Source organism: Magallana gigas, chromosome 2 (genome assembly GCF_963853765.1).
Source record: "Magallana gigas chromosome 2, xbMagGiga1.1, whole genome shotgun sequence".
NCBI lineage: Eukaryota > Metazoa > Mollusca > Bivalvia > Ostreida > Ostreidae > Magallana > Magallana gigas.
In genome coordinates this window covers 19,144,756-19,250,027 of record NC_088854.1, presented here as the reverse complement: position 1 = coordinate 19,250,027, position 105,272 = coordinate 19,144,756, and the positions used below count along the sequence as shown (strand labels likewise).

Sequence of the window (105,272 nt, the reverse complement as noted above, 5' to 3'; positions counted from 1 at the left end):
GGATATGCGTTGCAACGCAGACTGAATATTTGTAAATCTGCATTTGTTCCTACGGTAGTCAACGTTGCGTCGGAAACCAGAAATTCAAGTTCACTCTCTGTATTTAAAAGTAAAATTGCTCAAAATTTTCAGCAGCACAGCCAAATTTCAGTTTTGGAAAACATCGTACAGATGTATCACACAGCAGACTTCGTCATAATTATGTGCTAAATGTTTATTTTCATTGATGTAATTTAATGTTCTTGTGAAAAGGTAGAAGACATTCAGCATTTGTATTTTTCTTGTCCAAAATATACCGAGGTCAGGAAGTTTTTTGATAAATTTCTCAGATTTGCTTCAACGTTTAACTGATGAACTTAAAGAATTTTGACAAATTCCACATCTAAACCAAACGTACCAATTGTACGCCATTTTTATTTGTCTCTTTTCTAAACTGAATACAGATACATGTTTATGGATTTCTACATTTTCTTCAAATACCTGTTCAGTTTTTATTGCAAAATCTTTTTTTAACAAGCTCATTAATCGACTTCACCAAGTTCGTTATTCATTGCTGCCATTGGATTATTGGGTTGTAAAAATATCAGTTCATTGCATGATGTATAACACTATTCTCTCTCTCTCTCTCTCTCTCTCTCTCTCTCTCTCTCTCTCTCTCTCTCTCTCTCTCTCTCTCTCTCTCTCTCTGTAAAATTTTAATCATTTTTCAAACAAAATCGATCAAAGAAAAAAAATCAGATAAATGTCAAAGGGTATATAGATTGCGGCAAGTGATGTCCTCTTTAAATCAATCGCGATCAGATTACAAGTAAATGCGGAAAACTTGCTGATTGTTCGGAATCTGTCCTTCTAAAGTGTATCAATATGTCAGTCATGTCTCAGAATACGGTTCGCATCAAAGAAAACCATTGTCAATGCGTTAATATCAATACCTTAATTAGGAAATCGTTACATTTCGCAGACCTGTACTTAAAATATTGAAATGGGACTAATTGGGTAAATAACATCAAATTATTAAATCGATCAACATTTTATCAGGCTCTTCATCTAGAAACCTTCATGCCCAATTTCTGTGCAAACTTCTTTGTCGTAGAACATAGTGGCACGGTTTTATAGCCGTTTTATTGAAATCCGCGATGTAGTCATTTAAAATACGGGGTATAATAACCTAGTTGGTTTGTTGGAAATCAATTAGATGAATTGCTAGATGATTAACGCGAGGTTTTATGCAAGGCTTTCAAACAAAAGGGCCAACTTTATAGAAATCGGTCATTGATAAACTTGCTGGTACAATACTATAAGCTTCCTTTCATGTATAGACACAAAATTTCGTTCAGAGATTCTCAGATTACGAAAAAAAAAATCAAAAATTGTAACAAAGATATGTAATCAAAAATTGCAGGAAGTCATTAATTATTGATAAATGATAGTGTACTTTTTGTTAGCAGTCAATTTTCGGCCGATCACATTTTTGTTTTAATTGGAAACACATCATACTAGGTTTCAGAGTAGCGATGATTTGGAGCTCGTTTATCGATCTAGAAACCAACAAAACAGTCAAACATTGAATGCTAATCTAATAAGTTGGTGATCATTAATATGCAGCAATATGGAGAGGACTTAATTATTAATCATCTATAGAACCTTATTTAGGACACGACTGACTTTCCTCGCTATTTTGTACATTATGAAAGTCCAAATCCATTGCACGATTATGGTAGTCTTGTTTTACTTCTAGGGTCTTTGTGATTTGGTAACCTTTAGCTAAAACTGGCAAGTACTGACAGACTGCAATCTTCCCGTTAACCGAATACACTGCATGCTGTTGTACCCTGCATGATGTGAATCATCTAGCTTTTTTCATATGCAATACACTACACTTGTCTTTTTTTTATTCGGAGAGAGAGGGGGGATAGAGAGAGGGGAGAGAGAACGAACGAACGACCGAGCGAGTGCGAGAAAATCGAACATCGCTTTTTAAAGCTAGTAAAGTGCTCAAAGTTACTCACGTAGACAAGTGCTGCCAGCCATACTTTTGAAGCATGGATTGATCTTTTTTTAGTTACAGAGTTCGGTTTAAAGTAGGGACGGACAGAGTAATTTATATTAAGTGTAAAGGAATGTCGGGCTTTCTGGTGCATAAAAATATCACGTCTGCAAAATAAAACTAGATTCAAAAGGCTTTGGGCAACGGTTTTCCTAATATATCGGCGCTTCCTAAATACATCTGCTAAATAGGTAATGATATTTGCAAGCTTTGGTGTCTGATTAAATTTAGAAATAAGAATGATCGCAAATATGTGAACGTGATGAGTTTTTGAAGTATGAACTGGTTTCTGATTAAGTGATGTACTTGTTCGCATTCATCTCATATACCGTGTATGTTGTTTTTGTTTGTAAAAATAGAGGATTATGTACCATTAATGCTTTGAGAGCTATAATTGAATTGCTCGAGTATTTTTAAAGCTCCTCGGGTACCTAAGAATAACATTAACAAAACGTAACTCTCTTGAAATTTACTTTATGTGTGGGTCTCAGTGTAATTATTAAAGCTAGGCTTGTTGGAAATGTCTCATCACTTTATTTGGCCTGCTTTAGTAAACTATCTATGCAGATGGAGGAAAATGTAATATTAGGGAGAATTAGCTTAATATTTGCACTAAATGGTCAGGTACAGTTTAAATATATTCATACACTATTGAAAATAAATAAAACTTTTTGTCGATCTCAACCTTTAAATTACTATAAAAACAAACCTGTCGTAGATAAGAAGTAACATCCATGTTTGTCTAGCTCATTTTTCATATACTGGTCAGCGATGTTGAGAACGGAAGAGGTGTCACTCTTTTCACTTGTGACATGATGTTACGTAAATTCAATAGTTAGAGGCTTCCAAGGAGATCAATTGGTTTAGCACAATAAACTAGATATAATGAATACAATATATGATTTTACACTAAAACTACCAAAAAAATTCGTGGAGTAGAATAAATAGTTAGAGTTATTTGGGCGTGTTATTTTATTGTCTAAAATATTGCAACATGCATCGACTATAAGAAAGAACAAAGAATTTCTATACATAAAGAACAAACAAAACCTATAAGGCAGAATTGTTCGGTTTCACGAAATACTGATAAGATATATAAAATCTTTGAAATATCATTCTGGACGGTTCAAAATGGACATACACAAAAATCATGTTTGTTACACACAAAAAAACATACAATAATATTAATGTCTTCAAAGTCCTTAAAAATCACTTGAACATATATATTGCTATGAATATCGCTTACAAGCATATGAACTTATTAAGAATATCAAAATTTATAAGAAATGTTCTCTTGACTTCCCTCGAAGCTCCACCAGCTTTTTGCCGGTATCGTCCTCCACCACCAGCCGGAGTATATTCCTGGCGTAGGGGAATTCCTGCACCTCATTGTCGGCGTTCTTGTTGGCGTCGTTGACAGCCTCCGCTTTGGTGTTGAACCAACTGCTGGATATCTCCTCCTTGCTGGCGAACCCTCCCGGTCCTGCCAGGAATTCCGCCGTCCAACGAAACCTTGGAGTATCCGCTGTTTTGTTTTCCGAATCCGTCGACATTTTTTTTTCTTCAAATTTGTCGAAATGTTTTGTCTTTTAAGTTAAATCCTTTGCAGTCCGTTGAAAAGAACATACAATACTCAGCACATGCACAAATATTTCTGTCGCACGGCAGATGACTATAAATCCATTGATTAATCTGATCTACTGTTAGGGCTAAGTATCCAGGAAGATTTACCTGGTGGAACTGAATCCTCGAACGAGATTACACAGAATGGAATTATATTTTTCTTGCCTTGTCAATCTTAAGCGAAACAGGACGAAGCATCAATATTTCATGAATGTCGAGCGATTCCAGTTACGCTTCCCTTCATTTACATCCACCCTTGAGTAGCCAGGCGCGTGGATCTAAATGCAGACAAAATCGATAGAATAAATTTCGATTTTCACGTTCTGGAACAATGGTACGTCTTTTTAACCAAACGCCAACAAAATATTTATCTCGACACTGCTTTGTAATCCTGGCTGAACAAAAGTAATTGTAATCCAAACACTCAACACCACCGGGATTCTGTATGTATACTGTAATTTGACCCGGGGACAATGGCCACTTTAATTAAGAGATATACCTTACTGGCGAGGACTGTTGTGTTATAAAATTAGGGACTTCTTACCATTGGAGGTTTTTAATCCCAAACTAATAACAGATCAATATGTATGCTCATACATGTATATTCTTGTTTGTTTATCACTATTTCACAACAAAACAGTTTGCATATTATTCAAATTAGACCATATTATAAACATAATTTTTAAATTAAAGGATGAAGAAAAAAATATCCCAGGTTCTTTCAGAATGAGATTCTGTCAATTTTTTTAACTTCCAGTGGGTGATTACTGCGATACAGCCATACACCTTGATACCTTTACTCCACGGCCTATTTACAAACATGATTATTATGTAATATCTCATCGTTCATTTTGAGACTTAATGGGACGGTATTGACTAGACATCACCTCGGCCATACAGAGAGTGCGTGTAGAATGGCTGTAGGATCCGGTGAGACGTACATTATGTGACACTCCGAGGAGATTATTATACAGCATGGAATATTAATCACGCAGCGAAAGCAATATCGTGGTATAGTTAAGTAAAGTGGGGGGGGGGGTAATATTTTTTTTTATACAACTGATCTGAAATCAAATTAAAAATATACATTATCCTCTTAACAATCCCAAACTTAAAAATATGATCATATGACCAGGTAATGATAAAGTGATCTGATACAACAGCCGAAGCTAATGAAACTTTTATAATCATTTTGAATAACATAGCAAATTTCTAACTGTTTCATCGCCAAAATTATATCACAGAGAACTCTGTAATGGAACTATTTAGAGAAATCAAAAGGTGTTTTGTGAAAAAAGTGTTCAATAAGAGTGTCCAAAAAGGTACATTTGATCTTTGCATTTCCAAAAAGAGTTTCGGATTTGGAGGTACATTTGATCTTTGCATTTCATTGAACTTAATCCATGACAGCGAGGTGTGAAATAATTTACATTTTCCAGGACCAAATGTCTTGAAAGTTTTTATTTTGTAAAGACAAATAGCCAAGATTAATGTTGCAGACATACAAAGACATGGAAGAGACAGGCCACATGTCATAATCAACGTTGTCCAGTCTTCAGTCTCGTGAACAATAGAATGAAGCCAAATATTAAAAAAAAATCACATTCGTTTGAGAACATGTTTAAGTCATTAAAATATTACCCCCCCCCCCCCCCCAAAGTCTTTTGACTAATTTAGTAGACAGGGTGGTTCGGCTCCATAATAAATTGATCAGATTCCAGCATCGATTTACATTGAAATCATTATGCGGTATACCTTATAGCAAGATCGTTACTGCCAGGGAAAGGTATTTTAATAACTGATATAATTATATATACATGTACATGCCAAATATCAAGTTTCCTTCTAATTTAAAGTTCTTTGTGAAATGGTTTTAAAGTGTTTGCATTTAGATTTCATATTCTTTTGCAAAGGCTATGTTAAGAATTACTGTAGTTTTTGTTTGTTTCTCTACTTATATCTTATCCATAAAAATATGTATTCCATACAATAGTATCTAATAAATCTTATAAAGTCCAAGCTTAGAGCTACAAATGGAAAAGGTACTTACAGAAATTGATTAAGATTTGCTTGGCTAGTGTGTTTGAATATTGAATATAAACTTGATGTACTCCATTTCGTGTTTATTTCATAAACAACAGAAGAAGTAAATTACAAGACTGAGTAAGCTAGCATGGTTAGCGGATGTTTGAAAATAGTATTTTTTATATTCAATGCAAGCGGTTGTAGAGAATTTAAACAATACGCTGTTTTGAAAATATTTATATGTTAACCATTTCCAAGCCTGCCTGTATTGAAACAGTTTCGATCGTCTTCAAAATAATTATTGACATTTACTTTTCTTTAATATTAAATCGAAACTTCTCCCCGGGCCTGGTCGATTATTTTCTAATTCTGAGCAGCAGAACATGCTTACAGCTTCCTTTGACATTTCCAGATCATGTTTTATATTATCCGTCCATAATTTAAATGCATTAAGAAGGAAAAACTGCATTTGTCCAAGTTTAGAAATATTTTTTATGCTTTGAATTAAATGTCAGGGAACAATACCCCCCCCTCTCTCTCTCTCTCTCTCTCTCTCTCTCTCTCTCTCTCTCTCTCTCTCTCTCTCTCTCATCACAATATGATTGATATCACAACGACTTTCCCAATTTTCTCACAAGGAGAACTGATCATGACATGACTGAGAGGAACGCTCTCTGGATTGATGAGAAACATCGCTAATGAAAATTTTGTATTTCGGAAATAGCTTCAAAACGAGTCTATTCGTTAATCGTGTTTCAGGAAATTGGTTTGATGGATCCATGTATGAAAACGTCTCTTATGAAAACAAGTGCCTGGGTACGTGATCAGCATCATGTACAAGATTTCTGCTGTGACTTAAAAGCTTGTCTTTTTCAATTTTGTTAGAGCTATGATAAATTCTTCAGCCTCTATGGCAATATACCTCCATCTCCGAGCTCCCACGATCGAACGACCACTGGGAGCTTAATTTGGATCAACAGACTGACAACCAATTTTAAAATTCTAATATCTAAGTCCTGAATTTAGTACAAGATTTCACATAAAAAAGAAACTTCTTACTTCTTGAAAGACAGGCAGTATGTATAAAGCATGTTCATTTTGTTTTTCTAACCCCCCCCCATACTAATAAATTTATATATGCATAAAATTGCCGATACATGTAGTTTCATCAGTATTGAACCACTTGTCTTCACCAGAAAACTAGAGGTATGATATTCTGATGCTGTTTAGGATAATTCCACATTTATTTGATTCAATAAAAAAGTATCGCTTGATGATTCTGAAGAATACAGTAAAACATGGATATTACGAAGTCCTTGGAATCTATGAATTAACGTAGTTTTATCCGTGTATTCTGATCGTTATGTCGATTTCGTTATAAACACGTTTTACTTACGTTGTTCATCAGATCTAAAAAAAAAAACCAAAAAAACCTAAACGAAACATATGTACAACCTGTCATGAAGATCAAAAGATTTTATATTGTAATTCATAAGTGTGTATGCATGTATATTAAAACATTTAAATTTCTTTATTATTAACCTAGACGGAGTATAATTGTAATATCTTTATTTGTAAATTTCGTTATGTACCTAAAATTTTGCAAGAAATTTATTAGAATGATACCAGGCACTCAAAATGTTCTGCAAATTTGCTATATTCGTAATCCAGCAAAATGATGTCATACTATATTTTACTCTATAAGCTTCAACAGCTTAACCCTCGTTTGCTTCCCCTGTCGTTGGAATGTTAACAAGAGCTTGGACTTTGGTTAGCTTTGTCAAACAGCAATGTGACGTAGGCCTGTCTATTTCATTGCTGGACAGTCAGCCATGGCTCTTTGAAATCAACAAGATTTGCCTGGCTTTTGAGTTAAGACTACGCAATCAGTGCATAATTCGCTTGAAACCGTGTCATTTTAACTTGTTTAGACGCAACATAGCTACGCCCTACTGAAAGTCCAAGCTCTTGTTAAAATGGTTTTATTTCGTCAGCTACTGATGCCATATATCATACGTACGAGTTTTCGATTTATTTATGAAGGCATAATCATGGAATATTAATTCTCAAAGGAATGTAACCAACAAATAACAAGAGAATTAAACATTCTTTCTGTTTTAACGAATCATTTGAAATCTTATTCACTATTTTTTTCTTCAAAGTTTGGTTCGATCAATCTGATTAATATGAAATCATCGATACTCCTGATTAGTTATGTGTCGCTACATAAAACTGATTTGGATCACCGATATGATTTTAATCAGATTGTAGTTCGATACAAATAATGACGAAAACAAAAACAAAACCTATTTCCTTCACTTTTTATGCATTTATATACAGTACTACTACTGTTTTATGCTTGTGTTAATCTTTGCAAATAAGACCATTCATTTTGTTATAATTAACCACCTCCCCATACATGTAGTTACAGTTTGTATAAAGACCAGGAAAGCAGCAGATGCTATTTTTTTATAACAAGAAAATCTATATTTTTTCTTCAAAACAGCAAATAAGGCTGCTATTATAAGGATTTTAATAACCACCAAATAAATCAATTTCTAGTTAATGAAAAAAAATCAAATTTGTTTTTATATACAGCACCTGTATATGTTGACTTTGTTCACTTAGCTTGCAATTGTTTCGTAAAATAAGTTTGGATCAAAACTGTATATTGAGCTGTACTTCATATAGTGAACTTGAAAAAAAAACAAAAAAACGAACAAATGCGTCATAGACATCATTTAAGAATATTTAATATCTTTGATTGCAAGAAACATCGATTTAATCACCAAGTGCAATGTTACAATTTTCCATCGGGCAGCTCTCTGGAATGCTTGTCTTTTCTACAGTATATATCCATCAGATCGAAGAAGTTGATAAATCAACAATAAGCGTTGTTTCATCCTCATTAATCTCACAAACCGGAACATTTCTCTTTTCATTGGGGTAGAATTTTCTCCATTTCATGGCACATTTCCTTCCTTTGTCATGTGGCATTTCCCTCGGAACCATTCGTCCAGCTCCTGTTGTGACCAGTATTTCACATCAATGACATGTCCACTCTCTGAGAGTGTCACGAACCCCTGGGGTTTGTTGCTGTGGTTTCCTACAAGTTCAGGCAGCCAGAATGTACATTCGTACTTATTATTTCCCCCGTCTTTTTGACATCTTGGAATTCCCCCTTCCTCCTCGTCTGCTTCTCTTTTTAATTTTCTGCTCCTACGAATTCCGTATGCGACGAGTGCATTCACGCAACAAAGGACCAAGATGACCACAAAGATTAATACATCTTTCATCACGGAACTCTTTGGATCCCCGCTGTTGTGGACAACTGGAATCGCCGTTGTTGCGTTCTCGACAACTGATGTGTTCCATGTGCTCAATGTTGTGACTGGTGTTGACAGTTCATCAAATACCGGTTCATGAAATATATCGATATTTCTTTGACTTTTCCGCAACCAGGACAAAAGTTTATCCAATCCTGATTGCAAATCGTTCTCCATCATGCTATTTTTCTGCTGTTGCTAATGATGTCACAATAGAGCATAACGTCATAAAAAGCATTGTGACGTCAAGATGCAAAGCATCATTGTGATCGTATTGTGTGACGTGACCGCTGTGTAACCGGCGATATCCATCGATCGCATGTTTGACATGTAACACATGTGATATTCATCAGATATTGGAGCAAACAAACATGATATCACGTGAATTTGAGTAAACCATTGATACATGTTATTTATTTCAGTTAGTTTATTTTGAAGACTATATAAGTTTTACGGATATAAAAAAAAGTTTGATTAGGGACAATAATTATGCAGGAATGATTTTTTTAAAAAAACGTCATTGTGTTGACTTAATTGGAATTTCCCTTTTCTCCAAAGACACCGAAATTTGGTCACAAGTTTTGCATCATGAAAAATTTTCTATTCAGCTGACCAATCTCATGAATTCTATAATAATTGATGTTTCGTTGATTTTTAGACACTATGATGGTCAGTATTTGTCGTAGCCCTGTACACAGGCGCTCCTCTGTAATCAGCATCTTCGCTAGCCAAGGGTTTTCGGTCCAAAAACCCTTGGTTAACGAAGTGATGTATTCACTGGCACGACAAAACGCTGCAAAACTTCGAATGATGTCTTTGTACACTTCACGACCAAAGTCTCATTCGAGTCACGATGTTGTTATTATTCATAGCTGATTTGAAGTGTGTTTATCAAGTTTATAATTCTGAGTGATCGGAAATGATGTTTTTTCTTCAACTTACCGGTTAATTATTCTTTAAAAATTAAATGCAACATGTTATGTACTAGTATATGTCTAATCATGCAATGAATATGCTAACAAACTCATATTTTTTTTTAAAGATGAATAAAATTCCGTTCTTTGATGTATCTATTTCTTTCGGTCATTTCAATTTTATTATGTAGATAAAAATACTGAAACTTTGAACATTAGGTACCATGACAAATTCATGAATGATGAAGAAAGAAAAAAACAACGTATTGATAATTATATTTTCACCGCTACCAATGATGCATTACTAGTCAAGCGATGTGTGATAAAGAAAATTACAATGAAAAACTCGTTTGTCGTTAAATAATTTTCCTAGTCTATGCCAGATGAACGAGAATAAAAATATGGTCCATGGAACACTTTATAAATATCGTGCTCAAATTCAACGACAGTTTTCCGCTCGCACGACACATTTATATTTATTAAAATAAACTGTATATCATCAAACAGAAATATGAAATCGAACACTGCGCGTTAAAAGAAGAAAAAAATATTGTGAATGGAAAATTAATTAGTACAGTCGATTTTCTATATTAAAATTTCTATAATCCGGAAGTATTTGGTTCTTATTTTAGGTTGCACTCCATGGTTTCCTCATTGATTTCAAACACAGGTCCAGTCTTCAGAAAACGTTTACATTTGAATTACTGAGATAAATTCAAAAATCACAAAATGGACTATAACGAAAAAAGGAAGATAAAACAGCTTATGAAAGAGAAAGTGTAAGTCTAATGAGGAAGTTGACCGAATCGGTGTTAATCATGATGAATAGATCATGTAGATTAACACAGGTGCGTTGGTCCTTATCTTAGAAAGAATAATCTTACCGGGGTACTACTAAACAGAGAACTCTAGAGAACTTTAGAGAACTCTAGAGAACTCTGGGGATTTTTTCATATTTAAAGTATTTAGAACATATTTTTGCATTTTATATGATAAAAAAAGTTGTATTTTAGTCGAAATATATATTTAAAATATTTGGATTTAAGTAAATATTAATTATTTCACGCAAAACATCAAGTTGGGGGAGACTAAATTATTCAAAGGATCTCGATCCCGAACAGTTTACAAGTCCATTAAAATTACTCTTTTTTAAATTCTTTCAACATTTAATATAATTCTTAATATGGATTTTATTTAAGGTTAATTATATTTTATAATTTGTAGCGTTAGTGTCTTTATTCTCCGTTTGTGATTTGTTATGATTTTAATTAAGATACTGACTTTTTGCTTGTCGTCAACTTCAAATCTTGATACTTTTACGGCTGAGTGTAATAAAACAACTCTTCTCCATGAATATGCATTTATAAATGGACAATCGAAAGAATATCCGAGATCCACTATGACACTAGAAATTGTAAATATTAATTAAGTGATATAAAGGCTTTAAAAATAGTGCATAAATTGCCTTTTCCTTACAGAAGAAATTAAAGAGGCATGTTCACGATTGTGGTCAAATTCTATATTTCTGTTTTTTATTAATTATTTACAATATGCTTTAGGAATACATTTTTAATGATCAAATGAAATTTAAGAGTCATTCGTTAACAGTAAAAAGCAAGATACATTTTTTCTTTACAATGATAATAACGTACGTAAGTTGTTATATTTATAACAACAGAATATGATCATTGAAATGTGATAGCTTAATATATATTTTGTTGTGTTTTTACGTGCATTATTATACCAATGGCTTGAGGTAACCTGTATATAGAAACAATGTCTAAATGACATTAGATCGGGATCGGAGTTTGACGATCACGCCGACTAGATTTCCTTCGGGAATTTGTCTTTAATTAGTTTAAAATCAACTTTAATGAGTTTATGTATGTAGTATAACATGTTACTTAACAGATACATGCATAATAAAGCATTTATTAGCCCTTTTAAATGAAAAAATCCCAGAGTTCTCTAGGGTTCTCTAGAGTTCTTTAGAGTTCTCTGTTTAGTAGGACCAATCTTACCGTGACCAGGCTACGCTCAGGTCACAGTAAGAATTCGTCCCATGTACTTGCAATGTAGCAGCCGCGAAGCGGATCAGCTTCGCGTGGATTTTAAGTCTGTTAAAAATAATCTGCAGAGGAAAAATACATTTTTATACATTACAAACCTTTTTGAACATGCATATGTAGTTTAGTCCACAAAATATCCATTAACTTACTTAAATTGCACAACAATGTTATGTATATCATTACAACCTTTAACAGGTTGTCCACCACACCCCGTTTGGTGGTTTGACTCCCATTTGCTTGTTAAATACCTGAATGATATAGCTAATTTACCTACTAAATGGGACTCATTTTCTGTTTATCTCGGATTATGTTTTTTTGAAAAAAAGTGCATCGTGTTTAACACCAGGGCAAGTACTTGGACATGTTTACTCCATAATAAAACAGTCATCAAAAATATTATATATGTCAATTTTTCCACTCGGGTGTTTAAAAAAGGTTGAAATGTAATGCAACCAGGAAATCATGTTTCTGTCTTCAAAAAGATCGATTTTATTCACAAAACATTTGTATAACCAAAAATGTATTAGAATTAACTGTTCTTAAACATTTTAAAAGGTACAAAACAAGAAAAAAGATAGACCAAATGCTTACATGAAATTTGAATTGTCAGTGATTTAGAAGAAATTGACCTTTTTAGGGCAGGAAAGGAAGGAACCATGGAGTGGATGTACAAACAAAGTAAACCTGAGAATGAAGACTACCTGCTTGGAAAACGTGTGGACAAACACATTGAAGAGGCAGTGGAAACAGTTAAAGATGGTTAGCTTTTTGATTAAATGAATACAGGTTATACTGTACATTTACATCTAAATTATCAGACGTGAATTTTATAGTTTGTAATGTTTGCTATAAACATGTATTGATATTTTTGTTAATCATGTATCATTAGTGAATGTGAGTTTGTTCGCCCTAAAATTTGTCCGCCCTTGATGTTGTCTGCCCTAATTTCCATTCGCCCAGAGTCCTTTCGCCCTAAATTTGTTCGCCCAGATTTAGATTTAAGAATTATTAAATTTCAAAATGATTTTTCTTTGTAAATAGAGTATCAAATTATATATAAATTTAATAATGAATAAAACCTGTATTCAGGGAATTCAACACATATTCTAATGACGGTACCATACTGACCTAGCTGCATGGCCTAAGATTAATTATTAACTATAATGAAAAACTTAAAGAGTGTTCAAAATATTAATATAAATGAAAAGAGCTGCTGCTCATTTCCTTATTGGACCTATCATATATAACTCTCCTATTTCTCTGTTTGTTATATATCATATAATATGATGCGAACATAGAGAAAGAGGCTATCCATAATTTACAGGATTAAAGTAACCATTACCTTTAAACCAATTAAGTCTTTAAAAAAAACATTAAAAGATATTTTTACATAATATGTATATACAATAGAGCAAACGGGATGTGGAGCGAACAAGGGTGAACAATAATCATGGGGAACAAACTCTGAGTGAATGGACTTAGGCAAACAGGTAGATAGGGCGAAAGAACCAGATACCAATTATCATGACAAAATGCTAGTACATGCACCACAAAAAGTTGGAGAAGTAGTGTACAGTAAACTGTTTATACATCTGCAAAATGTTAAATACCATAGTGAAATTTCACTGGGCTGCTCTCATTATGATTTGCCTGTACTATAAGGTGTTGCTATGAGATTCTGGTAAGGTTTTAAAAAAATTAATGAGAAGAAATATAGATTATATGTTCTACTACTTGTTCACTGTAAAATTTAGTTCTGTCTTTGAATTAAAATGCCATTGATCTCCAAAATCACTGTCCAGGTAATTTCAACATATACATTCATATCCCTTGATTTTTTAGATGACATTGCTTTATTTAATGAGAGAATTAAAGCCAATATTCAACTTGATATGCAAAACAAGGCACGAGAGGATCCATTGTTTGCTATCAGGTAAAAAACTCTCTGTACAATCAGCTCTATCTAAATTACCAGGTAATCATAATCATGTACAAATTTACAAATATAGCTGTCTTTGTAAGAAAGGGAAATAAACCAATTAATTTTTTTCATTTCAAGTATTTGTATTATATCTGTCAGTAAACGAATTGAACTTGTAGAAAGCGGGAAGAGGATGCCAAGAAAAAACTTCTCGAAAATCCTGTGAGAATGAAACAGTTGCAAAAAAATGTAAGCAAGTTTTGTTTATTAAGTGAAGTTACCAAAGCATAAGACTAAGATGGGAATTTTCTTTGAACACAATTAAGAAGTTTAGAAGTTTTCAATAATATTTATACCATTGCAACTAGGGATGTCAACGAGTACTCGACTATCGCTCGGTCACAACGATCATCGACTAAAATTTTCTTAGTCGACTACTCGTAATAAAGTGAATAGAATTTTAAAATACCTGGTAATATTTATTTTTTCTTAACGCGGCAGTTTTTGTTCTACGAGTGTTGATAAAAGTTTTTCTTTTATCGACATGTTTAATCCGTAAGTTACGCAATTTTCCATCAATGTCCCTTGTGTATATTTCAAGCGGCTAATTATAAATCTCTTTTGATTTACTTCGAGACATAAACCGTTACTTGAGAACAATTTGTGTTTCTTCTAAGTTATTTATTGGATTTGATGTTTGTATAATCAACAATTATCTTAAGACGTTTGTTTGTATAATCATTAAAACTTTGATTGTTGATTAGGCAAGGACAATGACTTTGTCACATTTAATTTGCCTATTAAGATGATACTGAGCTCATTTATATATATGTAAGAGTCATGAGAAAAAAGGAAAAGCCAGAACATTTTCTAACGGGTATTTAGATAAAATACTTTCCAATTTATCTTAATTCAAATACATTTAGTATATGTTATCATAAGTTTTAAATGTTCTTTAATTTAAGAGAAGAACAATGTGGCAGTAACATTATTTGATTAAAAAAAGACTAAAAGTTTCAAATACGCTTAAATCATCGAGTACTCGACCATCGCTCGACTAAAGCCTCCGATTAATTGACTAAGCCAACCGAATAAAATTGACATCCCTAATTACAACTCATCTTTAATTCTAGTTGGAAAAGCAGAAAAAGAAAGCAAAAAAGAAGCAAAAAAGCATTTCTGATGATTCTGATGATGATCTAATGAAAAAGTACCTAAACATTCTCAATAAGAAGCAAGGAGGGTCTGAGAGAACAGATAAACAAAAAGGAAAACACAGAGAAGATCATGAGCTACAGAAGCATTCTAGACATCAAAACGATTCTGAACATCACAGGGACTCTAGGTCTCAGAAAAAATACAAAAAGAAAGAAAGTGATGACTTGGATGATGACGACAGACAAAGATCAAGCAGCTCACATCAAAATAGGGACTCTTATGACAGACATCACTCCTCAAAAGGGGATAGATACAGAGATTCAGCTGACCATGGCAGAACAAGTAGTAGAGATTTCTCAGGAAGGTCAGGACATAAATATGATGGGTATGATAGGAGAAGGGATCAAGACCGAAGACGAGGGAATGATCCTAGAGATGACAGTGATCCAGATCAGAATCATCATAGAAGACCGTCAGGCAGACAAAGCAATAGAGAACGACTAGATTCATCAGACAGTGAAACAGAGAGTAGAAACAAGAGAGTGGGAAGAGACAGCTACCGGTCAGAGAGGAGATCAAAATCTAATGGGGGAACTAGTGAAAGAGGTAAACAAAGTGTTAGACAGAGGAGACAGGACTCCTCGGACTCGGAGTCTGCAGCCAGAGACAAATCTCAGGGGAAACAATCCAGGAAAGGAAGGAGACGAAGTAGTTCTTCAGACAGTGAAGCAGTTAAAAAACTTAAGCATAGTAGAGATTCCAATAGAACAAGTAAATCAAAAAGACAAGACTCCTCTGACAGTGAATCAGAGTCTGGTGGGGCCAACAAAAAGAATAGTGAGAGGAAACGTGTATCACACCAACAAAGGCATGATTCTTCAGAATCTGAAGACAGTCCACCAGCAAAGAGGAACAAGCCACTGAACAAGAGGACAGAGAGTTCCAGTAGCTCAAGTTCAGGCAGCGAGAGTGAAACTGAAAGGAAACCCATCAAACAGTATGGACTCATTGTAAGTGACTTGTTTCCCCAACAGATTTAACTCATTTAGACTATGATGAGGCATTAAACAGCTCGTTGTATGGTTTATTCCAGCATGCATTTAAATTTTTTAAAAATAATACCTGATACTAAATTAAAAAAATCTACTTGCAACTACTAATGTTCCAATATTCTTGTTTTATATCTTTACACAGAAGTTAAAAACCAATGACCCACCTAAAGGAAACACCAAATCTCCTGATCAAGGAAAGAGGGATGAAATAAAGAAATCTAGATCACCAGACAGAAAAACTGAAAAGTATTCCAGATCAGAAAAAAGGTCACGGTCACCAAGGCAACGAACAAGATCTCCAAGATCAAAGTCAGGGCTCAAGACTCAGAGGGGCAGAAGTAGATCCCCAGTGAAAAGGTTTAACTTGTTTTTTGATTGTTTTAATATTGACAGTAAAATAAGCCAATTTATGTTTCCTTCAAATAAAAGGTATTTTCTGGCAATAAAAAAAAAATACTATCACTTGCATTCAGGAACTCCGGAATAATTTATAATGTACAGTTTTCAATTTCCCATATCTTTACAAATAGGAAGCTGACAGATGAGGAGAAGAAAAAACGATTGGAGGAGATGATGCAGAATGCTCAGTGGAGGGAGGACCAGCGTAAATCTAATGTAAAGAGGTATACGGAGGAGGACAGAAAGGAGGAAGAGGCCCTGAGGAGTAAACAGGAGGCAGAGTTCCTCAAGTAAGGCATCAATATTGTATGCACACAATCTGTGTATAGTACCTACAGTAATTTGTATATGTAAGCTGTCCACAGACATACATTTTAATTTTTATCAGCTTGGTAAATCAATATCAGCACAATATAATTTCAAAATGGAGAAGAAACTGTTCATAAGGTTGATCATTTATCAAATTTTCAGTCATTCAGTTCAAAAAGGCAATGCCAGTTTTTCCCTATGCTTTATGGAACTATTGCAAGGAACAAAGGTCAAAGTGAGCTGAATCCATGTGATTCGGTTGGTGAATTTAAAAGTGAAAACAGTTACAATAGTTTATCAATTTAGTCACTATTGTTTGATGTTTTTCAGTCCTTTGATGTCAAATCATGCAGAGAAGAGCTCTGTTGAAGACAGGCTTAAAAGGAACAAGTACAAGCTACAGAGAGGGTCCGGTGACATGGACAGGGGATTTCTGAAAAAGTGATGCAATCAACAGTGGAAGTCATTACATGTCTACGTTTTTGTAGATTGATTTTTCAGTCTCATGGGAATTGTCATATTTCAACATTCATTGAATTACCATAAATTATAGATTTTTAATTACCATATTGTATGTACATATTAAATATTGTCATTAAAATACATTTACATTTACTACTCTGCTGTAATATTTGTCAATTAATTTGACTGAGACTAAAACCTTAGATCTTCAAAGGGTCCTCCACTACCTGTCACATTTTTTCTTTAAATTCATATTTAAGTGGATGAAGAACCAGACTACTGACTATCAACTGAGTGTTGGAAAATCAATTTTTTTGTATCAGAAAATGCTGTTTGTTCTATATTTTTCTTAAAATTAGATTCAAGCAAAACATCATGTTTCTAAAGATTAAAACAGTTCATGCTGATATTTTTCTCAAAGGGTTGAGGACCCCCAGACAGCCAGCTCAATATTAAATACCTAATCCTGGTTGTAAAAATTCTTTTGAAGAATTGATACCAAAGTTATGAGAACCCAAATATTTCATACCCTGTTAAATTAACTGGTTATATACAATGAAGGACACATTCATGGAATTACTAGAATCATTTATTTAACTGATATGAAGTTTTCGATTTTGCTATCCTCTCTTTCCAAGCAGAATCATCACAAGAGGATTCGAGTTTCTGTATCAAAGAATCACACGACTTCTTCTCTTTCCCACTTAAAAACTGAACAGACAGAGTGAATCTCTGAGCCGAACACAAGCTTTCTAAAATCTCCAACACTTTCTCACTGTCTTGACTTTGGTATTCAGAGTCTAGTGCTAACAGAAAATCACCAAGGAGATTAATGTCAGTTTTGAATATCTGTCCAAGATGCGTCCCACCGATTTGGAGGAGATAGTTGTACTGATCCGGAGCTGATTTGTGATAGCGTCGCCAGTCTCGGGTAAACTCCTGGCTGTCTTTTGGCAAGATGGTGCCCTGTAGTGAAAATGTCTTACAATATTATCGATAAAATATTTTATTTACAATCTTTTAATGTTACTGTAACTACATGTGGTTCTCTTTAAGAGTATTATTTTTTAATCCAATACATGTATATATTTACACATAAAATAACAAACATTATATAATAAAAATAACTTACAAATAAAGAAAATATATTTCAAACCTCAATAATTACCTATATACATTCATTTTTAGCAAAAAATCTGTACCTGATATACTGGTACAATGACATATACCTTAATTAGGTGTTTTAAAGTACATAAAGATAATTCTTACTTTTTTAAATTCAGTTGTGCTGTCTTTTGATTGGTTGGCTTTATTTTTGCCTGCAAGTGAATTCCACTTGACTTCAAACGTCATATTTTCCAAAGTGTCACCTTTTTGTAAAGGCTTAATGTGAGAAGCCAGGACAATATCCCTGGAGAAAAAAAGTATGATATAATATTAAAACAGAGTTCTATTAATAATATGGTCTTATTTGCTGATGAATACGATTTGTTCACAGTATAGTACAGTATTACATGTACCAATAACGTTGAGAGCAGCAGAAATCAAGGTCATTGTTAATAGGTGCACCATATTTACTATACTCTGTCCCAAGTTTTTGCTTCCACCACTTTTTGCTTGATATTTCAATAATAGTAAATACCTTTGTGCTCAAACTACGTTCATCCACTAATATAAAAAATGTCCAGATTATCTGTTTTGAAACGCCCCCTCTACCGCCTCAGGTTTCAATACACATCCCGAAATTGAAAGTCTACGGAGATTTTGCATTGCAACAGCCATTAATAAGCCCGGATGATAACGTTAAAAAATTGCGCGATGTATTCCGAGTGTATTCCGAATGGAGAGAAGATGTAAACATTCCCCATTATAAATCTCCGTAAGGAATCTGTTTTCGTTCCTGTGAATTTTTCTGAGTGGAAAGGGATAATTGCTCAATGAAGATATCTTGGATATATTCCCTTTTAACGATTCCAACTGTTTTTCTTTCACAGGTATGTGTAATTTTATTAAAAATCATCAAAAAGCGATGGAAGCAATAACTTGGGACAGACTATAGTATATAGATAGGTTAAATATTGTATCCCAAATATTTTGCACACAACTAAGGTAATTCATTTTAAATTTTCAATACTACATATCAAATCAAATGGCATTCAATTTGATAAATCATTAATTGATAATGGAATGGGAGAAATAATGACAGGGATTCAAATCCAGGTCTCTATTATCTTGTTAGTTGCTCAACTAACGGGGCTTTTGATGCCCACAAATGAACCAAATTAACTGTCAAATTCTTTCCATTTATGTAATCTTGCAGGGGTTAACCTGACAGTTCCACAGGTTGGTCAATGACTTTGGTCACAGCAAAAAATGTAACAGGATGGTAGAAATAATGATGCACCAGGCAATTACGATTTGAACACTGGCCACCTGAATGTCTATTCAGGAACTCTACCAACTGAGCGTTCTTGCACCAGCAATCAAACCAGTCTGATGATCACTTATGTGTCTAGTTCCTCCCAAAGATATGTTTTGCTTTTCATGAACTAACACTTGATGACCTAATTACTGCTGCAATAATGATAATTTTACTGTGTCTCAAACTACAAGAGACGACAATTAGGAGATAAGCAACAATGAAACACATAATTTATTATTAATGACCTCAAAGCAGAGCACCTTAATAGAGACCATGTGCAGTGTTCATCGGGAACCTAAGTCAAGGGTTTCTGACTCGCACCTCTCCTTTCTGGGGATTTACAGTCAAGTCGTACACAGACCAACTCGTATACAGGTCAACTCGTATACAAAATTTTTCGCATAAAAAAACGAAAGTCAACTCGTATACAAACATTTCAGCATGAAATACTAAAAGTCTACTCATATACAAAAAATTCTGCATATAAAATAGGTATGCTAAACCGAAAGTCAACTCGTATACAAAAAATTCCCGTACATTCATATACAATGAAAAATTGATATGAAAAATTCCAATTCAGCTCCAATATTAATTAGTTTAATTAACCAGTATGTCTTTTTAAAGTAGGCAATAGATTGCTAGCCGTATATCTGTCTATTTAATTTTAAATATGTTTTTATTGAATATTACAAAAGTCACATATATATATATAATTATTTAAAGAAATTTCATATGTGACTTTAATATTCACTTTTCACTCATTATATGAACAAACAATTTTTTAACTTATAAATCAATGGTATATTACTTACAGTTCGTCGACAGGAAACACACAGGTTCGTACCATGTTGAAAGAAGTTTGGGAAATGACATATAAAAACGGAAAGTTGGATATATTTTTTTCAAACAAAATAATGAGGAGTATCTTAATTAGCCTTTGAGAAGACATCCGTTTGGAGAAGCAAGAAACACCGCACCGCACTTGTTGTTTTAACAATTATTGTTTTGATGTGTAGAAATAATTACCAAATAATAATGATTGGATTTACACAATTAATAATCGTTAATTTTTGTTGTAATTTCACATCGTTACCGAGTTTAATGATAATGCACAATTATACATGTATGAATTTACTAAGTTTTGTTCCTAACTTTTTGTATACGAGTTGACTTTCAAATTTTGGTGATTTTTTTGTATAAGAGTTGACTTTCGGTTAAATATACGGGGATTTTTGTATACGAGTTGACTTTCAGTTAGGTATACGGGAATTTTTTTGTATACGAGTTGATTTTCGTTTTTTTATGCGGAAATTTTGTATACGACTTGACCTGTGTACGAGTTGGTCTGTGTACGACTTGACCGGACACCTTTCTGGGGAGTGGAGTAGACCAAAAACACTTGGCTAGCGAAGATGGTGTTTTACCGACGCGCACAGAAATATTACATACTGTAACACTAAATATTTGACTGGCATATATAAATGTTTACTGTAAACTTGCGTGCATGAAAAATTATTTATGGAAAACCTTGCCTGATATTCTTCATTTATATTATCTTTCCAACCAAATAGGCGAACAAAGAAAGTTACCTGAATTCTTCATATGATCCTACTTTTTGATGAACCGCTCTAAATTTCGCATCGTTTTCTCTATGATATCGCTGATCTTGTTCCACAGCCATGGCTAACTCCTTTTCAAGTTTATTGAAATCCATAGTATCATCGTCGTGGCTCTTTTTGTCTTCTGTCGACATCTATAACATGGATATGGTACATTTGTTTATTGGTAAAAATAAATCTTGAATAGAAAATGAATGAAAATTATGTATCAAAAAGGTAATATCAATATAATAAATCGATTATTTCTTTCAATAAAAACAGTTAGTTTACCTTCTCAGTTCAGGTTTCTGTAAAATTAAGTAAAGCAACTTGCCAACATGTAAACACTTGCTAATCTGTGTCACGTAGACGCTTAGGTTCTATATTGATTCGGCCCTCCGTAGATTCGCTCATCAACAAATTTTTTATCATAAAGCTCAACCTATGCTTCCAAAGACAAATTGCAAAGTAAAGTAAATCACAGGCACCTAGAATTTTAAGTGCACTGCTCTGCATTACATTTAAAAAATTCACTATAACTTTAATCAGTGTTATTTATTATGATTTATAACCTGGGACGTTTTACATGTATCATAGCTATAGTCTGTCCCAAGTTATTGATTCCATCACTTTTTGATGATTTTTACGAAAAATATACATACATATGAAAGAAATACAGTTGAAATTAATAAAAGGAAAAATATCCATGATATCTTCATCGACACATTGTCATTTCAGGCACGTAGCATGGGGGGGGGGGGGGGGGAGGGAGGTGCCCATTTTTTTGCGCAGCAAAAATTTTTCTTAAATTTATATGCAAACAATTGAATAAACATGGAGTTGCCCCCCCCCCCCCATGTAAAATTGAAAATAAGGAAATGAACAATGAAATTTAATTTAAAGGAAAAAAGGAATACTTGCCCCCCCCCCCCCCACACACACACACACGGATCAGGATTTTCAGGATTTTTGAATTTTTTTGCTTGTCAAGATTCACCCCCCCCCCCCCCCACACACACACTTTCAAAAACGATGCTACGTGCCTGCATTTTATACTCATAAAAGTTCACAGGAACGAAAACAAATTTCTTACGGAGATTTATAATGAGAAATGTTTACATCTTTACACCATTCGTAACTCACTCGGAATGCATCGTACAATTTTTCAACGTTATCATCCGGGCTCTTTCATGGCCGATGCAATGCAAAATACCCGTAGACATATTATTTTGGGTTGTGTAATGAAACCTGGTGCGATAAAGGGGCGTTGCAAAACAGATAATATGGACATTTTTCATATTAGTGGATGAACGTAGTTTAAGTACAAAGTTATTTATGAATATCGAAATATCAAGCGAAAAGTGGTGGAAGCAAAAACCCGGGACAGAGTATATATAGAAAACGCTTGTTAAGAACACATTTTCATTAAGGAGTAATAAGGAATGAAAAATAGGAAAGAAGATCTGAAAATTGGAGGCTCCCCATCGAATCAGGTGTAAAAAAAAAAAAAAGTACCCCAGCCTTGAAATTAATGGATAGTCAGTATGCATAAATCTTAAATTACACCCGCATTAAAGGGACTTGGACACGATTTTAGGCGATCAAAATTTTATTTCATATGTTTTATGTATAAAAAGGTTTACATTTTGAATGATCGACCAAAATTTGAATGTTAGAAGTCAAGTTATAACAGAGATATACAGAGGAAAGCATTCACTGTTATGTTAACAAAGCTCGAGTCTTATATTTGTTTACAAATAATGTAAAGCATAACGTCAGAATTGAATTTTGACAAAATGATTCGTGGCAAACAAGGTAAACTGATTTAATGTGTCCATGAATATTTTCACCAGAAGAAAGCAACTTTTGAAACTTAAACTTAAACCAATGAAACACATACGAGGGTTGTTCGGAAATTTTTGAGACAACACGGATATTTCCATTTCTAAGTGACGAATTATGGTGAAAGTTGGCATGAACATTGAAGAAACCTTAACAAATAATTAAAATAATTAATATTTAAAAACTGTTTAATATTTTGTTTAAAACGGTATTTTAACAAATCGGTGGTCAGGGTACCCGGCGCAAGCATAAACTCGGAGAATAAAAAAACTAAAACATCGTCTATCTAAGTGTCCGCAAACTTACAGCTTATACTAAAAGAAATCAGATTATATAATGTTAATTTTGCTATTTATTGTGACTAACTTTTGATCAAGTTTCACGAGTGTTTGAGTTGAAATACGGATATGGTACAGATATATTTACCAAGCAATAGGAATTTGAAAACAACAGTATATAGAAATTTGACGTCAAGGCGGCGCAGCGAATATACATCAAATTGATGGAAATTTCGGAAAAAGACCTTTTAATACCACCCAACTGCTTTAACAAAAACTATACGATGGCAAGGGATAAAGAACTTCAGTTTATCGTCTTTTTTCACTAATTGTTTAGCTAGAATTCAGACCAAGTGACTAAATTTTAAGTACTTTTTACACACTAACTGATGTAAACAGTTCTAAGATATGTACAAACAATCACTGTGGGAGACATTTCACAGTAATTTGACTTTCAGTTAGAAATGACCCGATTTTTTTTCTTCACAAAATTAAGAATAGAAGGAATATGCGAATGTTGACATCTTGAAATGTAAACAAAAGATGAGAAATGAAGAATTAATTCTAATTTCCGTTCGTTTGTTGGGTTTTTAGGTCACCTGAGTCACTCAGGTGACCTATTGCTATTGGTCTTCGTCCGTCGTCGTGCGTTGTGCGTCGTGCGTCGTGCGTTAACAATTTTACATTTTTAACTTCTTCTTGAAAACTACCAGGCCAATCGTTACCATTTTTGGTGTAAAGCATCTCTATGGTAAGAAGAATCTGAATTGTGAAATTCATGGCTCTACCACCCCTGAGGTGCCACGGGCGGGGCCAAATATGCAAAAAAAGCCAAATTTTCAAAAATCTTCTTCTCTACTCCCACGCATGTGAGGAAAAAACTAAATGCATGGTTATGTTGTCCATGAAGCCCTCTACCAAAATTGTGAAATTTATGGCCCCTGGGTCAGGGGTTCTGGCTCTAGGGTGGGGCCAATGTGGCCATATAGTAAAAATGTATTTAATCTTAGAAAATCTTCTTCTCTACCCCCACATATATTTGTTAAAAACTAAATGCATGATTATGATGTCCATGAAGCCCTCTACCAAAATTGTGAAATTCATGACCCCTGGGTCAGGGGTTCAGGCTCTAGGGTGAGGCCAATATGGCCAAATAGTAAAAATGTATTAAATCTTAGAAAATCTTCTTCTCTACTCCCATATATATTTGTTAAAAATTAAATGCATTGTTATGATGTCCATGAGGCCCTCTACCAAAATTGTGAAATTCATGACCCCTGGGTCAGGGGTTCAGGCTCTAGGGTTGGGCCAATATGGCCATATAGTAAAAAAATTTTAAATCTTAAAAAATCTTGTTCTCTACTCCCACACATGTGAGCAAAAAACTGAATACATGGTTATGATGCCCATGAGGGCCTCTACTAAAATTGTGAAATTCATGACCCCTTTGTTAGGTGTTCAGGCTCTAGGGTTGGGCCAATATGGCCATATAGTAAAAATGTTTTAAATCTTAAAAAATCTTCTCTACTCCCACACATGTGGGCAAAAAAAATGAATACATGGTTATGATATCCACAATCTCCTTGACCTAAATTGTGAAATTCATGGCCCCTGAGTCAGGGGTTCAAAACATGAAGGGGAGGTGGGGGCGCAATATGGCAATATAGTGTTAATGCATATAATGTTTAAACATTTTCTTCTCTATTCTCACACATCTGTATAAAAAAAACTGACTAATAATTATGTTTACCAGGAAGTCCTCTACTGAAATTTTAATTTTCATGTCCCCTCAAGGATGGGTTTTGACTCTAGGGCAGGGCCAAAATGGATGTATAGATTTAAATGCATATAACGTTAAAAAATTATTTTCTTTACTCCCACACACCTGAAAGGAAAACTGAATTCATGATTTTGTAGACCAGATCTTTTAGTTTTTCACCAAAATAATAGGTTTCACAGTTCTTTTTGAAACGTGGTCGTCATTACAAATTTATAATTTTTCTACTCAAGTATGAAACCTAATTAATTAGATGCTTATATGAGACTCCATGACAAGTTTGTGTATGGGATATATGCTACTCAGGTGACCGTTAAGGCCAATTGGCCTCTTGTTAAAAAATAGGATCAATAAGAAGCGTCAAAATGACGTTGCGGTAAGTTTGTGGTTTCGCCAGGTCACTGGGCGATGGCAATTTGGTCAGCTTACCAGGAATGATCCAATCATGCTATGGACAATTAATTTTTTACATTGATAAACTCTATCCTGGTGTACGTTCTGGTGAAATTTCAAGGATTTATCTTTTTCCCCAAGGAAATAAGAGAAAATGTCTCAATAATTTCCGAACAACCCTCGTATGTAAACAATAACAAGGCCCGAACTTTGTTTACCAAAAAAAAAAATCAAACTCTGTATCTTGCTTTTAAAAATCTTGCTTATAGCTCAACATTTGACTTTCAAATTTGACAATCGATACAGTACAATGTCATTACTCACGATTTGCCCAGTGCAAATAAGCTGAATAATCAATTTATTTTTTGAAAGCAATTTTTTCTTTGGAAATAATGATTTAGATGATTTTAAAAAACCCAAAGGACAGCAACAATAAGTAAATACGAAAATTATACCTTGATAAATATATGAACCCGTTCATGATTTAAAAAAGAAATTTGATTGCATTGTTCCGCTGGAAATCATTAAAATGACCCTCAACTACTATACTAGTATGGTATACTGAAAAATACACCGGTACATTTACATAGAATTTATTACTGAATAAATGCATGTCTTTCTTATAAAGAAAGTCACGCGTCAAGAAACACGATTTCAACACAGTCTCGGTTTGGCGGACTTAGTCAGTCTCAGTCGTTCAGTTTTCTCTAAATTCTGCTTTTCCTCTACATCCTTTTCCCCTAGTCTTTGTAGCACACGATTTCCTTGCTTCCGTATTTGCCCGCGCAACAGGATGTTTTCCCGACATACGCGGTTCAGATAATCTTTGTTTGTCATGTTCTCTTTATACATTTCATCGTAGTTTTTCCCTCTGTACCTGAAAATCCGATTCAAAACGATAAAAGGTTACCATGCATACACATAACATGTCGTTTTACTTTTTATATCTATGGCATATGAAATATCCCTATAGAATCGAATACATTTGACGCAGAAACAAATAAAGAAATGTATTCCGTCTAGTATAGGTAAACGGTAGACACACTCAGTGCCTGTCATATGGAAAGTGATAATAGCAAAAATTGTATAAGACAAAAATTAACGACGTGTTCGAAAAGGTTTCTTGTTAAAATGTATATACAACCAGTCCTCACCCCTCTAACTCCTGGATGAGCTTTACGTTCTCGTTGTTTGCCTTATGAAGCTGGTTCTGTAGTGACTTGATTTCTTTCTCCTTTTCCTCCAGAAGCTTCTTTAGATACACAGCCTGTAGATTGGTAGCAGCCGAGTGCTGCTTATCACTAGGATTGGCTTTTGTTTTCTCAAACGCAAAATCCTTGCATCTGTCAAATATATGATTGTTGTTAAGAATTACTCTAGTTCTCTATCTAGGATAAAAATCTACATATATTAAAGATATATCCTATTTGGATTCTAGTATATATTTCCTTATATTCATCTTCGCTAGCCAAGGGTTTACGATCCACTCAGCTCCTTGTAGAGAAGCAGAGAAGATCGTACACTAGTACCCTTGGCTAGCAAAGGTGAGCGGAGTGGATCGTATATTAAACCCTTGGCTAACGAAGATGAGCGGAATGGATCGTAAACTCTTTGCTAGCAAAGATGAGCGGAGTGGATCGTAAACCCTTGGCTAACGGAGATGAGCGGAATGGATCGTAAACTTTTTGCTAGCAAAGATGAGCGGAGTGGATTGTAAACTCTTTGCTAGCAAAGATGAGCGGAATGGATCGTAAACCCTTGGCTAACGGGGATGAGCGGAATGGATCGTAAACTCTTTGGTAGCAAGGATGAGATGGATCGTAAACCCTTGGCTAACGAAGATGCTTCTTATAATGTTCAGTTGCTAAACAGCAGCATAACACTAAGGGGCCTGTTTACCGTTCGTTGACGGGCTTCAGCGATCTTGGACACGACCAGATTGTTTCACTACTAGTCTTGAATGGTTTGGATATCACCGGTTTATGGAGAATGGCAGCCTAAAACAGAGAATTCATATAAACCTTATCGTCTTTATTTTTTAAAGAAATTGAAAGGATGATAACCTTAAATATGATCGACAACACGTAAACGATTTTTCCAAATTCTTACTTGTCATTGCATGGGTAAAATTGGTAAAACAAATACTTTAGTACCTCAACACTCTCGTCGTCCTCACAAATAGTTTCTCCAGCTGTAGTATTCATTGATGATCTCTGTAATTGGATTATATTTTAGTAAGTTAATTGTAAAGGTGCCGTTTCCTTTAAGGCTGTGTTTCACTTTAGTTTGGAACTCACCAATAACTTTGTTGCCTTCACCAAACTATCAACGTCTATGCTCCTCCTGGAAGCTGGTTTCATTCCCAGAAACTGTGATTAAATGAAAATACCAGGACATTGAACAATTATAATAAATACATGCAATGAATTTTTCCTTTACCTATCACTACATTCACAGCTCGAAGGAACCACCAAAGAAAACATTTTACTGTTTCTAATGAAGTGAAAGTTCGTATATTCTTGATCCACACGTTACATATTAGAGGGGAGAGCTCATTTTCCCTTGATTAAGTAGAAGTTACTACAATGATTTTTGAGTCTGATGTCAGTCCTTGTATTTGCTATCTAGCAATCAGTCCACATAGAATTTCTTATTCTCTATATACTATAAAATATTAATAAATTGAACATGAAAAAGAAATGTGCTGAATGAGACGTCCCTGCAACCAAGTAAATAGATCACGTTGAATTTCACAATGAAAATCTCCAATAATAGTAACCAACACTGGCACATTTTTAATATTTGATTTACAAGTAGTACGCATAAAATGTACAAGTACTTACGAACACCGCGCCCTTTGCCTTTGCCCAACGTGAGGGTAAGGCTTGTTGAGGTTTGACTGGTCCTAGCCAACTCCTCTTTTGGCGATCAAACGTACATTTGTGTAGAGGCTGTAAAATGCATTGGTCAGAAATATTGATTTGTCATTTGATTTATTCTCATTTTGAATAAGCTAGGACTCTCTGCCCTGTGTGTAGATTCAATAGGTTAGAAAGTGACAGAATAAATATATTGTAGATTTATTATCAGCTGCTGTTAAATCGAAGTTCTGGGCTTATCTTTCCTTTTCAAATGTGGCTAGATTTTTAATCCCTCTGTTATCAACAAGTGTCTTCAATTTGTTCGTTGTTGAATAAAATATCGTTATAGCAAGGTAAAAAAGAAGTCAATAAATAACACAATTGTTCTATTGTAGATTAGATACATACACATTGCAACATATACATTTCATCCAAAAAATTTCCTCGGGGGTGGGGGGCGGGTGGGGTGGGGGGTGAGGGATTATAATTATGTTTGCCGGAAGCGGGTCCAAGGCCTATTTTCGGTAACAACCCCCCCCCTAAATTCGCGCATTCATTTTAGGGTCATTTCGTATGCATTAGGCATTAAGTATTAAATTGATATGTGACGGCAAGTCTGTTAGGAAAAGTATGATGTATCTCGGTCTTTAATTTAACAAAATATAGTATTTATATGTTTCATCTAATGAGTTCGACGTTTTTAATTTAATTTAGGTTCCCCCCCCCCCTCCCCCAACACTCTGCCAGGATTTCGGAAAAAAGTATCACTATAAGGGTATTTTCTCAAAATCCCCCCCCCCCCCACAACCGTGACCCCTCTTTGACACTTACAACTTTTTTGTTCAGTTCATACATGATCTCTTTTTTAGTCTTGGTAGACTTGGGTCTGCTGAGGGAGAAGACAGACGCTCGTTTCATCGTTTTCTCCATCGTGACAGTCAGGTGGGACGGGCTGCAATCGGAAATTTCATATTGATCAACCATTCAAAGAGACACGATTATGATCAATTATTGAGAGAGAGAGAGAGAGAGAGAGAGAGAGAGAGAGAGAGAGAGAGAGAGAGAGAGAGAGAGAGAGAGTACGTGAACGAAGGAGAGACAGAGTAAAAAAGAGAGACTGCGTGACAATGATGATAATATTAAGCTTGATTTTATTCATTAGCACTTAGCGTAGAGAAACGTTTCTATTAAGCTTATAAGTTGATATACACTATATTTCATTTTCCATACTATACATGGTTTGCTGATAAACTAAGAAAAATCATCTACCTGTGAAATGTAATGTCTACGGATTAGCTATAAAAATTTATGAAGACAGTACGATCTTACTTGCTAAAGAAACTGACCGAAAGCCAGATCCAATTTGTCTTAACTTAGATACATTCTCCACATGGTAGAAGTCATTTCAGCAGTCGGTCTCCAATCGATATGCTGCTGAAGCATTTACTTTACAATATGTATTACTAAACGTTAAGTGGGTATAGCCCCTAATCAATAATTAAAAGAAAATTTAATTGAGCAATTCCTCGTCACAGAATGTAATGATGACGTCTAAGAAAGGAAATCGTTATTTCTAATGTCAATAATTTATTGTGCTAAGTTAAATATCATTCTTTTGAATTTGTGTAAAAAGTTCGCCTTGTCGACACTAGACATCTTTATGATAGAAAAATAAGATGCGACTTGTCATTAAAAGTCAATACATTGTGAGGGAATTGAATTCAGAATCAATTCTTCTGTCTATTCGCCGAAGTATTTGATATTCAATTTCAGTAAAAAGGGTTAATATGTTTGTCATAGGAAACTTCGTTTATTATTAAATTACCTATTGCCATAATTTTATTCCATACGGTATTCATTTTGGGAGTCATTGTCCATTTGGCACATTGCCAAGCAATTTTTTGTAATCTCTCATTTTTCTTAATCGATATTATACTTAAAGTCGACGCGATTCAAAAAAAAAAACAAAAAAAACATGCATAGCCAGTCTGTTTTTCAAATGTACACCACTTGTTAAAAAGAATCCTTTTCAGACTAACCCTGGTAGAGTTTGTAGAATGTAGTTCATTTTTATGAACCTTTGATTCAGTGTAAACACTTTTCTTTTTCTGTATCAGTAATTATTATTTATTAGTATTATAAAGGAGTTGAAATTTTAACCTCCTTTGTAAAAAATTATTTGATGTTTGGGGAGGAGGTACACTTTTTTTTTTCTGTCTGTCTGTCTATATAGTTTAGTTATTCCATGTATATACGACAGAAAAAAAATATTGAGTATTTCAAAATATGTGCTTCAGAATCATACATGATAGCATTTTATAGCAATTATTTTTATTACATGTGTATCACCACCCGTATGTTTGGGTATTAACATGCAAGCATTACATTTATTTCGATGTATATTAATGATTATATTTTAATAATTATATGAAAGTTTTAATGAAATAAAAAAAAAGAAAGAGATGAAATACCATTGTTCAACTTGATTTGATTATTGTTCAGTCTTCTATTATAAGTATTATATAAAAATTAAAATAACTTTTATTTTATTTCTATACGTTTATTTTTTTATCCTAGGCTTACGTATATAAATGGTAAGAGTTATCTCCCTGTATTTCGACTCTCTAGTGTTGAAAGCAGACTTCCTCCACCGGTCCACGTCGTGGAAGTAAACAGAGCTGTCAAGTTGTTGTTTTCTGTCAGTTTTCCATATTCATCGAAAAAGTGAAGTAATTGTGAAGAGCTATATAATCCGAAATGGCATCTATCGAAGATTTACAGAAAAAGATTAAAGAACTCGAGCAGGAGTTGAAAGAAGAGAGGAGTAAAGGAGGGGCAATTCGAACAAAAATTTCCCAGATGAGTTCTGAAGTGGTTGATTCTAATCCCTACAGGTATATGAAATGATTTTTTATAAGTATTTATTTTTGCATACCTATTTCCAGTTTCAATTCATTCGGACAGAGTTTATTAAACGTTTGATTTGAACCTTTGTTTTCGTACCATATGGGCAATCCATCTAAATTGTATTTTGTCCATATGGCAATATGATTTTGCTGTCAGAAGTTTTATTATCTAAGGAAATATTCTTTCATAATTCAAAATGATAGTATGTTTTTTATTTCAGTCGCTTGATGGCATTGAAACGTATGGGGATTGTGGATAATTATGAGGTAAATCACATATACTCGTGTAAATTTATTTTAGATATTTCCAAAATGCACATGTATTTGGAATTTGATATTTAAAAAACAAAAACAAACAAACTGTGTAATGCGAAAAGGTGGCTATAAAACTCAACTTCATTTTCTAGAAAATCCGTGACTACACTGTAGCAGTGGTTGGAGTAGGTGGGGTCGGAAGTGTGACAGCAGAGATGTTGACGAGATGTGGAATAGGAAAGGTATTGTCGAAACTGATAAAAATTTCAATTATAAGGTCTTGAAAAAACTCTATGTTTATCTTCCTTTGATTATTTAATCGGATTGATTTATAAAATAATTGAGGTTCCATGGTTAAAGTTTATGTATGACTAAAGTGTCTTAATAGTTCAATATAATCAAGCGCATATATCATATAAAAATGCTAAACAATTAAATTTCAGCTGTTGCTGTTTGATTATGATAAAGTGGAGTTGGCAAATATGAACAGACTCTTTTTTCAACCACATCAATCGGGCATGAGCAAGGTAGAGGCTGCTGAGAGAACACTAAAGTAAGTCAATGATAATGTACACACTTTTGTCTTTAGACAATTTATGCTGTATGTACTTCCAATGGGTCAAACAAACATGATGGATTTAGAGGAATGTAAATGGTGAGATTTCTTCTTTTTTGTTTTAGAGATATAAATCCTGATGTAGAATTTGAAGTTTACAACTACAACATTACCACCGTTGACAACTTTGATCATTTCATGGACAGAATCAAGTAAGAGATAAATAGCAACTATATGCCAACAATATTTTCATTATTTTCTTGTGCAACTAAGAGATATAAGCAGCAATAAATTTTTTGTTATTATTTCTTCAATGACTTTTATTTTGCTCAGTACACATCGGATTCTTTTTCATTAAAAATGTGACATTTCAGGTGTTAATTATCACCCGCCTTTCTCACTCTGTCAATGCAACTGCATTTCAAAAGAGATGTATCATTCTTTCAAATTGCAACTGGTATCCAATATTTAAGTCTTTTATCTAAAAGAAAACGGGGGTTCAGATTTTTGTTGAAGCCCAATCTTCTTATCCCCAGTTAAGACTCAAACCTGGAAGGATGAAAAACTGATAAAACCCATGTACTAAACATACATGTATTTGAAAAACTCACATACTGTCTCTGGTCCATTTTTAGGAAAGGTGGATTAACAAAAGACACTCCAGTTGATTTGGTCCTGAGTTGTGTAGATAATTTTGAAGCAAGGATGGCAATAAATACTGTAAGTATTGCTGGAGAAATTGTGATGTGCACATTTATAAGGTACAGGTATTGGAAGTGATTGTGTAATATCTAGTAAAAGCTGGTGATGTTTAGATTGACAATAGGTGTTTTCATAAAGTATTTTGTACTCATCAAACTCTGAAGTGACTTTTTTGTTACTCTCATCAAAGCTATACTTCAGAGTTTGATAACCTTTTTATGACATTATATCATTCATATTGGTATGTGTACACAAGTAAAAACACCTTCTCGAGCCAATGGTTTCTGATCCAGTCTTTCAAGCTAGTGTTTTGATTGGAAACACTTGGCTTGATATTATGGTAGAGACATTGAACTCTGTTTCTTGTGATTTTCAGGCTTGTAATGAGATTGGACAGACTTGGATAGAATCAGGGGTCAGTGAAAATGCAGTCTCTGGACACATACAGTTTATCATTCCAGGAGAAACTTCTTGTTTTGCAGTAAGATTAGTACATTTGCTTCTATGGTACCATTGATTAATTTAGAAAAAAAGTCATTTGAAATAAATGCTTTTTGAAATGTCTTGAAATAAATACATATTGAAATGTCTTGAAATAAATACATATTGAAATATCATTCACAAATTGAAGAAAATGGCTTTTATATACTTGGCATGTGTGTTCTATTCTACAACTTGATTTTGAAATTTCAGTGTGCACCACCACTAGTTGTAGCTACAAACACAGACGAGAAAACCCTGAAGAGAGAAGGAGTGTGTGCGGCTAGTCTGCCTACAACCATGGCCATTGTAGCTGGCTTCCTTGTTCAGAATACCCTGAAGTAAGGAGTTTCTATGTTCTGATGTAATACTTTTTATGCTCTGTTGTGGCATATTGACAGGAAAATAACATGCATCAAGGCTATGCCGACCAGAATTGTATTAATTTACAAATTTACAAAAATTTACAACTAAGGAGTAATTATGAAGCATGGATTTGATAACTCTAGAGGCTTATGGACATTTACTTACTTGTTGGCTATCATTAATTATCCCTTGACAATATTTGATGAATCATCAAATAGTCATTTAATTGTTGATATAAAAACATATTCTTTACCACTTATTAGGTAAATTTGATTTAAGTATATTAGGTTGTTCGAGTTTCTGAATATCAAAATTTTTGATTGAAATTTGCATTTATTAACATATTAAATTTTGTACAGGTATCTTCTGAAGTTTGGGGACGTGACATACTACCTGGGTTACAACGCTCTGCAGGACTTCTTCCCTACGATGGCCATGAAACCCAATCCCCAGTGTGATGACAACCATTGTCAACGACAACAGAAACTATTCCAGGTAAAGCAATAACTAGATACAGTCAAACTTCGATATCTCAAACACTGAAATCTCAAATACAATGGATATGTCAATGTGATTTGTAAGTCCCAACCACACAATTGTTAAGTGTTTTACCCTCGACATCTCAAATACTTGAATACATCAAAGCTTTTAAACAGTCCCATCTAGTTCGAGGTAATGAAGTTGACTGTAATTTGATGGGAACAATTACAAGCATTGTTGAACCCTGTAATATGAAATCAGAGAACATACTTTGAGGGGGGATCAAAATCTGTTGTACCTAAACAAACCAAGAATGGACTTTGTCAAAATTTACAATGTCAGTAGATGTTTATTTTAAAAATATTACTGTGGTTTCATTAATATTCAAGGGTATCAATTTTCGTGGATAAAGTGAAAGTTACAGTTTCAAGGATATGTAAATTCGTGGCCAACGACCCCATCAATACAAAATGTTAATAGAAATTGCATTTCAATGAACATTTAATTTCGTGGATCAACTTAAAAACGAAATCCACGAAAATTGGTATTCAACGAATATTGATGAAACCACAGTATTGTAAAATATTCATATCATATAGAACAGTAAGTTTTCTGTTGAAGGAAAGGGAAGCATTGAAGCCAAAAGAAGTAGTGAAAGAAAAAGTTGAAGAGGCTATAGTTCATGAAGATGAATGGGGTAAATTAATACAATTGATTAAAAGAAAACGATATGATTTTTATAAAATTTCTAATTGTTGAACTTCCCTTGAATATGCAGACAAGTTCAATTCACCAATTTGGATGTAAAAGTTTAGAAAAACAATTTACTAATATTTTAGAAAAACATATTTTCAGCACTTTTACTGAACAGAATTAAATTCCTTCATTCCAACTTCACTATGATTCATAACAATGCACTTGCCTCTGCTGTTGACAGGTATAGAACTTGTGTCAGAGACCACAGAGGAGGAGCTTCAGCAAGCCCAGGGGGACGTGCCCACCCTAACCCAGGGGGTTACTGTAGCTTATACAAAACCTGCTGCCACCAAGGTAGAGAGAGAGAGAGAGAGAGAGAGAGAATGTGCCATACAGTACTATTTTATTCATGATAAAATTTGCACCTGGTTTAAGATACTAAGGTTTTTGTTATTTTACTTTGATAGGATGATAATTCAGCTGTAGTTGAGGACTCTGGTGAGAGCTTGGAAGAACTCATGAAAAAGATGCAGAGTATATGAAACAAGCCTAGTCATATGATAACACTTTACCACACGTCTTGCTGGACAAGATCTGGTACATCTATTGTGAACTGTGTGGCCATTACAGTCTAGTCGTGCTTATGTTCCTTGGGATACATGTTCAGTGTAGGCATTACATACATGTATACTGTTTTGTGACTGTAAAAGGTTGTGCAGACAGATCTGATGCAATATTTTTTCTTGGTGCATGATTGCAAGTACAGTATTTATTATGCTTGTATTTGTCATTTTAAGAGTAAGATACACTAGAAATTTTGCTTGCAAATTGATCCCATTTTGTTGTTTGCGATTATGAATAAATTAAAATTACGTGTTCATGAGTAAAATGTTAAGTACTCAACAATGTTCGATAACTATAAATTATCTGAATTTTTTTTTTATTCGTACCATAAATCTGCCTTGAATAAGTCTTGAAGTGTTAATATAACATAAACCATTCAACGAACTACTTGGCCTAGTGGCTCCACAGAGAACTACTACCTAGAGGGAAAGGGTTTTGAACCACCGTTGCACCAGTACAACCTTTCCTTTCTAATTTGATCTTAACTTGTATATGTTCATATTTATTCCATTATATTCACCGTGGCCAAGATTGCAATAACTTCGTAAAATGCATGGATAACATCAACAAATTTCATTTTATTTTATTTCGTTTAATATAAAGTTTGAAGGATAAATAACATTTTTAGGATGAAAAAATACTTTAGGCTGAGAATCCAAGAACCGTAACAATTATATGTACATGTATATAGATAAATGTAAATTTGTCAGCATTTGCAATTAAATATCATTTTTGGTGTTTTGAAATAATTGTTAATTGTAACCTAATTTCTCGGGCAAAATTCCATTGTTCATTCACCTGAATATATTCAAGTTGATATAAGTTATTTCTCTAGGCCAATGAACTTTCAAGCTTCTATCCAGCAACATGGGATCCAATAAACTCCCAATCCATTTGTCCAATGTAGTTTCACTTTATAAATGTCTACAATCTATATCTACATGTACATATGAATTAGATATTAAAACAAAGTGTAGTTTCTTTAAAACATTTTTATTCAAAATAATAAACTGCTGATAATTCACAGTGACATGAATTCAATTAGATTAAAAACTACTCGTAAACCACTATAAAACAGAATATGTACATCCAATTATTAATGATTTTTGTAAAATATATGACATTTTGTGTGTTAATCCACACGGTGATTATGAAATATGCCCAACATGTGAAAGAGTTATGGTTACATGTAAGCACTCAATGATTGTTCCACACAATCTGGGGTTTGTTGAACATTCCACAGATTTACGTACAATGCCATTTACATACACATCTCATTTTATGAATTTCTTGTGTACAAATCAATATTTAAACAGAACATCTGCATTCAATTTAATTTCTACAACATGCATGAATATTTCTCTAAAAAACATTTGTTATATTATTTGATTCCTAAGGTAAAAAAAAAATCATACATAAAATGTATTTAAATCGAACTTCAACAAAATAATCATATCATTATTCACAATATGCAAATGTTTCATTAAAAAAAAAAAACTGTCTGCCGCATTTTTATAGAAAAAGCAGTCAAACACACATCCATATAAAACTTGCTGCCTTTAAATGATATCCACTTAATTATTTCATAGTCGCATTCACACAACTATTGTCTACATATGTACCTGTATAAATTCTAGAAACTTTAAAACTTTCTTTCAAAAATTAAATGTGCATGTGTAGTTCTACCAGTTATATCATTCTGAAGTCGGAACAATGTCAATGTACATTCAGTGTACATGTATATATGAATATGATGTGCCAAGACCCATCATCTACTCCACAAAATTTTGGTACTTCCTTCAGATAGGCACATTTAACCATTGTCGAAATAATTACTGATTAAACTCATTTAATTTTTGTTTTTAAGCAAATCTAGCACTCTCCTCATGTAAGTTATCCACTTTCTATATGTGTTATAACACACACATTTTGCTGTTCCCTGGTCTATGAGCTGTACAGATAAGTAGTCTCTCATTTAGGTGTAACATCTGTCCACAATCTCTCAGTCACAGAATTCTTGGGGGGGGGGGAGGGGGATTATTTTATTGTTGTTCACCAGTCCAGTCAGTGGAGGCTTCAGATGTCTGGTGAGCCTGTTTTACTGTACACACTGCCAAATTTGCCCATGTACTTCTTGACGTAATCTTTGGCCTTGGATTTGACATTTTCATTGACCTCCAGGTCCTCAACATGTCGACAGTGTTTCAGTTCTTTGGCCATTACATGGTGTGTTAACTGGAACAATCAACATATATGGATTAAAAAAAAATATAAAAATTACACTTACCTGGATTGAACAAAAAAATTTACCTACAATTTCACATGCATGTATTTAATATTGACTACTATTACTAAATCTCCATGTCACTTGACACTTGCATCATAAAATACTAATGGTCTGAAGCTTCAAGTCTAAAGTAACAGTCATCACTGCTATAATGCGTAAAGCTATAAAGGTACGGTATACACTGTCATCACAATAGAATAAAGTGTGCCTTCTAAGCTCACCTTCCTTGCCAGGTGTTTGAAGTCCTCGGTGGAGATGATCCTGCCCATCTTACAGTCGGGCTTTCTGAATGGATTCAGACACACCACGATGTAGGAGGACATGGTCTTCCTGAACGTGTCCTTGATCTTCTTGGCCATCTCGCTGGAGGTATCTGCTGCAGCTGTTGTCGTCTTCTTACTTTTGCCCTATAAAGAAATCAAAGGTTTACTATTAATGATGATGAACAATCTGGGTAGTTAAACTGGAGAGGAGAAAGATACCAAATAATGGCTACAGCAAGTTTTTTTTTTCAAAATCAATTATCAATAAGTTATGATGAACAAAATATAAAATGCTGTTTCACTGCATGCATTATATTATAAATTCTAACTAACAGTTGTCAGTCAGTAATTGACTAAAGGCCCAATGGTGTCTCTTTACCTTCACAATTTCCTCATACAGAGGAGATTCCAGATCCATTGCATCATCAGGTGCCACTCCATCCCAGGTTGGTGGGTCCCACTGGGTTTGTCTAAAAATAGAAAAAACAACATTTATCTTTATTTCATTCTTTATATGTAACATTTTAACAAGCAGTTTTGCAAAAATAATTGCTTATTCTATTACTAGTACTGTATATGCACTACAAACCTTAAATTAGCAGTAAGAGGTTATAAAGGTGTTAATGTGTTTACAAAATTAACATCCATGTAACTGTAATTTTAGTTAAATGAATAAGCACATTTACTTAAGATACAAAAAGCTCTGTATTACCATGTAGGAATACAGTCTACAAACGAAGCTGTTTTAAAACACAACAAACCTTTTGCCCTTGTGGTACCTGTGATTGGACAATGTAAGGTACATATACTGGTATACATACAAACTGAGGGATCAGATACAAACAAACTTCAAACTGTGCATGTTTCAGTGTATCAAGTGTTCTCAAGAACAAGCTAAAACCTGTTCAGTGCTTTCATAAAAAGACTGAAGCTAAATGTCATCATTAAACATACAAACCTTGTGACTGTGTGGTAGTAGTAGGTCTTTCCCTCAGAGTCCTTGGCAGATTTCCAGTTGGGAGGTAGCTTCTCTACTTTTGGTTTTGGGGGCGATGGTGGGGGAGGGGGGTCATCATCATCCCCAGAGGAAGTGGTTGCTATGGCAACAGGAGGAACAACTGCTAGCTGTGTTTGAGTTCCATAAGGACCAATCTGTAAGACATTGGGGCATATTTCTAAAGAAATGTTTAGAATGGATGCAAAAAAAAAATTCTATGACAGTAATTGCAACATTTTTAAAGAAAAAAACAACTTGAAAGTCTGCAAAGTTATTTCAATAGTTTATTGTATAGTTCTGGACTACATCATTCTGAAACTCTTCAAAAACACCACCCAAATAAAAGATAATGCCACAAAAGCTTATATGGTGAAACAAAATACAGCTTTAGTTAGCAGAGTTTATGATATACATGTACTTTTTTTATATGAAGTAATTGCTGAAACTTGTATGAATATAATATTGATCAGTAAAAAGTGCAAAAAAAAGAATAGAAAGCTTCTGAAGATCTACAATAAAGCAACAACACAATCTTACTGTAGGGCTTGTGCTTTCCATCTTGTAAACAGAAAGAGTAAATTAATACAGAGGGAGCCAGAACACACACATTCAACCTATTGCCAATGGCATCATAGATATCTTTATTTCTTACATATACATGCATATCTCATAGTAGGTATCATGTATCTACTGACACATTAACTTTAGAATCTAACCAGAAAGAGAGAGAGAAATATGGGAGAGAGATGGATGGCAATTTTACCTGTTGAAGGTACACTTGCTGACCAGGTATCTGAGCCACCTGGGTGTGAGTGCCTGAGACCTCCACAGACTGAGCCAACAGCTGCTGCTGGGGGACCCCTGAGTAGACCAGGTGTTGGTCCACCTGGTGTACAGACACTAACTGTCCCTCAGCATTCACATACTGCTGCTGGACCTGAAGTGTAAACATCAGATCAAATGAAGTTAAACTTGATAGAGCATGTCACTATTGAATTCATACAAGACAAGTCTCTATGAAATATTGATCATGAAATACATGTACTTCAGAAGAGAGACTTGTACTGGATGCTGGGACACGTACCTGTTGCTGGGGCCAGACTTGCTGTATGGGCTGTCCATCCTCGGTATACATGACCTCGGGCTGCTGCTGGTGCTGGTACATGGCCTGTAACTGCTCCACCGTGATTGGTAATCCTGTGTTAGGGTCAATATAATGCTCTACCACCTCTGTAATGTGGGAAAAAAAAATTCATAACCACATTTTGTAAATAAACCATACTTTACAGGAGAAAGGTATTAGGACACACCTGACAAATGTTAAAATTGTGTTAGACCCAAGACAATTGTCTACATCAAGTTTCTCCTTAAAACAATCAACAATTGGTAAAATGCAATTAAGAGTTCAGATTAATCGGTTGCGTGAGCTGTACTGCCTTACCCTGTGAGTTGTAGCCCTGCACCATCTGATACTGCACCTCTATGGGCTGGGACTGTAGGATCTGTAACTGCTGATCCGGCGGCAGGCCGTACAGCGGGTGGTTGGGGGTACGATTGAAGTACAGGATGTTGCTGGGATCACTGTAAAACTGGTTCACGAATACCTCCTGCTGCTGCCTCTCACGAATAGCCATCTCATCTCGAGCCTTCACCCGCGCCTCAAACATCTTGCGGTGCTCTGCTTTACTGATTTTGGGTGGCGTTGGCAAAAGTACTTTTCTACAAACGATTTCAAACAAATCACAAGGCTTTTCTACCTCAACCTTGGATTTCACTTTTTTCTTTACACAAACAACTTTATTAGCTACGACAAGAAATTTACTCCAAATGTACTTATCATATGTTTACCTGTCCTCATCCTCCATTGATGGTGGGGGAGGGGGAGGGGCTCTTTTCCTCTTCCTTATACCTGTGTCCCAGCCAGCAGCTACATGTAGAAAAGATAAAAATAAAAAACGAATAAATGCAAAACTAAGCAATTTCTCTTCAATTACACGTACACACCAATCATGATGATTATGGATAAGTTCTCACCTCTTTGCTTACTCTTGTCTTGAATCATCTCCAGTATCTCCAAGTCTTTATCTTTAGGCATACCTATTAAGTAAGATAGGAATAAATCACTCTCCATGAGACATACTGTCAAGTACAGGTATAACATAGGAAAAGCAGTTGGGCAAATTAAACTACTAGTATATTACATGTCCTTACCTAGTTCTTTTTCTATTCTCTTTCTCTCTTCCACTTGTTGTTTCTTTGGAATTTTGAAAAGCTCCTTGGAAGAAAATATTGGTTTGTGAAAGAAATAGTTTTAAGCTTATGATATTTCATGTTTGTAAAACAATGTGTCTTATTTAACTTTTAACTTAACTTTCATTCACTTTAAACCTGGGAGGTAAATAAAATTGAAACCTTTACATACATATATATAGTTAAAAGTTGAAGGTTTTAGAGACAACAAGACAGAAAGGTTACCAAACATGTTGTCATTCTTGCATCTCTTTGGTAAACATAGTGTAAAGTAATCAATCTCACCTTTAGATCTTTCCATAAGAACAAGAGTTCCTCTGCCTGTAATTCAATGTCAGTCTTCATCTCTGTGATCTCTTCATTCACTTCTTCCTGTTCACACTCCATTTTCCCTTCCTTGCCATCTGATGCTGTATTTTCCTCACTCTCACTCACCAATTTTTCCTCACTTTCAGAGACAATGTTTTCCTCACTCTTAACCTCACCATCTGACACATCCTTAACCTCCTCTGACACATCCTTAACCTCCTCTGACACTTCGCTCTTTTTCTCCTCTTCCTCCTCTTCTTTGTTTGTAGAATCTGCAGAAGACATGGATACCTCTACATTTCCTTCTTGGTCCATATTTGCCTCTTCACCCAAGCTTTTATCGAGGACTTGTTTGTATAAGGACTCAGACTTTGGTCGTGGTCCAGCCTCCAGTTCTAACTCACCAGAAGCTGTGTCACCTGCAGTGTCAGTAATACTGGAATGGGACTCATTATCAGAGCTTGAGGCTTCATCTGCAAACTTCACTCTCTTTTTCTGCGACCTGTCTTTTCCAGCTGAGGTGGACAATATGGACTTTGTCTCCCCCTTATGTCCTAGGTGAGTAGACATGGGGTTTGTCACAGTTGACAAGTCATCGTTTTCATCACGCCCAGCCAGACGACAGATCAAAGGAAGGATTTTACTGTCTTTCAGAATATTCTTATTAGTAATGGGAAGCTTCTTAAGCAGTGACAATATCTACAAATCAAGAAAATGAGTAAACAATTTTTTGGAAATAAAATACATGTGCCTTTAAAAATTCAAAATGGACATAAAATAAACTTCTATTAAATCCCCTTTCCCACTTTTAGAGAAGTTTGTTGCTGATGAATTTTTTAACCTTCCCCCATTAATAGTACACAGAATTACACTGACCATGATCTTAACATCCTCAGGTCCTTCCTTGCTATCCGTGATCCAGCTCCACAATAACTCCAGTCCGTGATAGTCCAGGAACAACCGCAAGCAGTTGTCTTCCACAGTGTCCTAACCGAGGCAAGGTGAAAATGTTACTGTACTTTTACTAAATATTCACAGGATCAACACTATATGTACAACTACAGCTATTCAAAGAAATCTAAAGAAGTACATGTATTCTGATAGTTTTGAGTTTGTATACTGTAAACGCCTTTCATATCACATTTAAAATTTCATGTTTTCTTAACATAACAATGAAACAATACCATAACTTAAAATGGCTTCATATACTTTTTTTTGCAATTATGGTAAGTGAAATTAGGAATTTGATAATGTACATTTTTTTTAAATTAAATTTTATTACCGGTATTATTTTTTTTTTATTTAAGTACACGTGCTATTCTACAATACAAAAGAATAGAAAACAAAGACATACTTGTAGACATTTGAGAATTGTGATTCTGTGCTCTGGGTCCTCAGCCCTCACCATCAGACGACATATATTAAGGACATGTTCCTTATTCCTTAGTCCATTCTCCAGCGCTGTAATGGCTTCAAGCTCCTCATCAAGCTAAAATAATATCATCTTGGTCATTTTTTTTGGAAATTATACATATCAACTTATTACATGTACTTTTATATGCTGGTAAATTTTATGCATTATCTCCCTTTAATCAGTGTTTTTCCATACAATGCCATTTCTATTCTGTTATCTAGAAGAGTTAAAACAGTAAATCAATTACTTCTCCTTGTTCATAATACACTGAAAAATATCCTTACCAGATCATCTTCAAAGTCCACCTTCTTCTTGCGTTCCTCCTCCTGACGCCTGGTGGAGCGCAGTGGGGTGGTTTTGTTGCCCCCAATGAATCCTCGACAGTTCTCTGACCCACAGAAACACTTCTGGGCCTCTTTTCTGAAATGCAGTGAATAATTTTACATTTCATGATTCTAAAGATCTTTTCCTTAATGACTCAAGGAAAATGTTCAAAAATGCATTAAAAAACTTACCCATATCTTTCAAACTGATAATCAAAGTTCAGCTCCGTAAGGGGTTCCACAGCCTTCTTGACAAAAAAACCCACTCGTAGAACTCCATTTACTGTCCACTGCAAATATATAACTCACCCTTTTAACATATAACAATCATCTTTGTACAATGTTTTAAATTCAAATAATTTTCATTGCTTTACAGGAAGCCAAATGTTAAAAGATAATGTGACCAACCTTCTGTGTCTCACAGTTTGGATCACAACTATGGTTCATGTATCTAGAGACGTTTCCTTTGTATGAAGCATCTATGACTTCATCTGAGTTTAAGGCCATGAAGTAATGATGTTCCTGGCCCATCTTGGCTTGCTGTTTGACCCGAGATTTGAACTGTTTATAATCCAAAACTTCTCCAACATACTCCATAACAAAGTCTCCTCTGTAAACCAGAATAAAGTTCAAAAGTATTACAAGAAACATTTTTGAACAAATTACCACAGTATAATATTCTGATATTCCTGTATTGCATCCAGGACTGAGTAGTTAATAAGACTTACGGTTGTAATGCTGCTGTAGCCCTTAAACCCATTCCTTTCCAGTCTGTTACAAATGCCTCTACATCAGCATATTGTTTCTGTAAAAACAAAGGTAATGTAAGTGATTTGTATACCGGTAGGTTTTTCTTAGAGCAGAGTTGTACATTTGATCAGTGACTACTGACTATGAATTGACTGCTATAGAAAGTCCTCACCTTCTGGAATCTCTTGTTTGTACAGTACTCTCCACAAGGACACCGGTTTCCACTGAAAATAGAGCACATATACATGTACCAGCATACAATATAACTAGTGAAAAATTCAAATGAAATCTTTCTGTTCCTGTTCCTTATTCTTAATTGAACCTTTTTGTTCCAATGCTACAGTAACTTGTACATGTAATACCTGTTTAATGTGAATCTAAATATGACATATATACGGTACATGCAAGTTCCAATTTCTTTAAATATGTATGTGGGCAAATGAATTTTTTTTTTAGAAATATTAGATTTAATATTCATGTCAACAGAAAAGGTTTGAACAATTTTGTCACCCTTTTCTCTGCACCCCCCCCCCCCCAATAAAAAAAAACCAAAAAAACATTAAAAAAAGAGTAAAACCCAAGACATACCACTCGATGTAGAGCATCCTATTGAGACAGTCCTCCCCGCAGGCCTCGTAGCCCATGTCTCGGTCCTCCTTACTGGTGGAGCAGTCACAAACCATCCTCCTCACATCCTTCATCTTCTTGTTCTTCTTCCTGTATTATATTAACCCATCAGTATTACAAAACAATTACATAGATAAAGTTTCCATGATGATACACTGATAAATCTTGTCAATTTTTTTTTTTACAGTTCATTGAATTCCATATCATTATCTAAATAACAAATTCATTAATCTTAAATTTAACACCAAATACCCACTTTACAAAACCTTTTCTTTTGCTACACTACACTACAGTTCCCATCATTTCAATTTTTTGTGTGCCTCTTATTCATCTAAATAATCATAATAAACAAATCTCTACAATCATAATTTCATTTGTCGCTTCACATGATCTCACCTTTCACAGAGATAGATGTTATCTTCAATAGGTTCAAAGGGTGGTTTTTTAGGGGCCTTGTCTTCCTCCTCTGTCTTAGTCTCAGTGACCAGGGAAGTAGTTGTGTCAGCAGTTTCAACGCTTTGTTTTTCTTTCTCATTCTTCTCCTTTTTCTGAGCCTCATTTCTTGTTATGATGGTTGATGCCATAACAGGAAGATCACACGACGGATCCCAGGCGTCGTAGTTTTCCACCACTTTCTTGATCACAGAAAAGTCTTTCTCATCCAAATTCTCCGTTTCTGACTGAGATGTGGAGGACGACACACTATTAGCATCCATGGATGGTGACATTGTGTTCCGAGCTGGACTCTCCAAGTCCAGTTCACTACACCTCCTCCACCTGGACTTGACTTTCTCTGGCTTTCCATCTTTGACCTGAGGAGATGTGGGGGGTGGGGGATGCTGTCCTAGTTCAATGTCCTTGATGGCCTGTTTAAAGCCTAGTTTGATTGGCAGATGTCTATTAACATTATGTGTGGGCTGGGGAGACTCCTCGGAGGTAGTCACAGGTTGTGAGGGCTGTGGCTCTGCCTCTTCTACTTTCTCTTCAGCAGTTGCAGATTCTTCTTCATCTTCCTCAGAAGGTGTAGGAGTAGTATCTTCAGCACCTCTTCCATCAACAGTTGTTTGCGGAGGAATGAAACCTTTTGGTTGAACTGGCGCTGAGAAAAGTGAAGGAGAGCCTACCCTTTGAGGCCTAACAAGTGTACTTGGAACCTGGGAGGGGAATCTTGGGGGACCTGGTTGAAGTGGCACATTCACTGGACGAACTGCACCAACTTCAGGCTGCATAAATAGAAAATTCATTTAAATAATAAACATTAAAAAATGTAATCCAGTAGAAAAATGTTCAGAAATACATAAATCAATGGCTACACAAAAATGAAACTGAAATAAAATACCTGACTACGTACCTGGCCTGCTGCAATATTTGGTACCACTGGATGAGGTGGACCCCGATAACCGGGTGCACTGACATGAGGTAATGAAGGTGGCAAAGGGGAAGATGGGGGAACCACTGCTGGTGATGAAATAGCAGACAGGATACTGGGCTGAGTGGGTACTTGTCCATAGACAACAGCTGCCCTTGGTGCTGCAGTGGGAGTGGGCTGAACCGGAGGCCTCAGTGAGGTATCCAGACCATATGGAATTCCCTGCTGTATTGGTTGTCCCTGAGTATTGTAGACTGGAGTATTTGGCACATTGTACACATGTGATGCTTGTGGCAGTGTTGGCTGCAATGGAGGGTATGCATCATGAGAATAGACTTGAGGTTGAGGAGGTGGTGGATATCCAGTGTTTGGATCTGAACTTGGATACTGAGGATATGTTGGATAGGCACTCATGGTATTTGCTTGGTTTGCGGGAAGAGGGTAATAATTGCCATATGCATCTTGGTAATATTCTGGCTTGGCAGGCTGCGTGGCTGTTTGCTGAGGCTGAGGTGTTGCTATAGATACTCCTGCTTCTGCTAACATTTTCTTTTTGGCTGCTAACTGGCTCTCCAACTTGAGCCATTCATCAGTGAGATTTCTCTTCTCTTTCTCTTCCCCCCTGTCGGACTTGCTCTGTCGTGACTTGTGTCTTGGTGATTGTTCCTCATCACTGCTATCTCTGCGTCGTCTCTCTTCTCTTTCATGTCTACTTCTCTTGCCTCGCTTGTCATAATTACGCCTTTCTCTGTCCCTACTTCTGCTTCGGGATCGACTTCTGCTCCTCTCTCTTGATCTTTCTCTAACCTTCTCTCTGTACCTCTCTCTTGATCTGCTCCTTTCTCTACTCCCTCTTCTTTCCCTTCTCCGGTGTCTATCATCCAACTCTCTATGCCTATCTTCATATTCCCTATCTCTATGTCTGTCCTCATATTCTCTGTCTCTTGATCGGTGTCTGTCCTCATGTTCCCTGTCCCTATCTCTATGCCGGTCCTCATAATCCCTATCTCTTGATCTGTGTATGTCCTCATGTTCCCCGTCTCTAGATCTGTGCCTGTCCTCATGTTCCCTATCTCTACGTCTGTCATCATATTCCCTATCTCTGTCTCTACGCTTTCTGTCCTTATCCCTACTGTCTCTATCTTTATGGTCTTTATCTTTGTCTCTTTCTCTATATTCTCTTTCCTTGCGGTCTCTCTCTCTATGATCTCTTTCTCTGTGTTTATCATAATCATCCTTTTCATGCTTGCTGCTTTTATATTCGTCATAGCTACTTCCCCTGGAATCCTTTTTTTCAGTCTTTTTCAAAAACTCATCAACCTTTTCTTCCAGACTTGGCGATTCAGGTTTAGGTTTCCTTACTTTTTCCAAGAACTCATCAAACTTTCTTTCCACAGTTGTTTTAGGCTTGTCTACTTTCTTTAGAAACTCATCCACTTTCTTATAATATTCCTGGTCATCATACCTCGAGTCCTCTGATTCTGAGGCACTTGATGTTGGATTAGTGGGGATTTCTGGTTTAGGATTATCCGACATCCACATGCTTGGATGAGGATCTTTCTTTAACAACAAACCAAAACCTGAGGAAGCTGGATTGGAGTGCTCAATGGTTTTTTCTGATACTAAAGGTGAGATTGGAATGTTGCGAAGTGACTCAAGGGGACCTCTGTGTCTATTTTGGTCTTCACTCTCCAACTCTGATTTCACTTCTCCATCCTCTGATGATTCACCAATCACAGGGTCCAAGTCTTTCCCTTTATTCATTATAATGGGGCCTATCTTTATCATTGGTGTTTTCTTGATGGGTAAACTGGATTCTGATCCATCCTTTGATTTCTCTGTACTTTTCTCACCAAAAGGAGTGTAAGAAATTCTCCCAAAAGCAATCTTTTTTTCTTTTGAGCTGTCTTTTTGTTTTGCACCGACTTTGGCCAACAAGGCTTGCTTGGACAATTCTATGGAAGATTTATAAGGTATTTCTATGGAAGAAGCCTTTTCAATCTCTTTTGGTGTGTTTTCTGCATGTTCATCACCTATATCACACAATTTACTTTTAGATTTTATGGCATCGTCTTCTTTACCAGCCCCTACATTTTGTTCAGTAGGTTCAACATTTTCACTTGAAGAGTCAAAAGGAGTGGCTTCTTTTTTGACTGAAGTATTTTGTTGATTTGAAAGAAATGTGCTTGGATTTTCAAATTTCCTAATTTTTATTGATTCAATTGACTCTGAAACCTTTGAATGCCTACTTGTTGATGGAATGACTTCTGATGGAAGACTAACACATTCAGGTATAGAAGTCACAGCTATTTCAACAGGTGCATTTCTAACTTTGTCCTTGCTTGGAAGAACAAATGCCTCTTCTGCTGGCATTGGAACATCAGATGGATTAACCTTTGTAACTGGAGGTATAGGAATATCTGAGGGAAGAGGAGGTTGCTCAGCTGTAGGAGGTAAGATGGATGATGTTTTAATGCCTTCTTTTGATGTGCTTCTCTCAGGAGGTGGAGGCGGCAATGGAATATCTGTGGGTAAAACTGGAAGTGATGTAGATTGGGGCATAGGAATATCTGGGGGTGGACAGGAAATAGGGATTGGTGGAGCATAGTGTACAGGTAGACTGGATGAAACATTCAATGGTATTGGAATATGTGTTGGTGTGTGTGCAAATGATGGGACAATTGGCTGAGGTGGAGGAATAGAAAAATTGGGTATTTGTGGAGGGTTAGGTGGAGGCAGTGGAATATCCATTGGTGGAGGGACATAGAGAGATGGAGGATGCTTTCTTTCAGTGGAGGATGCACTTTTCTTGAGAGGCATTCCAAAATCAGGAATCGTGGTCTCTTTGGAAATGTCCTGGGACAATTTAGGGAATGTTGTCATAGGTGGAGGGGCTGGAGCAGAACTTTGTGGGAAATTGTCATTTTCCTGAAAGATAATGGCATCCTGGCTGTTTGAATTGGAATCGCATTCCATGTCAACAGTTTCAATGTTGTCCTCTCCACTTGGAATATCTGAGGAAATATTTTTATCTTCCTCCACACTGGCCATTAATTTGTTGTCTACGATTTCCTTTGCTTTTCTCAAAGCTGTCTGAAAAATGTCATCGATCATAACAGGTTTCTTTCCTTCTCTTAAAACTGACATCCTTTCACTGGATTCTGCAGACTCCAAGACACCTGGCTTAGACAACAGTGGATAAGTAACAACTGAAGGTACATCAGGTTTTACAGTCATCTTTGTATCTTTCAGTTCAGAGCTTTCTGTATCATCTGACTTTGCCATGTCATCTTGTTTTGCAGTGAACCCTACATCAGGATCATCTTTGCCAAGAATTAATTTAGGTTTTGTCTTTGAATCTTCATCGCCATCATCCCACTTTACTTTACTAATCACATTCATAACATTAGAAAGAGCAAATTTAATTGGAGTCTTTTTACTGCCTTTCTCTATTCTGATTGGCTCCAAAGTGACACTAAGTTTGGGTAGTGTGCTCGGGTCAGGAGACATGTCAATGGGGCCTGATTCAGTTTTCTTTTCTGACATTGATATCTCGCTAGTATCAGCAACGTCACCAACATTACTAAATCTGCTTTTCCTTTTTCTTTTGGCTGGGTTTTCTACAGGTGTTTCTTGGTTCTCCTTTACAACCTCTGCATTCAACTTCTCTGTCTCACTTCCACTCTGAATGAGTTCTGTCTGGGAATTTTCACTCTCTGCTGAGTCCTCTGCAGGGTTTGATGCCTTTGAATGTCTGCGAGTTGTCCTTTTAAATGAATCATTTGATTCACTTTCAGAATCTTTTTCAGTGGAGTTGAATGATCTTCTTGACCTTCGTCTTGGTTGGTACCCTTCAAGGTCAAACGTACCTTTGACCATATCTATATTGAGCTTCTTCAGTTCTCTTTTGATTTTTTCCTCATTAGCAACAGACTTTTGCGGCTGCTCTAGGTCATCTGGTTCCTTGATTTCGGATGCATATGCAGAGTCTGTAACTTTTTCTGTAATGGATAATGCCTGATTGTCAGCTTTCACTTCTTTATCAGATTCTACTTGTATCTTTGGTGCACTAGGCTTTGTATCATCTTCTAACTCTGACTGTCCATCACCTTTTACCACAGTTTGCTTTTCTGGGATTGCACTAGACAAAGAGTCCTTTCCAACAATAACAGGCTCCTCACCGGGCATGGGGATGGATGATAGATCAGTTATAATAGGCATCGGTTCCTCTGGTTTCTTTTCTTCCAGACGGGATGATGATTCTTTGACTTTCTCATAGATAAGCTCTTGTCCTGGCAGAGGAATGGCACACACATCCACTGTGATTGTCTTGTGTTTTGTAGATGCACTTTGCTCCTTTGAAGTTTGTCGAGATTCCTCATCACTATTTGACATTTTAGACCTCCCTGACTTTTTACCCCCTGAACTTTCAGGATCTCTCTTTATGTGATCTTCTGTTCTATTGTCTTCAATTTGCTCATTACTCTTGGACTCTGAGGTGTTTTCTTTTATTACATCCACTGAATTCTCACCAATATCCATACTCTCTGTGCTAATATTGAAAGATGAATTGGAGGTTTCTATCTCATCCTTTTCTCTCCTTCTCTTTTCCTTAGCTAGCTTCTTAGCCTTTTTCTTGGCTTTCTTTGCAGCTTTCCTGGCTTTCTTGGAAAGCTTCTGGTCACTAGAGTCAACAGATCTGCTCCTAGATCTTGAGAGTCTTTGTTCAGGGGACTTTTCCACTGAGAGAGTAGAGGTTATAGAAGGTGGTGGTGTTGCTACTAGAGGCTCTGTCAATCTTCCTTCTATAGATTTCTCCTTCTGAGTCAAACTTTCAGTTGTTTCTGACACAGCTTTCTCGATGGAATTCTCCAGCTTATTACTGAGAGATGGCAGCTCTCTTTTTATTGGCTTACTTATATTCATTTTAAAAGATATCGGAGGTCTAGACTCTTTAGAAAGGTCAGGAGATTCTTCTCTCAGATTTCGTTCCTCTGGCACTGAATCTTGACCTCTCTTTGGAGAACTCTGTGGAGATTTGTCTTTGGTTTTGTTAGATTTTTGCCCACCCCTATCTGACTGGTATGGTGATAATGAACCTTGATTATGAGTCTTCTTTCTTGAGGAGGATCGTTTACTTGATTCTGGTGAAGATGAATTTCTTCTTCTTCTATATGGTGACACAGAGCTGTTTCTGCTATAACTTGGGGATCCCTTTCTCCCTCTTCTTTGAGATAAAGGTGATTCTGATTGTCTCTCAAAGGATTTTTTAGTTCTCTCTGATTTGGAATTAAGTAAAGATGGACTACGGGACCTATCAGGGGAGTGTTTATGCTTTTTCTTCTTTCTCTCTGATTTCTTATATTTTGGAGAAATAGATCTGTCTTTGTAATTATGTTTTCGTGAGGAATCCACAGACCTACTTCTTGATCGACTGGATGAGTATGAATCACTACGCTTCTTCTTACTTTTCTGTTTATCAGTTCTCTCTACTGATCTAGATCTGCTGTGTGGTGACTGTTTACTGTATTTTGGTGACAATGATTTTCTCCTGTGCCTTGAAGATGACATTTTTTTGGAATATTTTGCTTCTATTGAATCGTTTGATCCACTTCTTGACCTACTTTTTGATTTTGAGTGTTTGGTCGAATGTCGCTTTGAAGATTTCGTCTTTCTCCCACGGTCTTCATCCGAATCAACAGACCTGCTTCTGGATCTATTCCTAGATGACTTTGATGCAGTTTTTTCTTTCCTTAAATAACTATCTTTGGACGAAGATCTGCTTCTTGACCTACTTTTGTATTTGGATGATGACCTAGATTTTACATTAGATTTCCTGTATGTCTCTCTCGTAGATTCCCATGATGGACTGTGGGATTTGGAGCGTGACCTATGTTTCCTTGGTGATACAGATTGTTTTCGTGATCTGCCATCCAAAGACCTGCTTCTTGATCTTGAGTTAGAGAACTTTCTGTGTTTACCAGAACTTTTCTTATCACTTTTTAAACTGTTATTATGTTTACTATCAACTGAAGCAGGTGACCTACTTCTGGAGTGGTATGATTGCGTAGAGTCCTTCACCACTGGTACAATATCGTCATCACTGTCCCATGAAAAACTGTCTTTCACTTTTGGACTAGCCACTCCAAAATTTTCTTTAGTCCTTTCATTTTTGCCCTTGTCAGGTGACAAAGAGGCCAATCTGTGAGCATGTTTAGATTTTTTCTTGGATTTCTTTGACTTTCTGTTTGACTTGTCTTCATTTTCACTCTCTTTGTTTGATTGCTCCTCTAACACTAGCTTGGTGCCTGCTTGAGCACTGAACACTAAGGCCAAGTCTTTGGCCCCACTGCTTTGGTTGTCCTGCTCTGGGAGACTTGGACTGGGGGTGTCGGTCGGTCTACTGGGGGAGTAGTCCTCAGTTGGATGACTCGGGGAATATTCCATTCCTGTGGGCTTTTTTGGCAAGTTCATCTCAGATTCACCTGAAATTGAGTAAATATTTTAATCATCATTTACATGCTATAAAAATTGTTCATCTGTCTCCAATAATTCATACATGTATTATCAGCTGTATAGAAAAATTTTCCTACACTTAACAGCAAAAGATTTCTTCACAAGTCAAGAAAAAATGGAAAGCATTTTAACCAGTTTGTGTGTGTGAGCAGTGACAAAGTAAAATTAATTGGCAATGCCTTTTAGTTTTTTCCATTTTCTCTAGGGTACTTTTACCTACATTTAAAATACTAGTATGATATTTGTATCAATAGATAGTTCTTGTTAATACATTGTGGCTCTAATATTCATAAATTCCAGTATTCAGCAAATGCAGTGACATATGTTGTTTTATACTTCTACAGTATGACAGCAGAAATCTGTCTTAAGTTATATGATTTTCAAGTTATGATAAACATACCAATATTCAAGCTTGAGTTTCAGATATATTGGCTAATAACATTAAAACCTATCTCTGTAAAGATGTTAAAAATAATGATTATCCCTGTTTCTAAACAATCGCATCAAATTCATAAAATGTCAAGGGAGATAAAAACAATACAAATAAAATTTTTCATGAACAAAGCACAGACTATAAACTTGAGGCGATTTATATTGTACTGATCTAGTGAGTGGATCAAAGGGTCTGATTATAATGAGACTGATGTGTGTATATACAGCCTATAAGTTATTCTCTCCTGTGACTGTGAACCAATAGCAGCAACTCTCTGAATATAGATCAGCTACCTAGATAGGAATCTCATAGTGAATTAATGTTGAATCTATCAATGAGTGAGAATGCATGGCTCTAAGCAACCAAAGTCAACTGTTGGGAGATAACATCTCCATTATGATCCACAACTTCACCACTTCCTAAACCAGTGTGTTATTGATTTTTCTCCCCTTCTCTCTTTTGTAGGCCAGTAATTTGGATGGATTCTGTTGTTCAGTGATTAAATAATTGATTGATAAAATAGGCTGACCAAAATTAACTAATCATAAACCTATTTCACATATGTTACTGGCAAATGAATGATGTTCATTGTCACAAATGAGCATAAAATCAATGTTAATTCGTCAACACATGTAGGGCTCCAGGATGGAAATACAGATGCTGGTTATCTCAAGATTTCATTACATAAAGTAAAATGTTCATTATACACAAAATATATACTGTGGTTAACAAGCTACTGAATTTTTATTTCTAGTTTTAGTACCAGTATATGTTTAATATATGCATTTATTAGAATTAAGTGTATTCTGTATCTAACAGAGAGATTTTAAGATCCAACAATGGGACCCAGATGATGGGCATACCAATTATATATAATTAATCATGTCAAATCTCCTGTATAATAGATGAAATGTATTTTTTCAGAGGTATAAAAACAATGAAAACACTCCTTTATTGTTTCGTTCTGCATTATACAATGAAAAAATTTATCTTTGAATGGTGCATTTTCTACCAGTATACATTTTATAAAAAAAATTCAGCCTTTGTACACTGAAGCAATTCAAACACATGCGTCATTTAAAAGGCCTAGATCCTTCAATAAACCTATTATTTAAATAAGGATAATTTTAAAAAACAAAAAAACTATAATTATGTTCCAGACACAGATCCTTAAAAAATTGAGGATGAAATATATCAAATTGTCATCATTTTTTTTCTTTCTAAATTCCCAATATGTTGCAGTAGAAACATGTTACAAATTGAGCCCAGAACTCAGTGCTGTGCACAGCCTACAACTTAAGTTCAAGTGCATTAAGAACCCTGTCTCATTCAAATATATATTAATCACCCACAGAATTCACTTTATTGGCCTTTTGCATCCTTTATACACAAGTCATTTATGCCTCTTAAAATTTCAGGTCAACATTACAAAACCAACATTAAAAGTTATGTTTTTCGTTTCAATTTAATTAATGTACAAAACCCTTTGGAATGCTTTATATGATGAACAAGGTTTAAGAATATTCATTTATACCAGTACATACATTTGCGAAATATATATGACAGTGAAATTCAACACTATAGATGGCAGTGAAATTCAGCACTATTAAGGCATGTTCATGAGTTACCTGTGTATTTGTATTACCTGAAGTAGTGGATAATTTTGGCGATTCTGTAGGGTTGTCTGGGTTGTAAGCTTCAGTATCTGTTGTCACTAACGCAGCAGTAGGCCCGTCATCTGAGATGGTGGGGTTTGATGAAAGTACTGTCTCTGCCTTCGTCTCTGACCATCTGGATTTCTTTTTTTTCTCAGTTTGTACTTGCTCTCCATCCTTGGACTTGTTTATTGTGATAATTTTGACACTGTGAATTTTGGAAGAAGTTAATGATGGACTAGAATGATCACTACATGTGCTTTGTGAAAATGTTTGTGCATTTTGAGGCAGTATTTCAGACTGTTGCTTATCTTCAATTTCTGTCCCTGATAAAGTTGATGCTTGTGAAATACTAGTATCACAGTTGTTCAATTCTGTTTCCATACTTTTCTCCTCTTGATCACTTGCACCCTTAGTCCTTTCTTCACTTTTTCGTTCAATCTTTTTGTCATCAGTCAATTGTTCACTACCTAGGTTTGCTTTGGGACTAGAGAATGTGTCTGATATATCCATTTCTTTTTCCACACTTTCACTCTTGTCTTTATGGCTTCTCTTGGAGTCTTGTTCCTCCTTTCTCTGAGTTTCTCTTTCTACCTCTCGCTGCTTTCGTCTCTCCTCCCTCTTTTTTTGTTCTTGATAACGAAGGTAAGAATCCCTTTGTTTTGGAGTCATTGTTTCCATCAGTAGTTCCTCCTTGTCTTTATCTGATGGCTTGTACAACTCCCTTGCACCTCCCTTCTGCTTGGACGCGTCTTCTACTTCACTTTTTTCTGGCTTTTGTAAAGCATTTCCCTTTTTCGGACCTGTTACTCCTTGCTTGACACTAAACTGAATTTTCCCTGCATCCTGTTTCAACTGTTTCAACAGAAACTTTGAGCCTGTTTTTAGAAACACCTTAGGTTTTGTTCCTTCAGTCCCTGTTTCAGTTACTTCCCCTGATTCAGCTGTTTCAGATGCTTTCTTTTTCATTGCTATTTTTTCAAGCAGCATTTGTGCTGTTGTTTTCACTGGTACTTTTTCTTGTGCATTGTCTTTACTATGATTGTCATCATGTTTTTCTGATTCAAGGTCTTTATCATCGAAGGTATCATTTTTCGAATCACTTTCTGCACCAGCATTGTCAAAACTGTTAACCTCTCCAGTTTCTGGTTTTGAATCAACCACCATGTGGTCAGATTGTTTATTATCACAGATTTCTTCTTTTTTCTCTGCCTCTAAGATTTCAGCAGTTGGTGACATCCCCACTACAGGCGTAGTCTCAACTACTAGTGACATTTCTCCAGATGGCATAACACACTCCGAAACATTTTTTACTTCCTCAGGTTCAGCTGGCGATAAGGCTGGTACATCCATATCAACTAAAGTTTTTTCCTTGCGAAAAGATAAATTTGTACTAGAGTCAGTTTTCTCCTGTGGAATTTGATCAGATGATATGTTTGCTGAAGAGGAGGGTGGCATGGGTATATCTGATGGTGGCAATGGAATATCAGAGGCTGATGGTTGTGGCTGAGATTGTGGGAGTGGTATAGAGGAGGGTAGAGGGGGTTCTGAGGGGGGAGGTGGTATTGGAATACTGGGTAATTGCTGACTAGGTGTCACAACTAGTGGAGTTTCTGGTTGATTTATGAATGGTAATGCTAGTGGTTCTACTGGTAGTGGTGGAGGGAGCGAGTTGTGCGGATTAGGATCAACTGGTTGTGGATATGGCATAGCCATTTGGTCATTTTGGTATCCCCAAGAAGACTGATCCCAACTTGAAGGGTCCGGGGGCACGAAACTTGACCCTGGGCCTTGAGGATTCATCAGTGGGGGTCCACTGTAAGGTGGTGGTGGTCCACCCACGCCATAGTATTGTGAATAGTCATAGCTATTATAAGATGGATCATATTGTCCTTGGTATCCTGAGTGAAACTGAGGTGGTGGCGGTGGTCCTGATGGGGGTCCAAAAGGTCCTGGAGGACCAGGAAACAGTGGAGGTCCTCCTCGTCTGTATCCTCTTCTCCCCCTCCATCTACCTCTGAATGGGGCTCTACCTCGACCCCTGAATCCACCCCTATTTGGAGGAATACTACTCTCTCCCACTGACTGCCCAAGACCAATTTCCTCTTGAGCTACCTCTACTGGAGTTTCATTGTTCAAGTCTATAGATGGATTTTCCGCCGGACCTGGTTGAACTGGTGGAAATCCCAAAGCTCCGGATTCTATGAGACTAGCTGGAGGGAAGCCCAGGGCTCCTGACTCTATTTCCTGAATGCTGTGGTTGGAGAGAGCAGTGTCTGTCAAAGGGATATGCTCATTTTCCTCACCCCCCTCAAACTCCACAGCATTTTTCTTCTTTTTTTTCTTTTTCTTCTTTTTGGGTTTTGTTTCTGGGAGAAGAATTATTTCAGGCATACTCTGCAAAAAAAACCAAACCCTAATGTAAATCTATGTACAAACAAACAAATATACAGTAATATGCCATAAAATATTTAAATACGGAACATATAATTTATAAATACATGTATCATGAATCAGGGTTGGCCGGGAAATACCAGTGCTGGGAATTACCGGTGGTAAATACGAATTACAGTCAAGTCGTACCCAACCCGACTCGCACCCAAACCAACTCGTACCCAAATATTTGAGTACGACTTCACTAGTCAACTCGTACCCACGGGGAAAAAATATATTTATACTAGGAAAATAAAATGAATGGCTTTTATTCGTATATGTTGTTATGTTTTGTATATTATCGATAACATTAATATGCGAATTGTATAACAAATTTAAAAGAATTTGTTATAAAAATCTGGTATACTATAGTTATGTACTTGAATGCGGACGGATCATGAATGGTTATGAGCAGGTTAACTGTCATCAATAAAAATTAAAATTAATTGCTTTATGTGATTCCGTTCAACCGATCAACCAATGAGTTTGTCAGCACAAAATAAACATGCTGCTCATAATTAAGAAGAAACACACATTTTCATCACTTTTGGTAGATCAACATGGTTTGAAAGAGGTGTGTTTCCTGCAAGAAAACGGTAAGTAAATCACTATATTAGATATTGTTTTATAATTAAAACATATTTTTTGAGTAATCAAATGGATTAGGCAACAGGCAAAGTTAATTTAAAGTTAAATAAAACATAAATAAAAAACATAACATATGAATGAAAACTATTGTATTTTATTTTCCTAGTATAAATATATTTTTCCCGTGGGTACGAGTTGACAAGTGAAGTCGTACTCAAATATTTGGGTACGAGTTTGTTTGGGTGCGAGTCGGGTTGGGTACGACTTAACTTGATTCCGTAAATACCGGTATTTCCCGTCACGGTCAATACTACTGTTTTTCACTAATGTGGGAAATACTGGGAAATACTGGGAAATACAAATTTATAATCTTTATTTCTTTAATTTTTTTCAATGCAAAATGTATGTTTATGATAAAAGATATTAACAATAAGCATCAAAAACCAATTTATCCTACTTTCCCATTTCACTGCCAGTTTATGAATCTTAAATTCACCAATCACCTATTCTCAAAGACTTCTATAGCTGCTAAAGTACAAATTTTAGTCCAGCTTTTTGAACCTCAAGTTTTCTGTTTTACAGATTTATAATTCAAAGTACAAAATAAACTGTTATAATTACTGTAGGTGTTACAAGTAACAATTAAATAATCACACATGTTGTTATAATAAATGACACTTGACAGTTTTGTGCTCCTGTTTAGGGGAGATATATACTATGAGTGGGGCTGATTGGCTTCTTCTTAGGTGTGTTGCATACTGAGGTAGTGACACAGTCACACTTTATTTTTCACAATTTTCTTGCACCATTTTCACATTCACCAAATAACCAGAAAATGGAACTTTTGATATCATGTTTATGATAACTGTATAGATTCACCTATACCTGACTAGTCTTAAAAACAAAATAACAATGTTGTCAATGAATGAACCATGTTTGGAGTATTCATAAGAAGATAACCAATGCATTACTGGGCAGTCAAAACTTGTTAAAATCAAAGAACATTTATAAAATATCAAAAAGCTGACAAGGTGTACTATTGTCTACATCCCTACAGATTTGATTAAGACTAATGTCTAAGTATGAAGTACTATAATTTGTAGTTGTACTTTATTTCCCAGTATTTCCCGGGAAATACCAGTAATTCCCGGGAATTACCAGTATTTCCCACCGTCCTGGGAAATATGAGTATTTCCCGCTTTTTTGCCAACCCTGTCATGAATATATTTATTCTTTTACAGGCTGTTCTTTTCAAAATAGGAAATATTTCTCATTTCATGCTCTTTCTTATCTTCAATTCTCATATATTACACAAGTCCTGAAAATACAAAATATGCTTGTACAATTTTATTATTTCATAAGAATTACTTTCTAATGATGAGAACAAAAATTATCAATAACACATGGCCGGAATAAGACAGATTTATGTCCTGTAGAGATAAGCTTTTCCATCATTTCCATGTGGAAAATAAATGTTTAATCCACCACGAAGTACGTTTGAATCAAGCAACTATTTTTTTTATTCCTAAATTACAAATGCAGTAAAATTCATGGTTAGGAACACTCAAAGAAATTCATCCTCTTTTTTTCTCGCAGACATTAAAATGCACTTACCGGTATATAAATTTAATGTAGCATATAAGAAAACGCAATAAGAAGCCGGACTGAGATGTTTGAAACTGATCTGAAAACAACCCAACAAATTTTTTTTTTTTATAAAATGAACCACTGTGGAAACCTTCCAATGAGGGAATAAATAAAGATCATCCAAAAAGAAATTCATCTGGACTATTAATGGACATAATTCTGGGGCAGCAGTCATATGGTATATACTGTTCTCATGTTGACAAATGCATTAGAAATTTAGATACCTACTATTTTCTAGTTGACTATATAGTATATACTTAAATCTTTTGGGTTATTTATTTCAATAGATAACTTTTGTTCAATCTTAAGCTTTGTTTGATATCATTTCTTCTCCATGTATAAATTACCAGATTACCGGTATTTATGTTAATAAAGTATCTAAACTTAAATATTCAACATGCAGTCAAGTTTAACAGAGTAGAGTTACCAGGTAATCAAAATATTTTACAATTATTATGAATGGCTATCCTGTTAACTTTCCTACTGATTATGTCTATTCATCAAGACCAGAGTCTGCACATTTACATCTCAAGAGATGGAGGAGGACATGGAATTTTCCCTCCAGGGACGGTCCAGCTTTGTTATTGAATTTTTTATTGAATTTTGAATCTTATGGGAAGGTCAATCAAAAATTCCTGGTCATGCATTAATAAAATATGCATATTGTTGGCTAAGATCAAATTTCTTACTCTATTCATGTATTATAAGATACTTCTATAGAGCTTAGACAGTCTTAACATGCTATAACAGAAAGAAGAAACATTTGTTTCCAGAACATTCTGTGAATTCCATACACATGTTCTATAATGAAGTCATATTCATTTGACCTAATTTTTTTCTAACTGCAAAAATTTACAGCAATATATCATCTGTTTGAATGTTTTGATGCATGTAACATAATTTAAGTAAAATTACCAGTTGTGGTAGCAATTTCTCAATGGTAATTAAACTTTAATATTATTCTCGGACCGTTTTGTTTTTGTTTCCACAATGGTACATGTGTAATCATTGGATTTTCAAAAATATTTTTTTAAGGTACAAATCTGACTGTCGTATTCCTGAATTATTCTGAGGGTGTGTGAAATAAACATGTCTCTCTGTTTCTTAAGAAATACACTTGACTCATTTTTTTTTTATCCACATTCCATATCTAATCTTGATCTTTCCGAAGTTGCCTTCCATACTATTACTAGAATTTCTCTAAAGTTGCTTTGAAAAGGTACATATATAATTTTGATCAGTGGAATGAAATGATTGTCAAGTACATCCTGATCCCTTTTCACACAATTTTTTTTTCAATACTTCAAATATGCATCTAATGATTGTAAAATTTATCAGAAACCTCCACTTCTACTTTCTCTTTGCAAAAAATAAGACTTCATGCCCAGTTTATTTTTCTTCTACATTCATATGTGCTTTGATTTTATAACTGTGTGTATAAGTGTTCACTATGTGTTTTATTTTTTTAAGCAATAAGAATTTCTGGGATTATTTTTATTAAAAGGAGAGATTTGTCATTGATGGTTTTCCCTTGTCTGCCGTGTTCTGCCATTCTACTGGCAGTGTAGACTAAGTGGCATGCCGTCTTTGTTGTAAAACTAGGTCACCAAGTAAACACGCCACACTGGTGTTCAGCTAGGGTTTAATGTACACAGGTTGTTTTGTACAGATAAACAGGCCTGGAGTTGTCTACAGCTCTATTATATATCTATCTCTTATATTTATGAGGAAAAATCTAAATCAAAATTGAGATTATATTTTAAAAGTTTGATGACCAGTGTTTAATACAATGTATATTATGTATGCGATTCAATAATTATTTACACATGGCTGCCACGTGCAACATTTTGAAGGCTATTTGAGGGGTGTTGGCAAGGAAAAAAGCACTGATGAAAATAATATTATTTCAGCTGATTTCACATTTATATACATGTATGACTAATAAAATAACTAAAAAAATATTTCTTAATTTACTGATTCAAAGATATAATTTTTTTTTCAAGCAAAAGGGACATCACACATGTAGATTCATTACCAATTTTTTAAAGATGGACTTGACATAAAATATCTCACCTGTGAATCCTGGCTTTCACCCCCACACAATTGTTGGAGGCGTTTCTGGATGTCTGTAATCTCGGGTGCCACCGGGGCAGGATAGGAACTTTCTCCTGTTGTTTCTTCACTTTCCATAATCCTACAACATGAAAATGTGTATCTTTATGCTCAGAACATATGATAATTCCTACAATTAGAATCATCTTGACACACTTTTACAAACAATAATGGAGATAGAATCTCAAGTTTTAATAAGATTGGATTAATGAAGGTATAGATCTGTATTTAACATCATTATCACACTGCTTTAACATCAGTATCATTGGGCAATTCTTGTCAATGTCAGGCTACAAAAGGTCTCTGACTCCAAACTACAATCATAGGAAATGAGTCGTCCCTATTGATTTATTATGTTGTGAACAAGCAGTTACCATGGATACAAATGGTTAGTGCAATGTTAAAGTGAGGCTACAGATAAGACAACAAAATGGTGTTTGCTATCTTCCTATGATTAATATTGTCATATGTACATATATGATGTGATTGCTCATCTTCTTACTTTTACAGGACACATGATAATACTCTTTTACGCTAATTGCATCATAAATAGTATCTTAGTGTAGAACAGACAACAATAAAGTCACAATCTATTGTCTTCCTTCGTCAAACTGACCCAAGCTTTACATCAAAATCAACATTTTTGAATGATTATGCATCATTTCTGTATTTTGTGTAATCTGAAACTAGAGTCAATTTGATTTTTAAAATGAAGAAAAAAAACATCAGAAATAAAAAAATTCTTAGGAAAAACAAAATCTTCTTAAAGGACATCTGTGGACACCTGTTCAATTTTTTTTTATGCTGTCATATAATTTGTACAATATAACATAAACATGGTGGGTCTGTTAATATTCTTAACAAAACAATTTGGTATGTGTCTTGTTTACAAACTAGATTCAAATCATATAAGTAAAAAATAACATTTTTAACCAATATTTGATTAATTTCATATATACATGTACAAATAAACGTATAAACCAAATTTGTGTTTAACGTAACTTGATTTATGGTTAAGGATTTTCCACTAACACGATGCATACAGGGAATTGAACACTGTTCTGTCAGCTCATCGCCCAGTCATGTACTGGTAAGCTCGTGTTAACTGGAGCAAATCTGGCCACTCCTGACAGAGGCACTGACTGCTACCAAAACTTTTTAAACATGGGTTTGAAATTTCTCATGTGGAGCTCCCTCCTTCCCCCTCACTTTGATAATAAATTTTAATTCAATATAAAAAAAAATTACACTAAATTAGCCCCTCTTAACTGACTGGGGAGGGGAAAGAGGAGGAGGTATGACAAGTGACATGTTGATTTTGACAAAAAATTATGTTTCCTTTCATTCCTGTTGAAAATTTCAGGTGTAGACAGATTTATAACCAATTGCCAGATAGTGGTCCTGGTACATGTAGCAATCAACACCGCTGTGAAAAACTACAATGAGTCTGAATTAATTACCAATCAGATCTTAAAGCAAATTAAAATCTTGAAAAAAAATTATGACTTACAAATACAGAACATGTGTAAAAAATATATCGTATTTTATCATTCTGGCATGATAATTTTTTTTTATATATAAATGGGCATAAAATTACCAAAAATATCAAAAACTGTGAAGCCAAAAATTTTCATGATACATGGGCAGAATGGAAAATGAAGAAGTCTTTTGAAACTGTAAAAGTATATAATAAATAATTTATTCTGGCAATTTTGATCTAATTATTGAGTGCACGTTTTTTGTACATGAAAATAAATTACAAATTGAAAAAATATTCTGTCATTGCACTGGTAATTAAAATCAAAACATTGTAAGTTTAATGTTTATGATGTTCTTTCATCTCACATATTTTTCGTTTAACCCAACGAACTGAGTAACTGTTCTGGGTATTTTTTTTTTTCTCTGACTCAATAAAAAAAACAATCTAATAATTTTTTTAACACAAGTTAAGAAATAAAACTCTAGTAACAGACATATCATTAAAAATTGTCTTCAACTGAAATTTTTGAAGATTTTTAGACAATAAAGTAGGATGCAGTAATGGTTTTAAAGGCAAGTGTTAAAATTTGGCATGTCAAGGAAGAATCATTGTACAAAAATTGAATTTCATTTATAATAACTAGTATCTTCAAGATGACATTAAAAGAAGATAAATTATGTTTGTAGAGGCGTTAAAAAAATATAACTAAAGTAGAACCACTATCAATACCCTAATAGAAATTCCAATGTAACATCAAATCATAAAAGGTACTACTTCAGAAACATTTTAACAAGAAAAATTAGTGATATACACAAACCCCTTCTGCTGTGCCACTAAGAATTTAGATGTGATCTCTCAATAGAAACCCCTCAAACCAAGTGTGTCATGTATTCAAAGTCAATAATCCAGACAATCAGAAAATTCTCTACACAACAATGTTGTTGAGTATCAATTTTCTGAATGTCTATTAATGTCTTCTCACAACTAAAAACTTACTGTTTCTATAGCTTGTAAATCAGGTGCTGTCTTCAGTCTTTACTTTTCTTCACCAGTTTTCATTACACGTTGATAATGCGTCCATTTCAAGGATTTCTCTGTAGGCACTCTAAAATGGCTGGCTAAGTCGCATGCATTCATGTATGATGTGTTGATACGGCTTCATTCAACTGATTTAATCATAATTCGGCATTCATTCATGATCCAACTTCTTCCTGTAAAATTATGATATGTAAACTATATAATGCATACAGAGGAAAACAAATATCATAGTGTGATCATACTACACAATCATATACATACACACCAAGCATTTTCCCTTCTACTCTGTTCAATTTAGTACGGTGCAGAGGGGTTAGATAGAGGTGTTGAAAGTAGATGTGCAAGGTCGCTGTATTTATTTTTTAAAGACTTGACAATGAAGAACTGTCACGATGCCGTAACAGTAATCATCTGCTTGTGTTGATTATACCAAGCATATAGTAAATGAAGGGCAACTCTCTTTTCTCACCTCGTCCCCGTTGTTCGCCCCTCTGTTCAGTGGGTCACATTTTTCACATCCGGGTCATATCTTGAAACATGAAAGAGAAAATATCTATACATTGAAAAAATTATATTATGATTGTGTTATTCACTCTAGTAAGATCAGAATCCATGTATTCATATACGTACGGGTAATTTTTAGTTTTGGCATTCAATTTATGACGTCACGAATTTCTGTGTATACAAAAAACCGGAAGTCGACAAGACCAAAAGCGTTTCGTTGAATTAAAATCTACCGCCATCCTTCTTAATATACAACTTATATTCCTTATTTTACTCATTTGTTATCACGAAAGCGTTTTTATGACCACCATCGACAAATCGTTTGGTGCTTCTTTTGGTAAGTCGACAATTTTCCATTGATGAAATTGTGTTTGTGTTGTGAAAGACGTAGTAGGCCTACATAGCTGTCATCAGCTGTTTTGACAATTTTCATCAAACTAGATACATTTCCCTTATTTATGTAATTATTTTTTAATTTTTTTTTATTCATTGTATTTGAACTGATTCTGTATATTTTTGACATGTACATGTTTCAAAATTCATTCATTGTTTAAATCTTGCATCTATAGATCTCTGTAGAGTTATTATATCTGTCTCATGTCCCCCTTTTTTTGGTCACTTTTTGACGATTTTTATCAAACATATCACATATCTGTCAGTGAAGTTCAGTTGAAATCAACAAAAGGTAACCTGATCATCAGATATTTTTTAATGCTATATGTCATCTCTTTACTTGGAGAATTTTACTTTTCTTCAATGTATATCATAACAATGGGAATATCTGACATCTTTAATCCATTTAAAAGTTCTCCGAACATCTTACACAGTTTTCTACATTGTTATCATTTGTAATGCAAATTGGGTGTTCAAACCAAGAGAAATATTTGAAAGTTGCCTGATATTATCTTGGAACTATTAACACCCCTACGAATGTGTTCGGAAAGTTTTCTTTATCGTTGCTAAGTATATAATAAATCCAAAGGTGCTCGAATGAAAGTTCACGAGACTTCACAGAGATTTGTTCAGTTCCTGTGAAATTTTGAGCGGAAGTAAATGTGTTCGGATAATACTCTCAAAATACGTAAGAACTGATCGTTTTTCATATCATATCCAACTTTGATTTATGTTAAAACATGAAAATCATTTAATATGTATGTTTTATTTCACCATCTAGCGGTTATTTAAATTAAACGATGATATTCAAAACAGAGTTATCGTTCGTGTTCAACCAAGTGTAGAGTGGTTGAAAATATAAACATTGGGTTGCTTAATAAAATCATAGCCATGTTTGATGCTTGTTGTGTGCAATACCAGGTTTTTGAAAAAAATGATGGGTGTCTTTTTTGCATAAAAACTTTGTATATCGAGCCATTTTCAAGGAACATTCTGCATAAAATAGTATAGTCTGTTTCAATATTGAATATTGATGCTATTCCTAGGTCAGGCGTGGATCGAAATTTAATAAACCCCTAGGGGGGATCTCTATTAAGCACGTTAATTGTTGCAACAGCAGAAAAAAAACTATTTTTGTATTGTTACATTTATTTATAGAACACATTTTATCAACCAATTAATGAAGATAAAGTTTAAAATCAATAAACGTATGGATTTTATATTTGACTACAAGTACCTAGATTCTATGAAATAGACTACAAACACGAGACACGATTTTTACTGCGAAACTGAAAGGGTTGAATATAGGGGTGGGACGATCCACCAGTGCATCACAGTATTTATTTTGACGTTATTTGGATCAATACGTTTACCATTAACACAACGATACCTAAGCAAACTTTTTTTTATTTTCCAAAAATATCCGAGCTTCATATATCGGCTATTTTTAGTCCGCGTGCCTAATATGTAAGTCCAAAGATGGCGGAAAACCTCGTAAAGTTGTCAAAACTGTTAGGAAGCTAAATCTGGAGTGTGTAAAACTTTTTGATTACTTGTTTATGAAAAAGTAGTGTATATGAGACTAAAGTAATTTGTAAATTGTGCAACGCTCATTTTAATTATATCAAAATAACTTTGGACATGCGGTAATACATCGACAAATTGAATAAATTCTTATTCATGTTTTTATTTAGTTGCAATGTATCGTGATATGTATCGTATCGCATCTCATGTATCGTGGTATGTACCGAATCGACTAAGTACAGTATTGTCCCAGCCCTAGTCGAATATAACCACATGGTCTAAAATTTAAATGACAATAACATTCGCAGGGGTGATTAATAACAATGCTAAATTTAAGAGGTAAATGAAACATTGCAGCATAATAATTAACCCCTCAAAACATTTCTTTTGATTACAATAAACTGCATACCTTATTATGTACCATGAGGCTATGATAAGTGATTGACAAAAACTTATCTTGTTGGCCAAGTTCAACTGTAATTTTTTTGTAAAGTATAGATATGATCTTCATTATCAGGGTGACTACCAGGAGATTATTAAAGTGGAACCTATATAGTGTGTGTGTGTGTATACTTATGATTACCATAAGCATGAAAAGCTTGTGTCATTATGAAAACTCCAAAATTAATGTGGTTTTATTGTGTTAGTCATATGATACATATTTTGCAGATCCTTTCAAGGAAGCATCAACAGATGACAACAATGCAGGTGTGCAAGAAAACTTAATACACATACGAATCCAGCAAAGAAATGGTAGAAAAACATTAACAACTGTCCAGGGGATCTCAACAGATTATGACTTGAAAAAGATAGTCAAGGCTTGTAAAAAGGTAGCTACTCTGTCCAATGATGTGTATGTATCTTAATTTCCTAAATCATTTGATACTCATAATTACTGCAGGATTCAAACAATATTTGTCCACAAGAATGAACAAATCCCTAGATTCCCTTTGACATAGAAAGTGTATAATGAGAAAATATTATTACCCCACTTCATCTTCTTTCTTAACTGTTAAAACTTCTATATTGACACTTTCCCTATTCAGGATTGTGACGACAGGTTAAAATGTAGAATACCAGACTTGAAATGCTCCCACTACCATGTCAGGTTGAAGAACACCGCTAAAAAAAGTTAAAAAAGATTTTGAAATCCTCCTATTGAAAAGACTTATTATTACAGGAATTTGCCTGCAACGGAACTGTGGTAGAACATCCAGAATATGGTGAGGTTATCCAGCTACAGGGGGATCAAAGAAATCGTATACGTGACTTCCTTAGAGATATTGGAATTGCTAGAGAAGAACAGTTAAAGGTGAGATGCTCAATTAAGCTGTAACGGCAATGCTTGATTTTTTTTTTTTTAGAACTTCAGTATACAGACAGCTATTGCTAGGCATGTGATTAAATCATATTTATTTTCGGATTTAAAAGTTTAAGTGATGCACTGAAATATCCTGAAAGAATGCTAAAATGATATGTCCCCCTTAAGATTCAATACATATTGCAATACTTGATATATTATGGGGAAAAAAATCAAACAATTGAAGAAAAGAATAAATCTGACAATTCACACTTTGCAATTTTAATTTTAAAGTAATATAAACAGATAATTCACTGCACTATTTTGGTAAAAAAAAATAATGATTAATACAATGAATACAATGCAAAGAGCAAAATATAATGATGAATACAATGAAAAGAGCAAAGCTAACATTGATTTGTCATTTATCAATATGACTTAGTCAAACTGCTTTTATGTAATATTTTAACAGTCACACATTCATTGAAGTTTCAAAATTTCAAAAATGGCTGGCTCTCATCAGACAAATACCTCAGGTCAATTTACTCATCACTTATTTAGAGTTTTGGCAGTGTGATAAAAACGAGGTTAATTGAGAGATTTATAGCTGAAAATCTGAAGGGGGTTATTTGCAATCATTTTATTAGGAAGGAAGTGAGCTAGACTAAAGGATGCAGGTGGGTTCTGCAATTTGACAGGTTTCACCAAGCCATTATTGTTTGTATCTGTCACAGATAAATCGCGGCTACCCCCTTCATTTGTATCTATCAAAATTGTCGCCATGTTTTCCTTTGTGCAGTAATCCTAATTAAGTAGGCCAATCCCGATGTAATAATCCAAACCCAATATAAAAATGTATCAAACCAAAAATCAAAGCAGTGAATCAAAAATTGAATCTGATGTAGGTATTGAACAGTATCAATGTTTCAATGAATCGTTTCAGCCCTAAAAAATGAACATAAAATAATTTTTTATTAAGTAGTGCCAATTTTTTTGTATTATCTGTATTAAGGTTCTCTGATCCTCAGATCTAAATATAGTTATCATCCTACAAATTGTATTTGTTAATTACAATTAATATATATATATAATAATATATAAATTGAAATCTGTAGGAATTAAACTGTGATATTTGACAAAGATAAAGCATGCTTGACAGTTTGTCCAGCACATAGAATACTAATAAAAAATATATAAAAAGTGCACATGAGTGTAAAACTTGTATTTGGTGAATCAGGGGCTTGAACCCATCTTCACTCATCAAGCATTGTTGTTCTATTGGATACATGTACCACTGAGCCGTTATCATTCTTACTGTTGTGTAAAGACTACAGAATGACTACAGATTTTCCGACATGAAAGCCAAGTCTTTGATACAAGCAAATAATTCCCAGATATTTAAAACTTAGAATTATCGAACATAGCTGAGGATTGAACATTTTACAGTAGCACATACTAAAGCAGTATATTATTACTGTAAAGTATATATGTCTTGTGTTTCAGGTCCACGGTTTCTAAACAGCATCTGATGTATCGATTCAAGCAGCCTTCTTCATCATGTTCCCACGGACAGTTGAACTTCACACCTAAATTCTTGATTGTACAATGTTAGTGAACAGGTTCTTGGTAAACATGTCAATGTGTTGATGTTGAAAATTTCTGTCGACCCATACAAAAACAATATTTATTCATGATGGAAGATCTGGTTGTATGTGTAAGTGAATCGGCACTGTACTATGTATGGTAGAATTTTTATGTTTTCATTTTCATGTAAATATTGACGTCCTGTAATTTCATAATAAACTTTTAAATAATGGATTTGGATTTTTTGTTGGTACTTTTGTACAATACATGTACCTAATATCTGAATATGTGTATTTGAAAGGAGTGCATGTATTATTTTGTCTACCTGTATACAAAGGGTTGGGACCAAATTGCACAATTGGGTTGTAATATTCCAATTGGGATATTGATACACAGTGCAAAACTTTGGAATTTTATTTTGCAAAAAATAAAGTAATAGATGAATAGACAGAATGTAACAGCTGTAGGGATACAAGATTTGATGTAACACTGCTGTTTAAAGATTGATTTCCAAAAAGATCAGAAACTACTGGGGGGTTGGGGGATCTATCTCACAAACTGTGCATCCCAAACAGGCCATTTGGGCAGTTAGTCCCAACATGCTTAAAGGCATAAAATACAGTAACTACCGATACATATGAGGTTCATGTAAATATGCAAATTTGATTAGGGTTTAGGGGGAAATTCAAAAGATGTGGTGTAATGTAACTATTGCATAAAATTGTTTTCTATATTAAGTCTTTGAGGTGAGGTAAATATTGTACTTCGAGAGTAGCTAAATCATTCTATTGATCGAAAAAACAGCAATAATTATTTTATTATTTGATTCAGCAACAATATGATACAGATGCGATATTTCATTAGATGATCTATTTTTAGTCCAATGTAGAGAAAATCAAATGTTATATATTGACCTCCTTAGTCACGTGCAGGTGAATATAACGTTCTATATTTTGTAGATAGTTGGATATGATCCAATCAGAGACCTATAGAAATTAATCAATCATATAATAAACTGGTTTAATATGATATGATTGATGAATTCCTACATGTAGCTCTCTGATTGGCTGATATCCAACAATATAGATAATAAGTCAAACGTTATGTTCACCTGCACGTCAATTTTACATTTGATTTTCTATACATTGGACTAAAAATAGATTGTCCAATAAAATATTGTGTTTCTCAATTTCTTCGGCTAGGCTTCAAACTAAAATCTACGCTTGATAACACACACTTTGATATGTCTGTATCAATATGTCACTTAATTATATAATAAAACAACTACTGCTGTTTTCGGCTCAGTGAATATTGTACTTCTCAGGTAGCTAAATCACTGTATTGACCTCAAAATTAGCAATACCGGGTACTTGTATAAAGTAAAAATAAGCGATTAATTTTTCACAACCCAATTAGTTTTGTCAACTTAATATTTTCTGGTAAAGCAAATAGCATGATTTGGTTAACAAGTTCTTTATTTTTCATCTTTGTTAGAATTATGTTGGGTGTATATAACTTAAATGTTCACGGTACCCCACTACATCAAAACATATTCTTTTTATTACTATATGTATTACACTATGTATCAAGATGGCATTTAAACTGTTTTGTTAAATTGTTGGTATCAATTGATTTGGTTGAATATCATCATAGCCCAGTGGTTAAAGTACCGGTATTGGGTTTGTGAACCGCAGATAATGAGTTCGAATCTGCCTGGGGTTTTCGTTATTATTTATTAAAGTTAATATTTGAAAATCATATAGAATATTGTACTTTATCCAAAATTGTCTAATTTTTCTCCGTTTTGACTTGCATGTAGTTACTTATAATGCTTCCTGTCATCTACCATAATATTAAGTAATTTTGCGTTGATTTGAGAAAGGTGTAGTGAGCCACCTTAGGGAGGCTGGATGATTTAATATATATATATAGGTATATAATTATATATAGTCTAGAAATGGCCTTGCCCATCCAGCCCTCGTAAGAATCCTTACGCTACTTAATTGCAAGTATTCTGGTATGACACCTGTATGCATTTGCGAAATGATTCAATGACTGAGAATACATGTACCGATTTTAGCTAATACAGAATGCAGACCTCTTCACTCTCTCACAATATTGATAATTCAATCAGATTTAATAATAATCAAAAAAATTTTCCTTCTAACTGGAAACAGAATATAATTACCTGAACAAAATGTAGCTATCAAATAAAAGATCAATATTTTAATACGCAATTATGACAGCTGTTCATCATACAGTCTGTACAATCCTGGTTACCTCAGTGCTTCTGTACTTTCCCCTTTGTTCAATTTGGGAAACTCAGTTCCTATGACTTCCATGAAAAATGAAAACAAATTCTGATGAGGATGCTTGTTTATTTCATTTTAACTTTCATTTTCAAGTTGAAATTCACAAAATAATTGGCATTTACATGTAGTAATTTGAACAGTTTACTAAATTTATTTCCAGCAATAGCAGATTTATTCCTGCTTTAGTCTCCATGGTTTTGTAAAAACAAACATTCTATACATGGTTTTGTTAGGCCAAAAAAAAAAAAACAATACTGTAGCTGTGACTTTTTTTTCTTACAAATTACTATAGAAGACAAATTCAGTTAATTGTGACACACATACTGAAACAAATTGCAGTCCAAAAGCATATTAAATGCAAAAATAAATACTTAACAAACAATTTTGTATTTTATCTATCCAATGAGATCATACATACAAACTGAAACATGCTTCAACTCGCTGAATACATGCACAGAAATGATCAAACAAACAAAAATTGGAAAGAAGGATATTTTTCTGAATACATGACAATCTAACATGATCTTACACCTATTGGCTGACAAAAAAAAAATATATACATGGACCAAATCACTTGATTAGAAGGAAAATCCACATTTCTGACAATTACATGTATGTGGGCAAAAATAAGCTGTTGAAAATCTAGCAAAAGAATCATGAAATGATAAAAATTATGACATTCAAATCCTGATAATGGTTAATAATAAATAACAATAATATATATATCCATAATTGCATAATATATGCACCCAAACTGTACAGATTTCTTGTAAATGTAATGTTTACTGGTTTGAATCCAACATGTTTTGCAGCATTTGATTTTAACATCCAACAAAAGGATCTTTGGAAGCACACATCTGTGAGAAGTCTGGTGAATGTAACTGAGGAAAGACTTGCTTAGAGGTACAAATACGGCTGTACTTGAGACCGTCCAAATACTAGTGTAGATTTCTGTATTACAAACCAAATAATTCGGAATTTTGTTACTTCAATAAGGTATCAAATGAAATGAGAACTACAAATGTTTGGGGGGTAAATAAATGACTGTTTACCAATGTCAATGATTAAATTAAAAAAATCAAACAGGAGGAAAAAATTCACTTTCACCCCATTTACATTCATGTATATGTACAATACTGCATAATTCCAGTTTCGCTAGTCATCTACATGGATCTATCAGGCTGCACAATACTAGAAAGCAAACACTGAGAACTTCATAATTAGGCACCATTTCAGTTAGAATGAGTGGAAATCACTATTGGTTGATGATAGTACTCATTGCACTCACGTGACGTGGCACTCTTTTTTTCAGCATGAAAACATAAAGGGGTAACACTGAATAATGCTGGATATGATGTATAACAATTCACAATACACCTGACTGTTAAAGCATTAGATACAACTACCGGTATTCACAACCTTAATTGTCCCCTATCCTTTTCCATCCAGTTTTGACAGCAGTCTAATTGTGTTTGCAAATGTCTAGGAATAAGATCACAAAATCTCAATGCCCTAATAGACACCTCTTTTCAGTATTGTAGCAGGTAAACAAGATATTTATCACTGACATCGGTTTACATATGGGGATTTCTGTGAACACAACATGGGGGTGTAGATGCCAAGTACTTTCAGAGGATGTCAAACCAAACAAAAATGGCACTATAAACATGAAATGGCCAGCACCACTATACCATTATATTAACCTTTGGGTTCCAACATTTTATTCCATGAATATCCCATTATTCTAATCACAATTCTGGAGGGATATGTACAATGGGAATTTGTACAAGGGATTCCACTGAAGAAGGATTCTTTGCCATATCACACAATTCCTATAGGAAGTTCTTACCATCTCAACAGAATTCTCATCATCTACAGACAATGCAAACCATGGGAAAATTATCTTGTCCCCAAAAGATTCACCTACATATATAAGAGTGATTTCCTGCCTTCTTTGTGGTTAAAATAGTAAATACTTAAATTCCTGACAAAATAAAAGGTTTTGATATAAATAGCATGCTGTTCTAAATGACCACTTGTTTGGGTACAAGCTCAATGAAATATTCATGTAATACCTTGCCTTGACTAAGAAATGGATAGCAGAGAAACATTAAAGCACTGACATTAAAAGAATGTAACAGGTGCAGCCTTAAAATACAAGTGTAAGTAAATTTAACAAATGACTTCAATGGACATTCATTCATAGACTACACACACACATACATATATTTATATAATACATCAACATTCAAACACTCGTAAATATGTTAACAGGCTCCCAACATTAGTTCTAGCTTCATCATGTTACCAATACCATCTACAGTCATGGATTTCATGTGTACAAAAAGGATTTGAAGATTTTGTTAAACAGAGAAACCTCTCTCCATCTCTTTCTTGGTTTTTTCTATCTCTACATATAACAAACACAACACTGGCTACCTGATCTTGAAGTCACTAGAACATGTTTGTTCAAGGCTTTTTTCTTTAGATCCAGTATCATTTGTACAGCATAAAATCCATCAATATTCCTACATTGTAACATGTAAACATGATGAAATTAAAACAAAAATTAAATCACACTTTCAATGAACATGTGTACACTCACCAATAAATGAAGAGAAGAAATAACAAACAAAAAGAGACATTCAATTTCACATTTCAAGCTTCAAGCAGACAAAACATAGCCAAAAACTGTACATAATTCACAGAGGGCACCTGTTAATCTTATCCTGAATAAAGTTCATAGTAATAACATTTAGTCTCTGGTAGATCAGTTCTCAGTCCACAAATCTACAGAACAAAAAATCATACAAAATGCTACAGCATTGGTGAACAATACACACCACATTAATAATGACTCATTTTTAAAATGAAAATTGAAAAAAAAGATCCCTAGTAAAGGGTGAAAAGGAGAAATGAAGAGAAATTCCGTATGCCCTCCGTCCAGTTCTATATACAACAACCCACAACTGTTAGCAACAAGAAACTTTCCACACATATACACCTACTGGGTAATGAAAAATTGCATCATATACAGAACGACAAAACTGTCAAATACAACTAACTCACCTCAACATATACAACTATCTACTTACAAGAATTCAAAATATATAGATTTAATGATTCTGTAATAATTTCTTGCAACAATATTTTACAATACCCTGCCCTTAATATTAGGATATGTACATCCCATGTTCCTGTGAAATCATCCCATACCGGCAATTCCTCTACTGGTTACTAACGCCAACATGAACTGATTTGGGAGATCACAAGCAATATGCATTATCAACAATGTGGCAACATAATTAGGCAAAATTCTCAGCTGATTAACTGAATCATGGGCACCAGTCTTAAGATATATTTATGGAGGTTTTCACCTCAGGAATTTATAGAAATTTTAATAATAATAGTCATAAAAAAAAGAAAATAACATCTTGCAGGAATAAAATAATCCAACACCAAAAGACAAGATGAGTGACATGCCGGTCAACACTCTTTGCCGTAACAATCAATAGCAAATATTGCCTTGAAGGAAACTTCCCAAGAATGCACACAGCAAACCTTTTCTAGTCTGAATGGGTAACCACCCACTAGCACACTTTCTCATGTGTTTGAATGCTAAAAAAAAATTCCGAAGAAAATTAATAATAAGCTACACATGCCACCAGTCACCCTCCTTTACTCTCTAGCAGCACTGAGTAAATCTTGTTATATGATATGAATTTTTTTTTCATATATGAGCACAACTGGTTTTTTTTTCTGAGGTAAACAATATTTTTCAAGCAAGCAATGATGGATATCTTTAAAATAAAAATATTCAAAGATTGTACCATAAACAATAACCTGTTGTTACTGAAAATTATTCATTAAAAAAATAATAACAACTCTCTTTCATCGTAAAACCATAGAAAGAAAAAGGTACAGAGAAGAAGAAAAATGAGAGAAAGAGTGAAGAGTTTTTATACTGGATTGCAGACTTTAGACTAGTAATATTAAAATTCAAACTGTGACGAAATATGTGCATCTTTCTCTCACTAGTGTATCTCCAGAATTCCCTCTGGAGAGTCTAACTTTGGCAATATCCAGTAGACCTTTTCTAAGATAACATTCCTATCCATCCTTAACTAGTGCTCTGTCTTTGAGCCTGTCACTTTGTAGATGATCGAGAAGTTTCACGTTCACTCCTACGCCTATCTCTTCTTTCACGGTTTTCCTTGGCACGACGACCGCTGAAATGGCGCTGCTCTTTGGGGAGCTCAGAGTCTTTTTGTGGGCCTGATTGGTCTTTCTTGGCAGTGGATGTCTTGGCCTGTGACTGTTCCTTCAATGTGTTCTGTTGCACACTTTCTGAATCAGAGTCCGAGTTATTTTTCGATTCAGCGGCGGAATCACTATCACGACCACGTTGCACCATTTGAGCATAGGAAAGTTTGACGGGTGAATTTTTATCGACAGATACCTGCTGAAAAATAAAGACATATTTTTATTACCTCTATCATGGTTGACATAAAATTGATGATTAACATGTACATTATGTCTATCAAAACAATACTTATACATTAATTGTAGAAAGTTCTAGGATTTACCTATATAATTTGAATATTTACTTACTGCTTTGACCTGGTTCAAAGGAGCTGGTTTGGAAACAGATGTCGCATGTCCATCCACATGGTTAACAACTGCTTCTTGTAAACTGCTAGCTTTTTGTGGTCTAAAGAAATTTGTCATACATACAGATACATGTACATGTATATAAAATAACATGCATATTTGATTTTTTAGTTCGATACACACATCATCATTTAAATTGTCTATATTTTTTTTTTCATTATTGCTTACATTGCTCAATCCAAATTCATGGCCTTTAAAGGTATATCTTATCATGTAAATTCACAAAATTCTACATCCCCCAACAGGAAAAATATCTAAATAGGTTAAATCAAAATTTCATCTGTCATCAAAAGGACCCATTAATATCAATAGGCAATGAATAAATAACAAGCTTTATTTGACAATGTTGATAAAACAAACACGAAAATAATCCTTACTTTGGAGGAGAGACAGCAGGAGGTGAAGGTATCCTTGTGGGCGGGGCACTACCGCCCCCACAGGAACTACTGGAGGCAGTCACAGCTGTTGGGGTAGGTCCAGCACTTGCCCCATTTAATGCACTATTATTACAATTATTGCTAGAATTGTCTTTTGGTGGTTGTGAGGGGGGAGTGGGGGGCCTGGGATTTGCAGGAACTCCCACAGGCTCCGGGTGTTGTGATTGGCTACTTTGTTGAACAGGTTGTGATACTTGTGGTTTTACTATGTTTTCTCGCACTATAGGCTTTGCAGTACCTTTCACAACATCTGATAATTTGCTTTCGAATACTTCATTATTAGAAGATGAGGAATTCTGAAAGAAAAAATTAGTTTGTTTCTTTTATGCAACATTTTAAAACCTACCAAATGAATGTTTCATTGTTATGTTTTTACTATGTATCATACTGTAAATGTGAATGTTTTATTGTTATGTTTTTACTATCTATCATACTGTAAATGTGAAATTTTCCAAGAAACAGTAATATACACTAAAAAGTGGAGTAGGAAGTATTCACATTGATTATCACCTGTAAGCTGGATAACTTACATATCATCTTTATACATGTATCAGATAAAAGAATACTTATGAATACTGTTTTACCATAGGTTTGTATAATTAACAATATGTCTACAGTTTACCATATGATGTGATATATTTTGAGTTTACAATATGATTTGATATATTTACAGTGCTGATAAATGTAATCATTACAATGTAGACAATATATCTACCAGTGAACATAAATTCTATGGGCAAATGAACTAGATGGATACATACTGCTGGCACAGGGCCAGGTGGTAGTGGAGGGAATGAGTTTATTTCTAGATCAAACTGAGTCTCGGCTGCTGGCTTCTCTTTAGAGGACAGCTGTCTCTGCAAACAAAAAACAAACCCAAACGTATATATTTCACATCTGTAAGATCCACATTTCTTTTACTGACAGTAAGTGCATATAATTATAACAAATGAGACTGTCTAAAGTTATTTCTTACCCTTGGACCTCCATCTTCCTCTCTTCTACGTCTACTTCTGTAACCCCTAAAAATAGTCATCATCATGGAATACTTTAGCATCAATAGATAATTACACAGATTCAAATTCTAATTCTTTATATATATATTGTTACTAAGATCCGATATTTTATGATGTTAGAAATACCATACAAAATCAGCATCCTTTTCATAACACTGGTTTTGTAACCTGATTAGTGACAGGGGAAATTGACCCACCTTTGAGCAGGCGGAAGTCCATCTGATTGTCGACTAGAGATACTGGAATTATTGGTGTCTAAGTTGTTGTGCCCCTGCGGTGGTGCACTTGAGCCATGAGAGTGGTTATTGTTCTCTCCACGGTTCCGGCTCGCATAGGGAGTAGGAGACATCTGCGAGTTGTCGTGGTGCCTTGGACTAGTTCGATTGTGATTGGCCGAGTTATTCCTGTCGTAATTCATCCGGTTGTCAGACCTCTCCTGGTTATTTAAACGATTTGGTCGACCATTGTTTCTAAAGGAGAAAAGATTCTCATCCATCAGGAAATGTAACATAAAACTGCTGTGAAACTAATTTGAAATCAAAGATAATTCATACAGCATTAATCTAGGAAGCCGACACATTTATGAATGGACCTTGGAAATAAATTTTTATTTTGCATCACTCAGACACTATTAAACCACAATTGAATATGTGAAGGATAAAACAAAGTCTGCTTCCCTTTCCATTCTCTAATTTAATTTGTATGTTGAAATTTCTGCAGTCTTTACTTTCTGTTTCAATTCCGATGGATTAATTCCCTTGCCTGTTGTCATACATATTGATAAAATTCCTTCATTTCATTGAAAAAGAAAATTTCAATAGAATCTTATCATGTATAAATTCCCAGTTATTTTTTTTTCTTGACATACAAATTCAACAAAAGTATAGTCAACTACTTCTGTTTAATGATGAAAGCTCAGAAATTTCTGTTTCTGGCTAGTTGTGTATCCATTTCACTAACAAAACTTTTTTTCTTATTTACTTTCATGTTCATTTACTTTCATTTAATTCTGTTCTATGATACATCGTAATGCATTTTTTATAGGTTTTCTGTGCCCTATAATACAAATATATACTTATTTACTTAAAATTGGATGCATATATCCTTGGTTTAAAAATGCAATTATATCCACAGTATACATGGAATTGTTAAGATTATTTCTCTGCTTTATGATACAACCATCCACACACCATGTACACAGGATTTGAGTTTTGATAAAATAACTCAAATTTTTTTTATAATGGTATAAAATGATCACAGGCTGCTGTAATATCTACATAATTTCTATTCATGTTGTACTGTCTACATTACCGTTTTTTGCTAAATATTATTCTCAAGTGTACAATATGGCTACCCTTTTTTGGGACCTGAGAATTAGGGATGGAAAAAAGTTTTGTTGCATTATCACAGTAAAACTATTAATCAAGTTGTAATCTTGACTTCGAACATAATGGTAATAATTTTCTGATGCAGATTTTTTTTTCAAATCTTGACACAATACAACGAGTTAATCTTTGAAATGCTCAAAAGGGTTACCGATAATAGAAAACAGGGGTATGCAAGCCCTTTGCCCCAGTGGGATGTCAGAGATATTAGTTCCAAGCACTTTTTTCGACAATGGCTTCAACAGGAATGCACAATAGTTAAAAATATTCATGTAAAATAAATCTTCAGTGATTTGTTTAATCTACAATGGTAAATTGATTGTATTTAACTGTATTAAACTGATTTCAGTCTTGGTTATGACCCTGGGTTAATTACTATTGAGAACAAAAAGCATGTGTCAACGTAGGCACAGATTATGCACACATCTATAAATAACATATCCGATGGTGGTTTACAAGGGGTTAGTAAATATGTTGTTCAATGGCAAATAAATAAACAGCTCTCAATTTGAATAACAATTTTACAATCATTTATCTATCAACAGATTATAAGCACAACTTTTTCTGCAATTATATACTCTAGGAAATCTTTTCTTAGGTTCAAATATTTTTGTAAATGAAGTGCATCTATATATAGACTGTCTCTGGACAATACTGAAGTATGATTGATAACCTGTGCTTTATCTGAGAGAAAGAGGTGTTTAAAACATACTCTGATGTATAATACAACTCTTTTCCAGAGATGGTACAGAAAATGGTGTGTAAAATATATGGCAAAATACGGTACTTGTTTTTATTCATGTTTCTGTACTGACTACATTACCTATATTTATTCATCTCATGTTTCTGTACTGACATGACATATTTCTATTCATTTCCCTCTCTACACTTCCTGTTTTATACATGCTGTACTGTTCAGGTAGCCTATTTCTATTTATATACAATGCTGTACATTCTACACTTGGTTTGTATACAGGTTGCTGTACTGTTTCTATTTGCGTTGCTGTTCTGTCTACATTACCTGTTTCTGTTGATGTTGCTGTACTGGTGCCTGGGTGCAGTGGTGTTCAGCTTTATGGAGGTTGGCTGATAACCATTCATAGCCAGCACCTGCAGTAGAGATTCATTCTGTGGGAATGTAGTAACACATAGTTCAACATACATCACATAAGCATAGATAGAAAGCAGAATAAAGCAAATCACCAAAGATATGAAATATTTAACCCCTTTGGTTGTACACATGCACCCAATGGGAATTAAGCAAAAACTTTTACAAGGCATTCAAGATTGTACTCTTAGCTTTCATATTCTATGCATAAAATCAATAAGGCGTAGATAAATTAATTGTGTGTTTCCGGTTCCCCGACCGACCCTAAAAATATGCCCCGACCCTAAACATTTTATCGTCGATATATTAATCCGGATATCAACTATTCCGGTTTTACTTTTAGAAATTCTAATCTTAGTCACTTCCGTGTTTGAGAAAACACATATTCTACACCAATTTAAAGATTTATTTTGACAGCGATTTCTTGTGGAAAATGGCATCGTGCTTGCCAAGCACATTGTTGTTCCTCTGTGCAATGACTGCTATACTCTGGGAAAATTGCCAGTTGTAAGCTGCCCTTTTGGCAGAAAAAAATAAACTCATCTTTCCCAACTTGTTTATTGTTGTTGAAGTGAAAAACAAAAATAAAATGTTTAAATAAAATAAAATGTTTTCCCTACCTACCTACCCTATTTTTTTTCAAGCTGGAATAGGAAACACACTATTAATTTATTTTGGCCTAAGAACACATACATGTATCTTCACAGTGGGCTTAACAAAACAAAATAAACACACCAAATACCACATTCACATTGGAGACAAGGAAAATGTTCACCAGTTTTCCCAGGGTGTACAGTTTGCGAGCCATACAAAGCTAGCCTGTACAACACTGCACTGATCGGAACAGAGACAGATACACAGAGGCTCAGGGTTTCAGTAGGTGAATAATTACCATGCTGGGGTCCAGCAGAGTTGGACTAGTTTGCCATTGAGAAAGGAGTGGATTTGGAGCAAAGAATGGAAGCTGAAAAAGACAAAAATGAATACAATGTATTATACAAATCATCATGATATGTAATGCGCAATTTGAGAAATGACTAATCTTGCCCATTTACTGCTAGTTTCAGTGTCAATGCAGATTTTCATTAGAGAATAATTGCACATTTACTATGATTCATCTGCATAAAAATTTCAACAATATTCTCAAGAGGGTCACAAACATGATGTGTTAAAATCGTTTTCCAAGTCATCACAACAGAGATGCTTTATTTATTACTGTATCTTTTTCAACATTTTAAAAATTAATCATGTTATGAATTTGACTGTTCTTTGTGCTTTAAAAAAATGAGAAAATTTCTGAACTGCAATAATAAAAACAACAAAAAATTTGATGATAAAAAATTTAAATAATTGATCAATAAATTGATTTTGCTCACACAATACCTGACAACATTTTAGATAAAGTGAGAAAATATGTTTCCTGTCATATTTGCACAATTTTTGAAGCTTTATTACAAGTGGTTTAATCTTCCAGTTGACAGTTACATTTCATATTACTGGCACACTTTTACATCATTGTTGTCTTAATGACTGTTAATTTGAATTTTAAATATATTTTTTTTCAATGCTGTTTAAGTTATACCATTTAACACAAATTTTTATCTGAAATCATGGAAGATGTTTCATAGAAGACTAAAACATTGCATTTTTATCTATCTTTTCAATTTCAACCACCTGAAAATCATTAATTTTAAATTCCTAATCCATCTGCAAAAGATGTTTTACATACTAAGAAGCAACAGAAGAGATTGGCTTACATGGTGGCCATTGATGTATTGAGGTACAATGGGGACAGAGGCGGTTTGGCTGGTGTAGGCCTGACTGGTTATGGTAGGCACAGTAGCCTGCGACTCAGACGGGCTTGTGGGCTGTACAACCTGCTGCATGGCCTGGGCACTCACCTACAGAACAAATTCAACATTTGTATAACAAACAGGTAACACATTAGAAAGAAGGGAAACTACAGCAGTCCACACTTTATAACCCAGACCACTACTATTTGTGTCCCAATAGACACTTCCTGATACAATCTGTCCTGTCTATTGATAGGCATGCCTCTTTTCACAACGTTCAATAATTTCTCCCATCAGTTTACTAATCTAGGCTTTAATAAGGTGTTTATGACTATATTAAATGGAAATTCCACCAATGTACAACTGATGTATGACTTGTCTTTGTTTTTCATCAATATAATTCAGGTATTATTGAAATTGAGAGAAGATTAATGAGACAATTTGTTTAATCAATGAAATAAGCATAAAATATTCAAACATTCCATTTTTTTTTTATTCATTTAGAATATCATACCTTCATTTCAAAATGTACATTTTTACATTTGACTTTAAGAAAAGTACAAATAAACTTCAACATTTTATGAAATTATGAGGTTTATGCATGCACTCCATCCCAAAATGGTGATTAATTGTAAATTTATGAAGCCATATTTCTTAACTGGGGGCATTTAAATTAAATAAGAAATAAACTTTACATGTTTATCATATATATTCCATTCTGTACATAATAAATCATTGCGCATACATTATATGCGGGAGTCAGTATGGTGTGTACCCCTCAACAGCTCTACTCATATCTCCCCAAACAGAGTACAATAAAATGTGATATAAAGTCTGCATTGATCAATAAATGCATGCTTTCCATCCCCCCTTCCAGAAACACACTGAGACATTATACCCCTCTGGTTGGACTGTTACATACCTGGGCCTGCTGTTGTTGCTGCTGCTGCTGCTGTAACTGCTGATGATACCTGCTCTTGTACCCATTACTGTAGGTCATCCTTATCAATGGCTTGGCTTTAATTCTTGCCTGTAAAGAGATGAAAGTGAAAAATTTAACTACTGCAAGATATAAAAGTAAAATAAAACAGCAGTACAACCTAAATCCTTTACCTGTCCCCAAATTTTTAGCGGTATTTACCATCATTATTAAATGCCTCTACACACTTCAACATGTTTTTCTTTAAATATTACTTCCACAAACTTGATACATATGTATCAAATATTTTGTTGAATTGATTGTTAGTCGGACTTAACACTTCATTGGATCATTGAACAAAACAAAATAATACTGATTCTGTTTAATATATAAACCGCAATAAGATTCTGAATGCCATGTTGTTTCTCAATCTTAATGATGTCTACAAATAGAAACACAATCAATACTGATCTATTTCTATGAATGGTCATTTGATTTGCAATTTCTTGCATTCTTGCACATTCAATACAGAGAACAACTTTTATTGTTATTTTGAAATCCACAGTTAGGTAAGTTTTTTAAGTGTTTACTGAAAACAGCAACTACATAACCAATGGAATTTACTGAACATGAAGAATCATTTGCTGTTGCCCTTTAAAAGAGCATTCCAATCGATTCTGAGAAAACAGATTGTGGCCATTCAATCTCTATACGTCTTTTTGGTAATAAATACCTTTGATGTTCATAAATAGATTCATTTCCCCATTAACCATGAGCCAACAAGTTAGACGACCTCTAGTCTTGGCCGCATAAAAACAATTAAGATCACATGGACAACTTAAGTGTCAGGTAGTTGTCTGTCTTAACATGCACGACATAAAATGCATACTTCAGGAAGACAGAACTGCATGGCCAAGTCACCAATTCAAATCAGTTGAAATTCTTACTGGAGATAAATGTCTTCCCAACAACAGTTCAAGACTTATACACATAATGAATGGTTGTCAAATAGGATCAGAATTATAATTTGTTCTGTTATTCTGGTATTTCACCATTTCACATCTTTTGCTCCTAGATTTTCTATCCGTGCATTAAACTCTGTGATCACAACAGAGCAAATTTCATATTCAATTGCATAATTTATCTAAATCGGTTTTTAAGACAAATGTTTCCGATAGGGAAAAAGGCTAGAATTCAATTTGTATCACTTGAGAATTAGAATAACAGGAAGACAGATATTTAAAAGATAAATCTGCCTCTCACAACTTTTATCACCAATGAAATAGAATAAAAGATATTTAAGAAAGGAATATGCCTCTCACCATAATAGGTTTTCCTTGAAAGTTTTGAACCTCTTCCCTCAGATACTGGTAGGCCCTTTGAGCATCAGTGTCGGAGTCGAATGTCACATACCAGTTGTTATTGTGAGCAAACTCACAACTTACAAACTTGGGACAGTTTTCACCAGCAAATAATGCTTGCACATCCTGTAAAACATAATGTTAAGAGTAACATCAGTTAGCAAATTATAACTGTCAGTGAACAAAAATATGTATTGAAAATGCAAGAGGCCAGATTTTAATAGGATTCTTTTTATTTTTTTTTTTTTTTTTACCTCAACTGGTGTAGCCTCTGGGATTTCCCGAAGAATCACAATACATCGGTTTAAATTTGGACGCACTTTTTCCCCCTTTTCATCAACTTGAACACTTGCGCATTCTAAAAAGAGGAAAACAGCAAAAATTCAATGCACAATTAATCATGAACTTTTTCAAACGAGAAAAAATATTATGATTGTAGACTTCCCTCAGACATTACAAATACAGATTTTTGGAGTCTTTGAAATTGTGTGAAAGTTAATGAATAGTCAGCAATATTTCCTGGTATTTTCTATTTCTTGACAACTTATGCAGGAAGCCTTTCCAGACAGGGCTTATGAGATCAATAATTGCTTCTGATTACTCATTATTGCCTATTCAGTCCATAGACAATAAAAGTCAGGATCTTCCATATTTGTTAGCAGACTTAAAAGTCCCTTTTCATGTTCACCATAGGTCAAGCTATATATATGCATCTCTTGTCTGAGTCCTTTAAACTGACAACTACAGATGAACTAAATTGTGAAGCTGCCATTTTACTTCTCACCTTATCAGAATAAGGTCACCTGCTTAAAAGATACTAGTATACCACCAGGTATAAGCCACGGGGACAAACTGATATAACAGTGACATCTTATCGTGTAGTCATTCAACAGCTAGAACTTGTATACATAAACAATTAATGACAGAGCCAATATCTCTAACAGCAAGTATTGACCCTTGTTCTTGAGAAACAACGAAACATTTTTGTTATGTGATTGAACATCAAAGCTTTTCATCTGTTATAAAGTAGGAAAAATTGCAGTCCAATGCCCCATTTTCCTGCTCCAAATTTAGATGTTTTCAGTTCATGATTCTAAAAATAGCCTGTAAATGACTTAACCCCAGCCTCGAGGGAGTTCCATTATTAGTGTAATAGTAACAACATCAATATCGACTGAAGCTCTAACATCTATCCTCCCCCACACTTCAGATAACACTGCTCCTATCAGTTACACTACACTATCTACACTGTCCAAATCATCCCACAAGGTTAATTCATAAAAGACTACATCTATCAATTAGTTTACAAACACTCCGCTTGGATTACCACCAAGTGTAATATTACATGCAATCTCACTATGTAAAGTAGGCTTTTTGGCCTTTTGTTCCTTTCAGGGGAGTTTTGTTTGCTTCAGAAACTAACCTAATACCTATTAATCATTGCCTCCAAACACAGCTACTTCACCAATCTCTAAGACATCAATGTCCTCGAAGGCCTACACAGGGAGTTTTTTTTATCCACAATCTCATTAATCATAATCTTAACTGGACAGTGTTGTTCTCGGCAATAAATCTTCTAGTCCTTGCATAACATTGTATTTCTTCATACTTCTCTGCATGGATTTTCAAATAAATTGCAATGTCTCCACTTAAAACATTGTACCTAACTAGAGCCAAAGTGTAAAAATAATTTCATAAATATCAGTTGTGGTTTTTTTTCCAGTGCGCATATTCCCACTCTCCTAAACAATATTCGTGAATGAGATTCGATCAGTATATCAGTTTACATTTTACACGCTAACACATACCAGCTTCTAGTGGATATAAAGATTCATTGAAAAGCAAGTGTTAGGTGTAAAAACATAAAAAGACACAAACAGTTAGATCTAAGTATCCAAGACAGGTTTCAAATATCGACTCATTGGATTATTTATCAAAGGTGAGTAACATCTTTACCATGTTTCACGTTATAGATTAACTATGAAAAACTAGTCTTTGATCCTACATGAGAAGACTCCAATAGAGAAAAACCTTCCCTTTCTTTGATGAAATTCCTCATAGATAAATCCCCAACACATTTTGATATCACACTAGTATTTATTACAAACTGTAAATTGCTTTTTATCCTCTGAAGTAAAGGACATAGAGTCTTAAGTTATAATTACTTTAGAAAAGAAAAAAACAAAGTCTAAAATCATTGATATAGCTGTAAATATAAATATCTCCACTTTTGTATCTCCTCTCACAGTCTTAATACAACTATATTTTCAAGCTAATCCAGGGACTAAGTTGAAGAAGTTAAACAAAGTGTGATGACTGGCATCCATAAGTTGCGACTTACCCCGCAGTAGTTGTACAACAAGTTGTAGGTCTGTGGTGAGTTCCTGTATCTGCTCTAGGTTAGCTATGGTTGTGATGGGAAGATACTGATCCGAATCCATCTGTGACTGCAGGTACGTGTCACTGGACAGGTTGTCCCTACAAACACAACAGACAGAGAGATACTATATAAATGAATTAAAGAAAATGATGCTTTGCTTTTGAAGCCTTAGAAGTCTATCAGATAGCCATTAATATTTCTGAAATACATTTATGCTAAAGAATTCAAGATTAAAATGTCGTCCTATGGTTACAAGAATATGTGTACTGTAAACGAACTTTTATTCACAAAGAAAATTTCGCAAGGTTCGCAAGAGCCTCATCATCGAAAATATTTCTCCCCACAAACCAGCCCTTGTCTTATAATTGTAATAACAGCATGGGCCTGTATAAGGCTTTCTAGCAAAAATTAGTTGGCTCGATCCAGTGTGTCTTCAGTATATCGCAAAATAATGTCGTTGCAAATAAAAGTTGGTTTACAGTAATTTAACCACTAAGAGAATAAACAAAAAATATCAATAATACTATACAATCTCTGCCCAATGGAAATTACCTACTATATTGAATTAGAACACATCACGGATAGATAGTGATCAATTTTTAACAGCTAGATAACTGTTTTTCTGCAGGAGAAGATTCCTTGACAATGATCCAATGAGAACATGAGACTGGTCCAGACAAATGACCAGCTTAGGGGCTTATAACTAAGATGTGAGATACATGTCACTATCAATGGGCAACAAGGCAACTGTAGTGTTTACAAACACACAATACTGTCAACAGTGTGTAATCTACGACGGGGAGGGTGACACATAACAGGACATTGCTCCACACAGTGTTTAAAGCCCCCTACCTGGAGAAACAGTTTTCCAGCTTGGTTTTGAGTAGCTGTCGGAGACTGTCCTCATCCAAGTTGCCATCAGGGATAATTCCTTCATCCTCTGTCACTATTAAAAAGAGCAAAACTCATTAGAGTGGAAAATAAACACATACATCAAATCTGTTCTAATATTTAGGTATGGGATTAAAATCTAAATCATGCTGGATTAAATTAAAATTCACTTTTCTGCATTGTTTGACTGAATGGAACGTATGAATGAATACAAACATAAATCTCACAAAAGAGGGGTTTTTTTATGAACAAGATTTTTTTTTACACAATTCTCAGAGAAACATTAATGCATTACCTCTAAAAAAAAGTTCACCTTTCTCACTCAATATCACCCAAAGAAAGGTAACCTGAGTACACTTGTTGCATAACAACAACCCATAAATTATCTGTGAGACAATGCTAGATGTTATCTAGAGGCCCCATGTATGTTTAACACACCTGATAGGACACTGTTGTCAGAGTTGAGGAATCCAGTGGAGGAATCCCCATCGTCCGTGAGGACACTGCTCTGGAAGGATGTCTCCTGGTTCTGATACACTCCTCCCCCCAGCTCTGGGGAGCTCAAGTCTCCATTGGCATACTGGTAACCTGGAAATAAACATTACAAAGAATTTATGACATGTCGGAATGTGTAACATTTTCCATTTCATAATCATATTGTTTCACTTTTTCATCAGTGCACGGAACATAATCAGTGCAACATGCCAAAGAACAATGAATCACCATTTATGTACATTCAATTTCCTATGTTGTTAAAATCATCTTTCCTCCAGCACGTTACAGAAAAAAATGCTGATTTATGAATTTAATAGTTCATAACATCTAAAAGACACGTTAGTTTTGCAATAGTTGATGGTTTTATGTCAGTGAACCTATTTAACATCTCATCATACACTGATTTATTTCTTTACACAACAGGACAAAGAATTTTACTGTTGCCCTAACAGCATTACTGACCAGTCAGTAATTTACAATTCTATGCTTAAAACATGAGGTAATTCCAATGAAACGCAGGCTCCGTAACAGTACTCAATGAACAATAATTCTGTCGACTGAATCTCATTACAATTAACACTGGATGGGGATTTGGTCATTGTTTTAATATTTTTCCTGAATTAAGAGACTTAATATGCTGTAAGTAAAGTACTCACCATTAGCTGTAACTCCACCCTCCCAGTGAGCTGTGTCTGTTGGACTACATTGTTTGGTACTCAGGAACACAGATGCATTGGGATTCAGTCCTACTGTTTTGGGGGAGACCTGAGCAATAAAGAATATTGAATATCATGAGTCAATTTTTTTTTTCTTTGGAGGACATATATTGATTTGATGCCTAGTGCCTCAATACTAAGATTTCAGTAAAAAAGGTAAAACAGAACGTTAGATTTCACAACACCTAATCATCATCATATATACACAAACATTAGCACATTGAATATTCACACAAAGTATTAACAGATTACAACCAGTATGTCATGAAGAACTGCTTAGTAGTTGTTTAATTTCATAAAGCAAATCTGTTCCAAGACCATGTCAATTATCATACATTGGTCCTCATTTAAATAAACATAACATAGATAAGTGCTCAATTTGCCATATTTTTCACCATGATGTCCCCTTTGCAACTCATGTTCATTGTATGTACTGGTTTTGTATACATGTATGTACAATTGTCAGTTCTTTAATTGACATCAATATTTTATTACAGGATACAACACCGAGGGATATTAATAATCGGCGTCACAGAGAATATCAATCCATATTCTATTTCTCCCGACACCATCCCACTCAAACAGAGGCACGTGAAGACAGATTTCCAGGATATTCAAGACTTTCTTATTCAGTAAATATTTCATTACACGCTGCTATGGAGTGTCTTCACATATAGTCATGAATGGCATTTATAGCTGTAGTTCTATTGCATCAGTAGCACTAGGTGACACTGTAAAACATGTTAGGGTGGGCTAGTCAAGGTATCAGATTTCATCATTATTGGACAAACCACTATGTAATACTGTCTTTCCTTGTTTACAAACATGAAAAATATAATGGATCAACCATTTATTCAAAAGGGCTTGAAAATCAAGCTTTTATTGTAGAATGGGTTAACCAGTCAATTCAACTAAGAAGCCATGTCAAGATAAAAATCTAAACAGCAATTCTGATTCCACATTTCCGCTTTTGGTGACTTTCATTGAAAAAGTTGCACCGATTTACAACTGCTGCCTGACAATATATGGAAGATGGGGATGTTTCCATGCAAGATAACACACAGTAATTAACAGCTCTATCTAAAGCTACCAAGTTTCCCAGATTTCCATAAATAAAATCTCTTTTTTACCCTTTATATTTCAGAAGTGCATTTAAATTTGATCAATATTTATCATTTCATTCACACCTCCACAAAATATAATAGTATTCCCTTTAAATGGACTCACATTAACCACTTCACATTTTGAGCCATACAATACCATATCTGACAGGTATGCTCAAACTTCTAGCATCTCTTATAAGATAATATCCATAAAAATACACACAAGCAGGGGCAAACTTTTCTTAACATGATGTAATACATGGAGTACAAAATAAATAATCTTTCATGTCAGCTACATGCTATGATAATTTCCAGTCAATCTTTAACCTTGTTCAAGCCTTGATTACTGGAGAAATTTCAATCTATTGCCTTATAGAAAAACACATACCTGTATATAACTTGTATCCTTTCTCTTTACTCTTGATACAATCTCAATAATTTTTTGAGAAAATCCTGTTTGAGCTTAATTAAGATGAATGTTAGAAGAAAGCCTTAAAAAACTTTTTGGAAGTTTCCAACTGAAAATCCTCATTAATTTCAATCAATTCTCTTGGAAGACAATCCCAGGGTTGGCTTTATATTAAACAATAATGGAAACAATTCCAAAAGCATGCCAGGGCATAGACTAATTCAGAGTTAAGTGATGTTCAGGTGAACTAATTGTCTAACCATGTCAATGGTTCCTTCCAAGGGTTCTGCAGAACATTAAAAATCTCACTGATAACAATCCCACTGTGGAAAGTACTTTTGTCAACAGACTGATAGGGTTTTCCATCCCCTTCCTTGTAATCCAAATTGTTTTATTGCATACAAGGTCTGAATAATTTTATATAGTCATTATCAGTGAAAAATTTTATTCTTCACTTCATTTGCTACAGCAAATTTTAATCATTTTCATCTTCAGAATGAATTTACAAATGACAGTAAAACATTTCAGAAATTTAAATCGTAGTATCAACTTACAACTTAAACTTTCATTTATTAAGACATAAATGAATTTCTCAAACAATAATCTTATATCTCAGTTATGAGGTTTGCTGGGGTGGGGGCTATTTCAGGCCTTAGTCGGACCCCAATCTTACCTGTGGATCAGGTTCCTCCTCTTTCTCAAGGTTCTGTTGAACACACAAGACTAAAGAATTGGAAGAATAGTAATATACATCCCCTGGAAGCATTTATTTGTGTATTAAATGTCCACACCAATGACAACAAACACTAAATCCTTGGGGTTCCTTAAATCAGGTCAATACTTTCACCCCTCCTGTCATCTTCTTTGCTGTGATATTGGTGTACATTTAAATGATAAGCAGTTCAGTTGTCTCTACAGAGTTTGAATGAGTACGGTTCCTTGCTGTTTACGTAATATCACCGAAAGTTATATCCATATGGGAAAAACACAGAAATTCTTTTCTTGAAAAACTATATATATCACTGACCAACAATTTTTTCTATGGTCATTTAACTGTAAATTTATGTAATTCACAACAATTCATTGATGCAAGTTAAATTTCCATATGAACTTCCTCTTTGAAGAAATTTCTTGAATGAAAGAGTCAGCCACAAAAGCGGAAAGCCACTTAAAGATCTTTTTTATAGACCCGAAATATCTGCAGATGGCTAAAAAGGGAAATATCAATTCCAGATCAGACAATCAGTCCAATTTTCACAATTAAGAAGTTCATAGTAGTCTTGATTGTGTGATTACATCACAGAGATAAAATTCTGATCACAAATAGAGGCACAGGTCTAGAAAATGTCCTCCTAAACGTGACCATATGGTATGAAATCGTGTTTGGCTGACAGACAAATGACTGTACCAACAGCCTAGTAACTGACGAATCTATCCATGCTATCAAATGCGGCCCTTTTCTCTCGACACGGATTCCCTCTTATGTAAATGAAGGTCTGATAATTAAGCCCAATCGGCCACAGAGAACAGAATATCCACGCTTCCATTCAGACATCATGTTTTAACGAAGACACAGGTATATCTGAGGCTTTTCGTCTGTTCTCTCTGTATTTCAACTACAGCAAGTTCCAGGTTAACAATCAATAATTTGCTAGGCTGTCACCAGTGAGCTGAATGCGACAACTACGGCAGATACACAGACCAACACTTGGTGTTTGCCTGTTTATATCTAATTTTCATAATCTTCCAATTGATGTGAGTACAAGATGTTATCATGCATAAAAAATAATGGACTGGGGTCAGCACATGACAATGTGATAAATCAGGAGCACATAAAATGCAACACCTATATGTACTGACATTGTATATCTTCCACAGTCAACCTTTTATGTTCTTTCATTTTGTTACCTTTTCCTCGAAATACATTTTCCTTTATTGAAAGAAAAGTATCTGTATCCAACCAAGTTTATCATTGCATAAACATAAAGTTTATTGGCTATTATGATTCATTTAGCATTATTCAAATTACTGTGCAGCAATATTCTATGCATATTTTGTTAAAACGTAGATATAGAAGGTGCATATCCACTTATCGACAAGTTACAGATGTCAGGACACCACTGTAGCACATAATCACAAGTATACCAGTGTACCCATATTTTCAACATCAAACTTCATTCTCCCGGATATTGAAATGGAGTTGAGGGAGAAACATCTGTGGCCAATATTGTTCCCAAAGGGTTGAAGAAAATTATTGACAACTATGATGAAAAAGAACAGAAGCAAACGTCCCCAGGTTAAGCTCCTTATGTAAATGAATGCTAATGTGAACATAATCACACTTAACAATTCAAAAAAAACAAATCACCGGGCCCCAGTACTGCACTGATTTGACATAAATTGCACATGGATAGATCTTATGTTTGATTTCAACTTCAATGAAATAAATGGTACAATATATGTCATAAATCAAACACAATTAACATTAAATTATAACTGTTGGATTGGGCATGTGGGTTAAAAGTCTGACGCTTTGTATTAATTTGTGATCCGAAAATTCAACTGTCCCAGTACCTAAAGTTATAAATGAGCACAATTATTGTATTGCTGAAACAGAGGATATCCAAACTCGGGCATCTCCAAATCCTTGTAAGGACCATTATCACAGTAATATACTATATTATATATAACAAGGGGTATATAGACCTGATAGAACAGTTACAACAAGGGAGATATTGCAAGGTTATACATGTGTCTTGCAATCATAATTGGAGAATTTGTTTGATATCAAGTTTATCATAATGGTTTTAAACTTCCACATTCTTTTGAAACTCTCGCTTATAAGAGGACCATGGTCTAAGCAGAATATCTAATGCATTGATTATCCATAGTATTCCACTTAAGACTTCTAAAGAATCCTGTTAAAAGTAGAAATTGATTTATTGAATCAAACTTGCTCCTTTTATTCTAAATATCACCAGTTGTTTACTCTTGATGCTATAGTTCATCATCATTACAGCTAATTATTGGGCTTATGACATTTACTATCACCAAAAAAAATCACAGTGTGCATGGCATGATGATAATACTTGTTCTTTAAAACTTTTAAAATCAATCAAATGGATTCATTGAAGCTTAAGATTTTTAAGCAAGTTCGCATAACAGTGAGTTTGTTTTTTATCTATTGACCGTGACACAGTTTAGGTACTAAGATAGTTGTGGGCACTGACCTTTGCAGTCATACTGAAGACAACAACTATATAGAAGCATTGTGTCTCTTTTGTTTGCAATAAATTAGTAGACATAACTTATGACTGAAAACTAGAAATCTCATATACATGTAATTCATATATGCAAGTTCATCAAAAATACTGTAAATTTTTAATGAAATGCTAGGAATTTATATCCGCATAAAATTGCGAGAAGCACACTTCATGGATTTTGAAATCTAGCCATTATTTTTTGAGAGTTGGGATAATAAGAAATAAGGAAAAAAGTTCCACATTCGCGATTTCATATTCTCGCAATTTGATACAAAACAGTGGGATTGCAGAATTAGTACTCTGCAGAATTAGTACTCTGCAGAATTAGTACTCGCATAATATATGGAATTTACAGCTTTTCATTCTGGTCCCAAAAAAGAAATACCCTGAAGCACAGCCTATAATGTATGTCTGCAAAATCAATAAGAATAAACTTAATCCACTAATTGCACAATCCATTTTGTCACAGTTTAGATGGATAATCAGAAGGCCCTAAAAGGGGTCTCTTACACAACACCCTTACAAGTGGCTTATCAAGTGGGAGGGACAGAATCAACATCATCATTTATGCAATCCTATTTCTTTTCAGCATTGGTTTTTATTTAATATTCTTGTCATCAGAATCTATTCCATAATCAATAGACAGTAATTGGAAATCATTTAACCCATGACAGGGCCCTCTCAAAAAGACAGGAGATCATTAACTCAGACAAATTATGCATAAGTGTAGACTTCAGGCCCCGAAACAGCTTACAATGAAAGTGAATCACTATTATCACAAATAATTGTGGCATTGGAAAAGTAGTATTATAAACAGTCATTGATGCTACTGCTTTTCAATCCTACAGACATTTTCAAAACTGTTTAAGATTTCAATGATGGAATCAATAGCTAAGAGGAAATACAAAAATTAGGAAACTGCAATACCGACCTATGATAACTTACACGAGTCAAGGTTTGGAATTTTAGATTAATGCTTACTAACTTGAACTTAAATCACGCCCACTGTTAATACAAAGCATGGACTATGCATACTTATCTAGTCGAGAGAACTATGCAAATCACTCATATTAGTCATTTGAAAGTCATAAAACAGACAATATGGACAGCAAGAGGATGGCAAGAGTGAAAGTAATATTTCCCGAAGAATAAAATTGTCTTTTCTCTGACATTTTATGGTATGCAATATCTTTAGAAACATTTCAAAATGTCAAATTTCCACATTGGTATTCTACTTGACGAGTCTTGTGGGAAACAAATTTAACCTCTGAAATCTGTTGCATCATGACTGAAAACCCTTATGATTTAAATAAATGCAAGATATGGCCAATCCTTTTCTTCTCGTAAACATCCAAAGATTACTTTCATTTAACAAAATCAATTTTCAAGACAATTTTTTCCTCCCCTGTTTTCCCCCTCTTATTCTGATTCCACAGTCCTTCTTCCCTTTATCAAACATGGTCTTCAGCCAGACAAACTACTGTTTCTCCTAAGGAAGGGGTTATCTTTATACGTGACCACAATAGTAGGCCGAGTTTATTGATTTATGTTCCCGTCTCTTGCTCCTAAGGTAGCTGCTGCGACGAGGACAAGGACTGCCCACGTCTGTTGCCGCTGCCGCTGCTGCTTCTGCCGCCATCATAACTTGCAGTCTATCAGAAAGGCCCTGGAGGGTTCCGGCCTCTTATTGACAAACTTGTCTGCACAATCTGAATCCAACAGCATCATAAAGTGTGACAGATTTCAAAACTACAGAGTGGCTTTTTGTGTAATGAGCAGGATAATCACACTGATTTTTAATGCGTAATTGATCATAGCATATTAACCACATTTCATTCAGCCCAGCTCATGGCTCTGAACAGGACATGTTGCAATGCACCAACCTAATTTAATCTATCTCTTCATTCATGAATATAACATGGGATGGAAAAATCTCCCCAGCTAAATGCCTGCTCTTCAATTTCATCAATATCAACCAAAATATAACTCAATTATATGGTACTTTGAGAAGTTAACGGGCTAACGGCCTTTCAAGGAAAATATTATCACACTAAGGTTTTGGTATAACCTATGAAGAAATCTGGAGTTAAAATTGTTCAGAGCATATAAATTCATGTTACTTATTATATAACAATGTATGTAATATGAAACCATATTTTCCCTATATGGCGAGGTTCTTGTAAGGTTGCATGTGAATAGTATCACAAGAGGGACAGGGACATTTTGACACTGAAATCTAAAATTAGACATGTTTCAAAATTTGACGTAAGACTAGTTGTTAGCTAGATTGTGGACCCCTAATGATACATGTACATAATAATACACCATCAGCATTTTCTTGCTTTACTAATCAATAAGGCTGTACTTAAGATCTCCAATCCCAGATTATTGTCAATTTTAAGCATTAGGCATATTCAACAATACAACAGGTTGTTCAGTTTAAATAGCCGATCTGTACTTTTATTTCAAATTAAACCACATATTATGTCATTTCAAACTTGTATTAATTAAACAAAGTACAAGTTAAAGTATACTTTCTAGACCATATTTTTATAGATCAATTTTCCTTTTCTGCAGTCAAAGGGCAGATTTAGTCTAATATTCCAGAACAGATGGATGAACATGGTAGTTTCCCAAACAAAAACTTACTTTTACAAGAATTTACTTATCTGTGTGTGGGTGTGTTTGGGGGTGGGGGTGGAGGGGCACGTAATGTATACTAGTGCTAAATCTGCTCTAAAAAAATCCTTATTCATTTGTTGTGCAAACAAAAATCTTTTAAACCCCTTATAATTTTATAAAATCATGACAGTCAATGTTTTTATCAATTTTTTCAACTGTCATGCTTTAAAAGGAAAAATATGTTTAAAATTCAAAATAAATTCAATCTTTAAAAAAAAAAAGATAATTAAATCTTGAATTCAGCAGGCAAAGCAGAAAAGACATTGATCCACTCAAATAAATAATCAATATGAATAGCAATATTTCAGCTCAAAGAACGATAACTTGTATTTAAATCCCAGCTCTTTTCATGATTTAATAACATTTCTCTCGCAGATATTTGCTTCTGACATAAGAGAACTAGGAGATCTAAAATCATGACTGCTGTCTTCCTAAACAGTTAGGCTAAGAAGCTCTTATATCCCTAAAATCAAACATATTCTTTCAATTTTGCCGTTTTCTACCCTATTAACTTCCATTTTTCTCTCAACCATACTGACTCAACAACATCCATCAACTCAAAATCTTCAAATTTGTTAAAAAGGTGTAAAGGACTATGTATATGGGCCTAATATGGCCCTTAAAATAAACATCATCAGTTTACTTTCAAATTGCTTCCTTTGTACAGATAAATTTGTGAAGTTTTTCATAAATTTCATTCCGATTGTATCTTTAGCATAAAACATTGTTTTCAAGCAGTTTTTCTTTCAGAAACATTGAGTGGTTGCTTGAATAAACAAAATATTTTCATAAAAGATGTAACTATCCAAAACTTAATTAACTGACAAAAAGTCTGCTCTTGTTCTAACCTTCACTCTATATTTCCCATTCCAAAAAAGATGAAAAATATCCAATTTTGGCTGATTTTGATTGACTTACAAAAATAGCATAACGTCTGATGTCATATACTGCCAGTGAGTGCAAATAAATCAAATAAATAGGTGAAAAACATATATTATATCAACTATTCTAAAAAATCATATAAAAATTTAATTTACCTGAAACACTTTTAAAAATGGGGGCCAAACTTTACTCATATCATATAATAGTTCTTTGTTATAATTTATTACAATAGTCTACAAGAAATCTAGTGGAACTGAATCAATAGTTGAAGAACGATTATGATTTACATTTTTTTATGTCTCACAATAATATTTCACCCTTCTGACAAAAAGTCAAAACTCTTTTGTTGCTTTCTTTATAGGTGTCACAAATTCCGGTATAATAATTATCAAATATCAAAGCTGTACTTCTGTGTCAAACTATGTCACCTAATGACCTCAACACAAGTAATATCAGGACTGTATTAGATTCTTTACAATCAAAAACATAAGGAACATGTCGCGTGTAGAATAGACAAGACAACAAACCAGAGTTGGCGATGTTTTACAAGTAAAGAAGGAAGTCCTAAGGAAGATCATTATACAGTCAGGAGAAATAACAAGACCTGTACAATCCTTGCTTAGCAATCTAAACTTTTTCCTTTCCTGTTGTAAATGATATCATTCTGAATATTCATCAGTTGTGTATATGCAACAGGTGCATCAAGACTACAGAGTAGATGTTGAGATCAATGAAAACCTAGATCTTAAAAACAGGAAACTTCATGTAATAATAAATTGGCTATGCTCAAAAATACTCACTGAATTTTAAATAGATTATGGAATGTAAAGGAAAATATACTATTGGCTTACAAGAAACTTAACATGTTTTAGCTGCAGGTCTGAAAAAATTTGGATGGACAACATGGTAGCTAAAGTGCCTCGCATAGTTAAAAAACTGCAATTTACGGCACACAATAAAAGCTTGTTTTGGACTGATAATCTTATATCCACACACATTCTGCACAAACATTTGGTTCCAAATAATTCCTTGGACATTTATCTACAGATATCGTCTCTTTACTTGCCCCCGATATTCTTTTCAACATCACCAACCCCGTAAAATGACGTGGTGCAGTTTGTTTACATATAAATATGGTGACTGATCTCAGAAAATGAAGTATATCAATTCGTGAATTAATATACTTCATTTTCCCGAGATCAGTTGACATGCTTAAGAGAAAGTCTGGGGCAAATAAAGTGACGATATCAGTAGTAAATTGTCTGTAGAAATTAATGGTTTTCACAGAATTTGTAAAAAATAAGGTTAATTAGTTTAAAACTAGCGCAATTTTTTTAGCATCATAAATTGCATATTTTTAAAATGGGAGGCACAGTCCCTCCAATGTCGTCCATCGGAATTTTTTCAGACTGCGTGCTACAGACCTGGGCTGCATTTTACAAAAGAACTTACGACAATGTCGTAAATATTTACAGTCTTGTAAAATGATCTTTAAAGAAAAAAATTGACATAAAATCATTTGTTTACAAATATTTCAATTCCCATAATTATATTTTCCAGCCATAAGAATAAATTATTGATTAGTTTGTGATTAATTAACATTCATTAATTTGGTCGTAAGTCGTAATTTCTTTTGTAAAACGCAGCCATGCAACTAAACACGTTTTATTAACCAGAGAACTTGAAATGAGATATCTAGTATGGTTCACAAGATATACATACACACACCATTCATAAAACATCATTATTAACAAAGGTAATTTTCCTTATCTGTTCCAAAATTCCTTATTCTCCATGGGTAGTACTTAATAATACACTGCACAATTTACTATTTGTCATTTAACACCGGAAAAATCTCAAGAGACAAGTCCAAATGATATTAAAACCATTTTATCAAGAGCTTGGACTTTGGGTAGTTGGTGTCAAACAACACTGTGATGTAGGCCTGTCTATTTCATTGCTGGTCACTCAGCCATTGCTCTTTGAAATCAACAAGATTTGTCTGGCTTTTGAGCTATAACTGCAAAATCAGTGTATATTTCACTTGAAACCAGCATCATTTTCAACTTGTTTTACCTCCTACTGAAAGTCCAAGGCCTTGTTAAGATGGTTCTATATACATTTTATCATTGTCAACAATGCACTTCAGATATCAAAATCATCTGGTGACTGTCATGGATGACTCAAACTCATCTTCTGGTAAATTCCTAATATCATTAGTTTGACTACAGCTTTCTTCTTATTATGAGAATTACAAGCATTTCAGCATCCTATAGTTTAAACTGCTGCATTTAGGAAAACTATTTCAGTGAAAAGTTAAAACTGAACAAAAACCCCCAAAAAATTCCCAATTCTTGAGCCAAGTACCAATAAAATCATAATTATTCAGACTGATAATTCTTATGCAAACTACTCTTTTTAAATGCTGTATTAAAAAGCAATCATAAACCTCACAGAAAAAAATCTATTTTTGTTGGTGGGATACAATAAGGCTAAATAAGCATCACAAAGTGCATTGGTTATCAACAAGGGGGGTGGGGGTGTAATGGGTACTTACCGGGGATGAGAGTGGTAGCTCAGCGCCCCTGTTGTTTCCCCGATCTGACGTCATTAGGGCAGCTGAGTTCTCCTCGGGACTTGCCTTCAGTTCCACCTATAAATCAAATCACAGTCTTATTGCTGGGACAGGTACAAAACATGCTTCACATGTTTCCATCAAAACCCCTGTCCTTTTGAGTTACTGTTTTTATTAATTTAAAAACAATTGCTAACAGTATTAAAAACATATTAATCTGTAATATTTTTTTCTGATACAGGAAGCCTAAATGTTAATGTTATTAAATGTCAAAATGACCACTACTTTTCATACTCAAGACTACACACCTTTAGAGCATCTCATGAGTAAATTCTAAATATGATCATAAATAAGTGGTTAATGATAAATCTGAACAATTTGTTTACAATATTTTTTCTGTGTCATAACATTTATGTTTTATAGCCAAGCATTATGTAAATAAATGTCAGGTGTCAACAGAAATAAACAGTTGGACAAAATATAACTACATTACTACATGCTGATGGGTCAAAGCCAAAAATTTGTCAAACAAATTTCTTCATTCCTCGTTTCTTTCCAAGAAAAAGCAATAATACTTCTTTTTTAAAATTTAAAACTCTTTTTAACCTTTATGCTCTGGGTTTCCAACAAAAACAAATATGTTTCCTTGTATGCTTCACAACAATTATGACTATTTTCTCATGAATTTTCGAATATTTCCTTTAGTAAGAGAACAAAACTGAACAGCTAACTCGCTAATAAAAATATCAATCAATCTTGCATTTTGGAAACAAAACAGTAAAGGATTTTTTCCCAATATAACTGGGATAAATCACTGAGTTAATCAGAGATGGGTGTTGGAAAGAATGGTATGCTGACAGCATTTTATTTCCTTTATACATTTTATGAAAAACATACTATTCTCTCACTACTCATTAGACAGGAAAGGAAAACTTGTAAACATAAACAACATGTTCACCAATAATGTTTTGAATAATGGTTTATCCTTCACCCATGTTGCTTGATTCATAAGCATGAATATGATTAAATGAACATTTCTTATGGAATTAAACTGTTCATTAGTGAGTTTTAATGACCGTCACAATTAAAACTTAGCAGTATCTTATAAACTGGAAATAGCATATTTCTCTGATAACATTTCAAAATATAATCCAGCATCATTCTTATCTGTTGCAAATGTAAGAATAGTTTTTCAGCGAACACTTCCTATAAGGACTTAGGCATCTCATTCTTCCAATTGTCATAATTAACAGCTTAGAACATATCCAAAATTCAATTTCATTAAGCATTTTTACTACAAATGAAAGCTTTTATGTCCTGTCATTGACGATTTTGGTAGCACACTGTCATTTCTCATGGAGGCAGCCATATTGGAAAATGGCCGTCATTTCCGTAAATGTTCCCCTAACGTAATGTTTTGTACCATTTGTACATGCCACAGATGCATCTTATCTATTCTAAGTGAAAAAATATTGTAAACGACTCTGACGAATATCATATTACAATAATTAAAACCTACTTGATGGTTAAAGAATCTAATGTCATGATTTCAGAACATAGGTTTAAAGGCGGGTCATGACGCGTTTTTCTTTCCAAATGTTTCATTTATTCATGCGTATGTGTATATATAATATATCTACATAAAACAAAACAAATGACAAAGACAATTGAGATAGCTTGACTGAAGTTTTGCAGTAACACGTGATGAAATACACGAGACGTAATGTAACATGGCGTCGACCGTGTCACGAAAAACATGCTGTCGCAACACTGACATCCACATGCACTTACTTTGGCTACGGATACCATCCACTACCTAAAACTATTAAAGAATCCGTCTTGAAGACCTGTCGATGTATCTTTCCACCTTTGAGCCGAAAAGGTTACAAAAATGCGTGCCTAAGTAACGAAATAAGGTACAAACTTGCACTATGCAGGTTGATCTATCGCCACTAGTCACATGGGCCGCATACATCCAACATGGCAACCGCAATGTGAAAACATGTTACTTTGAAGTTTATTTCACCTAGCTCAAATATAGGATTTTAATGTGCATTTTTCAGTAAAAGTGAAATTAAATAAAAATATATTGGAACTCAATTTGCAAAGATAAACAATTTAAGAACACAAATTCTTTGTGCTTTGGCGGGAGAGAGGAGGTCTCATCTGACGTAATATTGAGGGGGTTCTAGGGGGAGTTTGCTGCAGTGATAATTACAGTAGGCCTAGACATCACAACAGTTTCTTTTAATGTTGATTTGGGGTTTACTACCTGCTAATTTCATATATCTTTTTAAGTCTGTGCGATTAATATTCAAGCAATTTGCAATACAATTTAAACAAGCTGTATTAATGCCTAACGTTAATTTCCCTGAAAAATATTTCTTCTTTTTCCCCAGTCATCTTTAAGTTAGTGGCACTATATTTTGAACTTTATCAGTTTACTTTTACATTGCAAAACGCTTTGGTGTGATCTAAGTAACAGAGCCCCCATGATACCCTCAATATGTGTTTCATGTCCTCCTTTTATGGCTACTAAGTAGTTCACAGTTGTCGTTCTTGAATACCAGCACTTCGACGGATTGGCGGATCCAGAGAGAGAGAGAGAGAGAGAGAGAGAAGGAGAGAGAGAAAGAGAGATTGTAATATAGATACCTTTTATGTTTTTTGATTGATTCCTATGCAACAGTTATTTTTCGGTTGGACAATCATGTAATTTGCTTGATAGAATCTGATAGCTTTTAATTTTGTGTCAGTACCAAATTTTGCAGTTTAGCCTCGGGCGATGACCTCTGAATTCATATATCGTATTTTGCTTAAAATATCCATGATCCTTTTTAATTAAATGAATTAATATTCTCCATATAATCGGCTATAAATTATTATGTTAACATGCGTTTATATCAAATTATGCATATCATATCATAACAACGGCATGTGTTGTTCATTGATAAGTTTGTATTACTGCTATTAGATATATAGGTCTTGTATTTCTGAGTCAAATATTGGTTTTCAATCATGTGATAAACTATATCAGATTTGTATCTATTTTGACATATTTATGTATGGGTGTTTAATCATGATATAAATGTACATATGTATTGAGCATAGAAACATATGTGTATCTATATGCTAATTAAATGTTCATGTCTGTCTTAGCTCTTTCAATAATCCAACTCTTTCCCTATTGTATAAATTATGTTTATTATACAATCTTCATGTTGTCCCTTAATTGGTCAATAAAGAATTGTAAATTAATTAATCAATTTTTTTTTTACTGCAGGGACAAAGCAATCGGGCGACGGGGTGAGTTCCCTCTAGTATTTTTTTTTTTTTTTTTTTTGGGGCAAAAAGCCTCCCCTTCCCTCAACTTTCCAGACACTACGTAAAAAAAAAAAATATCTTGAAACACGAAACATGACATAGGCCCTCCCAAAAATTCAAAGTTTGTAACTAAGTTTTCTTCTTTTTTTTCTCTTATGTTGGCTGGTCATTTTTTTTTTCAAAGCTAGATCTACAATAAACCCCACCCACCACCCCGAAAAATAAATGATGTTTCATGTCTGTCAGAATAGGATAAAAAGTAATTTTTATTGGCGTATATTTGGCGTAGCATTTACACGGACGGGGTCCGGTAGAGGCTATCACATGTATACGTACAATACACTACGTACTATACCGATCCGATAATGATGTGGGCTTTTTTGTTTCTAAGAAGTGGGTTAGGATTTGCATTTTTAACATTTACACGAACGTACATGTACATCAGTCTCCTCGCGTATCAAACACGTTAACAAAATCTATCTAGGCCTATACATAATTATGATATCACGGTGCATATCCAAATTATGCATAAATGAATTAGAAATTTCGTCTGTATAACAATCCAACGGGAAGCAGCGATTCGCGTTTGATATGGAGTTTGATCAATCAATGTCCAACCTTAATTGCGATCTCTGAGATTAATAGTTACCTTCACCTTTGACCTCTAGATGCAACTGTCACAGGGTCCGGCGTAAGAAATGATAACTTTATACAGGAACTTTTGTGTCAGGTGCTAGATAGCGCAATTTTATATGTATTTCTATTGTTCTTCAAAAATTCTAAATACAATGTACATGTTTTTCATATTGCACACTTCATAAACTCAATTATTATACAATTCTGCGGACTCATTTAAAGCGAAATATTAATGAAATCTGAGTAACACAACAGCCCTTTTTTCTAAACCGACTATATAGTGAAATTGTAGGAATTGATATAACTGCTGAATTACCTTTTTTTTTTTTTATCTATTTGCTATAACAGATAAGAAAAAACTCAAATACAGAAATAATCAATTTGAACATTTTTTTTTCTCAAATTCCCAAAAAATGTATATGATTATTTTTGACATTTTTAACAAACTTAATTAACGTTTAGAATCGGATTGTTGATTTTGAGCACAGATATACAAATCCGTCACTCGTCAACAAAACACATGGTCCGTCCGTCGAAAACATAGGGTTTTGACACAATCTGAGCTAAAAAGAGATGTATATAGCAAAATACTATATGCCATTCCCATTTTTTTTAATTCCTGCTCAGAATGTCACAAAGCCATGTGATCATAAACCTGACCTGTTCTCGCTTCTTCACTGAAGGTGGAATTTTTAATAAGCAACGTTGATTTCTTACGTACCGAACACTTGACATTGAGCCAAACGCAGAAACCAAACAGTAAGACAAAATATTTGAATCATCAAATAGACTGCAAGTTCCAAAACTCAGATAGCGACTTAATCGTTAACTGTTTGCCACATGGACGATGCAACATGTACGATCTCTGTCGGTGTCTAATATGATATGTAAATTTATTTCATTGCCAAGGATTGATAAGTAACTATGCCTCTGTGAAAGTTTAGACAGGAGCTGCACGTTAAAACAATGACTTATGTACTTATCGTGGCCGACCTAGTTTGACGACCGTCAAGGATAGCTAGGGGTCTCAAAATACCAGGCAAATTAGACACGTGTATTATCTCCTTATCGTGGCTAACCTGAGTATCAACAGAAAGGCCTCGACAAAGTTAGGTTACTAGTCTCCTCTGGACAATGAAACTGGTGGAAGGGAATAGTAATAGCATACGAGGTCACAGACCATGTTGCTTTGCCGTTGCAATGTTTTTAGCTTCAGTAAGTTTCACATGTATTCCTAACACAAACTTGGCAAAACAAATGCACCTTTAAGACAAAAATAAAACAGAAATTTGCATAAACTAGATACCGGGGTACCTATGGGATAGTGATCATATCAAAGGACCCCTCTTTCACAAAGGACATTAGGACGCGACTTTGCTTTGACCTCAAGGGGAATAGATATATTTCATTTTTTAAATTTTGAGGTTTTCTTCCTATGTTTTATAGAGAGCTCTTCTTCTACAGGAGATTAATACAGTCTAAATTTGGCCATGACCATGCATCAAGCCTTCTTAACCTGACTTATAAAGATAGTTCTGTATTACTGGACAAGGACTTTAGGTCTGTTTTGACTGTAA

At 34.5% G+C, this 105,272-nt stretch overlaps 7 protein-coding genes across 17 annotated transcripts; 3 read left to right on the top strand and 4 right to left on the bottom strand.

The window, feature by feature from the left end:
- Positions 1 to 10,555: 10,555 nt before the first annotated feature.
- Positions 10,556 to 17,459, top strand: LOC105325683 (uncharacterized). The gene is made up of 8 exons (XM_011425354.4): positions 10,556 to 10,714; positions 12,642 to 12,763; positions 13,847 to 13,937; positions 14,105 to 14,174; positions 15,059 to 16,093; positions 16,278 to 16,492; positions 16,666 to 16,824; positions 17,174 to 17,459. Exons 1-8 carry the CDS (start codon positions 10,665 to 10,667, stop codon positions 17,286 to 17,288), a joined length of 1,857 nt encoding a protein of 618 aa, XP_011423656.2. The 5' UTR covers positions 10,556 to 10,664; the 3' UTR covers positions 17,289 to 17,459.
- Positions 17,460 to 17,876: 417 nt separating this feature from the next.
- Positions 17,877 to 21,734, bottom strand: LOC105325675 (coiled-coil domain-containing protein 103). The gene is made up of 4 exons (XM_011425341.4): positions 21,617 to 21,734; positions 21,317 to 21,480; positions 18,575 to 18,716; positions 17,877 to 18,271 (listed from the first exon to the last, which is right to left on the bottom strand). Exons 2-4 carry the CDS (start codon positions 21,478 to 21,480, stop codon positions 17,891 to 17,893), a joined length of 687 nt encoding a protein of 228 aa, XP_011423643.1. The 5' UTR covers positions 21,617 to 21,734; the 3' UTR covers positions 17,877 to 17,890.
- A 4,458-nt stretch (positions 21,735 to 26,192) lies between these two features.
- Positions 26,193 to 30,009, bottom strand: LOC105325667 (uncharacterized). Of its 2 annotated transcripts, none has more exons than XM_020065933.3 (8): positions 29,823 to 30,009; positions 29,308 to 29,428; positions 28,459 to 28,566; positions 27,913 to 27,984; positions 27,769 to 27,828; positions 27,515 to 27,612; positions 26,770 to 26,958; positions 26,193 to 26,492 (listed from the first exon to the last, which is right to left on the bottom strand). In XM_020065933.3, exons 2-8 carry the CDS (start codon positions 29,404 to 29,406, stop codon positions 26,270 to 26,272), a joined length of 849 nt encoding a protein of 282 aa, XP_019921492.2. In that variant the 5' UTR covers positions 29,407 to 29,428; positions 29,823 to 30,009; the 3' UTR covers positions 26,193 to 26,269. The 2 variants fall into 2 exon arrangements, with proteins under 2 accessions (XP_019921492.2, XP_011423635.2); XM_011425333.4 differs by having other exon boundaries at positions 29,806 to 30,007.
- A 1,087-nt stretch (positions 30,010 to 31,096) lies between these two features.
- Positions 31,097 to 37,092, top strand: LOC105325657 (ubiquitin-like modifier-activating enzyme 5). The gene is made up of 12 exons (XM_011425322.4): positions 31,097 to 31,370; positions 31,604 to 31,649; positions 31,790 to 31,879; positions 32,081 to 32,190; positions 32,319 to 32,405; positions 32,829 to 32,913; positions 33,272 to 33,376; positions 33,589 to 33,716; positions 34,101 to 34,236; positions 34,843 to 34,918; positions 35,159 to 35,271; positions 35,385 to 37,092. Exons 1-12 carry the CDS (start codon positions 31,234 to 31,236, stop codon positions 35,457 to 35,459), a joined length of 1,188 nt encoding a protein of 395 aa, XP_011423624.3. The 5' UTR covers positions 31,097 to 31,233; the 3' UTR covers positions 35,460 to 37,092.
- LOC105325625 (uncharacterized) lies at positions 36,519 to 64,579 on the bottom strand. Of its 6 annotated transcripts, none has more exons than XM_066075388.1 (27): positions 64,502 to 64,579; positions 63,991 to 64,205; positions 61,476 to 61,596; positions 54,725 to 57,131; positions 46,101 to 52,615; positions 45,158 to 45,984; positions 44,723 to 44,851; positions 44,307 to 44,358; positions 44,113 to 44,189; positions 43,793 to 43,994; positions 43,577 to 43,674; positions 43,346 to 43,481; positions 43,002 to 43,136; positions 42,524 to 42,634; positions 41,624 to 42,346; positions 41,300 to 41,363; positions 41,123 to 41,185; positions 40,937 to 41,015; positions 40,530 to 40,807; positions 40,173 to 40,318; positions 39,852 to 40,025; positions 39,626 to 39,646; positions 39,050 to 39,243; positions 38,853 to 38,870; positions 38,471 to 38,561; positions 38,050 to 38,235; positions 36,519 to 37,776 (listed from the first exon to the last, which is right to left on the bottom strand). In XM_066075388.1, the coding sequence occupies exons 3-27, from the start codon at positions 61,590 to 61,592 to the stop codon at positions 37,618 to 37,620; spliced, it is 13,002 nt and encodes a 4,333-aa protein (XP_065931460.1). In that variant the 5' UTR covers positions 61,593 to 61,596; positions 63,991 to 64,205; positions 64,502 to 64,579; the 3' UTR covers positions 36,519 to 37,617. The 6 variants fall into 6 exon arrangements, with proteins under 6 accessions (XP_065931460.1, XP_065931464.1, XP_065931462.1 ...); XM_066075392.1 differs by having other exon boundaries at positions 46,113 to 52,615; XM_066075390.1 differs by lacking the exon at positions 64,502 to 64,579 and adding an exon at positions 64,298 to 64,435.
- A 122-nt stretch (positions 64,580 to 64,701) lies between these two features.
- Positions 64,702 to 69,571, top strand: LOC105325620 (eukaryotic translation initiation factor eIF1). Its single transcript, XM_011425269.4, has 4 exons — positions 64,702 to 64,873; positions 67,123 to 67,283; positions 67,634 to 67,765; positions 69,257 to 69,571. The coding sequence occupies exons 1-4, from the start codon at positions 64,837 to 64,839 to the stop codon at positions 69,269 to 69,271; spliced, it is 345 nt and encodes a 114-aa protein (XP_011423571.1). The 5' UTR covers positions 64,702 to 64,836; the 3' UTR covers positions 69,272 to 69,571.
- A 2,124-nt stretch (positions 69,572 to 71,695) lies between these two features.
- LOC105325596 (la-related protein 4) lies at positions 71,696 to 101,719 on the bottom strand. 5 transcript variants are annotated; one of them, XM_034446740.2, is made up of 18 exons: positions 101,527 to 101,719; positions 99,718 to 99,813; positions 88,762 to 88,870; positions 88,049 to 88,198; positions 87,572 to 87,665; positions 86,681 to 86,817; positions 84,594 to 84,697; positions 84,301 to 84,465; positions 82,982 to 83,089; positions 82,024 to 82,167; positions 81,159 to 81,230; positions 80,180 to 80,286; positions 77,971 to 78,243; positions 77,734 to 77,779; positions 77,519 to 77,614; positions 76,698 to 77,053; positions 76,261 to 76,360; positions 71,696 to 76,108 (listed from the first exon to the last, which is right to left on the bottom strand). In XM_034446740.2, exons 1-18 carry the CDS (start codon positions 101,542 to 101,544, stop codon positions 75,797 to 75,799), a joined length of 2,487 nt encoding a protein of 828 aa, XP_034302631.2. In that variant the 5' UTR covers positions 101,545 to 101,719; the 3' UTR covers positions 71,696 to 75,796. The 5 variants fall into 5 exon arrangements, with proteins under 5 accessions (XP_034302631.2, XP_011423534.3, XP_034302632.2 ...); XM_011425232.4 differs by having other exon boundaries at positions 71,696 to 76,111; positions 101,527 to 101,718; XM_034446741.2 differs by having other exon boundaries at positions 71,696 to 76,111; positions 80,180 to 80,268; positions 101,527 to 101,718.
- Positions 101,720 to 105,272: the final 3,553 nt, after the last annotated feature.

Excerpts from the sequence above, each read along its gene's own strand:
- LOC105325683 (XM_011425354.4), top strand. The coding sequence starts at position 10,665 with ATGGACTATAACGAAAAAAGGAAGATAAAACAGCTTATGAAAGAGAAA. Across the intron at positions 14,175-15,058 it reads TGAAACAGTTGCAAAAAAAT|TTGGAAAAGCAGAAAAAGAA; the intron begins GTAAGCAAGTTT and ends CTTTAATTCTAG. Across the intron at positions 16,493-16,665 it reads AGTAGATCCCCAGTGAAAAG|GAAGCTGACAGATGAGGAGA; the intron begins GTTTAACTTGTT and ends CTTTACAAATAG.
- LOC105325675 (XM_011425341.4), bottom strand. The coding sequence starts at position 21,480 with ATGTCGACAGAAGACAAAAAGAGCCACGACGATGATACTATGGATTTC. Across the intron at positions 18,717-21,316 it reads GGATCATATGAAGAATTCAG|GGATATTGTCCTGGCTTCTC; the intron begins GTAACTTTCTTT and ends TTTTTTCTCCAG. Across the intron at positions 18,272-18,574 it reads GCACAACTGAATTTAAAAAA|GGCACCATCTTGCCAAAAGA; the intron begins GTAAGAATTATC and ends TTTTCACTACAG.
- LOC105325667 (XM_020065933.3), bottom strand. The coding sequence starts at position 29,406 with ATGGAGAAAACGATGAAACGAGCGTCTGTCTTCTCCCTCAGCAGACCC. Across the intron at positions 28,567-29,307 it reads ATGAACTGAACAAAAAAGTT|CCTCTACACAAATGTACGTT; the intron begins GTAAGTGTCAAA and ends TGCATTTTACAG. Across the intron at positions 27,613-27,768 it reads AGGACGACGAGAGTGTTGAG|GCTGCCATTCTCCATAAACC; the intron begins GTACTAAAGTAT and ends TCTCTGTTTTAG.
- LOC105325657 (XM_011425322.4), top strand. The coding sequence starts at position 31,234 with ATGGCATCTATCGAAGATTTACAGAAAAAGATTAAAGAACTCGAGCAG. Across the intron at positions 31,371-31,603 it reads GTTGATTCTAATCCCTACAG|TCGCTTGATGGCATTGAAAC; the intron begins GTATATGAAATG and ends TTTTTATTTCAG. Across the intron at positions 35,272-35,384 it reads CAAAACCTGCTGCCACCAAG|GATGATAATTCAGCTGTAGT; the intron begins GTAGAGAGAGAG and ends TTACTTTGATAG.
- LOC105325625 (XM_066075388.1), bottom strand. The coding sequence starts at position 61,592 with ATGGAAAGTGAAGAAACAACAGGAGAAAGTTCCTATCCTGCCCCGGTG. Across the intron at positions 40,319-40,529 it reads GCAGGGCTACAACTCACAGG|AGGTGGTAGAGCATTATATT; the intron begins GTAAGGCAGTAC and ends CCCACATTACAG. Across the intron at positions 37,777-38,049 it reads TCAAACACCTGGCAAGGAAG|TTAACACACCATGTAATGGC; the intron begins GTGAGCTTAGAA and ends TGATTGTTCCAG.
- LOC105325620 (XM_011425269.4), top strand. The coding sequence starts at position 64,837 with ATGACCACCATCGACAAATCGTTTGGTGCTTCTTTTG. Across the intron at positions 64,874-67,122 it reads ATCGTTTGGTGCTTCTTTTG|ATCCTTTCAAGGAAGCATCA; the intron begins GTAAGTCGACAA and ends CATATTTTGCAG. Across the intron at positions 67,284-67,633 it reads TAGTCAAGGCTTGTAAAAAG|GAATTTGCCTGCAACGGAAC; the intron begins GTAGCTACTCTG and ends TTATTATTACAG.
- LOC105325596 (XM_011425232.4), bottom strand. Across the intron at positions 88,199-88,761 it reads GGGTGGAGTTACAGCTAATG|GTTACCAGTATGCCAATGGA; the intron begins GTGAGTACTTTA and ends GTTTATTTCCAG. Across the intron at positions 80,287-81,158 it reads CTCTGCTGGACCCCAGCATG|AATGAATCTCTACTGCAGGT; the intron begins GTAATTATTCAC and ends ACATTCCCACAG.